Below are 144179 nucleotides of genomic sequence, written 5' to 3' on the forward strand. Positions count from 1 at the left end.
AAAGAAAAATCACTATTAGAGTTAAATATGAAGGTAGTTCAATACTTAGCCGCATCACCTGGTGGCGCCATTATCGCAAGAGGAATCAACTACTTATTGTATAGTACACGTCGATTACTAAACGTCAAAGATGTTTGACAGCTTGTGGAAGCCAACGTGTTAGCTGATTTTTGGAAATTGGAAAAAAGGCCATTTCGGTCAACGATTCGGTGATTTTACTGCTTTGATGCATATCGAAATTGATATAACAAGATTCAAAGCGGCTAACTGCTTATACTTGCAGGGCCATCCTTGTATTATGAGCTTAATGAAAAACTGTATTTTGCTAAGTTGGTAGGTCTGTCCTTAATTGCTATCTGAGTACGATCAATCAAACAAGTTTGTGCGGAATCGTTGCAAATGTTGAAAAAGGCTTAGATGATTCCGTTTCATTAAAAACACAATCCTACGAGTGGTACAAAGTGATTCTGCCAGTTCAGTTCATGTACACGAAGCGAATTGTTTTCTTCAAATCAGCGATAGAGAACAACTTTGTATCACTAGCGATCGGCTTATACCTGATTTGTTTATGAACGTTCGTATCAGCAGAAAATACCCGAAGTGATGCATACTTATGCTTCAATGATTGAAATGATCGACAGCGCTCGGTTTGTATATCATCCCCTAAACACTGATTTAGTCGGGCACTTCTTTTCTATTACAAATACATATGTTTGTATGTACAAGTATGTTATATGTATAATGGAAAATCCATCAAGTACATACATATAATAAATGTATATATGTATGTACGTACTCGATGGAATTTCCATTGTTTACGCATCGAAAATTTGTAACATGCGCACATTTTCAAAGCTGATACATTTTTTTCCACACATGATTCAAATCAGTCCAGCAGTAAATTGTTGTTGTTTGCTGTACTTTTAGATTTACCCATAGATTTACTCGAAGATTTACTTGTAGTTTACCCAAAGTTTCATTTCAATTCAAGCAATAGTCGCAACGCTATGAACTGACATGATACGATTGCAACCGAAGTACGTTTTACACGATCGTGATTGCCGAAGAACAAATTGTTCGTGTTGCATCAGATCAGTTGACGCTGGCAGATACACGAATTGATTAACAATGTTGTCTATACTGAACTGAATGATTGATTGTTTTTTTCAGTATTCGTGGCTTGGTACATCGTCAATTTGTTCTGTATGGACAGACAGTCAATAAAGACTTCTATTTGGCCGTATTGAGGCGTTTGCATGAGAACATTCGTCGAAAATGGCCGAAATTGTGGAAGAACAATTAATGGATTTTCACAAAGAGATTGTGCCATTGCATTGAGCCCCGATTGTGACCGAATTTAAAGCCAAAAACGAATACCATCGATCAATAACAGTATTCACCAGATTTTGCTTCGTGTGATTTGCTCTTGTTCCACACTGTGGAACCCTTTTTCAGTAGATCACAGAATGATCTTCAGCTCCATTCCAAAAAGTGCTTATGAAAAGTCTTTCAAGGACTGGAAAAACCGTTGACATAAGTGTATTTCATCTGGTTGGGATTACTTTTAATGCGACAAAATAAATATTAATGAAGAACTAAATATTTTTGCGTTGTATTTAAAATTTCCAGGTTTTTTTTATGAGAATGTATTATTAGTTCAAAATATTTTACTCGCTCTCTTTGGAGCTTACAAATTAATGTAGTTTTCCTTATTGTTCCTCCAAAAATGAAGCTTATCTAATAGCTGATATCTCGTCAAGCAGCCAATTTCACGCGTTGAAATATTTAAGGTGTGCTTACAACAACTACAAGTATTTTGACCAACAAATGTATTCAGGTGAGTGTGCCTTTTAGTCAACGCACCACCAAATATACAAAGCGTTGGTGAATGAATGCTCCTAGTGGAAGTTCTTGCGTGCCAAACTAATTTTGTTGGTCGCTCATTTATGATTTAGAATTGAACACCTGGGAATTGTGGACAAATGAGTCGAAGCTGACACATAGTAAACCAACTCAGAAATATCTCTCGCAGGTGTCATTTGTAAAGCAGTACAACCTTGAAGGGCTGCAAAAAGGACGCTAGTGTCGGGGAGGTTAGTTAGCGTATAGTTAGTACAAGCTGCAGCGCCTAAAAGTAGAGCTAGAGTTGTATGTGTCTGTGAGGACACTCGTGTGCTAGGTGTGCTGCCAGCGCTCGTCGTACATGTGTGGCAAGGGGTCATTGTCATCGTGGCGTCGCGTTGTTGAGCGCCTGCAACTAGACACCGAAATGCTAGCGTAAGTGCATTGGCAGCTTTCCTTTCGGCTGGGTGAATGAGTAGTTTGTGTATTGTTTTTAAAAGTATATACTTTCTATAGTCCACTGCTCGTTACTTTTTACTATTTATTGTCTTAATTTCAGCGTTGTTCATTGTTGTTGCACCATTATGATGTGAGTTTGAAAGGAAAGCGCTAATGTTGTTTGGGTGTGTTGCACTGCGCTTTTAGGGTAGTTCCTGCTTATTTGTTTATTTTTTTTTGTTTTTAATTCCTTTTACTATGCATTTCCGCTTGCAGCTGACGTTATTATCTGAGCCACATTTGCAGTTGGAAATGACTTCAATGGCCCTAACTGTAATTTAGTAGACCACCACACGCGGCGTTGAACGTGCTTTTTTATTTACTTTGGCGCATTCATGTTTATGACAGAGGAAATGCAGATGACGCGCTGCTGTGTTGACGAGGATAATCATTATAGTGCACTAAAGTAACCCGATTACGCTCCTTTCACACATACCATATTTAAGTATATATATAAGTCGATAAATTTAAATATTAATACAAATTGATGAAATTAAAAAATATATATTTTTTTAAACAATTTTTCGCAATAAAAACTACATTTTAATTCAAATACTTTATATTCCTTTATGAAACCGCTCAAAACTGGCGCTACTTTCAGCAATGAAATTTTCATTAGACCCTAATCTTATGCCCAGGTACTTTCATAAGAAAAAACAAGTAAGGAAGGGCTAAGTTCGGGTGTCACCGAACATTTTATACTCTCGCATGATAAAGTGATAATCGAGATTTCATTATCCGTCATTTACATAATATTTTTTTATTTTGCTGTAAAATTAATTAGAATTAAATTCTGAGAGACTTACCGATATTTTCGGTGGAAAATTAGGTTAGATTAGGTTAGGCACTGAGTTCTTCGTGTTCGATATCAAGGACCTCGAAAAGTTATATTCCGATCACGACAATTTTTCCATAAGGGATACCTCAGATCAAAAACCGTATTTGTGTAAAGTTTTATTCCGCTACCATCATTGGTTCCTAATGTATATATTATACAGAGAAGGCATCAGATGGAATTTAAAATAGCGTTATATTGGAAGAAGTCATGGTTGTGAACCGATACCCATATTTCGTACGTGTCATCAGGGTGTTAAGAAAATATTATATACTGAATTTCATTGAAATCGGTTGAGTAGTTCCTGAGATATGGTTTTTGGTCCATAAGTGGGCGACGCCACGTCCATTTTCAATTTTTAAAAATAGGCTGGGTGCAGCTTCCTTCTGCCATTTCTTTCGTAAAATTTTGTGTTTCTGACGTTTTTTGTTAGTCGGTTAACGCACTTTTAGTGCTTTTCACCATAACCTTTGGTGGGCGTGGTTATTATCCGATTTCTTCCATTTTTGAACTGTATATGAAAATGCCTGAAGGAAACGACTATCTATAGCAGTTTCCGAGATATGTACAAAAAACTTAGTAGGGGGTGGGGCCACGCCCACTTTTCCAAAAAAATACGTCCAAATATGCGCCTCCCTAATGCGATCCTTTGTGCCAAATTTCACTTTAATTATTTATAGCTTAGTTATGACACTTTATAGGTTTTCGGTTTCCGCCATTTTGTGGGCGTGGCAGTGGGCCGATTTTTCCCATCTTCGAACTCAACCTTCTTACGGAGCCAAGAAATACGCGTACCAAGTTTCATCATGATATCTCAATTTTTACTCAAGTTACAGCTTGCACGGACGGACGGATGGACGGGCGGACGGACGGACAGACAGACAGACATCCGGATTTCAACTCTACTCGTCACCCTGATCACTTTGGTATATATAACCCTATATCTAACTCTTTTAGTTTTAGGACTTACAAACAACCGTTATGTGAACAAAACTATAATACTCTCTTTAGCAACTTTGTTGCGAGAGTATAATAACGCGAATTGGACCAAAAAAACTGTCTTTTGGACATTGTTGCTTGGAGAATGTATTATCGACGTACTTTTTTGCATTTATTTCACTTGAAACGTTGAAGTATATTTTGATTCCAGAATAAATGAATTCGGAAGTTTTAACCGGAAAGAATATGAACATAGCGCCAACCTAAACCAGCTTTACCTAAGTAAGTCAGATTATATTGTGCTTAATTCTGCTTTCTCTAGACTGGATAAGGAAGTGAAGCAATTGGCTCTTTTAGTGAACGAGTCCTGTCATAAAACAAACAGTCGTCGCACTCACGACTTGGCTCCCACGTCATAGTTGACAGTAATAATTTTGAAGTCGAAGATAATTTCGTTTATCATTAATCCACCATTAACACCAATAACAACGTCAGCCTCGAAATCCAACGGCGAATAACTCTTGCCAACAGGCGCTACTTCGGACTGCGTAGGCAATTGAGAAGAAAAGTCCTCTCTTAACGAAGAAGTCACTCTTTATCCCAGTCCAGCTATGTGGTTCAGAGGCATGGACGATGAAAACATATGATGAAGCGACGTTACGAGTTTTCGACAGAAATGTACTGTAGAAGATGTATGGCAACGGCGATAACGCATTCTATGGAACGGTGAGCTGTACGAAATATACGAATGAAATAATTCAGCGAATTAGGAGGCAGTGACTTCATTGGTATTATTTAATGATATTTTGACAGCTCCCTACACCAACGTGCAATTACGAATCTGTACAAAACTTTCCTAGTTGATGGATTAACATCGTCAAGTACTGAATGAACTCTAAATAGATTGGGATCTGCGTCCAAATATTCCAACAAAATATGCGTCTAATCAGTTAAAATGGTAGTAGTCCCGTGTTTTATCCTTTTTAGGACAAAATATGTCCCAATAATTTTGAGCCTTTGGACGAAAATATTGTGTTCTCAAATCCGAGAGTCATGGAAATGTATTTTAAGTCATTCTCATGATTTCCTAAATTGGTCGACTAATCCGGTCCATTGACATTTGTACTAAGAGCCTTCTGTTCGATTATAACACCCACATAATCATGGCTAAATGCACTATCGCGGCAAAAACTCGTTTACAAACTCAGAGCAAATTAATCGAACAGTGTTTATAATCAGCAAACGTGACTGTCGTAAGAGGTTATTACATTTTTTTCTTTAATTAACATTGTTTTATTATTCTAAGCAATTGATTTCCAAAAGTTTCGTTGATGTAGTATAACTAAACTTAGAAATTACTTGAAGTATAAGAGTGAAATATTTTCCTTTACCGCTCTCTCTTAGGATTTTGTTTACAACCAGTTATCCGTTTTTTTTTTTCAAACGAGAATGGTTTCTGATGACATGGAAAATTGTTTATATATAGACTAAATCTTGTCGATAGACCCAACGGTTTCTGCATGAAAATTGGTTTCGTTTCTCTGCCTTTTTATTTTATGTTGCATATTCATTGACAAGTGATATACCTCGAAAATCGATTAAGCTAATGTCTTGGTCTACTTTTTCCATTATTAAAGTGATTGATCCTCACACCAAATGCAAGCGCCAAAACAAATAAAAAATAAAAACAAAGAAATAGAAATAGCTAAATGTATAGGTTTTGCTAATCTATATTTGAGACGAGTAGGCAGTCTCTTCTTGCTGAAGAACATTTTAAGATACGCTGAAGATAACAATAGAAGTTCGATTAAGTATACTCGATACGATACTCTCTTATATTCTTAATTGGTTCGTCATAAATGATTTACACTTGTTGACTTTTAAATAGCATATAAAATAGTGAAGAGTAGTAGGACTCAAAAAGTGTTTCAATATGTTAAGAGTTAGTTTATTATAAGATTCTTGAGATTGGGTTATCGTTAGACTACGGACTGAGCGAGTGCTGACCCCACATACATTAGATTGTGAGTATATGCTTCAAATCGAGCCCTAGATATAGATAATAACTGAATCTGACTTTCTATAGATGACAGTTCCCACTTGGTTTATTAAAAGCATGAATGAGACAAATCTTTTTTGCGGAGTGAGTCTTTTGTCAGCTGTTACATGATTTATATCCAGTTTGGTTTCCCATTTCATAGTGAACAAATTTACTCCCGAGCAACTTTTTCAAATCGTTAGGGTAGGTTAATAAAAAAAATGTCGCATTTGGTGTAATTATAAACCACCAATGTTGAAACGCCATTACATCCTCAAAAAGTCACTGTTTAGTATTCTCTATGGGCAGAGGAAAACATTGGTCCATATTTCCTCAAAAAGAACATTCAAATACAGCCAACAATTTACCTAACAACAGAAGTTTGCTCCGATTGTTCTATTTCCATTTCTGTTTTAGACAAATGAACAGTTTCTTGGGTAGAAAAGGATGAGTAAAAAATTCCTGATCGATCACTCAAAAAGTGAGGGTTCAGTTCGCATATATACAGACAGACGGACATGGCTAAATCGACTCAGCTCATCATGCTTATCACTTATATGAAAATAGTATGTCGATTTTATAGGACCTTCCTTCTGGGTGTTAGAAACCTCCTGGTAAACTTAATATACCCTTATCAGGGGAAAAATGAAAAAAACACCCTTACTTAATTAACACATTCTTCATTGTATGCCCATACACCAAAATTCGTAAACTTTGAGCTCCCATCCATATGTACATATGTATATCATATGTTGTTTCCACAACAACAATCAACCAGCATACCATAGCCTCAGCTGATTACGATGTTGTCACTGCCGTCGTCGTCGTAGCCGTCGACGTCGTTACTGCCCAACGACGCAGCTGCGCACGCTGACGCCATCCTCATTGAGCGCCTTTGTGTGCGGAATTGGAAAACAACATAACTATCGGTGGCGACGTACACAATCGTAGCACCGAAGCAACAACAAATGCGAACACCACAATTCTGTCTGTTCGCGGCAGCGAAATACCGCCAAGTTGTAAAGGCAAAGAAGCAAAGAAAACTGCGTTTGAGTTGTAGTTGTTTGGGTTGTAGTAATATTTATCAACCGGCTCCGTTACTATTTCAGTTTTTATCGAGTAGTCGCATAGTCACAACGTGTCCACAGTCCAGCCCCGTGTATACCAACGTGATAAATATTGCGGAGACGACGCGCCAATTTCGACATTTCAGCTCTTTATCAATAACAACAACAAATTAAATAATTTATAAAATGCGTTCGCAAGTTTTTTGTTTTTGTGTGGCGCTGCTGCTCATTGTTTGCATTCTTTAATTGTTGCAAATGCAGCAGGAAATCGGCGCACATGAATCCAGTAGAGTTGCAATAACCCCCCCTAATGAGTTGAAGTCGTAAAAAAGTGAAAACAAATCCCTAAAAATATCCATTAAAATGTAATTTTCAAATAAAAACCGTTAAATAACTAGTGCGTAGTTGTCCACACCTCCCTTAAAGTGTCGTGGTGAATTTGAAATTTAAACCTTCCACCCCGCAAAGTATACACCGATTGAACCGTTACTACCTTGTCGTGTTCTGTCCTGTGAGTGCTTCCGTGAAGATGAATGCAAAAGATGCTGACAGCAGTGAGGAGTCGCCTTGGCAGACTAAAGAGTCGCAAAAGCAATTGACTAGGCTGGAGTGTAAGTACCAAACTATGTATTAAGCTAAACTTGTAATCCTTGTCTATGGCTTAATCTGAACTATTATTAAAAATATAAGCATAACTTTGAAATAACAAAAAAAAAATAATAATAAAAAGGTATTTGTTTTCCACATGATTTAGATCTAATTTCTTTTCTAATTTGGGTGGAACGATGGGTTCTCAATGCTTAAGTCTTCTCTGAACGGTTGAGGGATCTCACAAGAATATTCTAAAAAAATTCTATAATTCCAATGAATTTTCTAATAATCGGTTGTATGAGATATATATGTTATAGTGTTCAATTTTATTTATTTTCACTGTCATTGTTAAGTATGTATTAGAGGACAGCTCTGCAAAATGACATGCTCTTAGCTTTTTAATTAAAGGCGAGATACCGGAAAATGAAAAATCTGAACAATCGGTTATCTGGGAGATATGGGATATAGTTACCCAAACTGGTTGATTCCGACAAATGACCCACAGAATATCGAAATTCGCCTATGTACTAAAGGACGAACAAATTTTTATAATCTCTAAAAGATAAGCTTCGCCTTATAATCGCCGGCTCGAAACCGCCTTTAGACCCATAGTCTCTTATGCAAAGTTGTTTAGAATAATCCGTGGAACATTTCCAATTTTATGAAAAAAAGCGACCCGAACAAATGAATATACCTGTAATAATTCTAAGAATACTAAAGATAGTTGGAAGAACACAAAATAATACTTCTCTTGAGATGACCCTCCAGTTCGAACCACAGAAAAGAACCGCTTAGATAAATATGTTTTCATACAATTTCAACATGTGGGACAGAATACAATAACGGTTGTTTGTATTACCTAAAATAAGTCGAAATAGATACAGGTTTATGTATATATATACATACATATATATATGAGCAAGATGAGGAGACGAGTTTAAATTCGGATTTCTGTCTTTCCGTCCGTCCGTCTGTCCATACATGCTGTAACTTGAGTAAAAATTGAGATTTTCTAATGAAACTTGGTGTTTCGTGTGAGTGAAGGTGAGGTTGAGTTCATAGCTGGTCGTAATCGGACCACTGGCACTCCCACAAAACGTTAATAAACGAAAACCTAAAGAGTTTCATACTTAAGCACTAAACTATGATACAAAATTGAAATTTGGTACGAGGAATTTATAAAGCGCAAACCACTAGAGGTTTGGAAATTTTAAAAGTTCGCCATTTTTTTTTATTATTTTTTTTTTCCTCAAGAAAAACTTCAATTAATTTGACAACTATCCTTGCTAATCCCGGAGTGGGACGATTTCTTTTTCAATTTTATTTTATTTAAAAAATGAAAACTAAGAAACCTACAAGCTTTAAGTAAATCTGGAAATTGTATATTTTTTAAGCCTCGTCGTAGCAGAGCATGCATAGTAAGAGAGCATTAATGGATCTATAAATTTAAAGTAAAATCCGAAGTTTTAATAAGACGATGCCTGGTACCACATGTATATGGGAACACTTGAGTTATGAAACATTCAGATTTATCTTTCATTACATTTGACTTCACGACCAACAGAGTTGTAGTCCCAAGCTGTACACCTGTGATAGATGCCACGGTATGAACGGTAAAATTATAGATCTTAAAGTTTTACACTTAGAGAATATACCGAAATAAGTACATATAATTAGTAAAAATTATGTATGTTTGTATAAATTTTATGTCACAAAAACAAAAACTAAAGCGGTCAAATATCTAAGACATTTATAAGATACAATATAAATATTTCTCAGTGGCTGAGTCAACCCAATCAATTAATGAAGCCTCACTTTCCTTCACAAATTAATACACTCATAAAAACATACATACATACATATGTACATACACCCTCTGTTTTCTTCGATGTGAGAGTACAAAAACTTTTTAGAAAAATGTGTTGATACAGTTTTATTCTAATCTTCTTTCTAATAACAACAAACCTAAAATCCGTTAATTAATATAAAACTACAAATTTATGGAATAAAAACTCAAATATTGTGTTGACAAAAGTCTACATACAGTACAAAAATATCTTAGTTCAGTGCGAAAAACTTTGCAAAATGCTAGTTATTAAGACGTTTTAGTATTTAGTTGGGTCCCCATTGGCATCTATAACTGCTTGAAGACGCCGTGGCATTGATTCTGCTAAATTTGTCAACGCTGCAGATGTAATGCTGTTCCAAGGTCCCAATATGCGCTCTTAGAGTATAGCAGAGCTAGAAACTTGGTGCTTTCTAATTCTACGCTCCAAAATCTCGCAGACATGTTCAATAATATTCATATTTGGACTTTGAGGTGGTGTATTTAATTGTCTTGGAGTATAATAAAGCAACCAGTCCTTAACAATTTGCGCCGCATGCATCGGATCGTTATCCTGTTGAAATATTCAACTGGAACCGAGCCCTAAATTATCCACCAAAGGCTTCAAATTATGTTCCAACAGAGACTTATACTTATAACCGTCCATTTCACCTTCAATAAAGTCCGAATTTCTAACTCCAGAGGCCGCAACAGCACCCCAAACCATTACGCTGCCGCCACCGAGCTTCACAATTGATACTACGTTTTTCGGTTCAAGCGTGGCGTTAGTTTTCTTTCAAATTTTAGCCCTTTCATCACTACCAAAAAGGGTGAATTTAGAATCATCTGTAAATGAAACTTTTTTCCAAAAATCCATTTCCTTTTCTTTGTATTTTTTGGCGAACTTTAAACGAAGTTTCCGGTTTTTTCATAAATAAAAGGTTTCTTCCGTCGTGTTCTACTGTGGAATCCGTTATCGTTTAGAGTTTTTTTTTATTGCTCTTGGTTGGATACTCATTTGTGACGTACTTACTATGCGTTCGGCTATATTTGGAGCATTTACTTTTGGATTTTGGTCTACTTCGTTGAGAATCAGGCCGACGTCTCTACGAGATTGTTGTTTTGGGCGTCCACTGCGCGGTTTATTTTCGTTGGAACCATTATTTTTAAAGTTTTTTAGAATTGTCTGTACTGTTGCTCGACTCAACTTCAAAATTTTAGAAATTTCACCATATGATTTTTTTTCTTTTCTTTCTTTTATCACCAAATTTCTTACATCAATTGATATTTCATTTCGCGTAGCCATTATAGCTATTGAATGGAAATACATACATACATATGTACATGTACCCAATCGTTTGTAGTTGAAATTAATAGAATTGTGTGATCTCATAATTTAACGAGCAATTTGAGAATTGCGTATAAATGATGGAGTGGTCCCGCTTTGGTGCCGTTAAGTTCAGCCATCACAGGTATTAGGTAAAGTAATTAATTTACATATGTATTTTTTTTATTTGCATGTTTACATAACAACAAAAACAACAAGACGTTGATTTTTCCGGTTTTCGTTTCTTCAGCCAGCGAAAATATTTATCCATGAAAATCAAATTTTGGACATGACAGCGAAAATCTGGGTGTGAACTAGAAATAAATTAGCTCATAAGTCGTTTTGTTTGTTTTGATAAATTGAAATTCAAGTTGAAGCGTGTCTATTACAAGCCACAACAAACTAAGGCTAACAAAGAAGAATTTTAATTTAAACAAATTCGAAAAACACAAAAGAAAAATAAAAACAGTGGCATGTCGGTTGAGGGAGAAAATTATTATAAACTTGTATAGTTGGGTGTAAACATTATGTATTTATTATTGATATAGATTAAAGTTTTGCGATAGTGAAGTTTTCGGGATTTGAAAGTAGCCATCCCGAAATTTGCGGGTTTGATAGTTATTAATTTGAATCGACAGTAAAGCTTGAGTTTTCAGAGGCAAACGAAAATGTCAATATGTCAAACCTCATGTCTCATTGATAGTTACTGTTAGACCGTTTTCTTCAAAGAAGTATAGCCCGACAATACACTTTGATGAAACACCGCACGACTCGTTCTGGGTGATGTTCCGTATCATAGATTATTTCTGGATTTGATTCACTGCATATAAGGCAATTTTGCTTGTTTAAATTTCCGTTTAGATAAAAATGAGTCTCATCAGACATAAACAGGCAATTTATCAATTTATTGTCTTCTTCGGCCATTTCATTAATTTTTTGTCAAAATTCCAGGCGAATAGGCAAATTCGGAAGCTTTAACTGGATTGTTATTTGAACTTTGCACGGAAGCAGGTTCAAGTCACAATTAAATAATCGCTATAGTGACTCTTATATCGGTATTCTGATTGAGACAATTGTCTCATGTCTCTAATTGTCACAATCTTCATTTAGTGACTCTGTTAGTCAGGAGTCTTATTTTGGTATTCTGGCAGATACAGTATATTACTATACAGTATACTACTTTACTGTGTCTGCCAGAATACCAAAATGAGACTCCTGACTAACAGGGTCACTAAATTACTATTGTGACAATTAGATACAAGAGACAATCGTCTCACGCAGAATACCGATATTAGATTTGTCTAAATTGACGATGCAAGAGCCACGATTGTTTATTGAACACGAACATATGGATCTCGATGGTATAGTCTATTTGCGACAAGGTCGGCAAACATGTTTACTAATCTCATTATGGTCCATCTGCTCGGGGGATTGTCGCCAAATAAAGAAGTAAGTCGATTACTCACAAGGAAAAAAATTTTGACGGTAGTTTTTTTTTGTAACACGATTCATGCACCACCGGGTACTTCAGTCACGCGACAGTAACAGCTCAATTAAAAAAGCGACCTAACACATAGATGACGCTACTAAAATAAATGTGGATAATTTGACAACTGTTGGATCTTTAATTTGTGAATTACGAGGTGTGTTCAAAAAGTATCGCGAATCGTAACTGACAGTTTTCTTCGATTGCAGGGGCGTGGTGCATCATGAGTTCTTGCCACAGGGAAGAACGGTCAATAAGGAATATTACCTGCAAGTTATGCGCAATTTGCGCGAAGCAATCCGTCAGAAACGCCCGGATTTGTGGAAGAGCAAAAAATGGCTTTTGCACCACGATAACGAAGGACGACGTTACGCTTCTCTTGACGAGATGAAGACGGCATCGAAGGAGGAGCTGAAGAAGATAAAAAAACTGATTTTTTGAAGTGCTTCGAAGATTGGAAAAACCGTTGGCACAAGTGTATAATATCTCATGGGGATTACTTTGAAGGGGACAAAATAGATATTCATGAATAAATAAATAATTTTTGAAAAAAACACAAAATTTGCGATTCTTTTTCTACACACCTCGTATATCATTTTGTTTCAGTGCCTATTTCCTATTTTCAGACCTCAAAGAATGCTTGTTGGAAAGAAATTTTCTTCGAACAGCTAATCGCCGAAACTGAGGTCTATTTTGAAGCATAGGACAAATGGTACTACGAAAATAATAAGGAAAAGTTAAGGGGTGGCTATAATCAGAGCAACAACTTTATAGGGAACTATGTGAGCATAAAATAAAAAAATTTCGCCAAAAAGTGTGTTTTACTATGGTAGGCCGGGGACCTTTTGTAAAAGGTAACACGAAAGGGAAGCACTTCAACGAACCAACTACGATCTGAAAAAAGGTTAGACACCAATATAGATCTGCTCTAATAGACTCAATTTATTCAACAATATCGTTTAGAACTTTAACTCGTTCGTTTCAAAACCGAAATTAAAACAATTAAAATACCGAAACCTTAATTTTCTTCGCTTCCGTTGATTTCGTATCTCCTACTTTTTAATAAATATTTAATACTCTAAATTTTTTGTTGTTATAAATTTATACAGCTAAAATTCAAAAGCCCATATCGTATATCTATGTTCTATTGAAAAAACTTCTCCACAAAACACAAAAAAAAAACAGTAACTTTTATGTAATTATAAAGCTTTACATACACACATACATTAATATACTCACCATTATTATTTAAGCATATGATTTACGGCTGTTGCATATAAGTATTTATTTGAATATACATACATACATATTTGTAAATATACTTTCATTTGACCGCCAGTGTGTGCGCCCAAGTAACATACAGATGGCGTATTCGCTTTGGCACTAACAATGACATTGGTGCCACACGATCGATGACGTCGTCGCCAGTGTTGAAATGTTGCTCCGAAAACTGAATGGTAATTAATTGTAAGAAAATAAAACAAATATACATATGTACATACATATATAAGAACATAAATGAATATGTATATATTTTTGCATGTGTGTATGGAGAGAATATTTCATGCGGAATAAAGACTACAAAACCGCACAAATAAAGACGAATGTTGTCATCACCGTTTTATTTTTAAAAATACTTACATATTTTTGTGTTACATACATATGTACATATTTACATAAATTATTGTAACCGCATAAATTTTTACAATGTTAATCATTAAATCCGGTTGTTTATGCGCATTTACATAAAAAAGAAAACAAAAGTTTAAATTAGAAGCGATATAATTTTGGACTATTGACGATTTGTGTTACAAAAAAAAAAAAAAAATAAACACAAAACATACGTACATGAGAAATAATATTAGAAACAATATACATAAGTATGTACATTTACGAAATATTTTTTATAAATAAGATCGACACACATAGATCTGTATGTACTTGAACTCGACATCTTCAAAAGTATGATTTTTAGATTTTGCGTATAAAAATTTTACAACAAGGCTCATGAAAAAACAGGTCTTACTATTCAAATGCCAAAACTCATTCGAACTGAGCCCCAAGTTACCGATCCAGACCATATGCCGAGCGTTTTGTATTAATTAAACATTTTAAAAAGAAACTTATCAGAGTTTTAAAAGTTGAAGCCATTTCTAAGTATCAATAAAACAGGTGATCCAGTGAAGGTCATATTTCTAAAAAATTATACCAGTGAGAACGTAACCATCAATGGGGATTATTATCGCGCGATGATAACCGACTATTTGATGCCTGAAGTTGAAGCTCGTGATATCGCCGGCATTTGATTTCAACAAAACGGAGCCACTTCCCACACATCGCATCAATAAATTGATTTATTGAGAGAACACTTCGGTGGGCTGATTATTTCAAATTTCACCAAGTTTATGCAGACAATCCAAGAATAATCTTCCGAATATAATAAACATTCCGCATTAAATTTTAAGTTCTGTGTTTTTTCTTTAAAAATGTTGGGAACCTCAAAAATGATCAGTCTTTATCATAACATTAAATCAAGTCGTATGTACTGGTATATTAACTTCTCAATTGAAGAGAGTCTGGTTTATTGTTAAAGACTAATGTCTTCAAACAACCTTATATGAAGTAGTCTAATGGTTTTAAATCACTTCTACTTTGAGGCCATATAATGTTAAAATTTCTTGAAATAATCGTATGTCCAAATTTTTCTCGCAATAATTCGGTTGTTGCACATACTGTGTGGCACGTAGGCCAGTCTTGTTGCCACCAGATGTTGTCAAGATCAACTTCCTGCAATTGCGGCCACAAAAGTTGGTTATCATCGATCTATACCGCTCTCCATTCATAGTAACGGTGTTGCCAGCATCATTTCGAAAGAAGTACGGACCGATGAATCCACCAGACTAAAGCCACACTAAAATGTGAATTTAGTTCAATGTATGTATTGGTTGTTCATGAACAATTTGTGGATTTTCTTTGCACCATATACGATAGTTTTTTTTTGCCGCACCAGTTAGACAAAAATGAACCTCATTGGGGAAGATGATTTAAAAAAAAATCGTTATCGTTTTCAAGTAGGCCCAAGTAGTTGTTGTTTGTGTTAATGCTGGTTCCAGGATAGACGAAATTATCTACGACTTCGAAGTCATGACTGTCAGTAGTGACATGTGAGCCTAGTCGCGTGTGCGACGACTGTTTGTTTGATGACAGGTGATATTTCGTCTTGCCCTCGTTCACTGCCAGACTCATTTACTTTGCTTCTTTGTACAACATGGAGAAAGCAAAACTAACGGCGGCGGTTATGGCCAATGATATTGACGTCATCGGCGTACCTTAGAAGTTGTACACTCTTATTGAAGATTGTACCTTCTCTTCTCAGATTTGCTATTCGAATTATTTGCTCGAGGAGTAAATTGAAGAAGTTGCTCGACGAGGAGTCGCCTTGACTGAAATATCGTCTGGTATCGAACAACTCGGGAAAAGTCCTAACGGATCCTGACGGAGTTTTTGGAATCGCTCAACGTCAGTTTACACATCCGTATTAGTATTACAATTGAAGAACGATTATTTTGATAAAAAAATTGAATAACTTGTAAACATTGTTCTTGTGTACATATATCTTTCCACGATGAAACATTGCTGAATACAATGAAAAAAATTTGATATTAAATCATATCATCCTTATTGGAAACCCCGGTGTTTAGGAAAGTAAAATACCAATACAAATGTTTTATTCATTAGTTGCGAATATGCTGAAAAAGAATCCTGCATGCTTAGCTGGCAGATATCCTTTTCGACTTCCACATAAGTACATACATACATATGAACATACATTTCCATCAATGGGGTGGATGGCAAGAATATATGGAAGTATCATGAAGAGTAAATTGGCGCCACTGAGATTATTTGGCTGATGTTAAAATGGGAGCGGTGCTTGAACTCTGCGGCACCAATAATACAACAAAGTTAATATTGAGGCACGTGATGTATGCTCGGCGTTAGTTTTGAATGTGGACGAAAGGATACACAAAGAGTAAAACATATTGTGAATCGTTTTTATATGGAATTGAAGTAGGGAAATTAATTATGGTTATAGGTGTTTGAATGTGAAGGTTAATAAAGAACTTTAAATTAATAATGAGGATTTCTTGTGATTACCAAAATTATACTATGTTTAGTTAACAATTTATTTAGTAAATTTTGAACATTTTCAAATACGTGCATTTGGAAATACATACATTTTTATATATGGTATACATTTACATATATGTAGATATCCACATATTTCCTTGTTTTCCTCTAAACGACGAAGCATAGCATTCCACTCTCAATCAAATTAACACCTGTTGCGCTGTCACTCACTTGCAACAAGAATCTAGATAATAAACCAATTACATTTCGAAGGACATTCGCAGGCAATATCAAGTTGTATATTAGCACGCGAAATTTTGTATGCTCCATTGAACTCGCTTTGCTTTCGGCAGTGAAAGGACATTGTGCATGCGGGGGTGTTCGGACCGAAGAAGGTAGAACTGTGTAAATATTTAAATGTACTTGCAAAAATAATTTGAGCAATGCAAAAGAAAGTGGAATAGAAAATAATTATTTGCTTGAAGGCGTGTAAAAGTAACGGCACTATCTCAGGTCAAGCGAAGCGGCTAATTGAAGACAGATGCGTCAAAGTAGACGACGGACCGGCTAGTTTAACTGGGGATACAAATAAAATTTTACAAAAACAAAAGCAATAAAAATGTATTTACTTTACTTTGTATTTATTTATGTATTTTGCGCGCCGAACGGCAAATAAATTAACGAAGTGGAAATATAAAGGAAAATATGTAAGGTAATACATTTGAGTGGAACCCAAATTATGCCGTATTCAAGTGAGTTGATCGTTTTCATTGTTCACACTTAATCAATTTGGCTCAGTCTATAAGATTGATGTTGTTTCTGAAAATTTCGAAACAAATCAATATATAGCTAAGTTTGAGAAGTGAATGATAGGGTATATAGTACATACATATATACGAGTAAACTAACAACAAAACGTAAACTTCGTCGCGATAGTAAACGAGGCCAAGACAAAATACCGCCTGTCATTATCATCGCACTTGCGACTTGTCACTGTTGACAACTGTCAATGTGTTTTAACGTGAGTATCTGCCACTTGTAGGCTCAAATCCACGGTGTTTTCTATTGCTAGAAACACGTAGATCAGTATAATGCGCCGATCAACGCCCCAAAGCATAAGTGCATGCACAACACTATACCTTGGGAGAACCAGAGCAAAGTGCCGTAACACACTTATACCTTGGTTCCAATCGGTTCGGGTAAAGGAAACACCCTAGCCACCTTGGTCGGCCTACCTAAACCTCTGCCGTACTTTGGGTCCGGCACCCGGCCGCAGTGCGACTCCACATTGGACAAAAGCCCTTCCTGCATTTAGGTTTAAACCATAGCCACCACGAATCTCTCCAAAGTGCCAAACCCAATGAGCAGATTGAGCGAACTCCAAGGGCAAACTGCTCGTGGTACCATGTTTTAGTCTTTGGTGTGACCTGTAGACCACAGTGTTACCTGTGATCTACTGCCAGTCACTAAGACTGTATGAAATGTTGTTCGTCATTTCATTTTTGTGTTTGTTATATAATCGCAAACCCATTCAAAGAATATGATAATCATTTCAATATAGCACTTTTCTGACACCTCATGACCATGCCGACATTCAATTAAACCAGACACGTGAATGTCGGACATAGTGCATTTGGATTTTAGTCGCCTTTTACGACAGGCATGCCTTACCGCGGGAATATCCCCGCAGGGGATGTCACTGTTGACAATCATAACTTCGAAGTCGTAGATAATTTCATCTATCTTGGAACCAACATTGACACCAACAATAGAGTAAGCCTTGAAATCCACCGCAGAATAACTTCCAGCTCTGAGAATATTCGACACAGTACCCGCCGTGGGAAGTGGAGGAAGACCTCCACTCCGTTGAAAGACCAGGTGGAGAAGGACCTGTCTACACTTGAAATCTGCCATTGACACCAAACAGCGAAAAGAAAGAACGACTGGGGCGCTGTTGTAAACTCGGCTATAACCGTGTATGCAGTGTCTGTGCCAATAAAGAAGAAGAAGGACTTCGTGTGCACCTTTTGATCAGTCAGTTTAAATGGTAAATATAAGCTATAGTGAACTGTATGTTCGGAGATTGTAGCGATGCCTTTAATAATAGTTTATGCTGAACTTCTGAAGATACCTTGAGGAATAAAAAAGTTTTCCGTACATGAACTTTAGTTTGATCGGTCAGTTTGTTTGGCAGCTAAGTGCTGTAGTTGTTCGAAATCGGAGGTTCCGACAAATTAACAGCTTCTTAGTAAGAGGAGGACGTGTGAAACTTCAGATATACCGCGGCTTTCCGAAATTAAATTTTTTTGTTGAGTTATGGGCCCTGACGATCAGATAGCCAACTTTAAAAAGAGTAGGAGTATCTCCATCTAATTGAATTGTCGCGTTCTTTTAAATAGCAAATATGCATCTACAAATGTACACATCTCACCTAAGTATGTACATATGTATGTATGTGACATCTCCGTCTCCATCTCCGTCTTCCCATTAGTCTGTTGAAAACATAAAAAAACACAAATGTAACACCGGACTATAAAATGGACCATAATTATATAAATTATTAACCAAAACTTTTCGGTTTAATTTTCCTTCGCTTCACTAAACGATTTTGTCCTAAAAGAGAAATGTACATACATACGTATGTATATGGAAAAGAAACAATAAAATTTAAAACAGCGCCTAAAACTCAATACTTTGGGAGGGATGTGACGCCGTTAAACCCAAATTGGATAGATGAGTGAAAATTACTCAAAAAGCGCGAAGCATAACCGAAAACCAACAAATCTGACTGACAATAACATCGTTTAGGCGCCAGACAAGTAGACCACTAGACGAAACCAAGTGCGTCTGAGGTGCTACCATACTCCATACAATTGTGGCGATAGTCAAGCATTTACGGAGTATACCTAACAAAAGTTTTTCAATTGTAACAACAAATAGTACGACGAGTATACGAAACAACAAAATCAAAACAGAGCGAAATTGGTGCCGCTCGAGTAGCAATTGTGTGTTGAGTGCGAGAGACGTGGAGTGCAAAGCTTGTGAGAGTACATGGCAATGAGCGTACGAAGAAAATTTCATTTTGGTGCTCCCTTTATAATTTACACTAGTATTCAGAAGATTTGTTTCTTTTCATTTGTTGTTTGTTTGATGTAGTTTTCTGTGAATAAAAATTATTCTGAGTTGTCAAATAAACAGGTCTCTAATCAGATAGATTGATGCAACTGATGTGGTTGTGTGTTAAAGCAGTATAATTAGATAAAAAATGTAAATTCGTTTATATAGCAGCCCAAATATATAAATAATAAGTTGCAAAGAAAACTAAGAACTTATCTCTTGATTACTGTGTATATGATCCTTTCAAAGCTGCAATCGAACACGTAAGACTTGTTTGTTTACCTGAGACTTTCAACGACATGTTCATTATGGTATGAGAAAGAAAATGCTAATGGATTATACAGTCGAGAAGTCTCACTCGAGAGAAAAGTGTTCTTCTTCTTGTAATGAACTAAGCCTCCTTATGGAAGATTTCTCTGCATCAAATCAAACTGTATTCCCGTCATCTATCAAATGCTGGTTGTTTGTAGGCGAGGGGAGTCTGTGTTAACGACTATATTACGAGCGTTTATTGAGTTTAGTAAAGTAAATGTTATGGGATCTAGTTTCGAACTTTTTAGATGGCAAAGTCTAACTCTTCCGAAACATACCGCTATTAAAAATTAGTATCTCGGGCTTCATTGTAAAACCTCGAAAATCTATTGGACTTTTTCACATAAAAAAGCATCGAAAGAGTTAGATAACTAGCCGGATAGTGCACAGTTGCCCCACAACTGTAAAAACGTACAGATTTTCTTTGATAGCCGTAGAAATTGCTTTAAAAATATGGCGTAAGCTTATAAGAGTCTCTTGGAGCAAACATTAGTCAACGAAAAACTTCACTGTTTCTGTTTGATTGTATGACTTTTCTTCCTACTTTCGCAGCTTGAAGTTGGCACTAAGGATGAGACCAGCTTCCTTGACTTCGATCGCTTTCAACACTTAATTGAAATATTCTAGAAAGCATTGGCTAATGGTAACTTTGTTTCTCCTTCTTGAATCGCTTTAAAGTTATCGTAATCATTATTTTTCTTATACCCAATCCAAAATTACCATAGGACGGTTAGGTATTGAGGCAGATTACCTAAGTAAATGGATATTTCTCTTATACAATTATAGTTAAATACTTTGTGTGGGAAAGCTCCGAAGAAGAATTACACAACCTCAGGGTTTTAAGTCTGGGTTTTGTATGAAGATTTTTTAAAACCGTCAATCATTATTCCCCCAACAGCTCTACCTAGAACAAATATTCTAAAAAAGATTAATTTTGTTGAAGAGTGTATCCTACATGTAAATACGTACACACATTACACGTTACATTGTTGGGAGAAGGAGTCTGTCGACGCTATTGTTTATCCAAAAAATAGTACACACAATTTTCTTAGAGCAGCGCACATACAGGGTACATAAGCTCTCGCCGACAGGTTTGTGTGGCGCCGGATGCTCCAAACAAAAGCAACAAGACTACATACGCACCATTTGCTTCGCGCATTTGTAGACTCCAAGAGGTGCTTGGCTTTGTGCAGTGCCGACAACTGAGTTCAGTGGCGTAGAAACGCTGACACAATGCGGTACGGTTTCAAAGCGACGATTGCACGGTGTTGAGATTCAAAGCGGCCAAATACGGACGCGAAACGCTAATTTTAACATTCAAATCAATAGAATCAAGCGGTGGTTAGGCGAGCCTAAGAGCAACGCCTCCAAAAAAATTTAAATTTAATAACAACAAAAATAAATAAACCTGGGGAGACAAAGTGCGTGCCGTGCGTGCGGTTCGTTTGTGTGTTTCAGTGAAAATATTTAATTTTGAATTTAGAATTTCACTTACACATATTTGTTGGTTTTGTTGGTTACTAAAAGTTGAACAGCCAAAACACAATAACCGACGCTCATTTCGCATTGAAATTGCACTGTTGTCGGTGGCTTGAGTAAAGAAACAAAAGAAAATTTAAACTAAAAATACAGTTACGTACTTGAAAGGTGAACGGGAAAAGTGCTTCAAGTTTGTGGCAAGATTGCTTGCGTGTTTCAGGCTGGTAGCAATCAAGCAGTTAGTTTAAAATCACTTTTTTTTCTTACCTTTTCCATTCTACGTCTTTGTGGCAGATAGTTTCCTGCTGGCGTCATTTCTAAAAATTCACCGTTAACTGCATTCATCTGTGCATGAGCTTACACACCTACATATGTATGTATGTATGTATGTACATGCGTAAATATATTTCTACTCACCGAACTCTGATAGTCACGGTGCGATAACTTTTCAAATACACGTGTACTTTAACTTGCCACATGCTACCGGAAAAACCAGAAAATCGACAAATGGGTATTTGAGCATTTTAAACTTTCCAACTTTTGATTAGTTAATTCGCTCAGATATTTATTTGTTTTTTTTTTTTTATTTTTTTAGCAAATGGTAGTGTATTTTTCGATTTTTTTAACACTTGCCTTTGCGCTTTGCGATTATTCTGCAGGTGTTTATCTAAGCTGAATGTGGATATCCTGTTTTCGTGTTTATTTGCTTGTTTATATAGTTAATTGTGCGTGGCGTGTAAACAGCGTGTGGGTGTAATAAATGGGCAATTAACTTTGGAAAATCTTGTTTTGCGCACATAATAAAAAAATATAGTAGTTTTGTCTGCAGTCTTATGGTCCTTTGTTAAGGTATGGATTAAGCGAGTAAATTATATTTATACCCTGAACAGAATAATTATTCATAAATATTTATTTTGTCTGCTCAAGTATATCGTAAGCACTTTTTAGGATGGCCTTCAGCGAATTTTCCTTTATTTCTTCGATCGACTGAAAACGTGTTTCACGGAGCGGCAATTTCTTTTTGGGAAACTTGAAAAAATCACACGGAGCCAAACCTGGTGAATACGGTGGTTGATTGATGGTATTTATTGGGTTTTTGGATTTAAATTCGGTTAAAATCCTGGCTCGATGCGATGGTGCAAAAATCCATCAATTGTTCTTTCACAATTCCGGCCGTGACTGACGGATGTTCTCACTCAATATGGCCAAATAGAACTCCTTACTGACCGTCTATTCCTCCGGAATAAATTCTGGATGCACCAAGCCACGAATTTCGAAGAAATAGCATCACATTGATTTTTGAGTGGCTTTGGCGTGCTTTTTATTGTTTTGATGTCTCATCGGCAGTTATAATGCTCTCCATGAATGCGAAATTTGAATTCGAACGATCAAGCATGTCCAAAAGTACCAGTTTACGGTACTCTTTTTGAACAAAATTTAGTTTTATTGGGACGAGTCGAGCAAGAACGCGTTTCATAGCCAAAATATTCACCAAAATAATTCGAACGGACTCGCGGGAGATGTCGATCTCTGACGATTTTCAAGCACCATATCCTTCACTTTTTTAATATTCTCATCAGTCGAAGAAGTGGAAAGTCGTTCAGAACGAGACATTTCTTCAACGATCTCTCAACCGTCTTTCAAGGCGTTGTAACACTCGTATGTTTGTGTTATTTACGTATAAGAGGTTTTTTTTTATCTAGATTGGTTTTAATAGCGAAAAAGATTTGCAATGATTACTTCATTCAGTCTCTTTTCTCGAACGGATAATTAAAATCATCTGAAAAATCTGAATCGAAACAATCAACAATGAAGATTACTCTGAATTACTCAAATAACTGCTAATTTATAGAAATATTTCAAATGCTAACTTTTTCGGAAAACTATTCCTCATTAACATTTGATGCGAATATACTATGTACCTCAATATCAAATCATTATTTGACGCAAATCTTTATGTAGATAAATAAGCCATAGACTACATCTATCTAGGACTGCTTTCGAAATAGAAACGGATTTTACCGATTCAGCATCATAATACCATAAACCATATTTATTAGGTCGCTACTTCCGCGTAAAACAAGGATACGAGTTTTCTATTCTTCGGTAAATAAAGGTAGGAGTTGCATAAGATAATGTGTTAGGCCCTCTTCTTTATATTCTATTCACGCATGACCTGCCAGTTGACTGCAATTATACAACAGCTTTATTTACAGACGATACCGCGATGCTTACTGTTGGTAGTAGTGAACATGATTCAACTACTAATCTCCAAACAGCTGTAAATAAAGTTCTACAATGGGCAAAGAAATGGAAGATAAAACTCAATGAAGCTAAGCCTGTGCACATCGTTTTCACATACAACAATATACAGCACTTAAGAATTTTCATAGACTGTGCACGAGTACCGTACTTTATCTGAGGAATGACACTTGACTCCAAGATACGGTGAAAAGTTCAAGTAAAAAACAAGCAGAAAGAGCAGAAAGAATATTAATTAGTAGCAAATCAGTGTTAAACATCGAAAATAAGATACTTATCTATAAACAAATACTCCAACCGATTTGGAGCTATGATGCATAACTCTAGGGATATACTAATGCAAATGTAAGAAAGTCATCCAACAGTTCGAAAACAAAGTACAAAGACTAATAGTCAAGATTGCTACAGCATTGTAATGAAGAAGTAGCCATGATAACTTCTAGAAATGGACCACCCAGACCATCTTTCAAATAATCCTATACTCAAAGTAATTTTGCAATTTTGTAGAAACTATTTGCTTAAATCATATTCAAATTGCTTGTTAGTCTTTCTCTTTGGTGCCTTATTCAAATTTATAGAAGAAGCGAGTACTACTCTGATGAACTTCAAGCTGTTTCCGTTATACATACGTCCATATAGCCTTTAGAACTAAGCAATTATTTGATCAATAGGAATTTATGAGTCATAATTTCAAACCTGTCATGCAGAACAGGTCCCGCGGAGTTAAATGTAGTGCACATAGCTTTGTCCTACCAGAAACTCTTGTCATCTACATCCACCTGTTTGAAATTGCCGACCCACTTTACTGAAGTAACGTTTCATTGAAAAGTCCCGCAAAATCACTGTATTAATCATATTCCCAGGACTTCAGATATCGCTGTATTTAGTTGTACGTTAATTTTCCACTGCCACAAACACTTATTTAGATATAAGAGTCCGTCATAAAAAAGCAAATAACATTCAAAGCAATATTACTTTTCATGTATTTTTTATAGAATTTTATGTGTTCATAATTCCCACCGCCCACTCTTTACACGCCACTTATCAAATAAGCTTTATTGCCACAAACTCTTCTTCGCACATTTTACCGGTCAATCGAGCTGTGAGCTGTGAATCGCGTCATCTGCCAATTAATAGGGTTGCACTTCGTATTCTTTACCTATTTCCATTATCTATTTTGTGTTGACATGAATTTACGAGGTGTGCAGTAATACTCGCTTATAATAAAGAATAATATTGCGGCAAAACGTGTGTGGTAAAGTGAATAATGGAAAGTGAAGAATCCAATAAATCAGAAAAATATATGTATGTGTTATGCATAGATCTACATACACATGGTACATATAAGTATATGATGACACATAACACAAATGAAGCAACCAAAGTAAAAACGTTTTCAAATAAATACATGAGAAATTCAATAAAAATAAAAATAAATACATATTTTAAATTTAATAATAAAATTTTTATTGACCACAGATGATGCATAAAAAGAAATAAATATAAGAATAAACAAATAATTGCTCGAAATTTTTATTTTCGAAATTTTATTGTTTACCTAAAATATTAATAATCGTGTTTTTCCTGCAGTGAATTTACTTTAACCAAATTTTATCACGTTTGAAATGGGTTTATGCTTTTGAATAGTGAAGCCTTGAACACATTTAATGTAGTGAAACCCGACAGCAGTTTTTTGAAATATAAAGAATTGATATTTCTTGGAATATAGCATGTCAACATGGAACTGATAAGAAAGTATAAACAAGGAAACCTCACCACTGCCGATGTGCGCACATTAAATAGTATGTACAATATTATGAATGAGTTGAAAACATAAAAATACCTTAAATAACATACAGTATACCCGAGTTAATTGATCCCCTGTTCATTGCATCGCTGTATCGTCGCATATTTACTTTGAGTTAGTGTGTATTGTGAACAAATCAAAAAGATTACACTTTTAGAAAAGTGGGATTGCACTTATCCCTGAAATCTCACCCTCAACTCAACTTGGTATAATAATATTGACAGAATCTCCGATTGAGGAAAAATATTATTATTTTATTATCAAAACCTCAATAAATAAACTGGGTAATACTGTATAAGCTTTTGCGATAATTACATTTTTATGAACATGAAATATGTCAAAGGAGCTTTTAGCATGATTTTTCCGTAAATAACTTTAGATTTTTTTATTTACTTTAAGATATGAAAAAAACTATTATTTATATTAGGTGATCCAAGTAGATGTACTTTTTTCAATAGCCTTTTTTTGACAGATTACGCGTGAGTCGTGTCGAGCTGTCATGTAATTTTTGTTCATTATTGTTTGGCATTTAATCCTGGAAAGACTTACGTCTGACCAACATTTACAAATCGTTTAACTTTATTACTAATGATCAACATAATCCTACTGAGCGTGCTATTTAAAATACAATCACCCACCTTGAGCCCTGGCATTCATTATTGGACAATATTCGACCGAATAAAACACGTCCAGCACACAGTGAAGAAAATACAGCAGCCGTAGCTGTGTGTGTACACGAAGACCGTGGAGAGTCGAACGACTTGGCGCATTTCATGCCGAGATCTTAAATTGAGAGCAAACAAAGTACAGCAAGAATTGAACCCGCTCGACCTTCCCAAGCGACATCGCTTCGCTCTATGTGCTCCTGAAAAGTTCCAAGAAGATCCGACATGTTCGAGTCAAATTTTGTTCGGCGAAGAGGCTCATTTCGGAATTAATGGGTATGTAAATAAGCAAAATTGGAACATTTGGGGCGAAGAGCAAGCTCAAGAAGTTCAACCTTTTTGGGAGCAGATAATGTCACTTTTTGGGCTGGTCGATTGGCCACCAAGATCGTGTGATATCACACCGTTAAACATTTCACTGTAGGCATATGTATGTTTAGTCTAAAGTCTATGAAGACAATATCGCTTCGATTCAGGTTTTGGAGCAAAACATCACGCGTGTCACTCTCCAGTTACCGCTTGAAATGCGTGAACGAGTCTCCGAAAATTGGACTCAACGGATGAGTCATTTGAGACGTAGCCACGCCCAATATTTGAAAGAGATAATCTTTCTAAAAAATAAATACCAAAGAATGTTCTTTAGAATGACAAAAAAACATTCCGCTTTAAATTTGAAGCGGGGACCCTCGAAATGGATCATCCTTTATTATGTACTATGTGGTATACCTGATTCTGTTGCTTTGATTATAAGCGCATGTTTAGAACAAATAAGCAAATTTAAAATATACATACGTACAAACATATATGACATTAAAAATAAATATTTACGCCAATATAAAGATTAAATATTTGTTTACCATATATTCAAATAAACTCATTTTTCACGTACTCTTGTTACTGACGTTTGAATCGTTGTCTAATTGGGGTACTTTCACAGCAATCAAGCCATAAATAAGAGTAAACAAAAACATTTCTTAAGAGCTGTTGCAAATTGTCTGAAAGAAGATCAGATAAGTTGATAGATAGAGTTGGTGTTCAAATATCTTCAAGTCACCACAGTTATCCTGTGAGAATATTAATGACGCCGCCCATGATTTGCAACGACTCCAATCGGAGCAACAGAAAAAAGTTAGGATGAACTTCACTTCACGTATATGTATGTACCTTTGACATGTGAACTAATTCTAATTATTTCATTGATGTCCTATGTCAATTACTGAAGTAACAAGAACAAATAAATATACATACATACGTAAGTTAACTTTGATATTTCGGGATTTGGCAACACTGCAGTTGAAATCTGGCAACTCACAACTTCAGCGTAAAGTTTGAGATTTCTTATGTTATACTGTATACCCAGAACGTTTTGACATATGGAATCTACTTGTGTTGTTTACAGTAACTTGAAATATTCATCTCGGCCGAAAAATGGAATGGAACCACAAACCCTTTCGCGTGATTCTTTTTGACAGCTTTCGACGTGGATTACCGCAGCAATAGTGCCACGATGAACTAAATTCAATATTCGGCGATGAAGTTGCTTGAAAGGCCAGTGTTTTTCCTATTGTATCGTGAATTCAATTGAGGTCGCAGATCAGTTGCAATCAGTTGTTGTTCAGGGAACTATAAATGTTGTGCGCAAACTAATATTGTCAGATCGTCATGTGACTTGTAGTGAGATTGAGACAATTATAGGAATTAGTGGGAACTGTATACATTCAGTAACGCATGAATTTTTGACTTGAGCGAGAGAAATATGTATTAAAAGAATACGATAACGGTGCTACGAAACATGTCTATTACTATGTGACAGGCAATGAATCGAAGATTTACACCGAAAGTAAACAGCAGTCGACTATATGGATGTTTTCAGACAAGCCGAATCCATTTTTGTGTGAGGAATCAAATTTCTTGTGTCGAAACGTTCAGAATGTTGGACTAGGCCTTCGGTGATAATTCTTAGTCGCGAGCAAGTGTTTTGATTGTCATGAAACGTATTATTACTGGCGATGAGTCTATGCTTATGACCCGGAAACAGACGATCAATCGGCCATATAAACCACGTCAAAGCAGGTCAAAAATCAAGGTTATGTTGACAGTTTTCTTCGATTATCGAGCCGTGGTGCACTCTGAATTCCGAACGTAGCCATAAGTGTATTGTGCATTACTTTGAGGGGGACGATATTCATTTTCAATAATAAATTAAGAATTTTAAAATATGTATGCACAAAGTCTTACTATTTTTTGCCTACAGTAGTATACATACATATGTATAAACTCTCAATTTGTTGGATAGCATCAAGGTGCGTCTCACAATAGAAGTAAAAACTCAGCGAATCATCTAACCTAGATGTAGAAATATATATAAACGTACTTATGTATATGTGTATATAATTATATATTTATAGCCATATTTGGATCTAATTGTTTGACTTTTTTGAGAGGTTGAGGAGAGGTTTCATGCAAATATCTTTACACTACTTCCAATTATACATGAATCAGTCGTGCCGCTTCGTTTTGAAATTAAAGTGAAAACTACACATTTTTATGCAAATTAATTGAAATTTGTTTGTAGTTATGTTTGCATGTATCATACTGCGCTAGGTGTTGCCCAAATAAGAACGCACATTTTTTAAAATTGAATTAATGAGTTTTCGCATGAGATGACATCACTGAGCTGTTAATAATACATACATATGTATAGTATATTTGTAATGTGCCACCGCATAGGAATTTAGCTACAACATATTCTTACTGAGCAACATACTTGTCTATATTTACTTATATATACATACGTATATACATATATTTACATGCTTTAGTTAGGGTGTAGGTTAGGTCTCTACCGACTCGCGATTCGAAGTTTACATTATCTGATAAAATGTAATTTTTATACACCTCCGTATTACCCTTGAATTTTTCTTCTTCTTTCTTTTGTCGCCCAAATTCGTTGTTTATAGACGAGAAAGTGATGAGGAAATACAAAGGGAACGAGTCGCTTGTGCTCCTTATTGTCTTATTTTTGTAACACTAGAAAATACATATTTGTTTTTTATACTCGTAATGTTTACTCGCAGTTCTATAGGCCTGAGGCCAATTACACATCAAAGCATGAGTAACAAAAAACTGACAACATCATAAAAAACACGCAATTAAGTGGAAAAAATTTGTGTAGGAATGCGATATCGAGAGGGAAGCCAATAAATAATAGAGTAATCCTATGAAAGATCCAAAATCAAAAGCAAACACACACGCATAGCTACTTACATAACATATGCGTAGTTGGAGCAAGCGAAAAATATTTGACTTTTATTATTTACAGAAATACATATCTAGTATCAAAATCAATGATGTTTATTGCGTGTTGTTTTATTTACTTTGCTGATTTTTGATTTACTAAGCGCCATGCTTTGTTTTACATCCTGATAAGCGAGTTTATTTCTACATTTGGGAGCGAGTGTACACCTGTCCGCGTATTAGGGTGCTACCAGGCAGCAAAATGGTATTTCATAACATTTTATTGACAGTGAATTCTTTTACACTTATATGGGATGTCTGTCCAATCGATAAAAACAAATGGTAACCGAAAGGGGGCAAGTCTGATTAATACGACGGGTGAAGTAGCAGCTCTTCCCAGGCCTTTACATTGGTTGTATCCTGAAAATGTTTCGGTCAATGCGTGGTTCAAAGTGATCATCTCACTGTCATTTCTAAAAAACGTTCAGAATATACATATTTTTATTTTTTATTGGTTCAATAAGGTTCGTTGTCAGAAAACTGTACTATTTTTTAGTAGGTCGTCAACCATTTTGCTCCTTTAATAATCAGCATTTGTTTCTCTTTCTTAATCATTTTGTAGTTTGGCGGTATTTTATTATTTTAGTCAGGGACGGCCGTTAATATTAAGGGGCTATACCAGTGTAATCCATGAAAATTTGGGCGATTTTCGTGAGTATTTTTTTCAAGAAAGTATTCAATCGAATGTTTCGAAGTTCTTTGGACATAATAAGCCATATAATATATGTATATCAGCTATATTTTAAAATTTGCTTTACAAAAATGTTGAAAAGTAACGGAATTATGTGCTATCTTCGGAGGTGCCAGAAGAAACAATTAATTAAAAAGATTTGAAAGCGGGATGTAACTTTCTCTAATCCATATCCGTCCTTATCCATTTCAGTGATATATGTAATTGTTTGCGAAATTTTGTGTTTCTGCACTCTACCCTCATGTTTGGCGCAAATATTTTCAATAGCTTTTATGTCATTATTTTGGTGGGTATTACAAAGTTTTTCGGGGGTTGATTGTCATTTCGAGCAAATTCTATATTTTGGATTGTAAACATGTGTTATCAAAGAAAAAGAAAGCTTCTATACAAACCAATTTTTCTGTACTAAAATGCCATTTTTTTCGAAAGCTTGAACCGACCATTAGGACCTTTGTGAAATCCATCGTGGGAATCAGCTCCGAAACCTAACAAAAAACCTCGCCGATTGCTTTTGTAATTGTGTACGAGTATGTCTACGTTAGTATTAAGCTGTAATTATTTTCGATAAAAAGAAGCTTAGTAACTGCTTACATTTTTCATCATTCACATCACACATACATATGTATACTCATTTCATACAGACTGTCTAACTATCTTTTTCAAACTCTCATATAATTTTATTAACCCTTAAAATGAGCTAACTCTATTAGTTTTTCATCTAGCCACAAGATATCAATCTATAGCTTGGTTTCCCTTTAAAAAGCACCTAATTAGCTTCATCTAGTCATTTAATTACGCAGTCAAATGGGCAACTATTGATTAGCTAAAGGTCTGATGTGCCATAAAGTTCCTCTTGTGTTTGCCGTTGTCTTGGTTCTTGCTCGGGCTATACCTAAACAAATATAAACACACAAATAGACTTGTATACTTAAATCGACACTTTAGCTCAGCGGTATGAGATCATGTGTCAATAATTTGTTAACACTGTAAACAATTCATTAAGTATGCCCGATACACACATGGGCAACGGCAACCAACCGCTCAACTTTTGTTGGAATAGTGTTGGTGTGAGCGTCGTCAGACTGTCTCGTGCTGAGTTGTGTTAAACACCTACCGTGTATGAGTAAACGTAAAATTTTAATTTAGAGTTGCCACTTGTAAGGATTTCGCTCTACTGCATAATTATAAAGAGCAACCCATTTTTTCTTTTAAAACAAATGTGTGTATATTAATCGAATGATGGGTATACTCGTATGAGTCATACATCTTTCCTAAATCATGTATAGCATACAATTCCCGAGACCTCTTGATATTGAGATTGCTAAATATTTCCACTCTGTTGAATATTCAATAATTTTTTATGGTAGCTTCGATAGGCAAAAGAGGAACTGTAATAACGAATACCAAAAAATATTCATTAAGTCATTTACTAACTCAAAAGCTGGCGTTACCCTAAAGTGGTTTTAAACCATCTAGTGCAAGCTCACAACACCAGTAGATGAACCCTTGGAATCCACGGGTCTTGGTCTTTTGAACCTGAGGGAGGCTCGTTGTTTGACAGTTACCCAGAGCTCGAAACGAGTGAAATACTTTTGGACCTAAAAATTGTTGATTGCCAGTATAGACGTGATCACAAACATGAGGAAAAGATGTAAGAGAACTTCCTGTAGAAAAACTTTCTTTATGGCCCCTACCAGCATAATACATCATACATATTTGAATGCTGTGCTATTGAAGAGCAAGGAGCACTCAACTATAAACTCAGACCTTAACTAGATACCTCCCAACTGCGAACTGTTTCCAGTCAGCTTCTGCCATAGTCGTGATACTCTGGTATCTGTTACCATTACGAACACTCAGGGAGGACTTAATAGGGAATTCAACCGAACAAACCGTAATTTTGACTCCTTCCATAACATCAACTATGTTCTTCTTAAAATCTTCAATGTAAACAAGTTGGATAACACTCTTGTAAAGTTAGAATTCATCATCGAAAAAATTATCCGCCTCTTCCCAACGAATATTTGCTACAGTGAGTGGTTTTAAGTGTGCGATGATATGTAGCTCTACCAGTCTAGTCCTTCCGAGATCCTTATCCATTTGTGCCATAATTACAACAATAAAATATTAAAAAGTTGTGTTGGATTTTAATCGATTTCTAAAGGAATCAATATTAAAATATAATTGATTTAAAGAAGCCACAGACACTGTGCGTCTCATTAGTCACCGCGCCTTTGCCCACTGGGATCCAACACAAATTTAAGACCAAATGCCAAGCGATTGTTTAATAAACTAATCAATGCACTCAGACCCATGCCGCACGGAATATGTGGAAGTGAACTAAAACAAAAAAATACATATGAGATTAAAATGAGTATGGCCCCTGTAAGAAGTTAGCTTTACCGGTAATACTGAAAGCCCACTGAGAGGTCAGAGTTTACCATGCTGCGCACAACGGAATCCTCAAAATCCCATTGATAGCAAATTGTGGCGATAGTTTTCTGTGTTTTGCGATGCCAGGCGAACATGGTTGCCATCTGTATGCGTTGGTGTATACGCTGCCAATAGCTGATGTCCAGACCCTGACGCGATGCGGATGCTGCTATTTGGTAATTATGCTTACTGTATCGTGCAGCGAGTGCCGCTTCGGTTATCAGTGAACGCGGATCGGTCCATTCGAGCAACAACTCCCCACCAAGCGCCCACGAGTTGGTAATCGAACGCATTAAAGATATGGTACTGCGACCCCTCTGCGAATGGGCGTTATACAAGTTCCAGGTGAGTGTAGTCGATGGACGCATGAGCTCGATGGTTGTTTGAGTTTCTAACGGCAAATCTTCAGCGGCACGTTGCATGGCAGCCTCCAGTCGTAATGCGTGGTGTGGGAAAAAAACGATACTGACATTGGAAGCCAGTGTTGTTGGGTTGATGTCAGCCATGATTGTTGGCGTTTGCTTTTGAAGATGAAAAAATGTATGATTTTTATCTTAACGGTATTTTTTGCATTAAACAACTTACTAAAAAATCATCATATAGACGTAGAGAATAATTGCCGCCAAAACGAAATCCCGAGGGCCGAGTATGACTCCACAACCAATTGCACGTGATAATTTTGTTGGCCGCAAGTCGATGGGCGTAGTCCAATTCGATGCCATCGTAATATTTCGGATTAATACGTTGTGCAAATAGATGGAGATCGTGTATATTGCCGGGGTTCTTTTTTTCGGAAGAACCGGGGTAGATCTGGAAACATGCTGGAAACTGTTGGGTGCACTTCCGTGGACAAAAATCGCACGTCATGAATGTGAGGAGTTGGAACAATTAACAAACACGTCTTTTAATATCGATTTATTTTTTGCAAGGGTTGCAAATTAATACGAAATATAAAATATATATGTATATACACTCGTTATGGTGAAACGTTATATCAGCCACACCGAACTTTTCTAGTTTCCCAGAAAGAAAACTGAGAAGCAGAAATTTTAATTTACAAAACTTCGACTGTTTTGTTTTTGAAAACATTGACTGAAAATGTCATACAGAAAGTGATCAAATGAAGGTGAAATATGTGGTAAATTTGAAAAATACAGAACACTCGAAATATATTTCACCGTGGTGAAATGATAATTACTGAAAAAAGTGTTCGACGTAATCTAACATAAATAAATAAGTAATTTTGTGGAAATTGTATTGGAATAGGTTCTAATATAAGGTCTATTAAAAGTAAATCCCTTAATTTGTTTTATTAAATTGGATGTTTTTTAAGCATACTCGTAGTGATAGGGATCTTAGACAAGAGCGCATCATTTGTTCGATACTTGTTGTCACTTTGAAAATGATTTTATAATGCAACTCTCCTTGGAACCCTCGTTGCTACTGACAGAAAGTTAAAAAGTCACATTTCACAAAGACGTTCGCCATATACAGGACCTGCCACTAAGTGATTACTACCTAACCCAATGTTATGTCCGGACAATCCCTTCCTTCCTTCTAAACAATCTCATGGAGCTTGTGGCGAGTCGACTTCCAGTTAGAAATTCGATCCATGGCGTTTTATTGCGTTATTTCATGTGTCTCCCATACAACAAGCTTCATTTTGGATCTAGTCTGTTTTAAAAGGTTTCAAACGTTTTTTTTTTTTAAGTTTAGCTTCTGAAACCCCGAAGCGGTGTACACGTTATGATGGTCTGACACGACGATTTTCAGACAATTGCCCTTTCAGGGGTTGTTCATTTCGTGGTCAATAAAAATAAAATACAAAGCTGGTTAAGTCTGTGCAGCCGTGTAGTGCGTTGCGATTTTTTCAATGGATAATAATATTAAACAAAGAATTTGTCTTTCCACCCAATTTTTGTGTGCGGAATCATAGCGAATGTTGGAAAAGGCTTATGGTGACTCAGTTTTATCAAAAACACAAGCCAACGAGTGGTACAAATCCTTCAGAGACGGTCGAAAGCTCTTAGAAGGCATGTCTCGTTGTGGACGACCTTCGATCTCTTCAACTGATGAAAATATTACAAAAAGTGAAAGATATGGTGCTCGAAAATCGTCAGGCAAGTGGTAGAGAGATGACAAGAGAGCTTCTTGAGTCTGTTAAAATGATTTTGGTAGATATTTCGGGTATGAAACACGTTCTTGCTCGACTCTTATCGATAAAGCTGAATTTCTTTCGAATCGAGCCACGATTGTGACCGAATTTAAAGCCAAAAACTCAATAAATACCTTTGATCAACCACGGTATTCACCAGATTTGATTCTGTGTGACTTTTTCTTGTTCCCTAAACTGAAGTGGTTACCCCATGGAATCCGTTTTCAGTCGATCGAAGAGATAAGTTAAATTCGTTGAAGGAGCTGAAGGCCATCCAAAAAAGTGCTTATGAAAAATGTTTCGGGGACTGGAAAACTTGTTGGCGTAAGAGCATTACATCTGGTGCGGATTACTTTGAAGGCAACAACATAAATATATATAAATGAATGACCTCCTGTTTTAAATCAACCTAATATATAATATTATTATTCTCTTATGTTCCCGTCAGCCATTAATTTATGACCTTGATCACGGAAAGACTCTTCATACATATGTATATACATAAATTGTTCAGCGTTCTGCTGTGACATAAACGCTTTCATTAGTAAATGTTTCGGATACCAATTAAAAATTAGTGAAAATGAATAAGCGAATATTAGTTTAAAAACGGTCGGGTGTACTAACCCGTTAGTGAGTACTTCAAAAAGAGTCAAAACAATGTACGAGGTTATAAAGTTTTTGAGAACAATTATAAAAATATTGTAGAATATAATGCAAACCAAACCTGTATGATACTAGCGTATGCAGACGAGATTGAGTTCAGGGCAAGAATAAATATTTCCTAATATAGGGTGGGCTATCTATCGTTTTAAATTTGAATTATCTATATTTCGACATTGGAAACGTTAAATACCATTCGGAAAGTGACAGATATTCAGTAAAAAGTTCAAAATTTACGAAATTGGTCGCTATTACTATTCTACAATTCTTAGATTGGGTAGAAGATCGTTTGACCGAGGATGGTCAATTTTACCGAAGATCATCTTTTCGGACGAGGCTCATTTCCACCTTGATGGTTACGTTAACAAGCAGAACTGAAGCATTTGGGTCACAGAAAACCCGCACGTAATCGTCGAGAAGCCAATGCACCCAGCACGAATCACTGTATGGTGCGGATTTTGGTCTGGTGGAATCAGCGGCCCATTTTTCTTCGAAAATGAAGAAGGAACCACAACCATCAATGGTGAGCGATATCGCGCAATGTTAACCGAATTTTTCTTCAAGCAAATTGAAGAGGAAGATTTGGACAACATTTGGTTCCAGCAGGACGGCGCTACGTGCCATACAGCAAATGCTACACTCAATCTCTTACGCCCTACCTTCGCAATTTAAAATTTTATATGGCCCACCCATTATAACACACAATAAATAGTAATATTCTCAAAACATATTATTCTGTGAGGTTACAGTTCTTGGCTGGAAAGACATCTGATTCCGTTTCAGCTATGTAGTTCCAACTGTTTAACGAACAGAACTCAGTCTTTATAATCTATTTGAAATAAAACGGAAAAACAATACCGCTATGCTGAAGAAATGTTTCTTTAGAGTGAGTAAGCAAGAGTAAAGACATTTCAATCAAACAAAAATTGAGTTTTAAAAGCTTCCCCTTAGGCATCTGTGATTCTTACAAGTATATGGACTATAAAGCTATCTGATCTCTACTGAACGCAAGGATTTTATAATAATAAAATTTAAGATTCCCAGTAACAAATTTATTTTTCTGAAATCATTTTCTTTTACCAAGCTTAATTATGACCCGAGAGCATACAATGTTTGCCACAGGAACTGTTGTTGTTGTGGGCCACATGTTGCCCTTTACTACCAAAAATTGTGATTAGCTTCGATTGACTGCGTAGGCATAACAATACTCTAATGAACAAGCAACCAATTGGAAAAGTTTATTAACATTTACATACATATGTACAAATGTCTATGAACATATAAACATAAAATCAGTTGCACTGCTTTGCGGTCGACAAACCACCAAACCACAGGAAATGGAAATATTTTGTTGGCATTCGTTTGCATGTTTGATGGATGTTTGTTGATGAATGGTATGTGGACTTTCCTACCCGGCAGGGATAAAACATACGCCCGAAATCTCACTAATTGTCTGCAGTATCATGTGCCAATATTCAAAGCAGATGTAAAAAACTGTAGTGGACTTGACTATGAGATGAAAACTATCTTAATTACTATATATTTGTGTGATCTGTATAAGTTGGGGGTTATGGGTTCAAATTCGCTGTAAAATGCATATAAGTTTGGAATATTCCTAGTGGGTGGGGCGTTAGGTATATGTGACTATCGCTGTTAATATGTAACAGACACATACATAAGTATGTATTCATAAAGACTGTTTACATTTGGAAAAAATATTTGGCTAGCAAATCAATACGTGTATATTCACATACATGCATTTATAAGTACATGTACACATTTGACTTTCCTCCGCCGGAAAATAAAAACAATTGCGGAATCTTGAATGAGAGGAAATGCGGCAATCTGTTCTTTTATATAACTTTTTTTCTGTTTCCAAATTGGCTACAAATTGTAGCAAATAAATAACCATATTGCGGATCTCAAGAGGAAAAGGCAAACAAAAATTCTGCCAAACTCGTAAATAGCTTATAATGAAAGCGGTTTTCATGTTTCGCTAATTTAAACAGATTTAGATTTATTTTCTGTTATTTCCGATCGATATTTATTTATTTGTGCTCGTAATTAACTACACAAATAGAGAAATTTAAATAAAAACATGAAAATAGTTAACTTCGGCTGCACCGAAGCTATAATACCCTTCATAAATACTCCACACAAGAACTGGATTTTGATCAAACAGTTTGTGTTACAGCTATAAGCTATAGTGTTCCGACGCGAAAATTTTCTACGGAAATTTGACAATAGACCATGCCAAATTTCGTCAAGATATCTTGTTCAACAAATAAGCTTTCCATTAAAGATCTTGATTCTGATCGTTCAGCTTTTATGGCAGCTATGTGCTAGAGTGGTCTGATTTCAGCGTTCCGACAAATAAGTAACCTTTTGAGGAGAAATGAAATTATGCAAAAATTTCAAAATTGACCGACAAATTCGAGTATAAACAGACAGACAAGGGGCTAAATCGACTCAGCTCGTCATCTTGATCAGTTATTGTATTGTTTATAAGATTTACGGCGATTCTTTCCGGGTGCTACAAATTTTCAGGCGAACCCAGTTCAGTAACATATAATCATATTAACATAGCTCAAGAATGAATCAAAACAATTTTTGATGTTCCGATGTGAGTCGTGTGCCAGTGAGGACGTTCTGCATTGACCGGAAGAGATGATTGTCACAAGTTCTGAGCTATAAAGCAGATTAATCAAAACTTTCCAGCAGCTCTTTTCCAAATACGTAGTTTTTAATCGGTTTCATAACATATGCTATCATGATGGAAAATTATTGCATTTTGGGCACCCACTTTGTTAGTGAGCCAATAAGAGAAAATTATTTGCATTCAAAAACCAAATTATCTTCAAAACTCAATTTACATTGATTCTACGATTTCCATGGTTCAAACGAATGGTGCTTGATTCGTAGATTTCGTCAAGATCTTCAAATAATAAAGAAATACACGGTATCTTAGTACCATCAAAAATGTACGTATGCTTTTCGTGAGTACCATTCTTCGACCTTTGAAATACAAACGGTATTCTTAAAAAAATATTAGTATTACCCATAAAAGCATTTTGCGTTAGAATAACAAGGAGTTTTACCCACTTTAAAAAGTTATCCGGGGACCTAACGATCTTACTTAGAATGGTGGTTTCGCCTTATTATACCTCTCACCTCACTTGCCTTTATATGTGTGCGATATTTACCGTTATCAATGTCTATAAATCTTTCGAAGAAACTTATTCTAAAATATTCGAAGAACCGTTATTAATGAGAGCGTGAGATCGTTGACGTTTTCTTATGCTCAAGAGCTTGAAATACGATTGAGAAAGCTAACGAGTTAAAACTCAATCAAGGGGAGAAGTGTTAAAAAATTCGATAGCGGTGCTTCGAAATACGTCTGATGAAATCGTGAAAGATAATGAAACGTGAATTTACGCGTATACTCCCGAAAGTATGGAGCAGACGATTGTGTGGGTACTTGGATCCAACAAAAGTTGGACTCCAAGCAAATGGTTGTCTGTTTTTTTGGAACAACTGGACATATCGCAGCCATACCACTAGAACAACGCATAACAGCAAATTCTGATTGGTGGATAATTATTTGTTTGCCAGTTGTCTTTCAAGAAAGTAGGAAAACTAACCGCCGAAGAGCCGAAGACGGATCACGCCTCATCACGATAATGCGAGCTCTTAAACATTGTCTGAAGCAATTGCATTTTTGAGGACTCAAACCACTGAACTGAAACATCCCCCGTATTGTCCTGTCTTGGGGCCGAATTACTTCATTCCCGTGGGTAAAAGATAATCTAATACGTCAAAGCTTTTCGATACTTAAAGAGTCCATTGTTGGGTTCCGAACGCATGTTTTGGATACACCTCAAACAAAGTGACAAGAGTGCTTCGAAAATTGGTTCAAAACACATGCAAAAGTATAAAAATCTTAATGGAGAACTTTTATAAAAACAATAAAGCGATTTTCGATGACTTTTTGTTCTGTAATTCCGAAATAAAAAAGGAAAGCTATGTACCTACAACCTCATTTGAATCTAATTTCTAAAGCATCTTAAAATTTAAGTTTTCCTGATTTTCTACTAAATGAATATGATTTTCTTGGAAAAGAAGGCAAACAGAGCTGTTTTTAATAAGATATTAAATTATATTATAAAAAATCCTTGTCTCAAATAATAAAACTCATATATACATATACTTATATAGTGACGTAGAAAATAAATAAAATGTATTAAACCTAAAAAATGTTTAAATTACAGATGCCGTTATATGTTTTATGGTTGTTCTCGCATTAACCTCCATTATTTGGAGCGTTACCATACATATAATTTCCGGTGACTTTTATCATGGCATTCTCGGCGCCAAATTGGCATTCCGTGAGCGAGATTTTCGACAAATGGATGAGCATTCCAAAGAGATTTTCTACCATGACTTGGACAAATTGATAAATGAAACATACACCGAAAATGATGTGGACGATCAGATAGAGGATGACGAAACCACGCTGACGCCTTTGGAATCTAATGGTAATACAGCTCCTTTTAGTATTTGTCAAAGTTGACTAATTTAGAAAAACTAATTTAGCCACCACCAAGCAGCCCAAGGTGCGCAAAACCTATCACATTTTCCAATTGGTACGACCCGACAAAGACGAAAATAAATCCGAAGAGGACATGGTGTCGGAGGAGGTCAGCAGTACGGCGCTGCCAACTGTGAAATTCAATATGACGCATGATCGCCAGTTTTTGGCTACAAGTACGTACAAGTATTGAAAGAATTTCGAAAAATTTCAAATATTTGCTCTAGAGGAGACCATGTGTAGTTTAATGTAGATATCTGGTATTCAGCAGGCTTGTTTACATTACTTGCAAAATTTACTTACATCGCAAATATTGTTCTCAATTTTACCTCCTTCTTTTATTTTTTGTCTAATTGTGATTATTGCTTTGCAGTGATGCTGGACGTACACAAAACACGCTGGCGCCAAAGCGCCGCCGTTCAATTCATTTATAGTTTTCCATTTTTGTCGGAAATCTTTGCGATAATATGGACTGCAATGTGTTTAATATTTCAATCGGGCGTGCAAAAATATTGGTGAGTAAACAATAATATTGCTTTTTAGAGAGTGCTAATGAACTTGGTAGTGTAAGATCATCCGACGCGAATTTTAACAGACTGTCCGGCCTCTTTATCGATACCTCCACCAGAGTATTACAGCGTGGGGACCCCAGATGCTTACAGCGTAGTCTTGCCATTGCGGGACAAGTGCACAAGAGTTGCTCCAGTGTTACCCTGGTGCTCTGCTTTAAACATTTCCTGCTGTATTCTTGATCTGTCAGCCCCATTCTGCGAGCGTGTGCCGCCACCAGACAGTGACCAGTTAGTATTTCGATCATGTTTTTACAATCTTCTCTATCGAGTGCCACTGGAATTTTGTTTACACCCGATCTACCGTTTTCCACATGACTTTTGCAGTTTAGCACCCAGGTAGCTCGTTCCATCGGGTTTTGATTTTCTTTACCATTCTCCTGTCGATGGTCGTATATGCAATGCATGGGTTTCCCAATGTTGATCCCGTTTTTGGATGTTAGCCATACACCATTGAAATATACTACAGTGGTTGGGCAACTTAAAGGTTGCTTTATGTCTGGACAGTATATTCCCGCATCAACTCTATCGTCCATTTTCGAGACATCAGTATACATATATGTATGTTTTAAGTATTTTTCTATATTTACTTTGAACCGTCTTTACAATGTAGTCGGTGTTTGCCCAGTCGCCATTACCCAACGAGCTATGCCCAAAGGTTTTATATGCATGTAAACTCTCGTGCAGCCAGTAGTCGTCTCGCTGATTTTGCTGCGCAGTTGTCAGCGAGTAGGTCTATAGGTGGCAGGTTTAGTAGCAGTTTAAAAGCGGTCGTTGGAGTTGTTTTTTAAGTTCCCGTTATGCAGGCAGCGAGTCTCTGAACCCTTTCCATTAGGTTCCGATAGTTGGATTTTCGTACGCCTGTCCACCATACTACTGCTTCGTAGAGCAGAATTAGTCTAACAATAGCTGTATAGCACCAGTGCGGAGATAGCACTCCATCTTTAAGCGTCGTTCCATTCTGCTCTTATCCGTTTAGAGGTCAAAAGGCTTCTGATCCAGCGTTGTATAGCGGGCTCAACACCTATTGACTGTATACTATTGAGAATAGATTCCGTATTTCTTTCAAAAGCATTTGGTTCCAGAAAGATGGGGTAACTACATTCATAGTCAGACCCGTTATTGCGGAGCTCTAACGAAAATTTGAAAACAAATTAATATCTGCCTTAGTGCACCAGAATTTTTTTTATGGGGGTATGCCAAGCAAACCTAAAAATCTGACTGAATTTAAGCAGTCCATTAAATCGATAATTGAGGGAATTCCGACTTAAACCCTTCAGTCCGCATTGAATAATTTTCTAATTAGGTGCCACATATTATATAAAAAAAAATAAAATTTGCTATACAATAAAAAACATGTTTTATTTCGAAGACTTTCGAAGCGCCTTAGGGTCGACCATTTGGTGGTAAACAATTTTCCAGACTTTGGTGAGATAATATTATCCTTTGTCCTTTCGAACTGGAAGTGCAGATTTCAAAATAAGGTTCTCAAATTGGATGAAGCAGAGTTTTCATAAAATCAATCAACAGATTTAGAACCTAACCAGCGAATATAAGGGAAACCCCTGACAAGTCTGGGCTGAAATAGTAATTCTGATGATGTGCTGTAACATCGTTCTCTATCCAACTAAAGAATTCGGCTTTTGTGCGCCAAGCTTTTCACTTGACTTCAAATCAGATAGGTCGTTAGAGTTTTTTCTGTGATGTTTTTAAAGTCTAAAGTCTATGTGGACAATCCCGCTTCGATTCAGGCTGTCGAGCAAAACATCACGCGTGTCATTCGCCAGTTGTCAGTCGAAATGCTCGAAAGAGTCATCGAAAATTTGGCTCAACGGTTGGACCATCTAAGACGTAGCCGTGACGGGCTAAATCAGTCACTCAGTTTTTGAGACATAGATCTCAGTTTTGAACACGTGTTTTTCTCTTTAAGATGCTGGTCATTTGTACCGGATCAATAGTGCATAGCTGCCATACAAACTAAATGATCAAAATCTAGTTCTTGTGTGGGTAATTTTTAAATTTGACAACTAGCGTTCAGTAACTTCTTACTTCATAAGCTAAAAGATAATAAAATTACAAAATTTGTTTAAAAAATACCATATTCCTTAACAGGGGACTTCCGAAACCGTGGCGTATTGTCATACCCTCCATACTGGTATTCTCCCTCATGACACTGGGTACGCTGATCTACACAATTTTGGCTAGCACCTATTTAAAGAATCTCTGCAATGGACTGCGTGAAAATTTGACAAAGCCCGATGCCATCACGTGAGTAAAAAGCAAAAGTTTTCAATTTATTTATTACTTTTTTCATGCATATCTTTCTATTACACCTACAGCTGCGGTCAAGCCATCTCCGTGCTGCGTCCCTTCATTCGACAACACGAATTCAAACACGATGTCTACTTGAATCTCTTCCGCTTCGCCTACATGTTTGCTTTGGTCTTGTGGCTGTTGGCGCTGCTGCTGATGTTGCTGCGTTACTTCTTCGCCATCGATTTCCAACTGTTAGATGTACAATCCTTGTATGATAACAAATTGGCGCGCCGCTTAAGCCGTCCGGAACCGGAGTTTACAGAGGTGCTCTTGGACACGGCGCAGTCTCCCACTCTGCTACTGCCACGCCACGATCGCCAAAAGTCGGAGGATGATTTTCAAAGTGCCAAGTCGAATTTGAGTGAAGTGGCAATGCCGTTAATCGACACCGGCAAGCCACGTTCAGTGCTGGTGCAGTATGCGCCAACGCAGCAACGCGTGGTTTAGTTTATACAGCACCTGACACTGTTAAGTAGAGGCTTAATCAAATCTAAGTATGTACAGGCGACTAGGTGGGAGGCGCGTATAATTTTGCGGAGAAGCGTTTCAAAACAGTTTTACCTCAGGAATCTTTTTATTTAAAAACTGCACAATTTCTCTCTCCAAGTTTTCGCTGCCGCTATTAAATATTTACAACATATACTCCTATGTATGTATGCATCACAAGCATTCTTTAAAGCCGACTTCGGCTCTACTGTGCAGTTGAATGATATTATTTTACTAAATAAATAAAAATATGCAATTCAAGTATTCAGACAACCGTCGCGGCTAAGCAACAACAACATACCTACGAGATGGCCGTACCTCTGTAACATTTACCTTAACGCATTATTTTATTTCAAATATTATTTATTAATTTTTATATGAATTTTTAGTGCTTTTAACCACTGTGTGCGTGTATAACAGAAATATATTATATAATAATATTAAATAAAGTATAAAAGTGAAAAAAAAATTGTTTAATTGTGCTGACTTAGACTATTTTGGTGGTGATAGTTTTGGTCTCCAGATAATTGTTCAAACCATCGCGACCCATCTCACGACCGATACCAGATTGCTTGAAGCCGCCGAACGGTGCTTGTGGCATCACAGCATTGTAGCAGTTGATCCAAACGGAACCGGCATTTACGTTGTTGGCGAATTTCGTCGCCTTGTTGATGTCATTGGTGATAACACCAGCTGCGAGACCGTATTCAACGTCGTTGGCGCGATCAATGATCTCTTCAATGTCGCTGAATTTCAAGATAGACATAACCGGTCCAAAGATCTACAAAAGTAAACGAGTTTTTATAATTTAAGTACATTGGAGTCATTTTGGAGAAAGCGTTAGTGCACATAAGAGAAGTTAAGCCAAAAGTCCGTAGAGCATAGCTTGTAATCAACACCTGTTCACCTCTGAAAAATACTTCATATAACTCAACTTTACATGGAAAGTTTTCCAAAAAATATCTAGATTTGAAAATAAGCAGTTTTTGTTGTTAAGCTTCGGATATGTTGTTATAAAAAATATTAGATTAGATGGTACAGAGTCTTTTGCAATCCTAGCTAGTTAGATGGGGGTTTCTAATTGCACCCTGTCCCACTGTATGAGATTTTGAAAAATAGAAAATAACGATCTAACTCAATCCGAACGAAGTTTCCCAGTAGTTTTGTGAAAATTTTGAGAATTGATAATATCCCTCAAAACCTTACTCGATTTTTGCTAAGTCTGCCAGCGATCTTATCAAAACTACAAGTATTCGCACGAAGCATAGAAGCATAACTTACCTCTTCCTGTGCGATTCTCATTTTGTCTGTAACATCGGAGAACACCGTTGGTTCGATAAAGTAACCGACATTGCCGGCGCGCTTGCCACCACATTGCAGCTTAGCACCTTCTTTTTGGCCAATTTCAATATAACCCAAAATTTTGTTCATCATTTCCTCATCGATTTGTGGACCGTGAGTAGTTGTTGTCTCGAAAGGATTACCAATTTTACGAGCCTTCGCCAAAGCCACAGATTTTTTAACAAATTCTTCGTAGATCTTCTCATGCACAAAGGTGCGGGTGCCGGCGCAACAAGTTTGACCTTGATTGGGGAAAATTGCGTCATGTGTTAACTGCACAGCTTTGTCAACTAAATAAAAAAGAATAAAAAAATTTAAGTTAATTTCCATGTATTGGAATATGTCAAAAACTGCGTACCATCAACATCGTCGAATACCACAAATGGACTCTTGCCACCCAATTCCAGCGTAACACGCTTCAAATTCGTCTTGGCTGCCGCCTGCATAATGATGCGTCCAATGTCTGCGGAACCAGTGAATGCGACCTTTTGTACATCGTGATGTTCTGATATCGCAGCACCCGCGGTGGGGCCGTAGCCGGGTATGACATTGATGACACCAGCGGGAAAACCTGCTTCCTTAGACAAAGCGGCCATATGAAGAGCGGTAAGTGGTGTTTGTTCAGCGGGCTTCAAAACAATCGTGCAACCGACAGCGAGAGCGGGTGCCCACTTCCATGCCAACATAACCAAGGGATAGTTCCATGGAATGATTTGACCAGCCACACCAATGGGTTCTTTACGTGTCTGTACAACAAAATCACCACCGGGTATGGTCTCACCGAAAAACTTATCGGTCCAGCCAGCATAGTATTTCAATGACATAATGGCGAACATGACATCACCTAGGGCCGATGTGAATGGCTTGCCATTGTCCTGGGTCTCCAGGCTAGCCAAGATGTATTTGTCACGTTCCATGAGACTGCAGAGCCTGTTAGTTTAAAGAGGTGTGGAGTAAGATAATTGGTCATTGGAAAGGAAAGCAAGTGAGTTACGCACTTTTCGATGAGCGCTGTACGTTCGAGTGGACTTAGTTTGCGCCATGCCGAGTTCCTATGGAATGCTTTCTTTGCGGCAGCTACAGCCAAGTCAACGTCAGCCTGTGTGAGTTGAGTGAAAAATTATTTACGTAAGTATTATGAAATATTTACTAACTAAAATTAGTTTGGTTCTCACCTTATCACCCTCCGCAATTTCGGCAATCACCTTGCCAGTTGCTGGATTAATAGTTGGAAACTTTTTTCCAGAGACGGCGTCGACGAACTCATTGTTGATAAAAAGCTGAAAATATATATAAGAAATAATTTTAACTTAATAGTCTCATAAAGGGGTTAAATATAGTCTAATAAAATGATAGGTTGTAGCGAACTGAAAGTGTTAACTCATTTTTGTAATCCGACAACAAATTTTTTAAATAATCAATTTATCGATCTCAATAGTTTAGAATGTATTTATTAGGAAAGATCGAGAAATATCTAATAAAAGCCGTTCTTATATTGGACAACGTTGAAGGGGTATGAGTTGGAAAAGCTTCGGTTGACTGGACCATTTATACTAATATTTTAATTATTAAGAAAACATCCTTTTTTATATATAAAAGTGTGGCTGATAAGTTTGAATAATATTTCGTGAGCCGGGAAACAGATTCATTACATTCATAAGCAGATTTTACAAGATAGAGAAAGTTTTTGAAAAGCAAAGATCGTATGCAATAAAAAAAAGCTGTAGCTCCAGCTTGCAGAGAGACAAAAGAGACGGAATATGTTCTGATGACTCGACAAATTCCATTTCATCTATCAGCAGACAAATCAATGCGATGTACTCAAGACGTCTGCTATGGATAGTCATGATCAACAATTAAGTTTTGAAAAATTGCAATTCTATCATTTAATTTAAGGCTTTTATTCAGCACCTATCGATTCTGGAATTTCCGGAGTAAAAATGCTTATCAGTAAGCAATGACTTGCAAAAATTGAACTTTTTTCTGTTGCCATAGATTGACGGTCACGTCACGTTTTGCCGAGTTTAGTACTGATAGCTTATAATTATAATTAATCATTTAGAATGAAATCCAGTCAGGTAGATTTTTAAATGAATTTTGTTTGAGATATGTAAATAATATGTGCAAAGGTAGCGGAAAATTTTAGTACCCTGCAAATAAGCGGGGCTTTATAACAACAGCGGAGCTGATAATTTTGTGTATAATGATAATTATGCTGATAAATTTATAACGATTAAATATCGACAACATTTCATAGTTCAAACTTCTATATTTATGTATATATGGATATTTCACAATATTAGGCAAACGGACTCTCAACATTTCATAGTTCAATTTTATATATTCATCTTTCAATATATTGTGCATACACACGCTCCAGACGTACATACATATGTACAGAGGAATCGTAATCTTAATTCACGGAGATGTTAACTTCATGGATCTTACGATAAGTAGAAAACAGTTGGCAGCCTGCAGAAGTTTTATGTAAATATGTATTGAAAATAAAATAATTTTTAATACATTTTTTATCTAATCGCAGTTGGTATATTATACTATTAATTACCACATTCATTTAAACAAAAACGACCAAATTTCCACACAAATCTTGAGAGCGATTATATTGATGTGATAGCGGCCATGGTTGATATAATTGAACGGCAGTGGCTTAAATATACCAAAATTACCTCAAAAATATCTCCCTAAAAGGATTTTTCAGAACTCAAATTATTTTCAAAGTTATAGCCATTTTTGTGACGTGGAAACTAGACCGGTTGAGCGAATATCGTATAACGTAAAACTTTAAACGCGTTTTTCTCAAAACTTCTTTTTTTGATGCGGTAGCCACAATATCTCAAGTTTTTCTCTAAACTTCTTTTTTTGATGCGGTAGCCACAATATCTCAAGCTGTAATCAATCGATTTATTTGAAATTTGGCATGAATATTCTTTAAATATACGGCCTCTTTTTCCCCCCTTTTCTTCAAAGGCGCAAAACTCGATGAAAAAATTTTTTTTTTTTTTGAAATTTATATTGTGTACTCTTCTAAGTTTAATAAACAAATAATAAAAAAACGGATTGTAAAAATATCTAGTGCTTCTTTTTTATTAATTGTTGAAAAAAGCTCGAAATTCGAGCCTTTAGACTACAATTCCCCTGCAAAATGAAATTTATTTTACTTAACTTATTTGTGAAATTAGAAATGTTTGCAAGAACTTTTTATGATTTTCAGAGATACATATTTATCATAAGTGGAGGCTAAAATATCGTTAAAGGCTCCTAAAGAAATAAATGTGTTTAATTTCGCTTCTTTCTAGCATATTTCTATGCCTTCTTGCAGCGCCTGTGTCCGAGGAAACGTTATAAAATTCAATTCATTCAAACCCTGCTTTGCAGTTAGTTACCTGTGTATATTTGGGTACTTCATTAGGATTAGCCATGATGTTTGTTGTTTTCAAAATTAATTATTTAAAATATATATATTTTTTAATTTAGAACACTTTAATTTGAAGGACTACACACTTCACGCACCGACTTATGTAGGTACTCTAAGAACTAATTTCACCACAATTTCGTCTGCAGCACAGCCACAACTAAACTTGCTGATTTGTGGCCGCTTTTTATAAGTTAGCCGATAGTCTTTACAACAAAGAAGCAACTAATTCTCTGCACTCACTCTATAGAACGCATGCCGGCCAATCCGTAGCCTATTTTGATTACTCTCTTCATGTTGTTGATAATCATTCTTGTTGTTGACTATTACTGTTATCACGCTAGTTGTTGGCAAGCAGAACGCCGAAGAGCTATGACTGAGCGCGTTAGCAAAGTGCGATAAAGTCTAGGTAGCATACATATGTATGTATGGTATGTATGTACATATGTATGTGTCTGAATACATAAATTCTTACGTATAAATAATTACTTTTTGTTTAATGCTAAGTAATAGAAAAGGTATTAAAAGTTAACTGATAGATACGCAATCTCTACAGATAACTGATAACTGGCAGTAATTGGTTTCTTTTGCGTTTAACTTCTTATGTAAGCGTCTGTGTTAACACAATTTGTAAAACCAAAAATAGCTGTATATATGAGTGGTCTAATTCACATGACCGCCACTGTAAGTAGTGTGCCAATGACGTGCCAAAAATTTTTTTGGACGCTCTCTCAACTGCTAGCAGAAAATCAAATATGTTACAGTAAACTGTCGAAAAACGGCGAATTTTCAGTAATTTTTTTTTGTTTTTCAAATAAAAATGAAATAGTATACTAAAACTTTTTAGTATTCAAAACATTACATACATATGTAAATATACGAAAGAAAGAACGGCTGAACCGATGTGGCTGAAAATTTTGATGAGGTAGTTTAGAACCAGTGAATGGGCATAATATAATTTTTTTCCGATATATGCTGTGTATAGTCACCCGGAAGTTCGAAAATCTCTTTAGATATACTATCAGGAAATAATTCTCTCTGATTTTCAATTAAATATATCATACATTAACCAATACAGGGTTTGTCCGGAAAGTAATAGGACTGAGGCGATTTAAAAAAATGTATTGAACCAATCGTTACAATTCGTTAAAATTCAAAATAGGCTCCTTCTGAGTCGATGCAGCGCTGCTAACGCGATTTTCAACCTTGAAGGCGTCACGGAAGGTATTCTCCGGAATAGCCTTGAGAGTCGAGGTGCATGTTGTTCTGTCGTCTAAAAATGCTTGCTTTTCATCGGCCTTTTCAGGTAAGGAAACAAAAAAAGTCCGGGGGGCCTGTCACATTTGACCTGTAGCGCGTCTGCGGGAGCATGTCAAGTTTCTCCAGCACAATGTGGATGAACCACAGATTTTAGTAAATTTACATCTGGACAAGCAAACGAATACTTAGTCGACGGTCTGAGTTGAAAACTTTTCGCACGCTAGTCTCATTGTCGGTGTTTGTCGAAGTCGCTGGTCTTCCAGCACGGTCTTTATCAGCGACCTCTCCCCGGCCCTCCAAAAAGGCCAGGTGCCACCGAAACACACCACTTCTTGCTAAAGCAATATCTGGGTAAGTCTGCTTGATCATATAAAACGTCTCTGTCGCAGATTAACACAGTTTCACACAGAATATAATCGCGTATCTCTGCTCTAACGAATGCTGCATTTTCGGCTTGCTGTAACATAAAAATATCTGATGAATGTCATATACTAAATTTGGTTGAAATCAGTCGGTCGGGATGTTCTCGAGTTATATGTTTTCACCTGAAAGTGGGCGGTGCAACTCTCATCGTTCAATTTTGATTCCGGGGGTCATACCATCTCGGGGTAAAATTTAATGTAAATATCTGGCGTATTCACATATTGATTCATGGCCTTTTCAGTAGTTTTTAATAGTACCGTTACATGGGAAGTGTAGGTAGTGGGAAGAATAGGTAACACATTTTTAATATCACAACAGAAAAATGCATTGACAGTTACGTGTTTTGTTCGTCGAGAGTGCCTACTCAATCCGAAGTAGCACCTGTTGTCAAGAGTTATTCTGAGTTGGTTTTCCAGGTTGACATTGTTGGTGGTGTTTATACTGGTTCCAAGATGGCGAAATTACGACTTCAAAGCTATGATTGTCAACAGTGATATGAGAGCCTAGCCGCGATTGCGACGATTGTTTGTTTGATGACAGGAGATATTTCGTTTTGGCCTCGTTCACTACCACACGCGTTTGCTTCGCTTCCCTATCCATTCTGGAGAAAGCAGAATTAACGGTGTGGTTAATGAGACCACTGATATCAATATCATCGGCGTACGCCATCAGCTGTGCGCCATTCACTTGGGAGTAGCCACATAAGATTCTTTTACATATGGCTCAAGCATCTTCTGAAGCAAAAAGAAAAATATACACATTTTAATTAAGACCAAAAACCTCGAAGATATTTTTTTAGGGCGGATACAATCTAAAAAGGGTTATTGGTCTCACCAAAGATATATGTATGTATGTACTAAGCCAGCTTGTAACTCAGGTGCGTACACTGATACGTTCTGGAACCTCGTATCAGAGACAATGGATGATCTACTCCTTTAATTTCAAGTAATTGCAAGAAGATACGTCCTTCGCTTCTTAAGTGCACTTGAATCACATATCATTTGAGCCAGTAATTTTTCATCTTTACCAAATAAAGTTATCATACACCTAAAGTAGTAAAATTGGTGTTTTGGAAAATGGTGTCAAGGAAGAAAGCAAAACGAGGTAATTGCATTTAAGTGAATAAAAATTTAATTCTCATCCATTCACAAATTTGCCTTGATGCCCTTAATCAGTTTTTATTTAGGAAGTAGCAGCATGTTCTGCTATAAGAATTAAGGAATTAAGAAAATAGAATCAGAAGGATTATGGACAAAGCACTGAATAAACTAAACTTAAATAAATCAGACTATATCCTCCTAAAGTTAGATTTCAATAATCACTTCCGGGTGAGGTTACCTTTAGGACGTGAATGGAGAAGAGGTTTGTAGGGGGGAAGAATACTATCTCTATCTACACTGACGGGTTCAAAATGGACAGCGGAGTGGAGCCAGGAGTATATCACACTGATCTTGACATATGTACATATCTCTCTCCATCCGTCTCGGTCATTATCGTCCAACCGGAAGTACTAGGCATAGAGTAGGCCTGCGAATTTTTATTTAATAACTAGCTTTTTACCTGCGACTTCGCCCGCAGTAGAACCATTAAATAAGTATGAGGGATAAAGGGTAAGGGTATAATAATAGAAATGAGTCAAAATGATAACTAAATTTTATTGCTTGGCTGAGATCAACAATTTTTAAAAGTTCCTACAGACAATGAAGATTCAACACCTTAAAATATGCGTATTGAAATGCAACAAATAATGTTAAAATATATTTCACCGTAACAAAAATAAATAATTCTGAATTCTAACAATTTAAAAAAATAAAATACAAAGTATTATTCTAGGATATTTTTGTAAACCATGTTATAATTTTTCCCGTCGAGTGCAAATATGTGTGAATTCTGGGCATTAGATACACGTGAACAGGCTACATAAAGTTGACCATGAGAGAAGCATGGGTTTTCTAAATGCACTGCTGCTACCAGTAATGTTTGTCCTTTTGCCTTGTTTATAGTAACAGCAAAGCTAAGCATGGCGGGAAACTGAACCCTTTTAAATTTGAATGGAAAGTCAGTGGGAATAATTGGTATCCGAAGTATTTTAACAATATTTCCCTTACCGACACCTGTTAAAATAGTAGCACCAATTATGTTCTGTCCCAATTTTGTTATGCGATGCTTTGTTCTATTACTAGCAGAGGAGCATCTAGATTTCGCATAAGCAATACTGGTATATTTAGAGTCAATTGAAGTTCATGTGACGGTACATCCTTTAGTTCAAGTGAATTTAAAAACTCCACAGAATATGAAGTACTTAGTTCCGTATCTATAATTGTATCCATTGACAAATATTCCTTCATTTTTCCTTGAACCTCGTTTAAAATATCAGTGTTGATCCTATTAACAATTTCATTTCTTGGTGCTAATATTGCTCTTGCACACAACCACTGATCACTACATAAATTTTGTTGCAATTCCGGAAAAAGAATTAGCAATGAAAAGTGATGCAATCCACATCACTTTCTACTAAATTACAAATTACAGAATTAACATCAGCGAGTAAGATCTAAAATAATAAAATGACTGCTAACCACAAAAATTACGGATTACCTCAAAAATTTGAATAGTTTTATACTGCATGTAACGACAGAAGAAAATAACAATAAATATAGAAAAATTAATATTATTATGTTAATACAACTCTAACAAATAATTCCGACCAAATTAGTTATCACAAAAACAGTACTCACGAACTTTTATTTAGATCATTAAAAGAGAAATAATTCTTTCATACATAACTTTTGTGAATCTTGAACCGCTTTCGCAGCGCAAGGAACGGAAGCCCTCAAAGATAAATAATTTCCCTCGTTTTTTACACATTTACCACTGTTTCTTCGCTCCTATTGTTCGCAGCGTGATGCTATATAGCCTATAGCCTTCCTCGATAAATGGACTATTCAACACAAAAAGAATTATTCAATTCGAACCAGTAGCTTCGGAGATTAGCGCGTTCAAACAAACAAACTCTTCAGCTTTATAATATTAGTATAGACTACGGGAGCATACAAAAGACAATCATATACGCGGATAGCCAGGCAGCAATGCTGGCCTTGCCGACAAGAATTGCAGGAATGCTTTAAACTTACTGACAGATCAACTTCACGAAAAAGCAGACGAGTTGGCCAAGCTAGAAGCCTCTTTTGACGCAACGAATTCGAGGCGGATTTAAAACCATGCCCGCTGGGAACGATCAAGAGAGATATTCAAAGAATTTTGAATAATTAGTTAAAAGCAGGTGCAAATCCATAACCAACTGTAAGATAACATAGAAGATATGGTCCAAGTATGACAAGACTAGAATTAAGGATAGGAGGTTAAGGACCTATTATACCTGTATAGGTCTAGGAAAAATAACATGTATGTATAAAGTTGTATCTTTATAAGCTTGGCGATTTTCGCCTGTTAAACGAAATGAAACAAATAAAGTGTTCGTTAGTTCTTGGTCAGAAAAAATACTGTAACGATGTTTCGGTCTTCAGACATGGCTTCGTGTGACTTTCTTCCAATTCCAAAAATAAGGAGAATGTTTAAATGCCATCGGTTTGCAAGCATAGATGACATTAAAAGCGCATAGCTGAAAGACGATGGGCCAAAGGCCATCCCATAAATCGATTTTGAGAGATGTTTTGATAATTAGAAGTAGAAGCGCTGGCATAGGTATGTAATATCAAGGGAGTAGATACTTAAATCAATATTAATTTTTTTAAATCGAAAATTTCCGTTATTTTTTGAACATATCTAAGTACCTCGTAAAGTTGCCGATATACTTGCCTGGCTACTATACCAGAATTCTGCTTTACGGCTACTGAAGTCAGTATGCTTGAAAACTTAGATAACAACTCTGAACTTACATTTTTCTAAAGCAGTTTAAAGTATTTGGCAGCACTGCTCAAATTTTTGAAGAAATCGTAAAATAAAATATTATTACGAGTATACAAGTAAGCCGGTTGTGGATCTGCTGCGTGTCTTCGATTGCTGCAATTTAGTTCTAACTTTTTTTGTTCCTTGCTTGAGTAAGTCAGCATTGTAGATCCAGCACTTCAGCGTCCATCAATCCATCAGTCTGCCTCTGCTTGCCTATGTTTTTGCTCCATCTGCCCAGAAGAATTTGCTTGGAGGTATAGTCTCCGTTGACGCGAAATATGTGGTGTCTTAAAGGAGGATGATGTCCACTAAGAGCAGATATGACAATCAGAAATGAAGCTCCTCCCTCTCATTCTAAATCTCGCCTTCATGAGGTGGCACCGTTTATTCCGATTGGAGATTGGGTACTCGATTTCATTGGAAAAAAGGGGAATGAACGAAAATCTAATCTGGTACTCCTGGAAGGAGTTGATTACAAGGCTGCCACCATAATCTTACAAAAAAGTCTTTGCCAAGGAAGCTGTAACTAAGCTTCGGATAGAAAATAAAGCATGCAGAAATGGAAAAGGATGACGGTTTTGAAATTTAAAGCATTATATGTACGTAATAGACGTGAATTTATTTGTACATGCTTTAGTTTTTTATTCTGGCTTCCAATCTCGAACAATACTTATCGACTATTATACTGGCGCTAGCATTCACACATAACAGGGGTGTAAGGCGGTTAACGTTGTCTTCCTTCACGACATAAGATAATACGCCGATCAGACTTCGGACGCAACTAACTTCAGTGGAGCCGACGCCCTCTCAGTGAATAGCGTACTTGAAGTCAAACCACCACCCGGGAGAATCGAGAGTGACCCTGGCGCAGCTTCGCTCTGATTACTGTAGCAGGTTAAATTCTTACTTACCCGGAATCGACACTGATATACCAAATGTATGTCCCGCATGACCCTAACAACCTCTTTGCCTGCCCAGGTAACTCTACACATCTGACACTCTTTTCCCTATGATCCGACCCTTTCGAAAAAGCATGTTCTCTGGCCCTACCCTTGGATGACCTCGATGATAACAATTGGAGAATAAACTAATTTCACAAGATGTAGCTTCCCTTGGGATGTGTCCGTACGGAAAATTGCAAAATACGTATGTAGAAGGTCTGTACTAAGTCATGTCATTGTCAATAAAATTTTTAGCCCTACTTATTTACCAAGCTGTCCTCAAATCAATCCTTATTTTATCGTTTTCTTACCGTTGATTTAAAATTACGTGTTAAAATTAAAATTTTTGTTATAAAAAATATTTATTAATTTTAGTAAACATTTAATATATGTATACTTGGATACATGCATTGGTTTACGAAAATAATTTGGAATAATACAGAAGTCCAAAAAAGTAAAAAAAGATATGAAATGCTTTGCCATTTTAGTTGGCAGACTTTAGTCTAGACTCTAGACTAACTTCATGGTGATAGTTTTGGTTTCCAGATAACTGTCCAAACCATCCTTGCCCAGCTCACGACCAATGCCAGACTGCTTGTAGCCGCCGAAAGGAGTTTGCGGTAGCACAGCATCATAACAATTGATCCAAACGGAACCGGCATTGACGTTGTTGGCGAATTTCGTCGCTTTGTTGATGTCATTGGTGATAACACCAGCTGCGAGACCGTACACCACGTCATTGGCACGATCAATGATCTCCTCCATGTCGCTGAATTTAAAGATTGACTGAACAGGTCCGAAGATCTAAAAAAAAAAATTAATAATAATATGAGTTATTACTGAAAATAATAACCGTACCTCCTCCTGTGCGATTTTCATTTTGTCGGTAACATCCGAGAACACCGTCGGTTCGATAAAGTAGCCGACATTACCAATGCGCTTGCCACCGCATTGTAACTTGGCACCCTCTTGCTTGCCACTTTCAATATAACCCAAGACCTTATTCATCATTTCGTCGTCGATTTGTGGACCCTGTTTGACGGACTCGTCGAATGGATTGCCAACTTTGCGGGCTTTGGCTGCCGCCACAGCTTTGACAACGAATTTATCGTAAATCTTTTCGTGTACATATGTGCGACTACCGGCACAACAGCTCTGACCGTGATTTGAGAAAAGTGCTTCGTGGGTAATATCCACCGCTAAGTCAACTAGAGAAGATAAAAGAAAAAAAAAATAACTGTATACTTTGAAACAAATTTATAGCAAATATGGCTGCCTTACTGTCGGCGTCGTCGAACACCACAACCGGACTCTTGCCACCCAATTCCAACGTAACCCGCTTCAAATTCGTCTTGGCTGCCGCTTCCATAATAATGCGTCCAATTTCTGCGGAACCAGTGAATGCGACCTTCTGTATATCATGATGTTCTGATATCGCAGCACCCGCGGTGGGGCCGTAGCCGGGTATGACATTGATGACACCAGCGGGAAAACCAGCTTCTTTAGTCAAAGCCGCCAAGTGCAGTGCGGTGAGTGGTGTCTGTTCGGCTGGTTTCAAAACGATCGTACAACCAGCAGCAAGAGCCGGCGCCCACTTCCATGCCAACATAAGTATCGGATAATTCCATGGAATGATTTGACCAACCACACCAACGGGTTCCTTACGTGTCTGTACAATGAATTCACCACCAGGAATTGTATCGCCAAAAAACTTATCGGTCCAGCCGGCATAGTATTTAAATGTCATAATGGCGATGTCAATATCAAAAACAGAGTCGGCGTAAGGCTTGCCATTATCTTGTGTCTCAAGGCTAGCCAATAAGCTCTTATCACGTTCCAAGAGGCTGCAGAACCTGATGTGTAAAAGACAGTTATGTTTAAAAATAGTTTTTTAAGAAAAAAGAAGTTAGTTTAATCTATATACTTGTTTATCAAGTCTGTGCGTTGGAGTGGGGCCAGTTTGCGCCATTCGGAGTTTCTATGGAATGCTTTCTTAGCGGCAGCCACAGCCAAGTCAACGTCAGCCTGCACGGCGTAAGAAAAGAGTTACTTAAGTCAGTACATATAGTGCAAGTATGTTTGTATGTATGTAGAAATGTTTCAAAATAAGTACGAATACCGTTATTTATTGAATATGTGATATTTTTCATTATCGTCTTTACTGCACTCACCTTATCACCCTCAGCAACTTGGGCTATCAGTTTACCAGTTGCCGGATTGTTGGTTGGAAACTTTTTTCCGGAGACGGCGTCGACGAACTCGTTGTTGATAAAGAGCTGTAAATAATAAAAAAATATTTTTAAAGAGATTATTGTGTTTACGGGGGGCCTGTTAATTTGTATTGGAACAAAGAAGAAATGTCACAATCGTTTTCGATTAAGAAATTTTCTGCTTACAACCTAGCGGAATTACAAAAAGCTAGGTATTGATGGAACCTATAGGTTTATAGACAGATTTTCTCCACACATCGTCGACACAATCTCAGCTGGCTTAGTAATTGAACACCGACATTTTTGGTACTATATTATAGTATATATTATATATACATTGGTGCATGATAGAAGTCCATTGGAGCTTGCCTCCCAATTGTGTTCTGGTTCGTGCTGTTGTTCCTCAAATTGAGGAACCTAAATTTTTCAAACGTCTCCGAAATTTTAGTAGAAATTAGAATAGAACTTTTTATGTTTACGAGAGGGCAGAAGGTTAGTTAACGCTGCTTCAGTAAAGTTCTGATTTTCACTCACTTTATTTGTAGAAACCTGAGCTATTCGAATCTGGTTCACTTGGAGTGTACTCGTACAGTTGAAATTTCTATTAGCACTGTTATTCAAGAACTTTCGAAAACACTGTCTTCTTCTTCCGAAAGTTAGCGAGAGATGTTTAGCGTCGGAATTTAACATTTCCAAGGAGTATAGTATGGGTAGCTTCAGTCTTAACAAAAATGAAGAGTGTACAATTTTTTAGCAAAATTAACTTTGGTTTGAAATGTAAAAAATACAAAGAGATATGGGTGCTGACATTGCTTAGTTTTATACATTGTAATTAAGTTCATGCAAAATTAAGGTTTTTCTTGCTTTTGTTATGCTAATAACAGCCGCTGGTAGTTTCCGGCGTACTTTCGGTTGTAAACAAAAAACAGCTGAATAAAATGAAAAATAGCATCTAAGTTATTTGCGGTGCGAACTACAACTACTTTTTCAGGTTATTTTGGTTATATGATTGTAATATTTGTTTCAAACTTGCGCTAATGTGAAACCTACACGGTAGGCCATTTAAAGTTGACCCATCTGGCAACGCTGTAACTTTTAACAGCGCTGACAAATCGGCTAATGTCATACCGCGTTAGAAGCGTCATTCGAAGACAATTTATACCATGGAACAGTACACTCCAAAAGAACGCGCTGAAATTGTTCAGCTTTATATTCAAAATAACTTTTCAATTGTGTTAACTCAACGTGCGTTTCGCAAAAAAAATAAAGTGAAAAGTGCTCCAGTTAAGAACACAATTAAGTCTTTATACGCAAAATTTGTGAACACCGGTAATCTCAGTAATGCCAGTCATGCATCCAGACAACGCACAAGACGTTCTGATGAAAATATCGAAGCTGTACGAGCCAGTATTGAGGAGACTCCATCGACATCGAGTTATCGCCGCTCTCAGGAATTAGACATCTCTCGCACCACCGTTATCGAGCCATGATAACGGATTTTGTGATACCCATTATTCGCGAAAATGACATGGATAACTTCTGGTTTCAACAGGACGGGGCTACATGCCATACAGCTCGACCAACAATCAATTTATTGCGACCATTTTTCCCCGGGCGATTGATATCGAAAAATGGTGATGTTGACTGGCCACCGAGATCACCAGATTTGACGCCACCAGACTTTTATTTGTGGGGTTATTTGAAATCCAAGGTATACGCTAATAAGCCAAAGACCTTAGCTCAACTGAAAGCCAACATTCGACGTGAAACAGCCGCCATATCATCCGAAAGATTGGCCAAAGTCATGGAAAATGTCGAAAAATGAGTGCATTTAGCTGTCAAAGCTAAAGGTGCCCATTTACGCGATCTAATTTTTAAATATTAGCTGAAACAAATCCCCTTGGACCAAAATAAATTATTTTTGAAATGAACAAAAAACATTGTTTTCTTTTGTTCTTTTTTTTTAGAAACAAATGGGTCAACTTTAAATGGCCTACCCTGTATATTATTGATCCGATTTAGCGTATCTGTATTTAATTGAATTTTATGTTTATAGATTTAGCTCGATTTACCCATGCAAAAAAGTTACAAAAAAACGTTATATGTATATTTTATAACACTTTATAAATATATATTTCTGTATACATACATATGTATGTACTTAAGTGCTTCTAGTAACGAGTGCACTTGAACCACTTTTTTCTTCCTACAGTTTCGGAATGCGAAGGGGCAACTTTAAAAACACTCACCTGCGTATACTTTGGTGCTTGATTAGGATTTGCCATTTTTGCTACAATAAAGCTTTTAATATATGTACTTTGTAGTTAACACAAATCTTATTGGAACTGAAGCGTTTGACTTATGGACCACTTCACTAGGAATGCAGCGCTATTTATACCTCTCGCTTGCCTTAGCAAAACAAAAACGACTTTGATGCGCGCTCTCGGCTGTGGAAAACGCCGGTCATCACATCGCTTATCGCGGTGTATATTTCATTTTGCACTGATTGCATTTATATTCTTAACTCTCTTTTTCGCTCATATTCGTCAACATAAATAACTCAACAACTCAGCCTACAATAGATAAGGCATGTTTCTTCGTACATTGTACGTTGCATTGTAATGTCGAAATACCTGCATTTGATAACCTAAATTGAACCTTGGAAGTCAAAAGTTCCCGTGTCTTAATCAATGTGATTAAAGTAATTTAAATATAATTTAAAACTGTTTTGATATTGATTAATTAATTCAATTTTTTTATTGCACGTCACATTGTAAATATTAATTTTCCAGGTTTTTGCTGCTGTTCTCCATAGTGTAACATTTAGTACTTAGTACATAATTATGTCACAGCAGCACATTGGCCGATATTTTCAGTAAAAAGTCAACTATATAAGGTGGGTCCCAAGGTAAACAGGACTTACAAAAAAACAGAACAAATGGTTTTTTGGCAAAATCTGCTTCAATACAACTTTCTGCACGGTCCAAAAGCATGTCGAACCAGTGTTTTAGCTCGGTGGCCGGTATGGCCGCCAGTATGCCGGTGCAAGCCTTTTGAATGGGCTCTAGGGCATGGGCAAATGCATTTTTCCAAATAGGAGGAAATCGCATGATGCCATATCAGGTGAATACGGGGAGTGGTTAATGGTTAAAATGTGATATTTGGTCAAATAGTCGTCCTTCGAATGTTGGATTCTGAGCAATTTTTGGTCGTCAGTCAATTTGTGCGGAACAAGCCGTGCACACACCTTTCGTAAGCCCAAATGTTCGGTCAAAATGCAATAAATCGATGTTTTGGAGATGTTCAGTTCCATTTCCATGAATATCAATGATAATTTCGGCGGATTTTTGATGAATTCACGCACAGTTTCGATGGAATTTCCGGTGATCGTCACTGTTGATCGTGATTTATGTCCTCACGACCGCTTTGAAAACGTTAAAACTAATCGTGCACTCTGCTACGGGATAGGCAATCATCGCCATGAACTTGTTTCGTCAATTGAAACGTTTCGGTAAAAGTTTCACCAATTTTAAAACAAAATAACAAAATTTAATTTTGGCTCTTTCTTCGAAGCTCATTTTCGCACCGATACCACAAACATACTGACACTTAAATCGCAATAACTTCACTTCCAATCAATGAAATGTCATGAAATTCTCACTGGACAATCGATAAAGATAGCAGATTCTAACGCACTAGTCGCCACCAGGGGGCGCTAGATTCAAAAAGTCCTGTTTCTTTGGAACACACCTTGTAATGCAAATGATAATAATATTTGTAGAACTTATTACAAGTTGCTTTTATTTTTTTTTTTTGTTTCTTTCCTAAACTTCAATATATCACAGAATCTGTTTAATTATAAAAAACAATAACTAAGTTTGGTGAAAACACAATGAGGATGAACTATGGTAGTATGACATTAAAAAAATTAAGAAAAAAAAAAACAAGTAAGAAAGGGGTAAGTTCGGATGCAACCGAACATTTTATACTCTTGCAAGTTGCAGGCATCAAATCAATGGAAATACTTTAAGGTATAAAACGTCAACCAAGGGATCTCTATATAACTCATACACTGACCGACAAATTCAGCATAAGATTTGTCAGAAAAACGAAAATCATTCTATCAATCAATCTATTTTAGGCACAAAGGTATACTGTTAAGAAAAAAGTACGTTCTGTAGTTTTCATTGAGAAAACTTAAATATATACCAACATATGCAGCATAAAATCACCCGGATGTTTGGAAAATCTTCATATTAGGTATATGGATACTCAGGGAAGTATTAACCCGATTCAACCCATTTTTGATACACAAATACTATTGCAAGGAAAGAATTTCCTCTGAATTTTAATTGTATATCTCGCACATTGGCCGATATTTTCAGTAAAAAGTCAACTATAGATACTGTGGTCCACATATTGGGTACATAGAGGCTTTTGCTTGGATTGGAACAATTCTTGGTCACAAAGTGGTATATTTTAAACGAGTTATTGTTGCAAAATTCTATCTCGTGATATTACTTAGTGATTTGCGTACTAGAAATTGAAAGATATGTGATTTTACCAAAAGTGGGCGGCACAACGTCTGTCGTCCCAATTTTCACATCGACTCCCATAAGGTCCTCTCATACCATCTCCGAGTATTAATTTAAAGTGTCTGGTGTATTTAGTTTCTGTTTGATTGGGCTTTTGGCAGTTTTTAACAGTACTGTTATATGGGGGTGAGCGGGGTTATCTTCCTATTTCATTCATTTTCACACTGTGGGTAGGAGTTCCCATAATATATGCGCTCAGCAAATTTAGTTGTTTAGGAGATATGTACATTAAACTTATTTGAAAGAGGGATCACGCCAACTTTTACGCAATTTTCTGCCCACATATGTCTCTTGCTACAGTGATCCATTGTGCCGAAACCGGCTTCATATCTCGATTTAGTTCCTAATTATGGCACTTTATAGGTTTTTAATTAATAGCGTTTACTGGGCGTGGCAGTGACGATTTTGTCCATCTACGATCTAGTAATTTTTTTTGTACTAAGGAACTTGCACACCAAGTTTCATCGAGATATTTTTACTCATGTTAGAGTTGCAAGAACGGACGGTCGGACATACAGTAACCTGGAGTTCAACTTTTCTCGTCACCCTATATCTATCTCGATTAATTTTAAGCGATTTGTACAATCGTACGAGGGTATAATAAAATAAACTAAAATTTTATACATTAATTGAATCGAACCTAGAGAGTAGTATCTTTTCAATTATCTACGTAGTGAACTATTTTCCAGCAGTTGATTCTGCAAACGGAAGAAATAACGGCTGCTAAATTTTCCGATTGTTTCCTTTACTGTACATCGTTTTTCACATAGAAATAGCCCCCACTATGGTGCGCAGAACTTTATTTTGAAAAGCTTGAATTACTTTTAAATTTGAATCGCTGCACTATCCCAGATTTGAATGCCATACGTCCAGATCGGCCTAAGTAATGCCTTATAAATTAGCAACTTATTCTTTAGACTAAAGCGGGTTCTCGGCCTAAGCAGGCAAGCCTTAGTTGAAATCTTTTTATATTGTTATTATTATTTTGCTCAGGTGTTTATTGCAAATAACTGACCACTTAAAGGTAATTTTGTGTTTTGTGAGGGTATGAACTACTTGTACGGACTTTTCGGTGTTGATACCACTGTTACATTGGGCGAGCCATGATTCTAGAGCGTTCAATTGCATCTGCAATTTTCTGGAAACAATATCATCATTTAGCAACCGGTTGCAAATCCGACCCAGCTTCACGGCTTCTAATGTAGAACGCATCATTGTGCAAGTAAGACTTTAGCAGCAAATACTAAAGCCTTGGTAATTTTTCTTTTCATACGCTCATTATTTATATATACGTTATAGAGTCATCGATGTTTCCTTCTGGATGTTACAAACATCGTGCCACCATAGCACCCTTTTTGAAAATTTCACGCAAGTTGGGTCAATTTTGAAAGGATCATTCTAAGGGTTAATGTGAATTTTTATGGCCGAGGTTTTTGCTATTATTAGAATTGCTACAATTTATTCCATAATTTAGAAATTTATATATGTATGTATGTATGTATATGTGTAGTACTCTCTTGAAAATCGCATCTAGATGTTGTATAAATATACAAAACTTACATGCATTGTATATTTTAATACACATACATACATACATACTTACATATGTATATTTTGAAATTTTAGAAGCCGTGCAAAAGTTTTAAAGCAGCTTGATAATGATATCTATTACTTTTCTTATTTATACACGTATTTATTTACAATTCTGTTTATTGTTTTCAATATGCCAATATAGTGCCAGCAGTCCCCTTTTATTTATATAAGCTAATATTTGCCAGCACTTGACAAATGATTATTTGCGATATTAGTTACACAAGCCCCTCCAACATACCTGTGTGTATTTAGGCACTTCATTTGGATTTGCCATTTTGTTACAATTATTATAGCTGCACTTTAATTTTCAATTAACACGCTACTATCGTTAGCTTTATAAATATTACTATTCACTTAACGAACCGGCAAATTAATGAACAACTAAACGAGTGCGGTCAGCTGTGCTACTGAAACCAGAAACAAATGAGGCCTCTCACCGGTCCGCCTTATATATTGTTTTTTTTCTCAAATGCGAATGTATGGGTGAGATTGAGACAGCAGAGCGCCAGCTATACTCAAGTGCTTTAGTAAAGCAAGTAAATAGGTTTGCGTCTTGGATTTAATAAATATATTTTTAGTGTACACAGGGTGACTTGAAGAAATTAAATAACAGAAATGCTATGAAAGTAATCTGTTTTTATTAAATTGATTTAAGTTAAATTTTCTTAGTAAGAGGGCCTAAAGTTAAACGAAATACTACTTCATTAAATTTTTTTTATAAAAGGTAAGGCGTTGTGAGTTTAGTTGACTAATATCATTTGCTCATTTCGATGAGTTTCTCCTTTGAAAGGTGATATTCAATCAAGCACTTTATACCATCAAATCAAATTGAGCATAAATTTTTATATATGGGACCTTTTAAGCTCCAAAACTGAAGTATTTAATCAATTAAAATTATTTTGAAAATATGCATAGGAAAGAAAATTATCTTATATTTTGACTTGATATTTTTTGATTGCAAATTACTGCTTTTTCCGATGACAGTTCAATAAAGGAGAACTAACAAATATTTTAAATAAAAAAATACCACTTTTCATCAAATTTCGTGAAAAAAAATTGTAAAAGATAATAATAAAAAACAAAAAGACTAGGTTTTGTGAATTTTTCATATAAATTTTGAGATTATGTAAAAAAATCCTGTAAATAAAAGTACCTTTGAACCTTTTCAATATCTGCAACATAGCCGTATAACGTTTTTCTATAGAAATCGTAGTTATGCCGGAAATCGAGATAAACATTTCTTAACCCCAAAAAATTTAAAATTATTTTTGGGAAAGAAGTTTGCTCAAGATCTGAGGTTCTTTATTCAGATTTAAAGTATATTCATTCCTTATCCTAGTAAATGCAAATTCAGTTAATAGAAAAAGTAAATTTAAATTAAATTTCTCATCCTGATATTATTTGAGACCAATTACTAATAGAATCCGTCGAATAAGATGCAAAAAGCCGGTAAAAAAGACTTTTATTTTATAATTTTGACTTAAATTTGTGAGAGTATATTAATAATATTTTTGAGGTTACAAAATTAAAATACCTTATGTCAACATAACCGATGGTTGTAAAAATATGAGAACCGGTTGTTCGTGGCTTGAATAAAGCTTTTTGATAAGCACAGAGAGTTACAAATAATTTAGTTTTGTATTTTTAAACAAGTGAATGAGAAGACAGTTCCATTTTTGGTAAGGAAAAATTTTTAATTTTCCTCAAATGAAGAAAAATGGGTAACTGTTAGAGCTATAGAGAATAGTACCGGTGATATCAACATTCACCGAATCGAGATGCTGGAAGTAAAGGATGGCAAAAACATAGACATTCAGCCAGGATACGTAAAGAAGTAATCGAATTCTACCTGCCATTGTCTGGGTACACATTTAAATTATAATAGAGGGATGTTGGAGGAATACGCATTGGTTCAAACTCAAAATTCTCGGTCAGCAATCACTGTTAGTTTCGCAACATACGTATTCTAAAAAAATCACAGAAACTGTTTTGAACTCAGAGGGAGCACAGATTGAAGACGCTTTCAAAAATATAAGCGTAAGGCCATACTAAGCGCGCTTAAATGTCTGAATATCTCTAAACCTCATGGGTTGGCCCAAAATTTGAATGCTGGGAGTTTCAATAAAATGGCGATCTGTTCAAAGAAGTACAATTCAAATCTTAACTATGAATAAAATGTTGTTAGTTCTAGAAAATAGGGTGCTAAATGTTGCGGCCTACGCTGATGATGTGGCGTTTTTGATTAGATATATGTACACTCGCTGAGCTTATACAAACATTACTAAACGGTATATGTAAATCCATGGGTTGTATTGGGCGGACTAAACATAAGTGGTTGCAAGACAGGGTGAGTATTGTTCGCTAGGAAACAAAGATTTCCAGAAGTTATGCCGCCATTAATAAAGGATACAATAGATAGAAAGCAAGCTACTTGGGAATAATTTTAGACAAGAAGTTTCATGGAAACCAAATTTAGACTTACTTAGATGGCAGGGACTAACGCCTCAGGTAACACATTGGTTCTACACAGCAGTTGTAAGATCAATTATTACAGGCGTTATATTGGTAGGGTGGTCAATAATGGAAAGAAATATACGATAAGGAGTATGGAAAGCATACAAAGAGCAGGTAGTATATACATTAATGGAGCTTTTAGAATAACGCCAAGTTATTCTGATCCCATCTATTAGTCGCCTGCAAGAAGAGGCATTCCAAAATACTTAGCAAGTCCCCGTTTATACGCAATACCACGGGTTTTCGAAATCCTTTAGAATTAAACTTAAATCTCAAATGGAGGTGTGGTGGATAGAGACCCAGAGATAAGGATTTATACAGACGGGTCCAAACTATATAACCGAGTGGGAGGTTGTGCCTATTAAGCAAAATTGGATACCAGAATCGCCTTCCCTCTACCGAACCACTGCTGTTTTTTTCTAAGCGGAGATCAGAGCAATTAAGGAAATCCTTCTTTTTCTGACAAAAAAAGGTCTCACAACAAGCAATTTATCTATAATATGTTTATTAGAGCGGGTTGAGTTACAGGGAGCTAAAAAAGTGGAAAAATCATTTGTGCGGAAAATTTTCTACAGGTCATTCTGAACAATTGTGCTTAATAGACTAGGGGTCTAAAACAGGTTTCGAGCGAGCGAATTTTAAGCCGTTTTTAATACGTAGGTGGGTGGATTTTGATATTACATTCATTATTTGTCGGAATCGGTCTGATCGGACAACTATATCGCATATATGATACAATCGATTATTTAGATTTTTTTAACATTGCCTTAAAACGCGATTCGATTTTATACAAAAAATCGGCCCACACTAATGCATAAACGAATAGCCAAGCGGGTTTGAAATGTCTTAAGGTTAGATAGTGAAATGCCTTGATCTCGGTGGATCTAACATCATATTACAGGTTTAACCTGTAATGGGTCCCAGTATATTGATTTTTCTGGTAACAGATGAAGAAGGCATGGTTATTTGTACATATTTAATCGGAAAACATATTATAATTATTGCTGGGTCTCGATGGAGATAATCCTGACTTGCTTAAGAGTTAGCCGAAGATTTCAAGACGTTGTTTCAGAGGTTGCACAAATAGAACCAGGTCTTATAGAGAGGACATTATAGGGTGAGATGATTTTTGTTTCAAAATTAGTCTCCTAAGGCATAGCTGCATTGTCAGGCAATAACTCTACCTAACTATCATCACATAAGTAATGTATGTAGAGTAGTAACCAAGAGGTTGTTCGTTGTAGAAAAATAGAAAGTGCGTCTTTGCTTCAAAGGGTACACATAACCGATATCTAACGTTGGGAAACTTGGTTAAGTCGGCTCTACAGAGCCTTACAAGAAATTGTACAACTACATGCACCAAGCTGTTAAAAGGTGCTTGGTTTTGACTTACTACTTGGTGTCCAATGAGAACCATGACCATTTAAGTATCGCAAATTAGAAACAAACATACATAAAACTTTGCCTTTGTACTAAGAAGTTTTTAATCATTCTTTAGATTCTTAAAAACTGTAAAATTTAGCGCAAATTTGTTTTGAATATTATATTTTGATTGATCCTTACAAATCCTTATTTGTAATGCTGTATATTTCCTCTGACTCGCCATTTCGTATTAAACTACGAATTTTCGTTGGGAGCAATTTACCTAGAAAATACGTCACAACTCAACATGAGGAAATTCGGAATATATACATAAGTATATCAAAATTTATCTACCAAAATTGAAGCCTTCAGTAATAAATTGACTGCTCTCTCTTGGGAAATCATTCCTCGCTAAATTTTCGCCAAATTTTCTATTGGGTGTCTTTCGATGTGGTGATATGTTTGGTGAACGTGACATTGTTTTTCTCTGCAGATCATGATGATCTAGAAATTTTAGTTTCCCAAAAGCGCTTGAAATCTGCGACCTGGTAAATATAGTACAAATGTGTATATCTGATTGTAACCCGATAACTACTTCTTACCTGTAGTACTCATATTCATAGTCAACATATTCACAAAATGGCTGCAGCTCTAATTCATCGGGGCATATAGGGTTTCCGTGCAAGCTGAGGTACTCCAAATTTGGGAAAATGCTCGCTAAAAGTTGAATAGTTCTCTGCAAGTCCATCAGCTTAAAAGCCAGACACAATATGAAAATGTAATTAATGATTATTTTCGTACGCTTATAATATTCGCATTTCACCTCATTGCGGTTCAACATCAGCACCTTCACTTTCGGCAGCACCCATTGCATCTGCTCGAAGTGTGCTTCGTGCAGTCGATTGTTGTCTAGAATGAGATATTTCAAATTGTTAAACTCATACAAGTGCGTGAGGTTCATCAGCCGATTGTGACTGCAATCCAGATATTCCGTGCGTTCACCAAACTCCTCTATAAGCTCCGCTGGCAGTGAAACGTAGTGGCAATGGGCTAAGATAAGCTGTAAATAAATAAACCGTAATACAATGCTTTGCTTTGTTATCTATAATTGCGCTCTTGGATCAGCCGCTCACCTCTTTGCACTGCACATCGTAGCGCATCGTCGGGTGATCCATAGCACACACATCCACACACCTGCGCACTGTAATGTCTTTCTAATTTTCGAGTGTTATTGCTATTGTTTTTCTAATTTAACAAATAACTGTAATGACTTCTATAATTAAAACCAGCCACCTGCTTCTTTTATTATATCTCGAAACCGCAATGATTTATAGGTGTTCGCTCTCAATTCTTTATTACAGTCTGAGCATTGCCGCAGTACTGAAGGTGCAAGCTAAAGCAACAGTATCTTCTTGCGGCTAGAATCTAGCCGGTGAATTATAGCTATCATCGCAAAGAGATAATACAGATGTAAAGAATTTGAGATGTAGATGGCCGCATAAGCGTTTTTCCGTTGGAGATGTGCGTTTAAACTCGATACATTTTCGTTTTATGCCCGGAATAATTTGTAACATATACTACTGTGGGCAAGAAGTAGTAAGACCATTTTGTTTTCTAGATTGCTATGAAAGCCAGTGATATCTCTATGTCATATCAGTGTTTAGCAATCGGCAATTTTTACGACACCAAACTCAGACATATCGGCATAAAGATAGCTCCTTTTCGTGCTGTCAAAAGCAGCTTTGAAATCGACGAAGAGGTGATGTGTGTAGATCCTATTTTCACCTTCACACAGTACGCTCAATAGAACTTTGTACGCTATGTTGAGGAGGCTTATCCCACGGCAGTTGGCACAGATTGTGGGGTCTCCCTTTTTGTGGATTGGGCAGTGCCCATTTAAATTCCAATCGTTGCTCCTTATTAGTTCTTCGCCGCCGTGTTTGAATAGCTCGGCCGGCAATCCATTGGCCTCCGCCGCTTTGTTGTTCTTCTGACGGGTAATTGCTATTCCAACTTCTTCTTGGTCGGGCAATGGAACGTCTGCTCAATCGTCTTTGATTATGGAAGCGGGTTAGCCTCCGGTCTTGAAACCTTCTGTTAGTCGCCGCATTTTTTCGTAGAACTTGCGAGCATTACCCCTGTCGGCCAGCTTGTCAAGCTCTTCATACTCACGCATTTCGGCATCTCTATTTTTCTGCCTGCAAATGCATCTCGCTCCCTCTTCACCTCTCGTTATCTATCCCATTCCGCACCTGTTGTGGTCGATCGTAACGTTGCGAGGTAAGCAGCCTGTTTCCTCTTCGCTGCGACACGGCACTCCTCGTCCTACCAGCTGTTCTTTTGCTTTTTCCGAAAACCAATGGTTTCGGTTGCAGCTGTACGTAAGGAGCTTGAAATGCCGTTCCACAGTTCCCTTGTACCGAGTTGTTGACGAGTGCTCTCGGAGAGCAGGAGTACGAGTCAAGTAGAATATCTTGCGGCTATCTCTTGTAATCGCAGCTAGTGAACTAAAAAAACCTATATAACAGTGAGACAGCATACTTTTCAACGAATTAGAAAAGTCATACATACTTGAGATATTATTAGTTAAATGTATCGTTAATTTGTATGTCTTCAAGTAATACATATCTACTGCGAACATTCTCCTCTCAGGCTTGATTTTAGGTCGAAAACCATCTGTAATGCAAATTCATTTAACAACAAAAGCTCTGACTTTGACGAATAGACATTCTGAAGAACTCAAAATCACTAGGAGATGCATTGCCGCCGTTGAGATTGTCAAAACTGGCAACTTAACATTAATCAGTCATGAAATGAGATATAAATTGTTAAACTATTTTATGAAAATTAAATAAATGTTTTTAAATGCCTCTTGTCTGTCGGCTGTTTGGGTACATCGAGCAATTATTGAACACACTTAGTCCTTCAGCTATTGGCCTTCACTTGTTTGATCGAGTGTTAATTGGTGCATACCTATTTGTGTTAAGTGCCGGTATATACATACATACACATGGTATGCATGCCGTTTTCGCGAGTATTTCAAAATTCTACTTGAACTACTGAAATAACACATTGAAGTGTAAAAACGTGAGAAACAACGGAGGCAGCACTAACAAAAGTCTTCACAAATTATTCATAAAAAGCAGTGCTTGATAAAAGCGTTTGCTAAAAACAACAGTAACAAGTTGATTTATTTACTATATGCGAAATTATAAATTGTTTTGGCAACTGTGTGCTTTGGGATGTTAATGGGAAGTTTGAAAAAGTAAATGAACTACGAAAATGCATCAAGTAAGAAGGTTGAAGTTCGGCTGTCCCGGATGTGCATGAGATAAAAATAATTATTTGGAAATATATGAAAATATTTGTAATTTGTTTCTCATCCCTTGAGAAAGTAAGAACTTCTAAGTATATGTTTCAGGGTTAACTTTGCGGTAAAAAGTTTAGGTTGGATGGATCTGACCAACACAGTTTATGCTGGTGTCAGTAGTAAGTGAAGTGGGCTTGGGTATAGAAGAAATGCAAAAGTAGAACTGGCGTTATTTTGAATGCATAAAATTAGAGGTTGAAATCAAAATGTCGAGGCTATGTCCCCAATTGGTCGGAGAGGATATAAAATATAACAACTAAGGGACATACATTTTACCCAAGCAGAAAAAAAAGTTTGAGGAGTTACATTCTATTTCGATGAGGGTCAGTGAGGTGCGCTTTTAAGTTAAGGCGACGACATCCAACACACTGTAATCAACGTATTTTTAACATATACTTCAGTACAAAAATATTGAGTCAGTAATTAAATTGGATGAAACTATTTTTTATCAATGTTGAATAGTCGGTGAAAAACTAGTTTCTTCTTCTTCTTTATTGGCGTAGATATCGCTTACGCGGTTATAGCCGAGCTTACAACAGCGCGCTGGCTGTAAGTTCAATATAACCGTATATGTGATGTTGGCGAGGCTTGCAAGGTCCGTTCCAAAGTAAACAGGGCTTAAAAAAACAGAACAAATGGTCTTTTCGGCAAAATCATTTTATTTAATTCAAAATAGTCTCCTCCTGCTTCAATATAGCTGTTTGCACGGTTCAAAGCCGAACGAGCGTTTTAGCTCATTGACCGGTATGACCGCCAGGATGCCGGTGCAAGCCTGATGAATGGCCTCTACGTCTGCGTAACGCTTTCCTTTCATGGGCAAATGCATTTTTCCGAAAAAGAAGAAGTCGAACGGTGCTATACCAGTTCCATTTCCATGAATTTCAATGAAGATTTCGGCTGATTTTTGATGAAATCATGCACAGTTTCGATGGAATTTCCGGTGATCACGGATTTTGATTGGCCCACATGTTGATCATCATTTATGTCCTCACGACCACTTTGAAAACATTGAAACCTCTCTTGTATTCTGCTACGGGATAGGCAATCATCGCCATAAACTTGTTTCATCGGCAAAAGTTTTATCAATTTTTTATTTGTTCGAAGTTCATTTTCGCACCGATAACACAAACATACTGACACTTGGAACGCAATAACTTCACCTCCGTGAAATGTCATGCAATTCTCACTGGACAATCAATAAATAGCAGATTCTAACGCACCAGTCGACATATATATGGCGCCACCAAGAGGTGCTAGATTCAAAAAGTTTACTTTGGAACCACCTTGGCATATATGTATGTATACGGTAGTTGGCACAGATTGTGGGGTCTCCCTTTTTTTGGCATGGGCAGAGCACACTTAAATTGTAGTCGGAAGACATGCTTCCGTTCGACGATAGTCTACAAAGAAGCTGATGCCGCCTCTGCTTTGTTGTTCTTTAGACGGTCATTACCCCTGTCGCCCAGCTTGCCAAGCTCTTCATACTCACGCTTTTCGACTTCAATGCGTTTTCCTTTCCTCTTCAACTCTCGGTATCTATCTCATCCCGCACGTGTTATGTTCTTATAACGTTGCAAGGTAGACGGTCTATTCTCTTTCCTCTGTAACACGGCACTCCTCATCCTACCAGGTGATCTTTTGATTTTTCCAAAAATCAATAGTTTTTGCTAGCTGCTGTACGTAAGGAGCTTGAAATGCTGTGCTACAGTTTCCTTGCACCGAGTTGCTGATAAGTGCTCTAAGAGAGCAGGATTGTAAGTAAGAGTGGAAAATCGTTCGGCAGTCTGTTGTGGTTGCACCTTCTCGACGTCGATCCTTCCTTGTGATTGAAACACCAATTTAGTCGAGTCAAATTAGACAAAAACTAAGAATGAAGTTGTATAGATTTACAACAAGTAAATGACTATACTCACAACTTTATTATGAATAATTAAAAGTCCTCATCACTCCAATGTGTGGCAAAGAAAATACTCGAGTTCGACGACTTTCAACGAAACTGTAAATTGTGTCAAAAATTACTTGAGATGATAATTGTAGATCAAAAATTTATCTATAAATAAGTAAGGAAGTGCTAAGATCGGGTGTAACCCATTATTCTCGCAATACAAACTTATATACCGGATTTTCGTATGTATTTTACGGTAGGAAGATATACCAGTATCAAAAAGAAATTCTTTCTAAATGTAATTAAGATTTATTACATATTAACCGGTATATGCAGTATAAAGCCAACCAGAATTTCGGAAATATTTATGTCTAAGAAAGTCTATTCTGCAGGCACTCTAAGGGAAATATTCATCCGATTTTATTTACTTTTGGCAGAAGGCCATACTGTCATCTCAAAAATATTCTCCCCGAATTACAAATCTGGGCCACTATGGATGAGACTTGGATTTATCACAATAATCCTAAATCAAAACAAGAGGCTAAAGAGTGGCGTAAACCTGGTTGCTCGTCTTCGAAACGTGTTCGTGAAATCGGCCAAGAAGGTTATGGCCTCAGTTTTTTGGGATGCAATAGGAATTTTTTGGGTGGATTACCTGTAAGCTGATAAAACAATTAATTCTGAAAAAAAAATCGTGAAAATCGGTAGAGAGAATCCTTTTTCATCAGGACAATGTACCGTGTCACAAGAGCATTTCGAGAATGGCTAATATATGTACATGAATTAAAGTTCGAATTGCTGGAACATCCTCCGTATTCACCAGGTTTGGCCCCCAACGATTTCCATTTGTTTCCAGAACTCAAAAACGTATGCGTGGCAGGTGTTTTTCATCAAATGATGAGGTAATAACGGCTGCTGAAGCGTATTTTGCAGACCTTCCGGATTCTCACTTCAGAGATGGGATCCACAGATTGGAGGATCGTTTGAGCAAGTGTATTTATGTTCAGGAAGATTATACTGAATAATAAAATGTATTTTGAATCATAAAATTGGGTTTTTCTTATCAAACTACAAAATTTTTTAAACAACCTGGTAGTTTTGTGCTATTCAAACAACGGCTTAGCAACGCGTTGGATAGTATAAAACTACAGGGTCTACAGCGACTTGAGCGCAATCCATGACGAAGTGCCAATCAAATGGCTAAAGAACTGAAAATATCCGACCACAACATCCGACGCATATTGAAAAATGAGCTCAAGGTCAAGCCTTACAAGTTCCAAAAGGCCCATGATCTCACACGGTCAAATTCCGAACATTTTCTTTTCTGACGAACAAATTTTTCCAATTGAGCAATTCGTAAACTCTCAAAACGATAGGGTTTACTTGACCGACCGTTCATACGAGAATCTAAGCCATCGGTTGGCCACCAGGAGGCAGCACCCGCCACAAATAATGGTTTGGGCCGCTGTCACCGCAGATGGGCGCTCTCCAATTGTTTTCATCGAGCCTGGCGTCAAAGTAAATGCGACATATTATCGGGAAAGTGTTCTGGAGGCTGCTTTGGAGCCGTAGGCAAACAAACATTTCGGTCACAAACCATGGACGTTTCAACAAGACTCAGCACCGTCTCACAAAGCGCGAGTGAACCAAGAATGGCTGAAAAACATCGTTCCGAACTTCATTACGAGCACACAATGGCTCTCGAATTCACCAGATACGAATCCAATGGATTATTCTCTCTGAACCCTTTTGGAGAGCAAGGTCCGAAGTAAAAAATACACCAGTATCGAGATGCTGAAGAAAGCCATTGTATTTTTCATTTTATGTAATACGTTACTGAAAATGGGCAAAGCTGCGGCTCAATGATAACCAAATATTTTTGGACCGAATTGGATGATATGGACTTGGACAATATGGACGCCGCCACAAGCCACACAGCGAATGCCACAATCGATTCATTGAAAACCAAGTTTGATGAACGTGTTATCTCACGAATGGTCCAAAAAATTGGCCGCCCCGGTGGTGGGATTTGACGCCGTTAAACTATGATAACAAGCTAGCTTGAAATTACTGCATTATCGGCCAACTTTTATTTTAAAAGGGGTATAGTTGAAAATTGATGTTTAATTTATAGTTAATTTTATTTGTTTTAATAATTTACTCACTGTCACACTAAGTACTTCTGATTAACAAAAATGCACATGAGAGTAAAGTTAAGAGCCATTTAATTTTCAATCGAAATTATTCGCGGTTCACAAGGAATATTCAAAGGAAAATATAAGTCCACTCGTATGTTCATAGTATATAAAATCGATGACAAGATCAACGGCGATCAGACGGTGATCCAATTTAAGTCTCGATGCGGTAGCGAAGCGGACCAGGTGATGATGACGGGGCGCTGTGTGTATGGCGAAAGTTGATGGAATTGTGTTGTGCGATGATTGTGCGACGAATTGAGCTGTCGAATTGTTTAGGACGAATGGTGGCTGCCTTCCCGTTGCCCATCCTTCTTGTTGACAGGGCTGGTGTACAAATGTGTTTAGTTGTGTTGTAATCATCAGCTGTGGTGAATTGCACAGGCGCCTTAGGATGCGACAGTTTTACCGGGTAGAGGGGTGGATGCTTAACTCATTTAAACATCCTGGGCCCCCTAGGCGAATATTTTGCCTAGTTTTATATATATAATCTGAGATCGGTAATTCGGCTTACTTTTGGTGGAGTAGCCGAGGGCGCAGAATATTAGCTGTATGAAGCGATTTTGGTTTTAATACAAAATGGTATTTTGTGTAAGTAGTGGTGGTTGAGGTAGTAATTACGTTTTGCGTGTTTTGACGACTTATTATTATAGTAAATTTGTAAAATTGTTTGATTTTATTTATTTTACTAGCAGTTATTTACACTTTATTATTTTATCGTTTTGGTATACCGGTTGCTTAGTATATGCCTTTTCTGTATTATCGGCAATTGTTTGCATTTAATTTATCCTTGGCTTATGAAGGATAGTAACTCCACGCTTGGCTCAGATATGGCCAGAATAGGTACTTTCTAGCCCTGGAGTTCGGGCTGTGCCAATAGATGGATCTTGCGAGAGAGTGGCCGGTAATTGAGTACGGCTTCATTAGAATTATAATGTTTTTAAGTGGGATGTTCATGCTTTACAACAGATTCTCACCAACTACCCTTATGAGGAGCGCTTATGTAGGGACGATAAGAGCGATATCTGCTTTTGTAAGTTTTTTTTCTATTTTACAATTTTCGCCTCTGTGGGGCAACATTGTATGACAAGTGTCGATTTTTTGGTGTTTTTACTTTTTTAGACACTTTTGTTATATTTTATGTTTAACTGCTTATGCACTAATTTGGCGTTTAGTAGCCCGCCACCGCTTTAGGATTTCTTTTTTTTTTATCTTCATTGGCGAAAGCCATCCTGCGGGGCCGAAAATTTTTAAGTGTTTTTAATGTAAGGACTGTCAGAGTTAACTCTGACTTTGTTTTTTATACCAATTTGTGGAGTATTGGAAAATTGTGGCTCTAGTGGTAGTCGTACGACGTACTGGCCATTATTTGATCGAGTAGTTGTGGCTTTAGAGAACTGCTCACAATACTGATCTGTTATAGTTTTGTTTGCTAATAATTTTCTCCGCTCCCATAGTTCTGGTTTAGCACTGTTGTTGCTCTAGTTGTGTTTGTTGTTATTGTTGCCGAAGTTGCGGACAAGCTGGTTTCAGCGGATGGCGTCATAAGACCGGCCGAGTGTGGTGTGAATCCGGCCTGACTCATGCACTTCTGACGCACTTCGCGTATTTTCAATTGGAGATCTTGCTTTCGCGGAAATACATGGATGTGCTTTTTCTGAAAAGCCATTGTAGCTTGGGTTGATAGGAACATGCCATGTTCGTTAAAAATTTGATAAACAAATTTGCGACGTATTTCTAATACTTTACGATGACCCTTCTCACTCGCATCGGATCGTACACTTTGTAATGGAGTTTGTGGAGTGCGCGGCGAACGGTCTGTCTCATCGGAGTTCTCCAAATTTAGCTGTTCAATGTTGAAATCGGGCCCAAAGAAACGCTGTGACGGCGTTGATGGCAAGGATGCTGTCTCAATGGCTGATTCATCTTCGCACACGAGCTTTTTTGGGGGCACAATTGGCGGATTGGTGGATTCTTCTTTCGATAATTAGTGCCGCAAACGCGTGGCGATGATGGCACTGCGATTGTGCTGGGAGATAGGCAATCCTCGGGTTTGAACTGTGGCAATGCCTGATATTTCTTCTCGAAATCAACTTGTTTTAGGACGCTGTTATCCATGTCATCGTTTTTCTTTTTAGTCGCTGATGCTGATTTTACCGGCGACTTGGGGTTCAACACACCGCTTAAATCACTTACGCTAGCGGGACTGCTATTGCTATTAACTGCCGATGGTGTAGTTGGCATTTGTTCATCGCTGTTGGGCGTGTTCGTTGACGAAGTGGGTGTGGGCAGCGCTGATGTCATCGAACTGACCACCGTGTTCACATTACCAATAATCGGCGATGATGAGTCCACCATAATAGGTGAATTCAAATTCTTCATAGAGTTGCACCCCATCAGAACAGTGGTAGCAAATGAGTTGTTATTGCTATTTTCGCCACCTGCCTTGTTTGAAGCAAAATTTTTTCGTCGCGGGAATTTCGCACGTCCCAGTTGCGCAGGCGTTGGTGCTAAAATGAATTGCTGTCTGCCACCAATGTCATTCTGCTCATCCTCGGCGTCCACAGCTGAGGTTGAGCCGCTATCTGTGCTGCGTTTACCAGCCGAGTCCGGTGGATTCATTGCGAAAGTTGAAGACAAGCACGCCGATTTCGGAGTGGTAGGTAATGATTTGCAAGACGGTGACTTTGGTGTAGACTCAGTATAATTGTGAGTCGTTTGACCATTGTTCTTCTTGTAATTGGGATAAGAGATGGCTTTGGCAGAAGAGCGACCTGATTTAACATATTGTTAACTGTGAAAAGTATCTGCTTCTGAACGCGTTACCGATTCCGAGGTTGAAGATGCTACCTATGAATTTATAATTTATATATATAATATTATAATTTTGTCATCAACTGGTTATTATTGCAATTCGATATATATTGTTACTACACAAAACCCTTTTATACATACGCAAAGTTGTAATTCATGATGTTGGGTATAAAAATTGGATATTAAAAAGTAGTGAATCAATGATACTTTATTTGTTTCAAATCGACCAATTGGAACTTTATAGTGGAAATAACATACACAAGTACTATAATGTAACATATACAAGTACATGGCATCCATACAAATACATACATACGTTTAAACATACAACGCAAACAGACATTTGCCGATCGAAAAAAAAGGAATCAATAAACTCAAAAAATAATTTCTACCATTGTTATTTATTGTGTTCAATTTGTTTACACGCGATTTACATTTATAAATGGATGTTCCGGAGTGGGAACAAGCGAACAATATTTCATAGTTGATAACAGCATTTACGATACATACATATCAATGTATCAATGTGTTGAATGTATAAATATATGTTAGTACTTAAAAAAATAATTTATTCATAAAAGCAAATGTTTATATATAATACCTTGTGATTAATATTTACGCTAAGAAGGAATGTGCGGGTATACATACGAGTACATACAGTGTATGGAATTTTGTGTGGAGTTTGAAAATATTTATAGTATACTTTTATATATAAAAGCTATAGCTAATAAAAAGCTGACAAAAATTATTGAAACTAGGCCAATATTTTTGAAGTATTACCAAATTGGTATCGAAAAATTGAAACATCGTCAAAACCGCTGTATCGCCTTCGATCTTTAATGATAAAATCGATAGTAAAGGCTTATGACTATGGAGACTCCTTGAAAAGTGTATGGTATGATTGACCGATAGAGAAGAGATGAAGATTTCTCTATGATGGAGAGGCTTAGTGTGGTGTTTTAAGTTATCGAGACGAAACTGCGATATACGATTTGGATTGGATTGTAAACGTTTCATGCCTGCATGTTATACTCCTCTTCTATTGCACCGCCAAAAACAATAACAAAATTTTACATTTCATTAATCTTCATTTGTAGCCTCTTGCTTTGGTTTAGTCTGTTGTCTATCAAATATATCTTCTTTAAACCGAACTGATTGCCAATCAGTTGATGAAGGGTAATGTGAGTGTTTCTGCATAAAAACTTAAGCATTTTTTACTTTATCTACTATACTTATATTTACAAACGAATATACTGTAATCATATAAATAGACATATAAATAATGAATGGTTGTTATTTGTTGTCGATATGTCTAAGTAATCAGGTGAATGAAACTCAAAGCGCTAGGTACTCCAAGTACCATAGGTATAAGTTCATATATTTGTGCATAATGATTCATTGCTGTTTCTTTGCAAATTTATTGGTTCCTTTTGTAATTCATTTCATTTTGATTAGGCATTTTTGTTGCAATTGTTGCGTCTCAAGGCAAGATTTTCGCCTTGTAAATCTATATTTATACCTCATTATAAGCTTTTGCGAATCTTAAGCTGATTTTATGAAGTCTAAGGTTATAATGTACTAGACACTGTAATTTTGAATTTATTTTGGAGAAACCTTTAAATACTAATCATTCAAAAAAAAACTTCGCCAGTTGCCTCTATCCTTTGCGAGTTCACACCAGTTGTACATCACAAGTGGAGAATTTCCACGGAGTATCACCTTCCAATCCAACGACATGAACAAATCAGGAGATTTGTTGGATTTTTATGTGCTTAACTACATACCTATATTTATGTCGTCGTAAAGCTTGTACAGTTCGAGGTTTAATCTTCTTACATACGACTCCAAAGGTTTTGTGAAAGACAGTTCTTTCGACTGCTTCAAATGCTTTCTCATCTCAATTCTATGTTTCTGCGTCGCATAATCGGACAGGAATAATGACAGACTTATAGAGGCGAATTTTTGCTTATCGTTCCCAAAGTAGTTGATAAGACTTTTTTGCGCTATATCTCTTGGCTTAAATTGTTGGCGGAGTTTATGCTGGTTCCGAAATAGATGATGTCTCGAACAAAGTCCTTCAAATTATAGCTAACAGTGATATAGTTCCTGCTGTCGACTCTGTTGTTAACGCCCACAACATCAATATCTTCTGCGTTCACCAGTAGCATGGTACTTTTAGAGTAGACAGTTCGGAATAGTGGCCCGCATCCCTTCGCACCCTTCGCGAGCCCTTCTTGTGTTTGACAAAGTACTTACCATTATTAGTCATAGAAGTAAAGAGCATCCAATAACCTTTTATAAATGAAAAAGCAGAAATTTCCATGTGTTACCAAATACACAGCTATTTTAGTCCGGCATTCGATGTATGAAATGTACTTAATTGCCAGTGGCTGTGGTGCGGCGCACACTGGGATATCTGTGGCCGAAATTCAAAAATTTCATGTTGTCTGATTTGAATGAAAATTTCACAGTTTATTACCAACTATTTATACATTATTTTCCCAAAGTATTAGGATTCTATCTGCATTAGTTTTTTGTCCAGAAATACCCAAAGTTGGTGAATGTAGAGAACATCAAAATTAGCAAAAAATTTACTCAAAAGTCAAATCATTGATAGAATAAAACAACTATTGAAATTCAACTTTGTTATTATTTTTCATTTATAATATGTATCAAAGAAAAAATTTGCATCAAAATCCATTGAAAAAAATAATGCATAAAAAATTTTGTGGAACAACATAATTTGGACGTCAAAATTTCAATGTTCTTCAAATTCAAAGTGGTGCATCTTTTTAGCGCTGTCTACCGCTGTCGACATACATATACCGAATTAAAGCCTGAAGTCTCAGCTAAACGATAAAAAAAAATTCAGCTGCCCCAAATTGCCCCGCTTGAAAAAAACAATGTCAGAATGTCACGAAGATGTAAAAAAGTTGCTAAAAGAGACTTGATAAAAGAGAATTTAGTTGTATGGGAGGTGGGCGTAAAAGTGGGCGGATATTATTGAAATTTAACACCAACATATATAATGTCATAAAAATGCTATGTACCTAGGTCAAAAATTAAGTTTCCCCTTATATGGGAGGTGGGCGTAAAATAAAATTTTTTAAAAAAATTTTTTGATTTTTTTCTTGATTGGAATCCAAAACAATGATGTACCAAATGTCATTGTCCTGCGACAACTCCTTATATTTTTAGCCGCAGTATGCACTAGCAGAAACCTATGTGCGGCGTGTGGCGATGGAACGAATGGAGTAGGCAGCCCAAAGCACAGCTAATTATCTGTCAACAGCTGGGCATTTATTTATGCGTGTAAAAGTTCAATGTCAATCGGATTACGCCTCGTTCGATATTCGTTGATCGACAAGCGCGTCGAAAAGCTCGCCATGCGGTTGATGAATGAAAAGGGTGATGTGCAAAAAGCGTGCATGAATGTTTATATAGATAGGTATATTGGTGTGGATATATGTATGTTCAAATATAGGCTTTAATTTTTTGTTGTTGCTTGGAAGGAATTCAAAGGCCTGCCGGCAATTGTAGATAAATATTTGCTGAATATTTTGTATTTGTGTGATTTTTGGTGTATACATTTATTTTATATTTACATACATATTGTTGGTTTTTCAAGATTGATGTACTAGATTTCAATAATTATTCGATGGTATTTTGAAGTCAAAAGCAAGAGTATAGAATCTGCCGTAATTTTTCTATTTTTCTCCCCTTTAATTCGAAATTACATATTTATTTTGGAATCAGAGTTCCAGGTTTTCAAATGAGAAAAATGAAAGGTTACAAAAGCAGTCTTCGATTCGTCGAGACTTACTGTCCAGGGAACCGAACAAGCTATGCTATAGGGTGATTTTTTAAGAGCTTGATAACTTTTTTTTAAAAAAAAACGCATAAAATTTGCAAAATCTCATCGGTTCTTTATTTGAAACGTTAGATTGGTTCATGACATTTACTTTTTGAAGATAATTTCATTTAAATGTTGACCGCGGCTGCGTCTTAGGTGGTCCATTCGGAAAGTCCAATTTTGGGCAACTTTTTCGAGCATTTCGGCCGGAATAGCCCGAATTTCTTCGGAAATGTTGTCTTCCAAAGCTGGAATAGTTGCTGGCTTATTTCTGTAGACTTTAGACTTGACGTAGCCCCACAAAAAATAGTCTAAAGGCGTTAAATCGCATGATCTTGGTGGCCAACTTATGGGTCCATTTCTTGAGATGAATTGTTGTCCGAAGTTTTCTCTCAAAATGGCCATAGAATCGCGAGCTGTGTGGCATGTAGCGCCATCTTGTTGAAACCACATGTCAACCAAGTTCAGTTCTTCCATTTTTGGCAACAAAAAGTTTGTTAGCATCGAACGATAGCGATCGCCATTCACCGTAACGTTGCGTCCAACAGCATCTTTGAAAAAATACGGTCCAATGATTCCACCAGCGTACAAACCACACCAAACAGTGCATTTTTCGGGATGCATGGGCAGTTCTTGAACGGCTTCTGGTTGCTCTTCACCCCAAATGCGGCAATTTTGCTTATTTACGTAGCCATTCAACCAGAAATGAGCCTCATCGCTGAACAAAACACGCGCGCGAAACACATTTCGAACCGAACACTGATTTTGGTAATAAAATTCAATGATTTGCAAGCGTTAGTAAGTCTATTCATGATGAAATGTCAAAGCATACTGAGCATCTTTCTCTTTGACACCATGTCTGAAATCCCACGTGATCTGTCAAATACTAATGCATGAAAATCCTAACCTCAAAAAAATCACCCGTTATAAGTAAAGATAAAAAAGTCTGTCCTGCACAGCTCACAAAGCTCACTTGGTGAAATACAAATACTTGTAGGTAAGAATCACGAAAACCATTACCGTCTTCATTAATTATGATTGCGCTTGACACACGTTTACCTTTCAGAAAAGTTTTCCATTGCAAAGTCAATTATCATTATCATTTGAAGTATGTACATGTTAAATATATCCACGCGAGTACGAAGGTGCCTTGCTTAACCTGAAGCATTCAGTAATTGCCCAATGCGTGAATTTTTCCTCACGATCGGCCTTCCGACCCTTCAATAGCATACATACTGACCAACTCTATCCTATACCGTAATATTTGTAGGGGAGAATGAACAAGGAGTTCTGCTCTTGCTTATATGAAACTGATAATGAGATTGCTAATTTTTCCCCAAAGAGTTTCCCCAGAGAGTTAAAAAATTGTAGAAATAGGGACCCTGACATGTGACAACTCTCATGTAAAAATGGTCGAAATTGGTTCATATCTTTTCTAGAATCCATGAAACGTCTTCAAGGACCTTTGTATATTCTTCTTTCGTAGAACATAGTGCACACGAGGTTAGCCCTACTTTACTTGTTACATATTGAGCCTAAGAGCCAATATTTATAAGAAATCTAAATTATGGAATGTGTGACGTCCAAGCAGCACACCATTTTTCAGTCAAAACTTCTGCCAGTCCTTCTCTCTTTACAAATATTTTAATATGTTTACGATGACCAAATCTTCGTTGCTTATCTTGATTCACTTGTCTCGGTTATTAATCAAAACTATTCGAAGCACATAGAAGAGACAAAGGTAAGACACAAGTGGAGCGCATTAATGTGTTAAAAGCGAACACCATTCAACGTGACGTGTGGACGAGTGCCCAAACAGAAGCGACGCTGAGAAAAGCGTCATGTGGAGAACATTTTTTTCGTGGTTTTCATGCCGCTGCTGTTGCTTGTTGACGAGCTAACGATTTGCGGACGAGGTGTCAGTGATTGTCAGCTACCACAAACCTACGTAAATGTTTGTGCCTGTGTGTTGTTGTAGCCGCTGTGAACTGCTTTTGTCATTGTTTCTATGGTTTTTGTTTCGCATTTTCTTGTTGGCGGTAATTAAGCTTGAAATTGTGTTAATTCGAGGCTTCTTGTCTAAATATCATAATTATTAAACGTTATCACAGACGCATTGCATAGCTTTGGTTGTGCGTCAATAGCTGGGGTCCAAATGAGTGGGCATTATAAGTTTCGCGTACATACGAAGGCAGTCCGATAAGTACATAGCCTACGAAAACAATCGAAAATGAGGAATTATTTCTCAGTATAGTCTCCTCTTAATCTGAAATACTTCAATCTTTGGACGTCGACAATCTTCTTAATCAACTGCAAACTCCCAGCGATTTCCGTCACGTGATTTCTTTCATTTTGGAAACAAAAAGAAAGTCGCACGGGATCATACGGTTAGATAAGGCAATAGTTCATAATATATTTGTCACAGTGGATTGACTTAAAATTTGGTGTAACAGAGTATTGTGACTGTTTCGCTTTTCTCCGAGTATTTTTTCCGATCAAACTTTTTGAATCAATAAAATTTGTAACCAGTGGCCACCTTCAACTTCTTGGGAGGAATTTCACTGTATCGACTATTACTTGGTTTCTGTTGTGGATCAGTGTAACCATAATCCGGTGATGATCATAAGAAACTGCATCGACCCCATCGAATTGTTCTTAAACAATACGTCAAACACCACTATGATGGAGTCTTAAGGTTGGCTTGGTATTCGTCGTGAATAAATGCCACGGCCATCAATTCGACAGTTTTCTTATTTCCAATATTTCATGCTGTCTCAGCTAACTCGCTTACCTTCAATGGGTGGTCTGTATAAACGAGGTCATGGGAATCATTTTCGGGCTGAAGCTCATTAAACTAAAACCGAGCTATCGTGTATATCTTTCAAGCGCTCCAAAAACAAGAATCCAATCACCGGCCAAAATTTCTTCCGTTTCGGCTGAAGCTATACACGAGAATATACTATGAATATCACCTTCCGGTAAGTACTCATCAGACCCTCCTCGTTGTAGTATATGTAGAATTGTGAGCATTACGAATTCAAGAGTGTGTTTGTCGGTGGCATGGCCTAGTTTAGTTAGGTGACTTAGTGGCAGACTACTGAACGCTAAGGGCAGCAGATTGACGGCTTATGTTTTGTCATGCCGTTTTTAATTACGTTAATGCTAAAGGCAACAGAAAGATATATATTTATATATATATATATATATACGTATATCTATAGATACTTAGTTTTCGTTCGTCTACTCATAAATATTTGTGCATAAAACAATAATTAAATATTTTTTGTATTGTTATATTGGTATGTTCAAGTGTTGGTCCATTTGTTAGGCTTTATAAATTTTGTGTTGTCATCTGCTCTTTTGTTGACACGGCGTTTTCTGTTGCTACCAAACACATACAGTTACCTACAACAGTATGTGTATAGTACTAAGTACTACATTATTAACCCCTCATGTGGGTTAAGACTTTTGTAATTAATTTTCGAAAGCACAACCCATACGCTGATCCATTTGTATCGCCATTAATTATGCTCCGGTTGTTCATGGATGAGTGGGCTGCCGCTAAGATTCACTTAAATGCCTAGCATACCATATATTTACTATGTATTATATTATACATCATCGATTGATATCTGCTTTCCGTCTCGTTTTAATACCATTTGTCAGCTCCTTGGCGCGTCTGTGCGCAAGCTACAATCGCAAAGGTTTTAAAATTTTGTGCTTTTTGTTTGACTGCTTAATAATCATTGTTATTTCCATCATCTTCGTCATTAGTGCTTTACTTGTGTTAATCTCTTCTTGAAATTCAATGTTAAGCTGTCGAAACACTTGTCTTTATATGCGCACTTGGCTTAATGTGTTGTGTCTGCCTCATGTTGCATTTTGGGGTTGTTTACCTATGATTAGTCAAAGTCGGCGAATAACCTTGAATATGTTGCAAGGGAATGTGGGCTAAAGAAGATTAAGTGTGTAAATTAGCGGTAAACCTGCCGAATTTAACAATTTTTGTTTTGCACCCGGGGCACTTTTTACTTCACTTTCTTTGGAATATTATTGTCTTTGTACTGGCCTTTCTTCTCTTCCGTAAGCGTCTTTGAAACAAGTGCAACGAAGAGTTTCTTAGAGAAACGTACCAAGTCTTAGTGTGGCTAATAAAAATAAATAAGCGGAAGACAATTATCCCTCATCTGTCACCTCTTACACGTAGATCTCCATTATTTTCACAAATGTAATATGCTCAAGGTATCACACCAAGCGTCCTTTATTCTTATTCGGTACTAAGATAGAAATTTGCCACGGAAAGACGCTCTGTGAATTTCATTAAGATATTTCCCCCATTGACTAATATTAAGTTTACGTAGAAGAATATCCTTTCTGAATTTCATTAATACTATATACGAGTTAATGTATCTAAAAGTTAATGTTTACTATTTTGGGCATAGAGACAGTCTGTAACTATGGGGGAACCATTTCGAGTTGCCCTACTTTTTTTAAAGAAAAACGCATAAACTTCAAAGTTAACGGGGAATATTTCTCATTCATATCATTCGAAAGAACATCCTTTCGTTTTCGTCTCAGATGTTCCATCCGTTGAGTCCATTATTCGATGACTAGTTTGAGCATTGAAACTGGTAATTGGCGGGTGACACGCGTGATGTTTTGTTGCACGGCCTGAATCGAAGCGAGATAATCCGCATAGACTTTAGACTTTACATAGCCTCACAGGAAACAGTTTGACGGTGTGATATCACACGATCTTGGTGGTCAATCGACTGGCCCAAAACGTGAAATTATCTGCTCAGTGAAGTATTCTCTCAACAAATCCATTGATTAACGCCGTGTGTGAGAAGCGGCGTCGTCTTGTTGAATTCAATTTCAGTCATCAGATAGTCGATTTTCTGGCGCGATAACGGTCGACATTGACGATCACGATCTTACCGGCAACATTTTTGAAGAAATACGGACCGATGATTCCACCGGCCCACAAACCATTCCAAATCGTTTTTTTTTTTTTGATGTAATGACAGCTCTTGAATCTCTTCAGGCTGCTATTCGTCCCAAATGCGATAATTTAGCTTGTTTATATATGTACATAGTATATCCTGAAATACGTCTGACCGCTGAACCAAATTTGGTTTAAGCGTGGTTGCAGTTTGATTTCGCCCATTTTTATACTTGGAGCGTGAGAATATCGTGTTAATATTGTAAAGTTGAAGTTGATGGAGTAGTTCTTGAGATATGGTGCATTGACCAATTGTGATACAGGCCCCCAAAAGGCCTTTATATAATCATTCGTCGATTCATCTTAATCCAACACTTAGATTACTCTTCAGTTTGTCGTATGATAGTTGAATTAACATTCTACAAGTTTTAGAAAAATTCAAAGCTTATTTTGTTACGCAGTTTTGTTTAGATATGATTAAGAGACACATCTAGGGTCACAGCAAAAAATACGATTTTTATTAATAAAAAAAAAGTTTTGAAAAGTTATGGGTATATTTGTACCCATTTTAAGAATATGTTGGGAAATGAAATTAATTATTTTTCGAGCTATTCGATCACCGAATGCGCTTACAAAAGGTGCTACATTGCTGCAATGGTTCCGGCCTTCTCCAAACCAAATTTCCATACAATAATTTGATTTTGACAGTTGAAATTCCACTCGTTCAGATTGCATGACAGCTACATACTATATTAGTCCAATATAGACAAATGAACCGTTTCTTGGAGAAAAAAGTATGTAAGTAAGATTTCAGATCGATATCTCCAAAAGTGAGTTTGCGTGAATTAGATGAACGTCATCGCTTCGATCTATGGACTCTTGAAAAGTTGCAAGAAGATCCGGCCGTTTCCATCTAATTTATGTTCAGCGATCAGACGTATTTCAGGATCAATATACACGCTAAATTATCGCATTTGGGACGAATAGTAGCCTGAAGAGATTCAAGAGCTGTCATGGCTAAATCGACTCAGCTCAGCACAAATTCAACAAAACGTGTAACTTCTTAAATAGTAACGTAGCAGAACAACAATACAAATATGTCTGTTTGTTACCGTTATAAAATTAATTTTCCCAATAATTATTTCGCCGATACTACCTAAAAATGGAATTGAGGGTGCTTGCTATTGCAACAATGTCAAAAATTGATGAAAAGCATACAACGAAGATGTGAAGAGGTGATTAAAAATGGTGGATATAGTAAAATATTAACGAAATGAGCATTCTTCAGCTATTTTTCTATAATTTGCTAATTTCTGGACACATTGATAAAGTTTTTTTAGATTGCGCTATATATGCTCTCTCATTGATGGTTTCGTATTTATGATTGATAATGGAATATTTATTGTTTTTGTGTTTTGCTAATATGAAAGTGAATAATTTCTAAAACAAAGCGAAAGCCTCTATCAATCTATAATTGATGAACATAAGAAATAAATAAGTGTTGTTTATTTGAAGACCGATTGTGCTATTTATGTGTCCGTGACTGTATATGTAACTTTTAGGGTGTCAGACTTTCGCTTCTGGGTCTTACAAACTTAATATTGGGTTGTCAAAAAAGACTTGCGGTATTTTTATGGAATCAATTCCGGTCAACGATAAAAAAAAAAATATTAAAAAAATTAACTAAAAAATTGAAAAAAACGCTTTGTTTAAAAAAATTTCATTTTACCTAAAAATTAGATCATGCGTCTCCGAGTAATCGCTGCAACAAATTTCAAAAGTGTTGTTTGTACAGTATGGAAGTTTATAACTCAAACTCTATTGAATATATCGATTTGAAATTTTAGTATATTATTTTCAAATTTTAAGGATGTTCCAAAATTAACGCAAGATTTAAGTCTGCCACAATTTATGTAGTAAAGTGTTGACAACCCTAAAAAACAAAAACAAAACGACAGCTGACAGTTTCGTTATTGAACCAAAATTCACAAATAATGAAAGCTTGGCGACCGCAGTGCGAAACACATCCATAACGTGTTAATGTTTGGTGTGAATTTTGGGCTGCAGGCATAATTGGACCATACTTTTTGAAAATGTGGTGACTTAACACCATTCGACTTCTTTTCTTATTTAAAACCCCACAACCAAGCATGCTTTAAGGGGGAAAATTCAACGTTGCATCAATAAAATTCAATCACATTTATGCAGAATAGTCATGGAAATTTTTGACGAACGAGTACGTATGTTTATTGAAACCCGTTGAGGTTATTTGTTCGATGTGTTATTCCATAAATAGCCAATTCCTCTGTACTTTAAGATTCAATCAAAAAATTACAATCGAAAGACTAAAAAGTATGTTTTCTATTTACATAACTAAAATCTGTGCTTATGCTACAAATTCTATTCACCTATATAGAGATCAAACCTGTGATTTCTACCGAACGTGAAGCACTTGATCCACGTTCTGCAAGTATTGCTAAAGCATCGATAAAAACTGTCGCACTCCAACTCAACAACCCCTCGATTGCACTTCTTTTCTGTTGGCAAATATTGGCACTAGAGGGTGCAAATACCATATAATTTACGCCCACAGTACTGAAAAATTATGGATTTTACGTGAGTAGATATTATGCAACATTTTTTCGGAATATTTGGCAGTGACAGTGAAACACTGACCCAAATTCATAACTATTTATTTGCATTATGTTAAATGTTATATATTTTAATGAGTAAATTGCGGTTGATGGGAAAGTAAATAATGGTGATGATAATGATGGTGAAACACTTCAAAAGCTAGCCCGAAATAAACATGATTTCCAAAAACGGCGATACAAATGAATTACTTGTAGGCTGGCAACAAGAGCTAAGCGAATACCCACATGAGCACATCTACACGAACTAATAAGCTTGCTACAAACTGGTAATAAATTTTATAGAAAATAAAGTGGTGAAGAGAAATGAGGTAGGAGAGCGCACCTGTGCTCTTGAGTGCACTAAATGGTTGCGCATGCAAAGATAATTGTCTTCAGCAGCTAAGAGTAAGAAGGTATGTAGTGCAGACTTTTATACGAGAGTGTGTGTGTGCAGTAAAGGAAGCAGCACACTGAAATGCATTACAGCTGTTTAGTGTTTAAAGCAGGTTGCGGAAGATCAACAAGTGAATAGGCAATATAAACGAGTTGCAACGTAATTGTTGTTCCTTCTGCAACATTCACTTTTGCTGCATTGCAGCCCAGCGTCAATAAATTTTTTTTGGGCAGTAATTGAGTTTGGTGCACGTAATCCCTTGCCCGAAGACAGGTGTGCTTGTATAGGAGACAGCGGCGGGTGATATACTAGATTAGTTATGAACTCACTCTCTCATGTAATTTAGTGAGAAGAAAGTTTCTCGGTATTCGACAATAGCGGCATTCATTGAAGGAAGGTTATCTAGTTACAATATTTGACTTATGGGGTTATATCCACTTTTGTTTGTAAATTTCAAAGTAATCTGGTAATTAGTTTCGGAGTAATGACCGTATTTGTAGAGACGTCTCCGAGCGTTTGAAAGTAGGCGGAACCGTAACCCGGAGTAGCAGCTGCTCGTCTATTGTATTACCCAAGACTTTAAATGCGTTTTTCTCGAAACGATGTTTTCAAGGTCGATGAAGAATACGAAACGGCTAGACCGATTGACTTGAAATTTTCACAGGATCTTTTAAGATACTTTTGTCAGGTAATGATCGAAGGAATAAAGTTTCTGATAAAAATTTCGATTTTTTAAGTCACTTTAAAGTATAAATTTTCGTCAAGCAAAACAAGATTTTTTTGTTGCATGTATTTATCTATCCTAAAAGTAAAACCTTTGGTTTTTTATTTCAGATAATATGGATCAGAGATATCTTCTTCACCGACAAACACCTTTTTGTGGAAGACTTACAGGAGACCCAATATTTTTATTAATAAAATTGAATTCTTAAAAACCACATTTTTTCGAACTGAACTTACATGTGTAAATGAATGTTAGAAACATCAGTAAGAAGAAGAGCAGTGAGTACTGTCAACGAGAAGAAGAGTAGTGAGTAATCAACGACCGACGCCGTGACACGTATACTACGTAAAATCTAATATTTTTCCGTTTATTTTAAATCAATTATTAATAAAATGAAATATGTATTAACTTTAATTTAACAATCATACACTGAAATAAACATTGTTAATAAATATACAATGTTCGCGTTCTCTTTTATTTAAGGGGGTATTCTACTCTAGAATTTTGAAAAATTCGATTTTTTTTTTAGGCCGTAAGGAGGGTTTAAAATGCCTTCGCACCGTATAGGGATCGTCATCCTATGTGAGTGGTGTACCCACTAAAACTCTCCCCCCTTCTATCATGGATTTTTTCCCTACCCCGGGACCGCTTTAGCATTACTTCAGGGCAAGGTTTCCAAGATGGACCCATTACAGGTCAGTTTCTACTCTCCCTGCGTCCAGGGATGCCTACGGTTTTCTAGCCAGCATCAAGCTATTGGCTCATCTTCTATTGGGAGTCCGCATCCATGTCTCTTTTTTTAGTGCGTAAAACATGTTCCACGTACCCGGCAATTATTTCCCAGTTTTCCTTGCTTGCTATCATTTTTCCTGAAATATTTTCCGTACTTAGTTCTCCGAGCTTATTTTCTACAGTTCTTCGGGCTTCTTTCCATCGGTGGCACTTGAAAAAGGTATGGTTTGCATCATCTAGCGGTTCGTCTCCATAAATGCATGCTGGACTTTCTGTTTTTCCCATGTTGTACAGGTATTTTCGGAAATACCCGTGCCCAGACAGCATCTGTGTTATGTAGTAATTTACCTCGCCGTGGTTTCTACTGTGCCACGTCTCTATTTCCTTAATCAGTTTGGCGGTCCATCTTCCTTTGCTCTCTCTTGTCCACCGATCTTGCCAGAGTTCAAAAGTTTGCTTCCTCGCCTGTTGTTTTGTGGCCATCTGTATTTCTATTCCGTCTTTCTTCCATAGCCAGAGTTGTCTTCTCTCCTTTGCGAGAAGGTCTATTGGGATGACGCCGCTTATCACTAGCACTGCGGGTTCGGATACAGTGCGGTACGCCGAGGCGACTCTTAGGGCTGCTGTCCTCTGCACTTTAGCTAGCACTTTCCTTCTATGTTCTACCTTTAATGTGTCGGCACATATTTCGCTCCCGTATAATAGTACTGACTGTGTTGTGTCCATAAGCAATTTCCTTCTGCTTGCAAGTGGGCCTCCGGTGTTTGCCATGAGTCTTGCTAGCGCCATTGTTATATTGGCTGACTTTTTTGCAGCGTGTTGGATTTGAGCCCAGTACGTCAGTTTGTTGTCCATTCTTATTCCTAGGTATTTTAGGGTTTTCGTCGTTTGGATAGTTTCTGAATGGACTTGCATGTTTACCTCCAGCGGGATGTGTTTCCTAGTGAGCAGGATCAGTTCTGTTTTTTCTGCAGCTAGGCTGAGGCCGTGTGAGTCCAACCATGCCTGTGTTCGCAGCATAACTTGTGTCAGTCTGCGCCTGGCCATGTCTGTATTACGCGCGGTTATGACGGCGGCGATGTCGTCTGCATAGCCTACGAGGTAGCAATCGTCAGGCATTTCAACGTTTAAAATTCCTTCGTAGCTGGCGTTCCATAGATCTGGTCCAAGTATAGATCCCTGCGCTGCTCCAGAGGTTATTTCCTTACTTTTTAGGCCGTCACTCGTGTCGTACAGTAGTTTCCTGTCTTTAAGATAGCTTCGTATCATTTTCATCAAGTAAAGGGGCGTTTTGAAGCGGCTTTCTAGTGCGTCGATCATATTTGCCCATTTTGCGCTATTGAATACATTCCTTATGTCTATTGTTGCGAGGAGGACTATTGGTCTCGAGAAGTTATTTTTTCGATGAGCTTCCTCCACGCTGCGCACGACGTCTTCCACAGCTCCGATGGTGGACCTGCCTGGTCTGAATCCGTGTTGTCGCTCTGATAGGCCTCCAGCGTCGTTTATGGCGGATATGATGCGGGGTTTCAGCAGTCTTTCTAGCAACTTTCCTGCTGTATCTCGCATGCATAAAGGTCGGTATGCTGATGGTGTTCCTGGGTCTCCTTTGCCTTTGCTGATTAGGGTCAGCTGCTGCCTCTTCCATATTTCTGGGAAAATGCCCTCGTTTAGGCATGCATTATACATGAATAGCAGTAAGTGAGGGCGTTCCGTAGCGATTAGCTTTAGCACTTCCACCGGTATCCCATCAGGCCCGGGGGCTTTTCTGGTCTTTAGAGTGTTTGCTGCAGTGTTCATTTCCTCCAATGTGAAAGGCGGACATGAGCTCTCTTGTGTATGTTCTAGTGGATCTCTTCCCAGATCATGGGTTGGGAACAGGGTGTTTACGATGTTCTCCATAACTGCGGCGTTTAACTCAGGGGTGGCCTGTTCTGCTCCGAGTTTTTTCATCACAATCTTGTATCCGAGACCCCACGGATTTTTGGTTATATCGTTACGTAGCTCCTCCCATTTATCTTTCTTTGCCTTTGCTATTGCGTCTTTCAGCTCAGTTTTTGCAGCTTTATATTCCATATGCTCCTCCATTCCGTTTCTTCCTCTTCTTATGGCTTTTGTATATCGTCGTCTATTGCGCAGGCAAGTTTGTCTAAGGTTTCGGATTTCGTCCGTCCACCAGTAAACTGCTTTCTTTGGATGTCCCCCTTTTATTTTGGGCATTGCTACTTTATATGCCTCGGTAATGGTGCTCAGGGTTGCTTGAACGATCAGCCTAGCTGTGCTATTTACGTGGTATTTTGGTGGGTTTTCATCTATGGCTGCGAGGAGCTTTTCTGAGTCTAGCTTGGAAAGGTTCCATTTGCGTGTTCCTCTTCTTATCTTCGTTGCTGGATTTCTATCTGGGCCTATGAGGTGAGATATGTATTGGTGGTCGCTACCAGTATAGTCTTCCAAAACTTTCCACTCGCGCAGCTGGCTTGCGAGTCCTTCGGACACCAGCGTGATATCGGGGGTTGTGCCGTTGCATCCTGGCCTTCTGAAGGTAGTTTGGGATCCCCTATTTGCGACGATAAGGCCTAATCTAGCCGCCATGTCGAGAATTTTCCGGCCCCTTGAGTTTGTAGTCGGCGTGCCCCATTCCGTGGCCTTGGCGTTGAAGTCTCCGGCGATGATCAAGTGACGGTTTCTTTGTCGTGCAGCATCCTCTATAGCATCGAGCTTTGCTTGGAAGTCTGTGATGGGGTCGCTTGGTGTCAGGTAACAACTTATTACCTTAATGCTTTCGTTTTCTATCCAGACAAACCCGTTTCCTCTCCCGCTGTTTGTTTTTCTGAAACTACTCCTTTCCGTTTGCCATTTAGACCCTTAAGAACATATCCTCCAAAGAATTTTTAAAAATTAAAATTATTTTAAGAGCTACAGTTACTATAGTGACGTAGTACCTAGCCCGGTAGGTAGGTAGACTCACTTTTTTAAACGCGTTTTTTTCGAAACTACTTTTTTCCACACGGTACCGGCATTATCTCAAGTTCTATACATCCAATTTATTTCAAACTTTGTGTGAACCTTCTTTATATAATACTTTATCTCCTTTATCCTTTATCGTTATATAATCATTTGTTTTTAATATTTTAAAAAATTCAGGAATTTCAAAAAAAAGCGTAAATAATTATTTTTATTTTCAGGCAGTCGCTATTTTTTAAAAAATTTGTTTGTCGTGTTCCCTGAGGTAGGGACTATAACAGCATCCTTACTGATTAAGAATTTCTTTTGATTTTTTTTTTTCAGACCACCAGGATGCACCATTTTTTACGCCTGTCTGTCAGACAAAGATTATTTTGCAACTTAGGATTGAAACCGGGTTAATACTTTCAGGTATACAAGGCTTCTTAGTTAAATGTGGCCTAGGCAAGTTTTTTGCCGATTTTATTCATTCATGAGTCTCTCAATTTTATTAAGTTAACTCACAAATTTGGCCGAAATATGCAGTGACTTCATATCGGAATTTCGAAAATCTTTATAATAAGTAAAAATATGGGGGGAAAGTATTGGCCCGATTCAACTAATTTTTACGAGGGCTTCTATATACATATATTTCTGGCCTAATAATGAAAATGGGAATATTTATCAACGAAAATGGTTTTATTTTATTTTCGAAGCACTTTTTCCACTCCGATTGAGACCCCTCCAAAACATGGTTTTTGAATGCTTCAACAGCATCTTCTGGCGACGAAAATCGTTGACCACACATTCTTTTCTTGATGTATGGGAATAAAAAGAAATCATTGGCTGCCAAGTCAGGGCTGTACGGCGGATGACCCATCAATTCGACGTTTTGGTCGGTCAAAAAGGCGCTGGTTTGAGCCGATGTGTGAGAGCTCACATTGTCATGGTGCACAATGATTCGTCTTCTCTTGTTCGTTTTTCGAATTTCTCCGAAGACTTCAGGCAAACAAATGGTGGTGTATCACTCAGAGTTGACCGTCCTACGTTGCTCAAGCGGAACAGTCGCCACATGACCAGTTTTGCCGAAGAAACGGGCAACCATTTGCTTCGCAGTGCTTCTTCCACGAACAACTTTCGTTGGATTTGGCTCGTCTTGGAAGACCCACACGGCCGATTGCTGTTTTGTTTCGGGCCCATACGCCTAGATCCATGATTCGTCACCTGTGACGATCCTATAAACGTATTTTGAAGCACCGCGATCGTATTTTTTCAGCATTTCTTTACACCAATCCACACGAGCCTTTTTTTGAACGATTGTCAAATTGTGCGGGATCCAACGAGAACAAACTTTTTTTACGGCCAGGTGTTTATGCAATATCGAATGTATGCTGGTGGGAGAAATGCATAGGCATGCCTCTATCTGAAGGTATGTTACATTATCAGTTCACGTACGGCATCGATGTTTTCTGGCGCAACGGCTGTTTTTGGACGACCTTCACGGAATTCGTTTATGAGCGAGCGTCGGCTACGATTGAATTCGTTGTAACATTTTTTCACAGAGCTATAGGATGGTGCTTCATAGCCATACAAAGATTTTAGTTCATCGATGCACTCTTGTCGGGATAATCCACGTCGAAAGTTGTGAAAAATGATCGCACGAAAATGTTCACGAGTTAATTCCATTTTTTGGCCGAGATGAATTTTTTAATTCCCTGTAAATAAAACAATTCACGATTAAATGACAAAACGTTCTGAGTGATGTTATGCTAAAAAATGTCAAACTTTCCAATGGAAATGTCAGATTGCACCGGACAACACTTAGTGTTGCCTAGGCCAGAAATATATATAGCAGCCCTCGCAACACAAAGACATACAATTATCAGGAAAGGATCTGAATTTCGCTTATATAAGAAGCGTTCCAAAGTAGACAGGACTTAAAAAAAAGACAGAACAAACGGTTCCTTCGGCAAAATCAATTTATTTTATTCAAAATAGTCTCCTTTTGTTTCAATACAGCTTTTTGCACGGTCCAAAAGCATGGCGAACGAGTGTTTTAGCTCGTTGGCCAGTATGGCCGCCAGTATGCCGGTGCAAACCTTTTGAATGGCCTCTACGCCTGCATAACGCTCTCCTTTCATGGGCAAATAAATTTTTCCGAAAAGGAAGAAGTCGCAAGGTGCCATGTCACGTGAATACGGGGAGTGGTTAATGGTTAAAATGTGACTTTTGGTCAAATAATCGTCCTTCGAATGTTGGATTCTGAGCAATTTTTGGTCGTCAGTCAATTTGTACGGAACAAACTGTGCACACCTTTCGTTAGCTCAGTGATGATTTCGGCTGATTTTAGATGAGTTCACGCACAGTTTCCATGCAATTTCCGGTGATAACGGATTCTGATTAGCACATGTTGATCGTCATTTATGTCCTTACGACCACTTTGAAAACGTTGGAACCACTCGCGCACTCTGTCATGGGATAGGCAATCATTTCCAAAACTTGTTTCATCAATTGAAATGTTTCGGTAAAAGTTTTCCCAATTTTAAAACAAAATTTAATGTTGGCTCTTTGTTCGAAGCTCATTTACGCACCGATAACACAAACATACTGACGCTTAAAACGCAATAACTTCACTTCCAAGAGATGAAATGTCATGAAATTCTCACTGGACAATCGATAAGGATAGCATGTTTTAACACATCTGTCGACATATAGATGGCGCCACCAGGGGGCCTCTTTAGTTTAGAACGCACCTTGTAATATATATATGACACATTGACCGGAATTCGGTACCTAGGGGCTTGAACAGTTTTGATTCGATTTGGATAATTCGCGAAAAGTTGTTACATGGGAAGCGGGCGTGGCTCTAGTCCGATTTTGTCTGTGACTCTGTGACATAGGAATGTTTGCTATGTGATTGTGGTTTTCGAGTGTTGAACGGCCCTCGTACATCGCTTCATTATTTACAACAATCAAAGCATGTCGCTGTGACGTTTATGTACAACACTCAGCAACAGCAATTGTGGCATATGCGAGCTCAACAACAACAAGAGCGACTTCAGGTGAGTATGTAGCCGTGGCGATTATAAGTAAAACAAAGAAATAACTTCTTCAATTCAATGTTGCGTCACTTCAATACCATGCAAGTTTTTGCTGTAACTACAAGTGTACTCTTTGTTTTTGTACAACAAACACAAAGGTTTCATGCTCACAGTGGATCTCTCGGAAATTGGGTCAGCCATGATGCTGCCGGTTTTGGTGCCATTGTTTTGGTGATGCAGCGAATAAAAAGCAAAGCAAAAGATATTAAACACATCAAAAACAAAACAAAGTAAGCGAAGAAGAAAAATAAAGCTGCTGATAGTCTTGTAGAATAGTGAAAACACTTCCCAGTTCATTGTCATTGGCAGAGGTGGTGCCCTTCAAGAGCGTCGCGAGTAAACACAGACACTTTAAGTGTATATTATCGATATTTATCATATAAATATTTGTCGATTTGTATTACTTATTTATTGATATTATTTAAATTATGTAAAGATCTCGTATTGTTTTTATTATTTTGCTATGTCCTTGAATTTGTAGCATCTGGGAGGCTTCCCAATTCGTTTTGTACCGATAATTGCTTGCACAGGCTCCGTTCTGTTTTCTTACCTCTATTTTGCACTCACCCTTATATATCGATGCAAATATTTCTATTTGATGACCTGATGAACCAGAGCAGACTGAAATTATAGAGCGAATACTTCTCCCGCCTGCTGAATGGCAGTGAAAACAGAACACCTGGACGAAGGAGTAGACGTTCCATTGCTCGACCATGAAGAAGTTCGAATATCAAATACATCTGAAGAACAACAAAGCGGTGGCGGCGAGTTATTGACATAAGGCGGCAAAGGACTGATCAGAGCATGCCAATCCATAAAAAGGTAGACCCCATAATCTGCGCCAACTACCGTGGGATAAAAATACTTAACATCGCAAGTAAGGTTCTATCGGGCGCAATGTGTGAAAGATTAAAGCCCACCGTCAACAAATTGATTGGAGCTTCTCAGTGTGACTTCAGGCGTGGAAAATAAACAGCTGACCAGATTTTCACCAAGTGCCAAGTCTTGGAAAATATCCGTAAAAAGAGGATCGACACACACCACCTCTTGAGGCAGCGGCTAGGTCATGTCGTTCGAATGGAACCTCAGCTCTGAGGGTTGGGGAAACAGAGCAACAGGAAGTCCTCCACTCTGTTGGAAATACCAGGTGGAGAAGGATCTGTTTACTATTGGAATCTTTAAATGGTAAAAACAGTGAAAAAGAAGAACTCCTGGCGCGCTCTTGTAAACTCGGCTATGACCGCGTAAGCGGTGTCGACGCCAATAAAGAAGTTTCCCAACAACCAATTTCGACAAAATTTAGTACGTGGCATTCTTCTTACATTTTAAGGGATAATCCTTCTCTTGTAATGGTATGTCTTTCCTTATCCCCCATATAGTTAATATAAAGATTTTCGAAATTCGGGGTGACTTTGTACCGTATATAGCGGACAATATGTGGGTTATCCCAATGAAAATAAGAGATCGTGTTTCATTAACACTGTTTGTGACTAAAATATATAAATTTGGGAAACTAATATCAGGATTATATAACTAATATCAGGATTTTCGAACATCTGGCTGACTTTACTCTATATGATTGGTTTTACTTCTTAAAGTATTTTCTTAGCTTTGATTCTTGCAAGTTGCAAGAGTGTAAAATGTTCTGTTGCACCTGAACTTAGCCCTTCCTTACTTGTTTTTATAAAGTATTTGTAGGTCCAGTTAATGCAGAAAAGGTTATTGAAAACTGCAAATAATATAATATGTAATATATTTTGATATTTGGCTCTAAGCTTGTACTTTGAGTTTGAGAGAGTGCAAGTAGTTGAGCTCACTTATTTAACATATGTATGTCCATTTTTGGAAATGTGAGTGAATCTTTGCAACCCGTAAGCTAACCTAATTACTTTTGTTTTCCTCAATTTTGAAACAGTAAACTTTAGATGAACGAAGCAGTACAGATTGGGGTTAATGTGTAATTTTTCTATTGGTATTTTTTAACTTTTCAATTGGTCAATAGGTTTGTGAGAAAGCTAAATATAATCGTTTTAAACATTTAACATTTTTTCAAACAGTCAGCCATACGATATCCGATATTGATTTCCGCATTGATATGTACTTGATTTGTGTAGGTAGTGGAAAGGGAAAAAATCAGATGGAATTTAAAATTGTGTTATATGTATAGGAAGTAGGCGTAGTTGTAGTCCTATATTCACAATTAAATATAAAAACGTCAAGATAATGTAATGTACCGGTTACGGTTGAAATTGGTCTAATAGATCCGGAGATAACTTATTTCATCTAAATGTAGGCGGTGGTGTCATCATAGCCTATCGCCGAATTTAAACCCAGCTCTTGCAAAATCTTCTTGTATCATGCTGGGTGTAAAATTTAATGTCTCTGACGCATTTGGATATTGTTTTATCGTGCTATAAGTAGTTTCTATCAAAACCGTGATATGAGGCGAAGGTGGGGTTATCATTCGATTTCAATCATTTTCACACTGTCGATAAGTGGTTCTTAAAGGATTTGTTCTAAGCGAATTGGTTGTTTTAACATTAGTGGCTTACGAGATATGTAGATTAAGCCTATTAGAGGACGGGAATACACCCATATGTACAAGTTCACGCAAGTGAGGAAAGTTGTCTGGGCGCCATTCACTTGGAAGTGACCCAAAACGATTATTTTAGTCTTGGTCTTAGACCAAGTAGTATCCTTTGGTAGCCAAAAAACAACCGTTTGAAAGTGTGCTAGTGATTTTGCGAAACATTCCTTCCAGGGTTGTGCGCTGGATTAGGGGCCCACCACGTAAAAAACACCCCCAATTAAAAGGGCAGAACAGTGTGCTGTTGTAAACTTGGCTTTAACCGCGTATCCGGACTCAATTAGCTTTAGGTGATTCAAACAACCGTTGCGTGAGCAAAATTATTGTCTCTGTTGCAACATATTGTAAGAGCTTAAAAAAGAATTCTATCATTTTTAGAGGAAGACTTCAGAAACGTTTTTGTTTTTTTCTGAAAGAAAGAAAGCATTTTTGGAAATTTTCATTATACCCTGAACAGGGTATATTAAGTTTGTAACGAAGTTTGTAACACCCTGAAGAAAGCGTCGGAGATCCTCTAAGGTATATATATAAATGATCTGTATGTTGAGCTGAGTCGATTTGGCCATGTCCGTCTGTCTGTCTGTCCGTCCGTTCGTCTGTATATATACGAATTAGTCCCTCAGTTTTTAAGATATCGTTTTGAAATTTTGCAAACGTCATTTTCTCTTCAAGAAGCTGTTCATTTGTCGGAACTGCCGATATCGGACCACTATAACATATAGCTGCCATACAAACTGAACGATCGAAATCAAGGGCTTGTATGGAAAACTTTCGCATTTGACGTGGTATCTTCACGAAATTTTGCATGGATTACTGCCTCAGGTAATAATATGATCTCCGAAGAAATTGTTCAGATCGGCTTACTATAGCATATAGCTTCCATAAAAGCTGAACACATAGTTACTAAAAGAAATGCACATGTGAAGGGTATAATAGCCTCGGTGCAGCCCAAGTTAACGCTTTTTCTTGTTTTTGTTGTGAATACAAATTTTATGTTTTCGACGACTCGTTTCTGTCATTAGAAAGTTAAGGGGAGCCGGCTTTAGAGGCTTCAAAAAATCGATCTAGGCTGTATGGTTTTTCTGAAACAAAAATTCAAAAGAGATTCATATTGACCAAAATTTTTTTACTTTATGTTGCGAAAAGTAAGAACAATTGGAGCACTGTTGTAAACTCGGCTATAATCGCGTAAGCGGCGTCTACGCCAATAAAGAAGAAGAAGAAGAATATTTTCGGTACATTAACAAGTTTATTGGGTTCCAACAGCCTTGACAGAAAAAGCATACCACACAAAGCAGGAGTGTAGCGCTTCAATAGGCCCAAGTTGGAGCGTGTGAAGCATCTATTGTTTGTTGAACGTTTTAAATACTTCCAGTTGTGGACCAAATTTTAAGATCTTAGAATAAAGTAAAAAATAAAGTAAGCATTAATTTACTTTTGAATGAATAACATTAAATAATTTGACATTGCTTAGTCATAGATATGCACTCACACATAGAAATGTCTCTGTGCATATTCAGACATACATGACTTTCTGTTTCAATTCAAGTGGCAATTGCCCGCAATAAAGTTGTAGCTCAAACCACGAACAACATTAGCAGCAACAACAACAGGCACATACACACGAGCACATGTGTGTGTGCCTCTTGTGTGCAACTTAACATTGGCTTAATATGAAAATAGCTCCAGTTAACTTGTTGTCCAGCAGTTTACCACGGCTGTTGTTGTTGTAAATCTTCATGCCTCTCTTGCTGGAAGCACCGCACTCGAGCGAAGGTTTTTTGACACTCAACAAATCAACACGAATAACAAATTTTTTCCACGCTTCTCGGCTTTGCAGCCAAAAACGAAGCTAAATGCATGTATGTGTATGTATGTATGCGTGAAATAATAAATAGGTGAATTCCTTAAATATATCTTTGCTGCTTTGTTGCCCTTTTAATGACACACGAGCAATATTTTCTATATTTATATACATATATGTACATACAAATAAGCGTATATGTGTATATCCTCGTTAATTATAATAATTATTGTTGTTATTTGTGCTACTTGCGCACTGTTGTTGTTGTTAATTGCTGCTGCGTCCACAAAAATCAGCCTTCATGCGCACAAGTCAAAGGTTTGCTCTCTTTCTTGGCTCTTTCAAGTTGCTCTTCATTTCGTTCGGCTGTGCTTGTGTTGTTGTTGCCATGCATTGCTTGTTGTCCGATCGCTTTTGCGCTTTGCTATATCGCCAAAGTTCAATTACAAATTTTAATGGCATTTTAGTCAAAGCAAAAGTTCGAAATTTCGGTTACTTTTGGGTTTTTTCGATTTTTTTTGCCTTTTTGGTTTTTGTATTTCTTTTGCAGTTGTTGGTATTTGGTGTTGTTGCTTCTGCAGTTGCCTTGTATGAGTTTCAAGTGTTAATGGTCGAACGTCAATTGTTGCAATGCGCATCAGTTTTTTGGAATCATATAAATTACAGTTGTGACCGTTGGTTTGGCATCAGTTCGTGACTTGCTCTTCCCTACAAAGCTTCCTTTACCGCTATAGAGTGCACGCTTCCGGTGGATAAAGAGGCAGTGTTATACAGTTTGGAATACTTTGAACATTTTCTTTAAAGGATTTGTAGCCTTTAATTTGTTTGTGTTTTGTTTATTGTGCATAATGCGTGTATTTGTGTTAGTGAGCTGCTTGATTGCGGGCGTTTTGGCGCGTCCTGAGGCGCCGCTTGTAGGCTACACCTACAATGGATTACTGCAGAGTTAGTGTTGCGCAAACAAATTATAATATACAACCGAATATTTGAAAACATATAACAGTTTTCAGCTGAAGAAATAAAATTTATGAAACAAAATTTGGAAAACTAATATTTTCCTCGAATAGTGAATCGACTAAATCCAATTCAAGATTATGCTTCAAATTAGTTGATTTCATGGATATTAAAAAAGCTGGAAAATATAAGAATTCAAAAATTTGGTTTTGAAAACAGAGTTGCCATATCGAAAAATTAGTTTTAAAAATTTTATTAATTAATTGGATTTTTATGAAAATACAGAAGATTGAAGTGATCTATATAAATTTAAGACTTAAAAAATTTAATCTGAAACCAAACTCAGTTCGGAGGGCAAAATAAATGGTTGATATTTAATCATTATTTTTTATAGTATAAAAAGTCTAAAGAGTCCATTAATTGTGCCAAATATTTATTCAAGAATAAGAAAAATTGAAATCTGTAAAAATCTCAAATGACTTTTTAAAGATTGGAAATTATTAACTTTCTATTCAAAATTTTTTATTAAAAAAAAAGTAAACAAATATAATTTTAATACCTTTGGATACCGATTTTTAAAATAAACGGTTTTTAAAATTAAAATTTTTTTGTATAAATTTTTTGAATATTTTTAAATGTAAAGAGATTAAAAAAACAATAGTTTAGACACACAAGAGAATATTTGTTTTCCAAAATAAAAGCTGCTTTAATAATATTGAATAAAATATCACAACTTTTGAGGAGAAACTTCAACCTAAAACACAAAATTTAAAAAATATCGTTACAAATTTTGAGTTTATTAAAAAAAATCACTCCCAACGACTCCTACAGCCTCTAATCTCCAACACACTCTCTTCTTGCACTTCCAGATCCCGCCTCACTGCACCAGCAGCTGCCCTCCGAGCATGCCTTTGGCAACTTTGCCGCACCTCCACCGACCACTTATGGCACACCGCTCGCCGGTGAGCCCGCATTGAACAACATTGAGCAGCCAGCCGAAGCAGCTGGACCCGAAGATGTCAATCAGCAGCAGTACCAGGCGGTTCAACCACTGCCACTCGATCAGCAAGACTCCTACAATGCCGCCTACCAACAGTCGAGCATAGCACAAGAGGGCGGTTACCCTTACGCACCACAGCCGACCACCGTGCACAAGCATGTATACGTGCACGTGCCACCCAAGGATTTCGAGGATGAGGATGTGATCGAGACACGCGTGCGTCATGCGCCAGCCGCCAAGCAAAAGCACTACAAAATCGTGTTCATTAAGGCTCCAGCACCACCATCCATTCGTCCACCAGTTGTGCCACCACCACCACAAAACGAAGAGAAGACACTCATCTATGTGTTGCACAAGAAACCCGAAGCCACCAAGGATATTGTTATACCTACAGCGGCACCAACCAAACCCTCCAAACCGGAAGTCTACTTCATCAAGTACAAGACCAAGAAAGAGGAAGCTCCCGTCTATGGACCACCACCACAACAGCAAAATGATAACACCAATGACAATGGCAACAACAACTTTATCGCTGCCGATATGGATCCTCGTCATGCTGATTTGCCTGCCGCCGAGTATGGCGCTCCTGCAACTGATGAGTTCGCTGCTGATCTCACAGCGCCACTCACCACCATTCAGCCTGCCTTGGAGTCGGAGCAACCGCAATCGCACGACCAACAGCCACAGTTCGTAAACGATTTGCCCGCCGATGCCTTTGACTTGCCAACTGCATTGCCCTTCGCCGCCGGCGAGCAGCCACAGCCCACCGTTCAGGCGCCCAGCAATCAATACTTGGCTCCGGAATCCATGGCACCCATCGTGGTGGAAGAGCCCACTCACTTGCCATCGTCCAGCTATGGACCACCCAGCAACCGCTTCTTTCTGAAGAAGAAGTAAACGGTGTTGGTTGTTAAACAATACCCAGGAGCATCGGAGTGCTCCAAAAACTAGTAAAATTCCACAAACATATTTAGTATAATAGTCATCGAAAGCGAGAATGGAGGAAAGAAGAACTCTGTTCATCAGTTGGCCATTCAAACACACACTCATACGCGTCAGCATACAGCACATGTTAAACTTTAAATGCACTCAACATACCTACACATACGAAAAACATACATACGTACGCGTTAAATAATTTTGTTTGATTTTGTTTTATGTTTTTTAATTAATTTTAATGTTTATGAAGTTTTAGTAAATAATAAACGAATTTGTTATATAAATGAAACCAGCTGTGTTCACGCTTACGAAATGCTACAAAAGTAGTACGAAGTGAAAGGTGGTATTGTGTGGGAGGTTCAACTCAAAAGAAACGGAGAAATATCATTATCACTTTCAAAAAGCTTTCAACCTCATTGTATCGGCTCTTGGCGAATACATTTCAGCGTTAAGCCATTATTTTAAATGAACTACGCATAGCAATAATGGCTGGCTATTGCATATTTTAGAGGGCGCTTTATGCACCAAGTGTATGAAGAAGGTCAACCCAGACCTTAGTGAACCGAACTTTAAACTCCATCATAAGGAGTCTTTCTAATACTTTCACAACTATATAATGGAATATTAATTTTTATTCTTTGTTCTTCGGAGAACACATATGATTTCTTCATTTTGATTGATTTTTTGGTTTTTCTAATGTGATCAAATTGAAATTTTTTATTTATACTTCGTGTGTTTTTCGAATCGGTAAATTTTTATTTTGTAAGTTGTCAGTACTGTTAGTGACGTCAAACTATTCATTAGTATTCGAGATATGCGTCGTTTTGTGAGGCTCTGAAAGTAAATTCTTCGATTTTTACTATGTCTGAATTTATGGAACAGAGAAGTACGATAATTCACCATCTCATACTGCATTGGTTATTCGTGATCATTTCGCCACAATTGCAACTAATATTGTGCCGCAACCACCGCATTCGCCTGGTTTATCTTCATGTAACTTATGGCTATTCAGCAAATTCACATGACCACTCCGAGGACACCGTTTCGACACGATGGAGGATAACGACGGAGGATTTTCCCAAGTGCTGTGATGACTGTGGACGATTTTATTGCTTCAAAAAAATTTGTATGTACTTATTTTGGTTTTTTTTAAATTCCAACAATGTTTGATATCACTACAACTAGCTTCAAAAACTAACGAGCACTTTGATTTGGATAACTGAAAAATGACAACAATTAATAATAAATAATATTCATGCATACATGGTATATAATTAATTCCTTTATATTTTAGCTTCCAACTAAACTACATGAGTTTTTTGACATGATCGACTAGAGAGGCATTAAGCCTTTTATAGTGGTCTCCGCCCGACTCCTTATTTCTTCGGCGACTGTATTCACCTTTAGGTCTCGATAAATATCAGCATTATTGCAGTATCTATAGCATTTACAATGCCTCTTAGCACTTCGTTTTGAAAACGTTATCGGTTTGATTATTTGTTTATAAAGAAGTAATTTGTTGTGTATGAATGGGTTTGACCTTCGCCCAGTTAGCCATTTCATTTCGACAATTTCAGATTAAGTTCAATCCTGTTTATTTTAATATGCTCTTTCCAACGTAATCTAGCATCGAGCGTGATGGCAAGATGTTTGGCTGTATTTGGATATGGTAGGCAGACATCAAGAATACTTATAGTTTGAAAAGTGATTATTTTGTTTATTTCGAATGTTATTCTATGAGCATTCAAGCATTCAATTGTTTCTAAAACCGTACTGATGCGATGGGATTAACGGCTTTTCGTCTCTTATAGATTTTAATCTTTGATAAATTAAATTTTCAAAAAGTTTTGAGATTTTTGGAAGTAGTGAAATTGGTCTGTATGACGAGACTAAATGAGGATCTTTTCCTGGCTTAGGCCCATAACAACATCGACAACTATTCCAAGCTTGGAAAATGTGTCAGATGGATTGTTTTAATGAAAATATAGGCGAGCTTCAACAAAACATTTGTATGGTAACTGCTTTAACACTTCTGTTGTAATTAGATGGAATACAGCTACTTTCTTAACTTTGAGCTTTTTAATTTCACTTAAGTTTATAAATGGTGATTGCTGGAATTCTTGCATGATCCTGTTGAATACTACTGAGGAATGCCATTTCACTATTCTCATTTGGACGAAAGGTTTCAGCTGATGTTTTGCAAATGTATTAGCTCTATCACAAACACATTAAGCCCCTTTATTAGAAACAATTTTTAATGATGCAATGTGGATTGTTGGACGTTTCAGATATTTGGTACTTTTCCAGAGTAAGTAATTATCTTTTTTGTCAGTGAATAGTTGAGATAGATGTTTATTAATTGGCTTCTTCTTAATAAAAGTGATTTTTCGTTTTAATTCAGCTGTTGCCTTATTAAGGTTGGTTTTGTCGAGTGGTGAGAGTGTTTGTTGTTATTTCCGTCGTAATACCATGATCAGACCGACACTTAATCGGCTGTTGAGTAGTTTATCTCACTAATCTTATAAATTTAACAAGATTTCACCATACAAAAATGACAGTTTTTAATCTCGTCCCTGAGGTGATTGATGAGAAATACTATGCAACAACGTTTTCTTTTAATAAATATTAACCGTTGTGAATTCTGGTGAATAATGGCACCAACATTTTTTTTATCATCTCTTCAACGGTCCAGTGAGAACGGGCTAGATTAGTGAAGAGATTAAATGTAATCCAATCGCTTACAATTTTTGGTGGGAACTTGGCATAACTTTCTTGTTTTAATTAGGAGGATTTTTATTTGTTTAGGGTAATTAGAACCTATAATTTTCCGCATTATCTCCGGAATATTATCTCAAGCTGCTTGTTGAATTTCTGTCGTAAATGTGTCGACTTCTAACTCTAGTTTTTTAGTTGTTGTCACTTTCGAACACTTTATTTTAGTCTGAAGTATTTGTTTGAATGAAGTTCAGTCCATATTTTTGTTTTACAGCTTCAAACAGCTTTTTTGAAAACTGTTTCACTTAGTGTTAAATATTGTATAATGGGTAGTGATCAGAGTTTAGATCGCACCCACCTTCTTTTTCGATGAAATTTCGAGATATATCTTTGGTTATAAAGAAGTCTATTACATCTCGTATTTTGTTGATATGCTTGATCTAAATATATAAAAAAATTTACCATGTTTAATTTCATGTCTTCACCACAATGATAAAAGTGTTGAGTAGAACCATTCCACATTTAAATACTACATATATTTTTATACTCTTGCAACATATTGCTACAGAGTATAATAGTTCTGTTCACCTAACGGTGACGAAGGTAGTTAAAGTGTTATATATTGGTGTATATAAAAATTATCAGGATGACAAGAAGAGCTGAAATCCAAGTGATTGTCTGTCTATCTGACCGTCCGTCCATGGAAGCAGTAATTTGAGTAAAAATTGAGATATCTTGTTGAAACTTCGTACTCAGGTTTCTTAGTACAAAAAAAAATATGAGTTCGTAGATGAGTGTAATCGGAGCATTGCCATGCCAACAAAACGCCATTATCCAATAACCTATAAAGAGCCATAACTAAGTAATAAATCAAGCCATAGAACTGTAATTTGACACAGGGGACCGCAGAAGCAAGAGACACATATGGGTCCAAAATTTTGAATGAGTGGGCGTGGTCGCGCTCGTGGTTGTTGGTTGGTTTCTGACAACCTTTACCGAATTTGAAGTAATTGCAAGTAATTCGCACGAATTCTTATTTACTGCTCCAATTATTTACTGAAAGTCTACAACTGAGGTACTCCGCTCCAGTTTCATAATTTGAATTTCTCAATATTGCTTTTGCTCCGTATTTTTCACACCCACCCAATTGGCGGTGCCTCATTAGCAACACTTCCAAAATGCTTTCGAACATTTTCGCCACTCACAAAAGGATGAGTAAATTTGCATACCAGTCCAAGTGCTATTACATAACACGCAAAGTTTTCGTCTTGCCTTTATTGTGCTCTTACGCTTCTGCTTTGGCTTGGCAGGTGTTCATCACACTCTCGTTTACCGGCTGACCAGGCAGACCCATAACAAGTTTCATTAAGCCCATGGCGGCAGCGGAGTCAGCCGTTGTCCGAAATACGAAAATGGGCTAACAGGGAAGAAGAAACAAATGAAACCAATAAAAATGTTGACCAAAATCGTATTAGCCATGCTATATAAATGTAATGAGTGCATCGCAGGCGAGCTGTTGTTAGGAATAGGCAACTAGCAACACTGACAATCATTTTAGCCACAATTAATTGCAGCAATTAACAGTTAAACGCGCAGCTATTAAACAAATTAAATGCTTAAACGTTGATGGGTTTACGCGGCTCCAATATGCGCCGATCAGCGCGTATTTTGTACTGCAACAAAGTTGTTCGTGTGTGATAATTTGTTCGACCACGTGACAAATTAGCAGACCAGTAACAACACGCATGCTTCTTCTGCACTTTTGACTCACTTCACAAGAGTTACACAGCTCTGTTTTCACAAACTTGACCTTGTCGCGCTCACCTTTTTTCTTTTCTTATTTCTGTTTTCTATCAACATTTGTTTATGTCTGTGTATGTTTCGTTTTTTTCACTTTCTTTTATGCTGTTCGGGCACTTCATCAATTTACCTTACAAAATTATCAAATTGTATACAAAAGTCTTTTTGTAAGCTTTGCCGACTCGCGGCTGCGTCTCCACTTGTCTGGTCTGGTGAGGTTCCATTATAGTTAATTTAGCTCTTTATTGTTGTGAATGATATGGAATATTTTGGTGCTTTTTTTTAAAGGAAACACAAATATAATAGTAGCATTTATTTGTTTTGTGAATAAGAAGTCAATGTCAGACATTGTTTCCATTATTGGTGATCAAGTGCATCTCCTCCAGCTCCCGTAAGTTGTGTGAAAAGGAAGTAAGTACTTGAATTAAATCAAAATAGTTTTAGTTGACTTCTTGTTAAAAATTTTGACTTATTGACTAATATGAAATCTATTATCTCAATTCTTCCAAATGTAAGAACCAAAAAAAAAAATAATCCATTATTTTTTCAATTGATATCTTTAGAGATCTATCTCTCACTTTGTGCGAGTGCGGTAGAGTTTTATTATAGAAGGTTAGAAAGTTAATTTTTCGCAAAGAAAACACTTTTCAAATTCAGTTTTATAACTGCTTCAGCGAGTATTCTTTGATCACGTTTCAAAGATAGAAACCAGCAAACAACTTGTAAAGAAGGTCTATGTTCAAGCTCTATGTTAGGTCATATGTATAAACGTTAGATGAACATAACTATAAGTATTATACTCTGTAGCAACATGTTGCAATAGTATAAAAATATAAAAAACATTAACTTCGGTTTCACTGAAGTTATAAATTTAACGACGGTCCAGTAAAATGCAAAATTTTAGTGCCATATCTCAAAACTGAGGGAAAGGTTGCATAAGTATACAGGTGGATGAAGAGACAGACAGGCGGACATCGCTAAATTGACTCCGGTCGTCAGGTGACCATATATTGTATTAATATATACATACTTTATAGGGTCTCCGAATTTTCCTTTTCGGCGTTCCAAACATCGTAGCAAACTTAATACTTTCTGTTCAGTGCCTACATCACAGTCAAATATTAGCACTGTTCTCAAATTTAGCCGTTTGGAACAATTTAAATAAAGTTGGATAAAAACAGATCGAAGTATGGGTGCTACACAAGTTAATTGGAAAACCTCAAGGGCCGAATTCTCATCGGTGAGGAGCTGCTGAATCGCCACAAAGTCGATATATTTATGAAGCGAATGAATTACGGGTAATAAAAGGTGGTTACCTCTCCACAATGTCAAGCGAAAATGGTCAAAAGGTTTTGCTTTGTGTTTGGAGTGTGTGGGGATTAATCTAGAGCTAGACTCCTGCGGCCAAACTCTTACTTTGGACTTGTACAATTAAGAACTTGTTTAAAGCCACCTTGGGCCAATAGGAAAGGAATTGTGTTCCATCAGTACAACTTCAGTCATCTCACACCCAACGATAGTCAGAAGCTCTGCTTGGTAGGGATATTCATATGCAGCCGAATTCAAGCCCGGCACTGGCATTAAGTGACTTCTACCGGTTTCTGTCGAAGACATGATGATTTTGGTGGTGAAAAATTAGTCTCAAAAGAAGCTTTTGAATTGTCATTTTACGTAAAATTAGATTATCTTAAGTACTGCATAAATATAGCTAATATTAGTTATATACATAAGTTCGGTGCGATTATTGGTTATATAACCTTGAGTATTTTGAGATGTTAACACCATCTATTTGCCTTATTTTTCTGCCTTCATTTCTCATTTCGTGTAATTACTATAAAAAGCACCGTAAGTCCATCCTGGACTTCAATGGGGTTTTCGAGCAAGTTCGCATTGCATCTGCGTATTCTGAAAATTGGCGTCAAATTGTAGACAGCGAAGACTTCAGGACCGAAATCACTATTGTTTCCAGTAGCATTGTATATATCGGATTCGATTCTTCTGGATGGATGGTAGCCAGCTCGAGATTCAAAGTTATTCATTTTGTCTCTCTTGTGTAACTAATATTACTGAGAAAACAATTTTCCTTATATCTCAGTAACAAAACGACTATTTCGTATTCGTAGAACTTTTATTATGACTATCCCTTTATAAATCTCTCTTGGTCTTCAGGAATAATATAGAAAATCAATCTTACTATACTAGAAAGGTTCCGTATCAGCATAAATTAGGTCCGATTTCTATAATAATGCACACAACATTTCCGAAGTTATCGTCTTATTTCAATTAAATATATTAGAACTATCATTTAGTTATGGCCCAGATAGTATTCCCTCATACTTCCTTAAAAAATGTACCAAATTCATTTACCAACCCTTAACAATATTATTTAATGCTTCTCTTAAGCAAGAATTATTTCCAACAATATGGAAAAAGTCGTTCATAATTCCTTTGCATAAGAGTGAATTTAGGTCATCCATTGAAAACTATATGAGAATATCAAAGTTGCCAGCTATACCTAAACTTTTTGAAGCAATTTTAGCAGACGAAATAAACCACTTCTTGGTTTTCAACAAATATTCCTAAAATGGGTTGCTTCTTATCTTAGTAATAGAACTCAACAATTTATATGTAACGATACTTTTTCAGACCTTATTAATATCCCTTACTACTCGTATAAAAATTCTTTTTATATCTTTGGTAAGGCCTATACTAGATTTTGCTTCTGTGATATGGAATCCTAGTTGTTAAGTCTAGAGTTCATTCAAAAACAGTTTCTCCCTCATATACGAACCGTTTAAAACTTATAAATCTCCCTACACTCGATAGTCGTAGGGAAATGCTTGGTATAGGTGGTAGGATGATCTGTAGTCCACCTCTTTTATTTGATATGAACTTGAACGTTTCCGCTCGCTCTACCAGACAGTTTAGACCTGTACTTTTAAAATTTTCTAGAACAAATCTTGACTTAAACGAACTATTCCGCCGAAATGTCAGGATTTAAATTCTCATTCCGGCAGATCTGACAGATTCATTCTTTACCATTTAACAAATTTGTTTATTTACTCTTAACAAGCACCATTTAAAAATAATAAACTTACTTTTAATCTAATTTCTTAATTTTTGGTGTTGAAATTTTTGTTTCTGTAGCTGAGCAGCTTAAGATCGCAACGCTAAACACTCTCTTGCCTTTTATGACTCGGCTAATTCCGTTCGTTTGCAGATTGCACTCCTCGCGTCGGTTGGCGGGAGGAGAGTAATCGTTGGGTATTATTATTATTATTTACGAGTATAATACTGACTTTTATATATTGTATTTATATTGGGTAGTCGGCAACTTTTTTCAAATTCCCCGAATTTAATTGGTTTAACATGGTTCATACTCAACAATAAGAATGTCATCATATGTTGTTCGTTCAGAACCATTATATTTCTCCAGTTTTAGAATAAAGCTTTTTCTTGCATACTCCGCCTAAGCTTCGTTTCCAGGCTTACTTTGGCTGTAGTAGCTACTAACGATAGATGTGTTGTTGTGAGCTTGGCAATTTTCGTTTGTTGAAAGCTTCCACTTCGTTACTTGTTTGTGAATTCTTGGCTAAAAACAATACTATAACGATGAAACAGCTTCCATATTCTTCCATGACTCCGTGCTAATTTTTCCTATTTCCAAAAATAAAGACTACCTTACAGTGTCGTCGTTCTACAATATGGATGAAAATTATTGAAAGAGCTTGATGATATTCCAAAAATCGAGTTTGAGAAGGGTTCGACCACCGAGAGCTAAGACATTTTTTGTGAAAGTTCAGAAATTAAAATTTTTAAAATAAAAAATATTTTCACACATTTCACCTTAATGCTTCACTGTATTCACGGCCGTGAATTGAAATTGAGGAGGGTAGCGCTATAAAAATGATGTAAACAAAAACACTCGACAAAGACCATTCAATGCGTGCCACACGTGCTCTAACGACAGCATTGAAATGGCGCCAATTTCGTGATTCGGCGCAGTAGCACCAGCAACATGTTGCAGCAACATGCAAATGTATAGGAACATACAAAATAAATAACAAGACATAAGAGACTTTCAGACTAAACAAAAAATGTGATGAATTATCTGTACAGCGGGGGATGTGTTCATCTGTGGCAACACTGGGACCGTCTGTCCCACACACTAGCCACAATTCGACGGTGTTAACAAGCACAACGCAGCCTTTGCTCTTGTGTGGCAACATAAAGCACAACAACATGCTGCAGCCGTGGCGTTAGAACGAACACAGGCGATGACTGCCGACTGCTTGGTTGTTGATTAGCGGCAATGCCTGCTGTGAATTTCCACACAATGCGGCAGATCAGTTGGTGTTTACGTTTCACGAGTGAAACGTGTGGCACGCGCCGTGGCTAAAATCGCGTTCAAACTGATAATAAATCTTTCAATTTTATGGTAAAATAATATTTTGTGGCAGCGATGCACAGTTGTACATAAAGTGTTGATGGGTGGCAACAACTAAACTATATCGGTATTTTATGATAGACGCGGCTATTATCTACCGTTAGTGTGCTCATAACGGATGTGTTTCTGTGCGGAAACGGAAGTTATGCTGTAGCAGCGTGTAGGGAAACCAAGCGCCGCTTGCAACACACATTCGGGCTGCTTTGCTCGCCACAGTGTCGCGTAGTGCGCGCGTATAAACGACGGAAGTGTTAAACCGGTTAAGTGCAGTGTTTACGTTGAAAATTGCGGTGAACGAAAATCAAGGTAAAAATGTTGCGCATACGCCTAGTAGCGCTGTAACGCTTAGTTTGCCATATTGCAAAGGAAAAGTCGAATTTCGCCATACATTTCTTAACTAAAATTATAAAATTATTATTTTTGTAAATCTTGGCTTTTTTTCTTGCGGCGCGTGTTCGTATATACCCGCTAGATAGCATATTTATGTGAATATAGATTAACAAAGCCTTACCACAATTCGCAGTGCAGTGTTAACACGGCTGTGTACTTACAATTTAAAGTGAAATAATGAATATCTATATTTTTAATTAATGAATACGACAAGTGTTGCATGAATGAGCGCAACAAAGTATTGAAAGCCGCATCAAAATCCATGAAGTGCTCCAAGTAAATAACGCTGGCGATAGCTCACACTTTGAAATGATCCTCTGAGATTTGCAAGGACGGAGGATCTAAAAAAATAAATAAATATACTATATTTATATGCAGTCACACATGCTCATTCGTTGCATTTTATTTCGCATTGGTACCCGTGGCATTATGCAGAGTGTAGTGGTGAGTACATTCCTCTAAGTGTGTGTGAAAGTGTTAAAAATGCATTCATATTTGCTTGATTGCTTTTTATGGCATTTTTAATACAACTCTTCCTTTCATCGCGACACTCAATCAGTGCGGCAACATTTGTACATTATCGATTGCATCGGTTATGCGTTGGTTCATTCAATAGAAATCACAGTATTTCTGAGGGTATTGGAAAGGAAATTGGAGGGAAATAAAATGCACTAAAATATAATTTATTTGATTGAAAGTTGGTTAAAGTTATGATTAACTCTTTTTATTAAATAAAAAAAGTGATTTGTGACTATCGTTGCCCCTTAAATCACTGGCATTGCGTTGATGACATTTAAAGCACTGTAACTTATCATCAATTTCATTTTGTTAAAAACATAGGATCAATAAGCAAGTTTTCTATGACTGTTGCATCGAATATGCCTTGTGACAAGAAAGTACATAAGTAAAATTCTAATAATACTTAAAAAAATGTATTTTGCTAAATTGGAAGGACTGCCCTTAATTACCACGCCAAATATAAAGGCGATCTGTCAACCACTTTGTCTATAGCAGCTGCCTAAGTCTGTACATCTTAATAGTGCGTTGCGATTTTTACAATGAATAAAAATATCGAGCAAACAATCAGTCTCAAATTTTGTATTTCTACACAAATTTCTTATGAGGAATCGCTGCTTATGTTGGAAAAGGCTTGCGGGGATTCAGTTTTATCAAACACACAAGCCTACGAGTAGTACAAAGCTTTCAAAGACATTCGATAGGTCATTGAACACATGAAAATATGAAAAAAGTGAGGAATACGGTTCTTGAAAAATCGATCGAAGGATTTTGGTGGATATTTTGGGTATGAAACCCGTTCTTGGTCGACTTGTCCCGATAAATCTGATTTTTGTTTTTCAAAAAGAGTTGTTTTTTTCGATATTCGTGGTTTGGTGCACCATGAATTTCTTCCGAAAGGACAAACGGTCAATAATGAATTTTATTTAGCCGTATTAAGGTGTTTGCGTGAGAACATCCGTCGAAAGCAGCCGGAATTGTGAAAGCACAATCCATTGATTTTTAATAGATAAAACAAAGAACGCAGAAGGAGCTGACAATCATTCAAAAAAGTTCCTATGAAAAGTGTTTCGAGGACTGGAAAAATAGTTGGTATAAGTGTATTACAAAGTGCATTCAAAAGTCAACAGGACTTTTTGAATCTATCGCCCCCTGGTGGCGCCATCTATATGTCGACTACTCCGTTAGAATCTGCTATCTTTATCGGTTGTCCAGTGATTTAATGACATTTCATCGATTGGAAGTGAAGTTATTGCGTTTTAAGTGTCAATATGTTTGTGCTATCGGTGCGAAAATGAGCTTTGAACAAAGAGCCAACATTAAATTTTGTTTTAAAATTCGTAAAACTTTTACCGAAACGTTACAATTGATGAAACAAGTTTATGGCAATGATTGCCTATCCCGTGGCAGAGTGCCCGAGTGGATTTAACGTTTTCAAAGTGGTCGTGAGGACATAAATGACGATCAACATGTGGGCCAATCAAAATCCGTGATTACCGGAAACTCCATTGAAGCTGTGCGTGAATTTATCAAAAATCAGTCAAAAGCATCATTGAAATACATGACATTATCGCATTTTGACCGAACATTCGACGTGTTCGGCCTGAATTGTTAATGCGCTGTCTCATCGACCGACGCTTGTGATTGATTATTTACCAAAAATTACAAATTAACCATTAACCACTCCCCGTATTCACCTGATATAGCAGCGTGCGACTTCTTCCTTTTCGGGAAAATGCATTTGCCATGAAAGGAATGCGTTGTGCAGACGTAGAAGCCATTCAAAAGGCTTCCACCGGCATACTGGCAGCCATACCGGCCATCGAGGTAAAACACTCGTTCAACATGCTTTTGGACCATGCAAAAAGCTGTATTGAAGCAGAAGGTGACTATATTGAATAAAATAAATTGATTTTGCCGAAAAACCCATTTGTTCTGTTTTTTATACTCTCGCAACAAAGTTGCTAAAGAGAGTATTATAGTTTTGTTCACATAACGGTTGTTTGTAAGTCCTAAAACTAAAAGAGTCAGATATAGGGTTATATATACCAAAGTGATCAGGGTGACGAGTAGAGTTGAAATCCGGATGTCTGTCTGTCCGTCCGTCCGTCCGTGCAAGCTGTAACTTGAGTAAAAATTGAGATATCATGTTGAAACTTGGTACACGTATTTCTTGGCTCCATAAGAAGGTTAAGTTCGAAGATGGGCAAAATCGGCCCACTGCCACGCCCACAAAATGGCGGAAACCGAAAACCTATAAAGTGTCATAACTAAATTATAAATAAAGATATTAAAGTGAAATTTGGCAAAAAGGCTCGCGTTAGGGAGGGGCATATTTCGACGTAATTTTTTTGGAAGAGTGGGCGTGGCCCCGCCCCCTACTAAGTTTTTGTACATATCTCGGAAACTACTATAGCTATGTCAACCAAACTCTACAGAGCCGTTTCCTTCAGGCATTTCCATATACAGTTCAAAAAGGAAAATCGGATAATAACCACGCCCACCTCCCATACAAAGGTTATGTTGATAATCACTAAACGTGCGTTAACCGACTAACAAAAAACGTCAGAAACACTAAATTTTACGGAAAAAATGGCAGAAGAAAGCTGCAAACAGGCTTTTTTCAAAAATTGAAAATGGGCGTGGCGTCGCCCAGTTATGGACCAAAAACCATATCTCAGGAACTACTCAACCAATTTCAATAAAATTCGGTATATAATATTTTCTTAACACCCTGATGACATGTACGAAATCGGTTCACAACCACGCCTTCTTCCAATATAACGCTATTTTGAATTCCATCTGATGCCTTCTCTGTATAATATATACATTAGGAACCAATGATGATAGCGGAATAAAACTTTACACAAATACGGTATTTGAGCTGAGGTATCCCTTGTGGAAAAATTGTCGTGATCGAACTATAACTTTTCAAGGTCCCTGATATCGAACACGAAGAATTCTAACCTAACCTAATTTTTCACCGAAAATATCTGTAAGTCTCTCAGAATTTAATTCTTATTAATTTTACAGCAAAATTAAAAAAAATATGTAAATGACGGATAATGAAATCTCGATTATCACTTTATCATGCGAGAGTATAAAATGTTCGGTGACAGCCGAACTTAGCCATTCCTTACTTGTTTAAGTCTTGTTTACTTTGGAACGCAGCTTGTACATCTGGTGGGGGTTACTTTGAAGGCGACGAAATAAATATTTCATTTTATTTCCAATTTCCGGGTACTTGTTTGTCTCAACATACATATATCCCTATTTATTGAAAATTATTTGAAATGAATATGGACGTTTCGTTCAAAAACGTTGCCTTCCGAATGGCAGTTGGCGCTTCCATCGTTGGTCTGCACTTCAGCTATTCCTTGACAGGCCGACTTTTATCTGAGAAATTTATGTTTCTTATATTCTTGAGCTTTCTTTAAACTGGCTTTCTTGCAGATGCTTATGAGAGAATTTTACATGTCATAAGTTCATTACTTCTTTTATCGACTTTAGATTCATCGGTGGATTTAGTCAGTCGATAGCGTTTCATGCGAATGTATTTGGAACTCTTGTCGGGATATGTACGAGCCAGCCTAGTTTTCTTTTAAGAATTTCGGTCCACAGGTTTGTTTAGTTTGTGTGTGACCATATTTTCGAAAATGTATGCCGTTGTTGAAATTGAAAAAATATCGGCTTCCGCATTCTCAGCCGAGCCACACAATTATTATAGTAAACAAATGAAACCGCAAGAAGTGAATTTTACAGTTTTTATTTAATTAATTTTTTTGAGCTTTGAATCCATCAAGTAACGCTGCCGATACAGCTAATTATCGCTGTCGATCCACATATTTGTTATTAACGCCAGATATTCGTGTATTGCCGGCATTTCGAGCAACGTATTTAAGTGGTCACATATACAGGATACAGGGTGTGGGTGTCTAAACATCGAATACTTTTGAATTTTACTAACCGATTGCTTGCAATTAAAACCACGAAACACTTCCCATCAAAATATCGCAGCGAAACAGGGACTCTCTACATTGAAAGTAGTTGGTCTGCTGTGTTAACTTCGCCGAAAATACCGTGTCAACAATCGGCCAACAATCGTATGAATTATATTATTCATTCGTGAAAGTTTTTAGTTGAGGACTGGTTAGAGAGAGATCGCCAACATGCAGTCGGTTTAAATTATTTAGTTTAATTAACACGCTGAGGATCTATGCAGTTTGGAATACGTTCAAACTGTCTCCGGAGCCATTATAACAAGAATCGATGACCCATAACTCTTGAATCGATTTCTTCTTCGTTTTGAAAGCTTATTCGAAAATCATTGCTATGTCACCCAAGATGCCCCAAAAAGCAATGTAGACTGCAAAATTGTTCATTTTACCAAGAAAAGTGCCAAACATTTTACCAAAGAATTTATTACAGAACAAGTTCAATAAAACTGTCTCCAAAATTAAAGTAATGTTCTCCAAATTATGAAATGTCGCACCCTGTATGCATTTCGTGATTATAACGAAATTTTCAATTATAGCGTGGACGCATGCAAATTGAAAATTCTACTTTTTTGCTTTTTGTTGCAACACCAGCAGTGGGCAGAATCGCCATGCACGAGTGTGGCCTTAATGAGATGCAGTAAAATGTTGTAAAATTCTCGGATATTCCATGATGTGTCGCACCAGATTTTAAGGACGCAAAAATGCCTGCACGCATATCGCAGCACGAAATAATAGAGCTGTCTGCAGTTGGAGCTCGTAGGCGTTTAAAGAAATGCAAGTTCTTCTTATGTTGCACTTGATTTTACTGCGCTCGAATGAGATAATTGGTAAAGTGTGTACATAACTTGCAATTGCTGTGGTTAAATGTTTTTTGAGTATTTCGGGGAATTGAATACCGAAGAAAATTCGTTAAAATCGTAATTTTTACTTTGCCACTAAAGTTTTTGGTTTTTGTTTGTCCTCTTCTTTCAATATGAAGCTTCCTGTTTTCTATGAAAAGCCAGAAGCTGGTTCAGCAGCAGCATTATAAATGCGTTTATGAAATCCAACAAAAAGAAGAAGAAGAGTTTTTAATTTTGGGCAAATTTTGATACTTTAAAATGTCCAGATTACGACCGCATTCTTAAAAATATTGAATGTGTTCTTGATTTAAAGATAATTGCATATCTAATGCTATAATAATTATCGAGTTGTTAATAATAAAAAAAATAGTTTTCCTGAAGTGATAGAGCCCCAGCACACAATTTTCACGTAATAGTCATTCGCATGATCTACTCAGAAACAATGATGTTGCCAAAAACTAGATATTTGTAAATCCTACAATTTTATTTGAATAAGAGCATGAAACATCTAAACCTAAGCTTTTTTCGCAAAATGAACTCAGTGATTATTTGCACGATAAAGTTAGGAATGATAAATTAAGTTGTCAAAGCGTTGGACGTGGAAGGACAAATGTTTTGATAACATTTGTAGAAAATGCCCGAAGCTTACTGTGGAAAATGCAACAATTGATTAAATGTACAGTTTTTAACAAATTTATGACTGTTCTGGAAAGTTAATCGTGGAAAAATTTTGTTTTGATAGTCGAAAATTCCATCGGTAACAGTTAAGTACCAATTTATTAAGAAATTGTGCAAAACTGTCAGACAGAATAAGAAGAAAATAATTTTTAGTAAATTCAGTGAGAGACAGAGAGAGCGGTTGAACCAAGTTCTAAAAGTGATGGACGTGATGTTTTGCTCCAAGGCCTGAATCGAAGCGGGATTGTCCGCCTAGACTTTACGCTTTACAAATCTCCACAGGAAAATGTCTAACGGTGTGATTTCACAGGATCTTGTTGCCAACGGACCGACCCAAAAGGTGAAATTATCTGTTCATTGAAGTGTTCTCTCAGTAAATCCATTGATCCCGAATTCGGAAAATTTGCTTGTTTATGTACCAATTGAACCAGAAATGGGTCTCTGAATAAAATTTGGCTCGAAAACGTTGAGCGACTTCAGTTCATACCCAAGCTGTATTTTGTACGCTTTCAATTTAAGATATCGGTGTAAAATGCGCCAAGTCGTTCCATGCATCAGTCCGAGTTGGTGCGAACAGCGACGAATCCACTTTCCACGGTCTTCGTGTACACTCTCAACGACGGCTGCTATATTTTCTTCACTGCGTCCTGGATGTGGTCTATTCGGCCGAATATTATCCAATAATGAACATATTTTTACACAACCTGAATTTTCGTAATAAAGTTGAACGATTTGTAAATGTTGTTCAGGCATAAGTTTTTCCGCCATTAAGTCCATTCTTCCATATATTAAGTTTTATGTGAAATACCAGTCGTTCGAAACTTCTAAGTCCAGCTACACTCACTAGTCGCAGGAAAATGCTTGGCATAATATTGTTAGTGAAGCTCCTGATAAATCAGTTTCCAGATCTTCTCTCTTGTCTGAAGTTAAATTTAATATTTCTGGTCGCTTAGAGAGGCAGCTTAGACCCTTACTTTTAAAATCTTGTAGTTGAAATACGAACTATACGAACATTATGTCTGACTCCAGCAACTTTTGTTTAACTGATCCACTTTTCTATATTGAACAAATGTATGTAAAGCCTTAGCTATTTGGTGTCTTTGGCTAAAGAGTTTTAGATCTCGAGGTTTCAACAATTCTCTCGCCATCATGACTCGTTTGACTAGCGTCGGTTAGACTGAAGTAGGGTAATCTTTGTGCAGTTAATATTATTAATTCCTTTTTAATAAAAATTCGTTATAAATATATTGAAATCATTCTTTCGTCCATGCGCTCTCCTTGTGAAGCACTTCAATGCTTTTCGTTATTTGTTTTAAAGAGAATTCTTCGAAACTTCAATTTTCAATTCTGATATCGTTGGCCGAAAAGTGGCCATACAAATTTAATTGGAATTTGTATGCAATAAAATAAATAACAAGAGCACTTTTGAGCAAGAACAAATTAGATTATATAATACAAACACAGAAAATTGAGACGAAATTGCATATGTCGGACACACAAAAAACCGCAATGACATTCTAACAAATGGTGCACATGGCCAATGCAGGTTTGTGTGTAGGAAAAATATTGTATCTTCAATTTTTCAATTTGTTGTGGCCGCAAAGATTGTCACACTCACCGACGGAATACAAAGCAAATTATTGCGAGCAAACAAAAAAGGATGTACTCGTAAGAGCAAACAAATTTCAATGTTTTGCACTTGACCACATTTTTAATCTCCGGTATGCAAAGGCGGGCTGAGCTTTGAGTCAGACGAGTAGCGAGTACAGAAGAGGTTAGAAGACAAGTAATGTAAGGACATTGAAATGCACCGAAATGTAAAAGGTTTGTAGAAGAGTAGGAAAAGCATGCAAGAAATTGTGGCCACTGCAAAAAGAAATACGAAGGGAAATTATGTAAATTTGAAACGCTTCGGTGAACGACGAAAAAGAGCACAGAGAAGTGCCGGTAGCGAGTTAAAGAACACGAGTGCAAAACAGCAAAACCTTATATGTAAAAATCATTTAGCGAAATGCTATTGCAAAGGGAATTTCGAAGCATTAACTCATACACATTACTTTACTCATTCCTCCCGCTTACGTCGGTTTTGCTCTAACCCACTTAGAGGTTATTCGTACTCGTACTCGTGCACTTAGCTGCAAATTCATGTTTGTTTTTATTTTCATCGAATGTGAGTACACGTGGCTTCATTACCGTTTTCTTAACATAATAGCGCTAAGATTAGCACATACTGTACTATATAAGTGTGTGTAATTAAAGGTGAACTAAAAACATTTTAAGTGTAACAACGAAGTAATAACAGAAGTGTAAGTAAAAACTCACGACTCCGTCGACTCGCTGCCTTTGTAATAATTAGCGACAAAGTTAAACAGTCAAGGTCACTGAAAGAGTACACATAAGTATCCAATCATATAGTTTTAGAAGACGTCTCTAGAATAGGTACATGGTATGTATATGATTGAATATTTATATTTAAGTTGGTTTCTATATTTCGTACTAAATTCCTCAATCTTCATATCTGTTGATTTTAGTCAGCTCAGCAGAATATAAATGTTTAGCCAAAGTAATGAAAAAACACACACTGGAAGTTTAAGTATTTTTTGAATATGTCTTATCAAAGTAAAAGTTATTCGAAAGATTTTCGTTTTTCTGCAAAGGTTAGGTTCATAGTCTCTGTTCTCTTCTTCCTAATTGGCAATTATAGCCGAAGTTTTAATTGGGTATTTTTTTACGTGGCGGGAACCAAACCTAGCGCACAACCCTATGTAGGGGATGTTTCGCCTTCTCACTTTAGCTCACCTTAAAACGGATGTTCTTAGGCTATCCAGAGGATACTTGGCCAAAGACCGCAAGTCGTGAGCTGCTTGAGCCATATGTAAAAGAATCGTTTCTGGCCACTCCCAAGTGAATGACGATCAGAGAACTTTCCTCACTTGCGTGAACTTCTACACATGACCCCATCCTCCTGTTCTCACTTGTGCTTTAAAGAAACCATGACTGTTCGTTTAGTGCCATTAAAATGCTGCCTTAATAAATAGTGAAAGGAGCAATTTGTCCTTTGAAACAGCGCTTTCCTAAAAGCCATAAACTCTATTATAACTATAGTCACTAAAATGTATGTAAGCTTAGTAAGTTACTAAGTAGCAAGTAGCCATAGTGAATACAAAGTGTAGCAAATACAAAAATGCGACATAATTTTTTGTAAGAAAAGTTGCGGTTAAAAGAACACAAAAAACCACGAGCTAGTCATTAAAGAAGCTAACTATTATTGCATATGTTATTGCCATATGCGAGATTTATGAGGGCGAAATGTTTCAGGGGAATATTAACACACGTGCTAACGATTAAATTTTATGATACACCTACACACTGGTCATTAACAGTGCAACATAGTGAGGTGCGTATAAAATTAGGAACATTGCGTCAGATTTGGAATATTATATACTACATATCGGTGCTTCTTAAGTACACAGGTCATTTTAGTACGAGACGATCATTCGGTGGGCTGTGATAAGGTAAAATGTGTTGAACAATCCTTACTGGGCGAAACATTTAAAAGGACATTTAGTTTTGTAGGAGATTTTTTAAAAAGGTTGCCAATATACATATATTAAAACATTTTCAAAAAAAATAAAAATAAAATAAAACACTAGAACATCAAATTTAGTAGGCAATATTTATGATCATTCGAAGTAATACTCTTTGGCATTTATTCTTTGTGGATTATTTCATTCAAATTTCGGCTGCGGTTACTTCTCACATAGTCCATTCGTTGAGGCCATTTCTCGATGACTCGTTCGCTCATATCGACTGATAACTGGCGAATGACACGCGTGATGTTTTGCTCCAAGGGCTGAATCGAAGCGGGATTGTCCGCATAGACTAAAGACTTTTCAAAGTCCTCAGAGGAAAACGCTTAATACTGTGATATCACGTAAAATTAATTAACGTAAAATTATCTGATCACCGTGTTCTCTCAGTCAATACATTGATTGATGAGATGTCGACACGGCGCCATCGTGTTGAAACCAAAAGTCAACGAGATCACTTCATTGTAAGATCTCGAAGAAATATGCGCCAAGTCGTTTCATACGTCAGTCCGAGTTGCTCCGAACGGCACCGAATCGAGTCTCCCATTTCTTTGTGTACATTCTCACCTACGGTTGCTACGAAAGGTTATAAAAAAGTACCTATACTTGGATTACGGTGTATAAGTGGTATGTATATCTGCTATCTTCACTGCTTCCAAGCTTCGTTTTAAATATTTCAGATCAGTTTTTTTTTATTGTGAATGGTTCAAATGATAAATGAAAATTCATAAAGCATTTCTTTAATTTCTTGTATTTTTAAAACATAAGACTTAAAATCAGAAAACAAAAATAAAGCGAAAAGGCAACGTTTATCTCCACTAAGAAGGAATCATAACACTATTGCAAATGCGTAGGAGGACATGTTAGTGCGGGATTGCACTGCAAGTGCCGCCTGTTTGTTTTAGCATCTGGTATAGTTTTATAGTTTTTATAAAGGGTGATTTTTAAGAGCTTGATAACTTTTTTAAAAAAAAAACGCATAAAATTTGCAAAATCTCATCGGTTCTTTATTTGAAACGTTAGATTGGTTCATGACATTTACTTTTTGAAGATAATTACATTTAAATGTTTGACCGCGGCTGCGTCTTAGGTGGTCCATTCGGAAAGTCCAATTTTGGGCAACTTTTTTCGAGCATTTCGGCCGGAATAGCCCGAATTTCTTCGGAAATGTGTGTTCCAAAGCTGGAATAGTTGCTGGCTTATTTCTGTAGACTTTAGACTTGATGTAGCCCCACAAAAAATAGTCTAAAGGCGTTAAATCGCATGATCTTGGTGGCCAACTTACGGGTTCCATTTCTTGAGATGAATTGTTGTCCGAAGTTTTCCCTCAAAATGGCCATAGAATCGCGAGCTGTGTGGCATGTAGCGCCATCTTGTTGAAACCACATGTCAACCAAGTTCAGTTCTTCCATTTTTTGCAACAAAAAGTTTGTTAGCATCGAACGATAGCGATCGCCATTCACAGAAACGTTTGCGTCCAACAGCATCTTTGAAAAAAATACGGTCAATGATTCCACCAGCGTACAAACCACACCAAACAGTGCATTTTTTCGGGATGCATGGGCAGTTCTTGAACGGCTTCTGGTTGCTCTTCACCCCAAAATGCGGCAATTTTGCTTATTTACGTAGCCATTCAACCAGAAATGAGCCTCATCGCTGAACAAAATTTGTCGGACGTAAAGCGCGAAACACATTTCGAACCGAACACTGATTTTGGTAATAAAATTCAATGATTTGCAAGCGTTGCTCGTTAGTAAGTCTATTCATGATGAAAATGTCAAGCATACTGAGCATCTTTCTCTTTCACACCATGTCTGAAATCCCACGTGATCTGTCAAATACTAATGCATGAAAATCTAACCTCAAAAAAATCACCCGTTTAGTATAGTTTGTCCGATCGCTGCTAAGTAACGCTTGGCGAATCCGAGACAGGTATAATAATCGTTGTTTAGTTCTAGTATGTCCTTTTCAAGATCTGCTGAAAACAAATAATACTTTTGCCAGCTAATTGCTGGAATATTTCCCTACATCAGAATTGTTTCATTGCGTATGCCGACTGGATTTCGAAGCGAACTGACAAGCCAATGTTTAAAGTGAGATTGATGGTCGATAAACGTCATTTTACAGCCATCAAAATCATTTTTGATGTTGTCTTTTGCAACACATTCTTTCGCTCGCTCACTGCATTCATCGTTTTTGCACATAGCCCAGACAACAGTAGTGACAGTGCTTCTGTAACGCAGGAATTTTCTTTTCTTTTCTTTTCTACAACATCTGCAAAATATTTAAGTTCAGTTCTAGTTGCACCATTTGATAGAAGCAATATTTTCAATATTTTTCTCAGGCTCTCTAGTATTTTGAAGTAGAGATGATAGAATTTCTCCTTTATGTATGTACAAATATATGTATGGACGATAGATTTTGGCTAACGCTCACTATAAAAATATATAATGATGAGCTTAATTTCTTGGATTAACAGTTCTGATTATGGATTATAAACTTTAGAATCTTCTTCATTTATTTCGTAGCAAATATGTATTATAGATTTAGTTTTTAGTAGGAAGAGGAGATATTGCGCTCAAAAGTAGTCACACGGTTTAACTTATTATGCATGAAAGAATGTCCACTTCATCGAAATTTATAAATATCGCCACGCATTTGTGCACCCCACTTTAGTAAAATAACAAGAATTTACCACAAAATATTATTCATTATGGTTAATGAAATTACGGCATGCGAATGAAAAACCAGCTAGTAGCTAGAAGCTTTAAAAATTCATGCATAATGCTTGCAAACCAATTCAATTATGCACAAACTACTTTGTATATCTTTATTTACACATATGTACATACATACACTCGAGTGTGTGCTGTCGCAAAAATATTGATGGCATTGTTGTTATTGCTAACGTCCACTGTTTATTTATTCATTAAATTACCTTTGTTTTGTTCGTCCTTCCATTCCAAAGCGAATTTCACCGAATATTTGCTCAAACTATTGCCGCAAAACAATCCAGCAGGTTAGGAGCCACGTGTAACCCACTCGATGAATGTGCTTGCCTCTACAAAAATTAAACAATATTGTTTTTCTAGTGTATAAAATACTTGCATACATGGATATACGTGACCATTGTTCACTTTTGTATTTTTTATTTCCTCTGCTAGCTGTTGTTTAGGCTCCCAATTTGCTGCAGAAGATAGAACAATGAGATTCGGTTTTGGCAAATAAACATGGGGGCATGCTCGGCTATTCAGCTCTTTTAGTGTTGTTGCGATTAAGGAAATGTGAGCCAACAGCTTTATTATAAGCCGATTTCAATAATGAAATTTCTACTTCCCTAAACGATTGTCGTTTATAATTAAATACATACTTGTATGTTTTACTTTTAAAAAAGGGATAAAAACTACTAACAAAAGCAAATTAAGAAAACAGAGAAGTTTAGTAAATTTATTTTCTCATAACTTCAACGAAATTTTTAAACATTTAGGCAATGCTTAGTATTCTAATTTTAATATTTTTTTCCAAAAAAAAAATATGGTATAGGAAACGGGTAAATAGCGGGTATTTTCACTGAAGTAATACTTTATTTTTTGGAGCTTGTCTTTTTGTACAGCCATAACTATTGATTTTCCTGTGCCTGAATTGGATGATGTTGACGGGGACGACTTTTGGTTCCAATGAGACGGTGCTGAAAAAAATAATCAATCTATTGAAGGAAACTTTTGTTGAGCGCATTATCTTGTGTTCTGAAACTCCCGACTAGAATTTTTTTGGATCAGCCTCCACGGTTGAAATCACTTTTAAAAACGTATAGGCCGTTTCTATTAAATGCTATTCGCTAACGGGTTTCATCTATACCAAAATATTAAGTAATTCTCGTTTTACTTTATTAACGTTGATACTACTTACGGGGTTATAGCCGCGTTTACAACAGTGCTCCAGTCGTTCTTCCCTTTCGCTGTTTAGCGCCTTCTCTATCTGGTCTTTCCAACGGAGTGGAGGTCTTCCATTTCCTTTGCTTTCCCCGGCGGATACTACTTCGAATACTCCCAGAGATGGAGTGCTTTCATCCATTCGGACGACATGAGTTAGCCAGCGTTACGTAACCGCTGCCTCTTAATTCGCTGAGCTATATCAGTGTCGTCGTAAGTATTCTCGTATAGCTCATAGTTTCATCGACTGTCAACAGTGACATGGGTGTCTAGTCGCGAGTGCGACGACTGTTTTTTTGATGACAGGAGATATTTCTTTTTGCCCTCGTTCACTGCCAGACCCATTTGCTTCACTGCCTTATCCAGTCTGGAGGAAGCAGAACCTGCCCGATTAAGTTCTTCAGCTCGAATTATTTTCTCCAGCAGCAGATTGAAGAAGTCTCTCGATAGAAAGCCGCCTTGTCTGAAACCTCGTTTGGTATCGAACGGCTCGGAGAGGTCCTTCCCAAACCTGACAGAGATTTTCGCATTGCTCAACGTCAGTTTACGCAGCCGTATTAGTTTTGTGGAGATACCAAATTCAGACATCGTGGCATGAAAGCAGCACATTTTGTGCGGCCAAAACAGATTTTAAATTGACGGAGAGGTGGTGTATGTTGATCCTCTTTTCACGGTTTTTTCCCCAAATCTTGCGAATGGTGAATATCTGGTATTTTGTTGATTTTTTGGGCCTACCGCCACACTGGTTTATACTTTCGTCCGACCATGTTCTACAAAGAAGCAAATACATGCCCCTTATCAGTTCTTCGCCGCCGTCTTGGAATAGCTCGGCCGGCAATCAATCGGCCCTTTCGACATTGTTGTTCTTCAGACGGGTAATTGCTATTCGAACTTCTTCATTGCCGGGCAAAGGTTGAAAAAGTGCTGCTTCCATAATTTCAGTATGCTCTGGGCATCAGTCACTAGATTACCTCTGGGCCTTTTACAAGAGTATGCGCCAATTTTTTCGTAGAAAAATCATTCAGCTTGCCAACTCTCGACGTACTCACGCGTTACGTTTAGGTTGGTGAAAAAACTGCCTCAGTCTCGAATACCAGACAGTAAATTACATAAATATTTGGGTTTTTTTGCCCAAGCCCACCTTGTGTGAAATTAAAATATAATGGAGGGAATCATTGTAGCAGTGGATGACGTTTATTTTAGCGCCTTCGGAGATCGCTTGCAACTAATTCTTTCATAAAAAATTTTATTGCGTTTTTTAAATTAGATATAAAGCAATGTTTAAATTCAATCATAGTTTAAAATTTGAAAAAAAAAAATTATAAAGTAGCTAAAATGCCTTAATTCCCTAAAATTAACTTTTTAGGTTTCAAACTAGTTACCAGGTATATTCTTCAATAGTTGAATAACTTGTATATCTTATAAAAACTTTCAAGGTATGTTAGTGAACTTCGCAATAAAACACGGATGAAAGATAAACTACTTATACAAACTGTATTTTTTTGGGCTCTATAAGGCTAACTAGCACCTACATAGTTCTGATAGCAAACGCAGATCGCCTGCATTTTCTGTCCGCACATTAACTTTCTCAAGTTAGACATAATTAAGGTTTTTAGGTGTGTATTAAACACAATACTACACATGAGTTACAGCGCTGCCAACACCCGGGCATATGACTTCCCCCACAAGTTTCCTTTTCAACAGATTTTCCTGTTATAATAACCATTTTTCATATTCTTTCACCTTATTCATTCTCCGCAGAAAGCATATTTTTGCTGTCATACTTATTTTGGCGCCAGCAAACAGTTATTTTGCGCGTAGACTTTCCTTATCGCTGCGCTAAGGCAAGTACACGCTCTTCCTATCTTCGTCTCTTCTCCGCCTACATTTATTTCTATGTACATATGTATGTAGGTCGCGTGTTTTTGCACATGCAAAGAACGCAAAGAAGTGTGTGTTTGTAATTTGCTCATGGCTAAACTTTCACTCCTCTCCAGTGATTATTTTATTTTTTACCCTAGAAATATTTCACAGCCTACTAATTTTTACCCCAACCAGGCCCGTAGCCAGCATTTTCATTTCGGGGTGGGGCTGAAGTAAAAATACATATATAAGCTTAAATTTTTCTGTTTTATTAAAAAAAAAAGAAATATAAATTCATATACATATTGCTTAAATTACTTTGGTAGTTGTAACTTAACCCTTCGTTGCATAGCATTGATAATATGCAATGTTAACTTCTCGTTGATCTGGCAGCTACATCGTTTCTTTATTTACAGTTATTTTTTTTCGCCAAATAAAATTTATATCTTATTACTATTCTCCTTTGGTACAGATTTTTTTCTTTGCAAAAAATTCTTCAGTTTTTGTGAATATATGTAGTAAAAAAGTAAACTTCTATTAAAAAATGCAGTGCTAATTTTTCATTATTTTGTGTGAATTATTGAGAGTGTATAATAAAATATTGGTATTTCCTATTAGTTTGGAGAGTTTCTTACCCAAATAACAAATTCGGTCTCTCACACGAACTATTTTTGCAAGAGTTATAATATATCATTGCCATGTGCAACTACCATGCATTTGAGCCCAAAATTTTTTACCTGTAGGGAGCTTACTTATATAATGATAGCGCACGATTAATAGAAAACTGGGATGAAAAGCAAAGATGATATTTAATCGGAGATGATCTGATGAATCAGCAATTTGAATTAGATATACATCATCAATACGAATATAAACAGCAAGAAGCAAACCAATCAATACATAATTTTAAAAGAAGTTAATGTTATAATAGACGCACGATGATTAGATCTCATGGAAATTTATGCGCTTGTCAAAAAAAAGCCAGAGAAAAATGAATGATATAGACAAACAAAATCTGAAAAAGTTTTTCGGATATATGTGATATCTATTGTTCAAATCCCTAATATTCGCAAGATATTGGACGCCAAAAGTAGGCAAGAACTGAATACAGGGCCACTATGTCAGTGAATAAATGAAAAAATAAAAGTTTATGTTTTTGGGCTGGTATATGCTGGATTCCAATAACTGCAACTTCGAAATATATACTGTCCTAGAGAACAGCAGCATCAATAGACTTCCTGAGGAAATTGATTTGGGATCAAGTCCCTACACAGTTATAGGATTTTTTCTTCTAAGGCATATTCCCCCATAAAAAGAACGATATTTTTTTTTTTTTTTTTTTTGATATAATAATTACTATACATTTTTTTGGCACCTATGTAAACGTGGAATTTAGCCTCACTGGGAACCAGTTCGTCGGATCCGAATTTCCAATTTAAAGCTTCTAGACGAGATATTATGAAAGAAAAAGCATACGAAAAATCCCTTGAATATGCAAACGTGGATAACTGTCATATCGTAATTTGACTCCAATCTACTATGGCAAAATCTCTAGAAGTAGCAGGGTTGAATGGTTTGATGCGAAAATTTGGACGGAAAATAATCGGTCCGCTTGCCCAATCGTTCTATCAAAGTATAACAAATTCTATGGGGGTGTTGATTTCCTAGATTCTTTATAGGCCGATACAAGAAACTCAAAATGTGGCCTAAAGTTAGGTATTTGGGTAAATAAGTATAATTCTTATAATTTATTTCTAAAGAATGCACCAGAGAAGTGGTCCCTTCACTGAAAATGAAGTTACGGATGAACCACATGGATCCACAAATTATCAAGTTGTGACGGATATACGTACATATGTTCTGGGTGCAAAAACATGAAATTAACTTATGTTTCGGCAAATCAAGAAACTTGTTTTAAAAAAAATTTTCATATAGAATAAACTGAAAATTTATTGTAAAACGTAATGAATTTAATTCTGTCCACTTTTATCAATAAAAATATCCATTTAGTAACTTCCTTGTAAATTTATTAGATTTGCTGCAATGATATTGCATATATGCAATGTGTACGTAACTCTGTTTGCTAGAAACACGGCAAATCATAAAAACTTAAAATTTGTCATCTTATAATAGCCCACATTAAAAATTATGATTCAAAAAAATTTTTATTGTCTAAGGGAAATTAAATCATGCAACGAAGGGTTAAATAAGTAATATTTTTCTTCTATCTTGCTTGTCATATCATTAATTACTTCATCTGGATCTATTTTAATACCATCCAGTGCACTGCAATAACAGCAAGTGCACTCAGCGCTCATTGCCCATACAATGCGTGGTAAAAGTTTTTATTCTTTTTAAGGTTTGAAGAAGTTCTTTCGAAGAGGAAGCGGTCGTCACTGGAAGAGTTGGTAAAATTGTAAGGAGGTAGTGAATATTTTTAAAAATACGTTGCATCGCAATGTTGCAGTAATTTCAACACTTCTATGGTTGGATCTATTGTTGATAAGCTGGCACACCACAATCGATACTATGATTTTTAATGGTGTCATTGATATTGCTCCTCGAAGTAAATAGTTAAATTTTTTAATTCCTTCGGCATTATCAATTGCAGCAAAACCCTGGGAGTAGAATTTGAAATGACGAGAGTATGTCCTCATTCACTTTTTTTAAAAAAATAAACGTTCTGTCATGTTTTGATCATCAGAGCATCAACGCATGGAATAAATATGTAACTCTGAAGTGGCTTTCAGCGTTGTTCAGTGGCAAGGTGGATTAGCACGAGTAGTTTGACTACGCGAAGTCACTCTAGGCACTACAAGATCTATGTCAAAAGGATCTTTAGACATTATGATGCTGTTGGGAAAATATCGTTGAAAAAAAAAACCATCCGCTGTTTCTACTTATCTGGTGCAGAGTTCTTATTAATTCTTTGGCTCGGTTCATTGCGATACAAAATCCATAGATTTTTCTGGAGTTGCACAGACAGTGGCAGCGTTAAGCTGAACAATTGCTCACAGGACGAATAGACTAAGCAAAAAAATCACTTTTCTCTACCGCTGCTAAGAAGGCCTGATGCTTTAGACGAAATGGACCATGTCCTACTCGAATTAATTATCCAAACTTAGTACAATGAATTTGAAAAGCTCCACAAAGCTTATAATGTTTTCATGCCTTCTATAAACCTTGTTTCACAAGGGCGAACAAGTCGTCTTTTTTTGCTTTCTGGTGCGTGCTTTATTCCCCAATCGATGGACGATGGAGCAGACGTTCCATTACCCGACCATGAAGGAAGTTCGAATAGCAATCACCCGCCTGAAGAACAACAAAGCGGCAGGGCCGATGGATTGCGGCCGAGCATTCAAACACGGCGGCGAAGAACTGATAAGGAGCATGCCCCCCCCCCCCCATCAGCTTCTTTGTAAATATGGTCGGACGAAAGCATGCCCAACGACTGGAATTTAAGTGTGCTATGCCCAATCCATAAAAAAAGGAGACCCCACAATCTGCGCCAACTACCGTGGGATTAGCCTCTCAGAACATCGCATATAAGGTTCATCGAGCGTATTGTGTGAAAGATTAAAGCCCACCGTCAACGAACTGATTGGACCTGTATCAGTGTGGCTTTAGACCTGGCAAATCAACAACTGAACCAGATAGTCAACCATGCGCCAAATCTTGGAAAAGACCCGTGAAAGGAGAATCGACACACACCACCTCTTCGTCGATTTCAAAGCCTTTCGACAGCACGAAAAGGGGCTGCCTTTATGCCGCGATGTCTGAATTTGGTATCCCCGCAAAACTGATACGGCTGTGTAAACTGACGTTGAGCGGCACCGTCAGAAGCTCCGTCAGGATTGGGATGAACCTATCCGAGCCGTTCGATACCAAAACGAGGTTTCAGGCCAAGGCGACTCCCTATCGTGCGACTTTTTCAATCTGCTGCTGGAGAAAATAGTTCGAGCTGCAGAACTTAATCGAGCGGGTACAATCACGTTCTATAAGAGTGTACAGCTGCTGGCGTTGCCGATGATATTGATATCATCGGCCTCAACACTCCCGCGCCGTTAGTTCTGCTTTTCTCCAGACTGGACAAGGAAGCAAAACGATGGGTCTGGCAGTGAACGAGGGCAAGACGAAATATCTCCTGTCATCGTACAAACCGTCGTCGCACACGCGACTTGGCTCTCACGTCATTGTTGACAGTCATAACTTCGAAATCGTAGATAATTCGTCTATCTTGGAACCAGCGTAAACACACACCAACAATGTCAGCCTAGAAATCCAACGCAGGATAACTCTTGCCAACAGGTGCTACTTCGGACTGAGTAGGCAATTGAGAAAGCAAAGTCCTCCTCGACAGACAAAAACCAAACTCTATAAGTCTCTCATAATCCCCGTCCTGCTATATGGTGCAGAGGCTTGGACGAATTTCAACAAGCGGATGAGTCGACGTTGCGACGGTTTTCGAGAGAAAAATTCTGCGAAAAGAATTTATGGTCCTTTGCGCGTTGTGCCACGGCGAATATCGCATTCGATGGAACGATGAGCTGTACGAGATATACGACGACATTGACATAGTTCAGCGAATTAAAAGACAGCGGCTACGCTGGATAGGTCAATGTTTGTCCGGATGGACGAAAGCACTCCAGCTCTGAAAGTATTCGACGCAGTACCCGCCTGGGGAAGCAGAGGAAGAGGAAGACCTCCACTCCGTTGGAAGGACCAAGTGGAGAAGGACCAGGCTTCGCTTGGATTAACCAATTGGCGCCACGTAGCGAAAGAAGAAACGACTGGCGCGCGGTTGTTAACTCGGCTATAATCGCGTAAGCGGTGTCTACGCCAATTAAGATAGTAAGGTGCGTGCCTCTCTGTATAACGTCCTGGAAAGTTGTGTTTGCATTTGAATGGTTTCTAAATAAATTTGCTCATTTCATTGGACAATACCAAGGCAGTTCCGTGTTGAAGGCTAATGACATAGTAATTAGAAAGCGCAAGGTTCAATCGGTTGACTAGCGCAATGAACATATCGTGCTTTTGGATACCGGTTGTCTTATCTGGTTTGCACTCCACTTAAATGCCCTGACATGTTGCTGCTCCGTCATATCCCTGTCCAACCAACTCCGCCATATCAAGATGGAGATCTGTACAACGCTTAAATATGACTTTTTGATAAGTTTTCAGTCACCGGTCATAGTGTGGAGTTTGCGTACGACTGTTATAGGTTTGAGCTGAGTTGGTATAAGAGTTTTTCAAAAGATTCAGTCAGTGATAAATCTTTTTTTATTTGCGATTTATTTAAAAAAATTTCTGTCCTTATTTCGGGAGGGCTTCAGCCCTCTAGCCCCCCCCTTGGCTACGTGCCTGGGACCCCAACAGACTTGCATTTGTGCGCTGACTTTTTGCCATTTCACAGCCTTGCTCGGCAGTTTTCTTATTAACTACACTTTATTTTTTACTTATTCCATTCCCTCCTAAACTTTTAGATTAATTCTAACTGAGGCATTCTACATCAATTCAAGCATTGACACTTCTCTGCGCCGCATTTCAGCGATTGCGAAAAAACTCAGAAGAATCCATTCAGAGTAGATTTAATGTTTTTAGAAAATTCCGCAGTCATCGCCGAAAGTTGAAATAGCTTCAATGAGTAGCGAATTTTCCTCATTTCGTGCTGAGAAATTTTCGGCATCTGTGGCCCGTCTACTGAGTCTCTTTTAATAGCTGTTGTTGTACGCTTTATTGACACACATAAACATTATTCGAATTAGCGTTGTGCGTGTGTAGGTATGCATTCTAGTGAATGAAATTTAGTTTTGCTGAATTTCGGCTGTGTTGTTAGCTCAAATATTATTTACATAACAATAAAGATAATTGCTTAATTGCCAGCGCACTCACACCTCGTTAATCGCATCGCTCTCTGTGTGCGCCGGCGTATGAGTAATATTTATTCTGTTACCAAACACTTCCCAATAAATATTATTTAATTAATTAAAACTGCGGTCAATTTTGTGTATTTGCTATTGGCATTGTGTTTTATTGTTTACGTAACTTTTGTATTAGTTTTGTTGTTATTGTTTCGCATAGCTATACCTTTGTGCTTTTCTGGGTATATTTTTTTAGTATTCGCATTAATTAGTTTGCCAAACAATCTATTCAAGCTTATTTATGTAATGGAGCTTGTAATCGCCTAGCAGCAACCACAAAACAGTTGCTGGAATTCATGCGAAAGAATACATAAAAAAGTTGAGTGATTACAAAACTTTTTTTCTTAATCTACAAAAAATTATTATTGGTAAAGAAGATTGAGAGATTTTTAATTTGTTTGCTTGTAAATTACTTCTGTACGTATACTCATGTTGAGCGTTCTCGGAAAATTAATCAGACGGAAATTGTCTGTGAATGTGATGGATTATGGATATGACTGCCGAAATGTGCAGCATATGGGATTTTCACATAATAACTGCTGAGTTGGTGGAGTCTTCCGCGCTTTAACTTTGCATAATTTGGCAATTTGATCATTTTTAAAATAAGTTGAGATCTTGGGTTTTATGGTCCAATTTCAGCGAAGAGAAAGAAGGTATTAAAAATAGTGTAGAACAATATGTTGCTAAAATTAAAGCAAAAAGTATAGAGAATATCATATTTTCAACTTAAAAAGATCAAGATGAAAATGCGAATACGTAGAGTTGCAGTTTTATATTGCTGATGTCTAATAACTAGAAAGATGAATTAAGAAAGAAAAGAAAAATAGAAAACAACTGATAGTTATGGGTGTTTCCCAAACTTTATATTAAAATTTGTTCGAGAAAATCGTTACAGGATTACTTCAATAAGTCTTTACTTTGAAATAAAGCTAATTAACTCAAATCAAATAATGTAATATGCATTATAAAATATTGTCCGATATACCACACACGGTATAAAACAATATCAAAATCTTTCTGTACTATATTGTGGGTAGGAGACATATAATTTCTATAAAGAGTTACTCTGACTTCATGAACTTTCCTTACATATTCACCGTTATTTTCGCTACAAAGTTACCAAAAGGCACTAAAGTCCACATATTCGATATTTGGAGTTTTGAAATTTGATTTCTACTAGTTTAGGACTTGAGAGTTCCGATGAAACATGGCTTCCGATTTATTTACTTGAAAGAACCTTCAAAAAAAAAAAACAAACAGAACAAACGGGTTTTTCATTATTTCAATTTATTTTATTTAAAATAGTCTCCTTCTGCTTCAATATAGCTTTTTGCACGGTTCAAAGGCGAACGAGTGTTTTAGCTCGTTGGCCGGTATGGCTGCCAGTATGCTAATGCAAGCCTTTTGACGAATGGTTCTCTATGTCTAAAAACGCTTTCCTTTCATGGGCAAATGCATATGTTTTTTTATTGTTTTTTTATTTTTCCCCGAAAAGGAAGAAGTCGCACACGGTGCCATGTCCAGGTGAATACGGGGAGTGGTTAATGGTTAAATGTGATATTTGGTCAAATAGGCGTCCTTCGAATGTTGGATTCTGAGCACACACCTTTCGTAATCCAAAGATTCGGTCAAAATCAGATGTTTGGAGATGTTCAGGTTCCATTTCCATGAATTTCAGTGATGATTTCGGCGATTTTTGATGAATTCACGCACAGGTTCGATGGAATTTCTCGGTGATAAGCGGATTCTGATTGGCACATGTTGATATCGTCATTTATGTCCTCACGACCACTTTGAAAACGTTGAACCCATTCGTTGCCACTCTACTACGGGATAGGAAAATAATCGCCATAAACTTGTTTCATGAATTGAAATGTTTTCGGTGTTAATAGTTTTAAAATTGTTAAAACAGAATTTAATGTGGCTCTTTGTTCGAAGCTCATTTTCGCACCGATAACACAAACAACCTGACACTTAAAATCACTTCCAATCCAATCCACTTGGAACACACCTTGTATTTTGGCACAAGAAAATACTGATATGTCACCAATATGTAGTCACTGAGGTCTACATATTCGGTATCAGTAATTCCAGATAAGTTATAGTCCGATATAGAACCAGATCTTTTCGCAAAATTCGCAGAGTCACAGAGATGTGCAACGCTTAATAATGACGTGTGAGTGGTTGATTTGGCTCTTCCTCAATTGGTGCGATAGAGGCAGCAATATACTCGGCACTACGGATAATTCTTTGTCGCTTTGTGTTTGTAGATTAAAATTGTTCGACTCGTTGTTGGACCGTATATCTATCCATAATGAAATGACAAACCCTACTAAAGAGAAATGTCAAAAGAGTGGGAAAAAATATTCTTTAGTGTCCCTATCGGCTCCCTATTGAAAAACCCTATATATACAGTGTATGTATGTATACTTCAACAAGCATTATTTTCAAAATAATCGTTAATATTTCTGTTCAGTCGTGGATAATTGTTGAAGAAAAATTTTGCACTCACTTATTAAACAAACCTCGGGACCATCTGTGAAAAATTTGCTTTCGACCTAAAATATGTTTATTTTTTAAAAGTACTTGTAAATACGGTTTTGTTGGCATAGAAATGAGTGTTGATTGATGCTTTCACAATCAAATGTGGTGAATGAGTGAGTACATGCGCCAATTCAAAACAAATATTCGGCATAATTCATATTTTGATGTTCCAGTATATAGAAAGTGTTGAAAACTATTGTACTTAACGCCATTTCCTATAATCTTTTTTATACTATCGCAACAAAGTTGCTAAAGAGTAGTATTATAGTTTTGTTTCACATAACGGTTGTTTGTAAGTCCTAAACTAAAAGAGTCAGATATAGGTTATATATACCAAAGTGATCAGGGTGACGAGGTTAGAGTTTGAAATCCGGGGATGTCCCTGTCTGTCCGTCCGTTCCGTCAGTCTGTCCGTCCGTCCGTTCTGTCCCGTCCGTCCGTCTGTCCGTCCGTCTGTCCGTCCGTCCGTCTGTCCGTCCGTCCGTCCGTCCGTCAGTTGCAAGCTGTAACTTGAGTAAAAATTGAGATATCATGATGAAACTTGTACAAACGTATTTCTTGGCTCCATAAGAAGGTTAAGTTCGAAGATGGGCAAAAATCGGCCCACTTCCCGGCACGCCCACAAAATGGCGGAAACCGAAAAAACCTATAAAGTGTCATAACTAAGCCATAAATGAAAGATATTAAAGTGAAATTTGGCATAAAGGATCGCATTAGGGAGGGGCATATTTGGACGTAATTTTTTGGAAAAGTGGGCGTGGCCCCGCCCCCCTACTAAGTTTTTGTACATATCTCGGAAACTGCTATAGCTATGTCAACCAAACTCTATAGAGTTGTTTACTTCAGGCATTTCCATACACAGTTCAAAAAATGGAAGAAATCGGATAATAACCACGCCCACCTCCCATACCAAAGGTTATATTGAAAATCCTAAAAGTGCGTTAACCGACTAAAAAAAATGTCAGAAACACAATATTTTACGGAAGAATTGGCAGAAGGAAGCTGCACCAGGCTTTTATTAAAAATTGAAAATGGGCGTGGCGTCGCCCACGATTATGGACCAAAAACCATATCTCAGGAAATGCTTGACCCGATTTCAATAAAATTCGGTATATAATATTTTCTTAAACACCCTGATGATATGTACGACAATATTGGTGCTGCAATCGGTTTACAACCACGCCTTCTTCCAATATAACGCTATTTTTAATTCCATCTGATGTCTCTCTGTATAATATAATACATTAGGAACCAATGATGATAGCGGAATAAAACTTTACACAAATACGGTTATTTGAGCTGAGGTATCCCTTGTGGAAAATTGATCGGACTATAACTTTTCCAGGTCCCTGATATCGAAACACGAAGAACTCCGTGCCTAACCTAACCTAAAACCTAATTTTTCAACCGAAAATAACGGTAAATCTCTCAGAATTTAATTATAATTAAAATTTTACGAGCAAAATAAAAAAATATGTAAATGACGGGTAATGAAATCTCAATTATCACTTTAAATCAGCGAGAGTATAAAATGTTCGGTGACACCCGAAGCTTAGCCCTTCCTTACTTGTTTGATATCGGCTCTTGTGTTGAAAGCCATCGCGAAATATATTGAGCGATTTCAAGGCTTATTGACTACCAAACATTGTGAAAAACATCACAAATTTTTTGGTGAATAACATTTCACTTCATCCAAAAGTGAGTCCATCATGTTTTTTATGATCAGAACAAAGTGTTGGCGTGATTGAGATAAGTTCATCGATTGTTGATTGAGCGGCAATGTAAATGAGTGATGTAAACTAAATTTGAAAACTGATGTTGTTGTTTTTATTGCAAAACACAATTCAACATCAAGTGCTTTAAGCTTCCAATGATTTTCGCTTCATCTTTTCATCATCTTATTTTAAATAAATATATTTTATATATATGTATGTATATGTGTTTTCATGCGCAACATCGACCAGGTCGCATGGGTAATATGTATTTTTCGCTACTCATCCATGAAATAAGTAGAGGTGAACGCTTTTCATTTGCTAAGTTGATGAAAATTGGAAAGACATTGACATCGGATAGCTAAATCGAATTTGTGGGTTTCAATGCAAAACTAAAAGAGTTGCGACTTTTTATGGCGTTTTCGAGCATGTTGCACTTACTAGATGAAACGTTTTTGCAAATCGCAGTTCACAACAACTCAAATTTCAAAGTGGAATCTATCAGATGAAAGCAATAGTTGTATTCGTACATATTTGTTGCAATATTGGAGTTGACATTGGGGGTGATATACGAATACGTTGAAAGGAACGAAAGTTCCGATCAAAAACTAAACTAGAGTGGAAGCAAAATCTTGGTAAAGTAGAGTAAATCATTACTCTTGCACTACAAACCACAGAGGCTACTAGTGACAAGATGCCGTCTGAGTCGTTGGTAAAGAGATGCGGTGAGCTTTTTCACGGATGAGTCCAGGCTAGGAGGGATGGAAGATTACTAGACCACCGTAGTGTTTTTCAGACAGAAACGTCTGTTATTAAGAGCATTTGTCCTCCCTAAATATAGCATCAAGCCTTTTCATCGTCAGGTTCCTTTGGGTAGCGGAATCGTACGACTGCAATATGCTTTCGCCCTAGAGTGGAATGCAGGATATCCCCTTTGCAAAAATCATCTTGCTGCAATCGGCGGGGTTCTTACTACACACTGTCCAATAGGGATTCAAATTTGCATAGAGAAAGCTGAGATGGAATCATATAGGCACTTTCTCCTTCATTGTCCAGTCTTTGCAAGACTAAGGTTGAAACATCCCTGCAGTTTTATTTTCGTTGAATATCGCCCAAACTGTAATTAGCGATTTCAACAAATTTTTGATAGACTCAAACGCTTTGTCGGATTGTTGTAATCTTACTATTATCAACCATATTATAGTTTTAGGTATCACAACCGACCGGCTTTCTAAAATGTCGCAGTGAAAACACTGTTGGAATCGACCCCTTAACATAACCTATCTATAATAGATCATTCTACCGAAACTTCGATCAAATCATGCTTAACAAATAGCAAAAAATGATTTTTTGACTAAATTCCATTTTATTACCCAACAGAAGTTGTGATTAAAAAGATCTTCCCAGTTTCCGTCAATTGGTTTTTGCTTCAAAAAATCCTTAGTCTCCTAGAGAAATTCAAGTATTGGTATTCTTTGAACAACAAACTCTAAACAACCATAAGTAAACGTTAGAGATCTTATAGAATGTCCGTCTGTCTGTCAGTGTGTATATAAGGGAAGTAGTACCTCAGTTTTTGAGACAATGATCTCAAATTTTTCAACCGTCCTTTACTTAGCAAAAGCTGCAAAATTGGAATATAGATCTTTTTATACATGTCATCACATGTTATCAAACAAACAGTCGTCTGAAAGTATTCGACGCATGTACCCGCCGGGGATAGCAGAGGAAGGGGAAAACCTCCACTCCGTTGGAAAGACCAGATGGAGAAGAACCTGGCTACACTTGAAATCTCCAAGTCTCCGTCAATAAAGAAGAAGTTGTTCGAGAAACAGAGACATTCTTATTTATTAGGGACTCAATTTCTAGAAAAAATTTATTTAGTGCAATATCTAGGCGAGTATTGTATGGTATAATGTATCAGAATCTGAGTAGGACTATAAGCTAGTTGAAGGTTTTTAACTTTATCCTGACTTGATATTATATTTTAACGTTTTTCATTTTTTCTATAAAAGAAATCTCTGCCGGCTGACTATTGAACTCTCCAGGTTTTACATTAAATTTAATACAACAAAATCAGCAAAAACATTTGTCTGATTTATAACGTGCCCTTTTCCCAACAAAAGCGCTGCTGTAGTCCATTTTTTTTTAGATTTTTCCTTTCTAAAATAAAAACACGAAGTTCGCGCGTGCAGCTCATTAATAACACTTACTCACGCCCTGCTGGCGGTCACTTGTCAATTAGCAGCCACCGTACGCTACAAACTCGCCGTTATTTAAATTTTTGCGTCTATTTAATATTCATGCGAAGTGTCATTGCCGAAAATGCAGTAGACCATGAATAGACGCTTGCATCCTTTATCTTCTTGTTGTTATTTTTGTTGTATTATTCCTTTCGCTTCTATGGTACTTTGATTCATTAATAATTTAGTGCGTCAGTGATTGGCTGAAGAATGTTCCGTTGTCATTTGCTTTTAATAGCTCCTGCTTACGCCCAGACCTCTGCATATATTTTATCGCTGTCGTTTCGTCATTATATTCTTATTTTTTATTTCGCTTGACATTATTGCGCTCATTAATATTTAATTAAATGTCTGCACTTGAGGTTTATTGTTAATAGTTTATCGCGCGTGAGAGTTTAATGAAATCTTCAGTATTCCAACTTTGGCCACTTGGCGGTGAAAGACTAACTTATTGCATCAAAGTATAAAGGTTTATGTTTATGCGATAAATTGTTCATAAACCATACCTCGTAATAAATATAAAAAAATCGTGACATTGAAAAAGATATTTCTCCTGAGCTAATTGTTTGAAATTAAAATTAGATCTCTCTAGACCAATCGATATACTCAGTTCAAATATGTAGATAACATACAGGATCCTCACGAAAGCTTGCCTTCTGGAGCCATATTTTGAACCCGATAGATTATTTTTCAATAGTTTTGGTATGCCTAAAAATTTATTGGGCCTTATTGTTTTAGCTCCGCTATATGGTTTCCATTATTTCCTTATTCCAGTGATATCTACTCTCGATTGGCTTTGAGTTTTTTACGTGAGATACCATTTCAACGAGTTTTTACGTATATTATCCCTACTTTAAATTTGTTACATCTTAAATGCCGCTTGAGTGAATGTCGCACCACTTGCGATTGCAATGAGGGGCTTACATATACCTGTTGTAATTTGAGTTGTGAGTGCGGATATTTACAGTTCACTAACCGACAAAATGCATAGTGAAACCCGATAGTCAGCAAGATGCCTCCTTGAATACACGCTTTTGCTTAGTTTAGATATAAAACAAAAAAATTTGATCCCACAGGCATAGTACAAAATTTTCCCGTACCAGTGATACAAAGAAGTGCCCGTATTGTCGAGAATATTGCTGCCTCTGGTGCATCAATTGAGCAAGACCGAACCGTCGTTTTCAAGGGCGTCGTTGTGGCGAATTTTGGGAAAAGATCTTCATCTATATCCTTACAATATCAAATTGATGCAAGAACTTAAGCCGTTTAACCACCAGAATCGTCGTATGTTTGTGAATTGGACCGAGCAACAACTTGAAAATGATCCGGATTTTCATCGGAAAATCTTCTTCAACGATGAGGGTCATTTCTGGCTGAATGTTTTCGTCAATAAGTAAAATATGCCTTATTGGTCAGGCAGCAATCCACACGTACTCCATTAGTCACCATTGCTTTCCGAAAATATTATGGTTTGGTGCGGCTTATAGGCTAGCGTCGTCATTGGGCCGTACTTCTTCCGTGATGATCAAGACCGGCACGTTACTATGAATGGGAATCGCTATCGCTCAATGATAACCGAATATTTTTGGCTCGAATTGGATGATATGGACCTGGACATTATGCGGTTCCAACATAATGGCGCCACAAGCCACACAGTGAATATCACAATCGATTTAATGAAAAGCAAGTTTGATGAACGTGTTATCTCACGAGATGTCCGAGTCAATAAGCGTCGAATATACTTTCACAGGAATAAAGAATTTCATTGAAATCCAAACGGTTATTGTTTTATTTAAAAAAAAAGCTCTTAGTTTGGCACTCTTTGTGAGAAAGCCTTTACAAAAGGTCCCTTAAGAACTTTATTTTGACCGGTCAGTTTGTATATATTCTTCTTCTTTTTTACTGGCGTAGACACCGCTTACGCGATTATAGCCGAGTTAATAACAGCGCGCCAGTCGTTTCTTCTTTTCGCTACGTGGCGCCAATTGCATATTTCGAGTGAAGGCAGGTCCTTCTCCACTTGGTCCTTCCAACGGAGTGGAGGTCTCCCTCTTCCTCTGCTTCCCGCGGCGGGTACAGCGTCGAATACTTTCAGAGCTCGAGTGTTTTCGTCCATTCGGACAACATGACCTAGCCAGCGTAGCCGCTGTCTTTGAATTCACTGAACTATGTCATAGTCGTCGTATAGCTCGTACAGCTTATCGTTCCATCGAATACGATATTCGCCGTGGCCAACGCGCAAAGGACTATAAACCTTTCGCAGAACTTTTCTCTCGAAAACTCGCAACGTCGACTAAACAGTTGCTGACATCGTCGAAGCCTCTGCGCCATGTAGCAGGACGGGAATTATGAGTGACTTCTAGAGTTTGGTTTTTGTTTGTCGAGAGAGAATTTTGCTTCCTAATTGCCTACTAAGTCCGAAGTAGCACCTGTTGGCAAGAGTTATCGTGCGTTGGATTTCCAGGCTGACATTGTTGTGGTGTTTACGCTGGTTCCAAGATAGACGAAATTAGCTACAACTTCAAAGTTATGACTGTCAACAGTGACGTGAGTGCCAAGTCGCGAGTGCGACGACTGTTTGTTTGATTACAGGAGATATTTCGTCTTGCCCTCGTTCACTCCCAGACCCATTTGCGTTGCTTCCTTGTCCAGCCTGGATAAAGCAGAACTAACGGCGCGGGTGTTGAGGCCGATGATATCAATATCAAAATGGGCTTATCCCACGGTAGTTGGCGCAGATTGTGGAGTCTCCTTTTTTATGGATTGGGCAGAGCACACTTAGATTCGAATCGTTGGGCATGCTTTCGTCCGACCATATTTTACAAAGAAGCTGATGCATGCTCGTTATCAGTTCTTCGCCGCCATGTTTGAATAGCTCGGCCGGCAATCCGTCGGCCCCTGCCGCTTTGTTGTTTTTCAGGCGGGCAATTGCTATTCGAACTTCTTCATGGCCGGGTAATGGAACGTCTGCTCCATCATCATCGATTGGGGAATCGGGTTCGCCTTCTCCTGGTGTTATGCGTTCACTGCCATTCAGCAGGCTGGAGAAGTGTTCCCTCCATAATCTAAGTATGCTCTGGGCATCGGTGGCTAGATCACCTTTGGGGGTTCTACAGGAGTA

At 37.1% G+C, this 144179-nt stretch overlaps 6 protein-coding genes across 28 annotated transcripts in view; 3 read left to right on the forward strand and 3 right to left on the reverse strand.

The window, feature by feature from the left end:
* Positions 1-7257: 7257 nt before the first annotated feature.
* Positions 7258-43882, forward strand: LOC105224511 (uncharacterized). Of its 8 annotated transcripts, none has more exons than XM_011202615.4 (7): positions 21121-21243; positions 25337-25548; positions 39723-39989; positions 40048-40218; positions 40416-40557; positions 42724-42879; positions 42951-43882. In XM_011202615.4, the coding sequence occupies exons 2-7, from the start codon at positions 25485-25487 to the stop codon at positions 43372-43374; spliced, it is 1224 nt and encodes a 407-aa protein (XP_011200917.2). In that variant the 5' UTR covers positions 21121-21243; positions 25337-25484; the 3' UTR covers positions 43375-43882. The 8 variants fall into 8 exon arrangements, with proteins under 8 accessions (XP_011200916.2, XP_011200917.2, XP_049305151.1 ...); XM_049449194.1 differs by having other exon boundaries at positions 21201-21452; XM_049449195.1 differs by having other exon boundaries at positions 21201-21444.
* On the reverse strand, positions 30744-33832 carry LOC105224510 (mitochondrial import receptor subunit TOM40 homolog 2). The gene is made up of 3 exons (XM_011202613.2): positions 33225-33832; positions 32610-33160; positions 30744-32546 (listed from the first exon to the last, which is right to left on the reverse strand). The coding sequence occupies exons 1-3, from the start codon at positions 33504-33506 to the stop codon at positions 32426-32428; spliced, it is 954 nt and encodes a 317-aa protein (XP_011200915.1). The 5' UTR covers positions 33507-33832; the 3' UTR covers positions 30744-32425.
* LOC105224514 (aldehyde dehydrogenase X, mitochondrial) lies at positions 43840-63546 on the reverse strand. Of its 4 annotated transcripts, none has more exons than XM_049449193.1 (6): positions 63360-63546; positions 45930-46034; positions 45753-45853; positions 45113-45684; positions 44695-45044; positions 43840-44194 (listed from the first exon to the last, which is right to left on the reverse strand). In XM_049449193.1, the coding sequence occupies exons 1-6, from the start codon at positions 63393-63395 to the stop codon at positions 43901-43903; spliced, it is 1458 nt and encodes a 485-aa protein (XP_049305150.1). In that variant the 5' UTR covers positions 63396-63546; the 3' UTR covers positions 43840-43900. The 4 variants fall into 4 exon arrangements, with proteins under 4 accessions (XP_049305150.1, XP_049305149.1, XP_049305147.1 ...); XM_049449192.1 differs by lacking the exon at positions 63360-63546 and adding an exon at positions 48159-48409; XM_049449190.1 differs by lacking the exons at positions 43840-44194; positions 44695-45044; positions 45113-45684; positions 45753-45853; positions 45930-46034 and adding exons at positions 55112-55527; positions 55582-55931; positions 56005-56576; positions 56648-56748; positions 56895-56999 and having other exon boundaries at positions 63360-63543.
* A 3541-nt stretch (positions 63547-67087) lies between these two features.
* On the reverse strand, positions 67088-68405 carry LOC105224515 (leucine-rich melanocyte differentiation-associated protein). Of its 2 annotated transcripts, none has more exons than XM_049447302.1 (6): positions 68291-68405; positions 68131-68211; positions 67821-68057; positions 67600-67748; positions 67352-67542; positions 67088-67280 (listed from the first exon to the last, which is right to left on the reverse strand). In XM_049447302.1, the coding sequence occupies exons 2-6, from the start codon at positions 68170-68172 to the stop codon at positions 67195-67197; spliced, it is 705 nt and encodes a 234-aa protein (XP_049303259.1). In that variant the 5' UTR covers positions 68173-68211; positions 68291-68405; the 3' UTR covers positions 67088-67194. The 2 variants fall into 2 exon arrangements, with proteins under 2 accessions (XP_049303259.1, XP_049303260.1); XM_049447303.1 differs by having other exon boundaries at positions 68131-68207; positions 68291-68354.
* A 33238-nt stretch (positions 68406-101643) lies between these two features.
* Positions 101644-104135, forward strand: LOC105224516 (uncharacterized). Its single transcript, XM_011202622.4, has 2 exons — positions 101644-101919; positions 102798-104135. The coding sequence occupies exons 1-2, from the start codon at positions 101823-101825 to the stop codon at positions 103823-103825; spliced, it is 1125 nt and encodes a 374-aa protein (XP_011200924.2). The 5' UTR covers positions 101644-101822; the 3' UTR covers positions 103826-104135.
* Positions 104136-112711: 8576 nt separating this feature from the next.
* Positions 112712-144179, forward strand: part of LOC105233453 (RYamide receptor) — a 349078-nt gene continuing 317610 nt past the window's right edge. For 5 of the 12 annotated variants that reach the window (XR_007421727.1, XR_007421728.1, XR_007421729.1 and 2 more), the window contains exon 1: positions 112712-113667. The gene's annotated coding sequence lies outside the window, so the exon portion shown is untranslated. The remainder of the gene's footprint in view (positions 113668-144179) is intronic. The other 7 variants (XM_049448421.1, XM_049448422.1, XM_049448423.1 and 4 more) reach the window with 4 other exon arrangements.

The sequence above is a fragment of the Bactrocera dorsalis genome, chromosome 2 (assembly GCF_023373825.1).
Source record: "Bactrocera dorsalis isolate Fly_Bdor chromosome 2, ASM2337382v1, whole genome shotgun sequence".
NCBI classification, from domain to species: Eukaryota; Metazoa; Arthropoda; class Insecta; order Diptera; family Tephritidae; genus Bactrocera; species Bactrocera dorsalis.

What these genes read in the sequence shown, in the direction of transcription:
- LOC105224511 (XM_011202614.4), top strand. Translation starts at nt 7,749, where the DNA reads ATGAATGCAAAAGATGCTGACAGCAGTGAGGAGTCGCCTTGGCAGACT. An exon ending in GACGCCTTTGGAATCTAATG is followed by an intron (nt 39,990 to 40,047) that starts GTAATACAGCTC and finishes AAACTAATTTAG; the next exon opens with CCACCACCAAGCAGCCCAAG. An exon ending in TCGGGCGTGCAAAAATATTG is followed by an intron (nt 40,558 to 42,723) that starts GTGAGTAAACAA and finishes ATTCCTTAACAG; the next exon opens with GGGACTTCCGAAACCGTGGC.
- LOC105224510 (XM_011202613.2), bottom strand. Translation starts at nt 33,506, where the DNA reads ATGACGTGCGATTTTTGTCCACGGAAGTGCACCCAACAGTTTCCAGCA. An exon ending in GTCTATATGATGATTTTTTA is followed by an intron (nt 33,161 to 33,224) that starts GTAAGTTGTTTA and finishes CATCTTCAAAAG; the next exon opens with CAAACGCCAACAATCATGGC. An exon ending in GTGGGCTTTCAGTATTACCG is followed by an intron (nt 32,547 to 32,609) that starts GTAAAGCTAACT and finishes TTTTTGTTTTAG; the next exon opens with TTCACTTCCACATATTCCGT.
- LOC105224514 (XM_049449193.1), bottom strand. Translation starts at nt 63,395, where the DNA reads ATGGCAAATCCAAATGAAGTGCCTAAATACACACAG. An exon ending in CGTACAGCGCTCATCGAAAA is followed by an intron (nt 45,685 to 45,752) that starts GTGCGTAACTCA and finishes TTAAACTAACAG; the next exon opens with GCTCTGCAGTCTCATGGAAC. An exon ending in GGTATTCGACGATGTTGATG is followed by an intron (nt 45,045 to 45,112) that starts GTACGCAGTTTT and finishes TTTTTTATTTAG; the next exon opens with TTGACAAAGCTGTGCAGTTA.
- LOC105224515 (XM_049447302.1), bottom strand. Translation starts at nt 68,172, where the DNA reads ATGGATCACCCGACGATGCGCTACGATGTGCAGTGCAAAGAG. An exon ending in TGATGTTGAACCGCAATGAG is followed by an intron (nt 67,749 to 67,820) that starts GTGAAATGCGAA and finishes CTGGCTTTTAAG; the next exon opens with CTGATGGACTTGCAGAGAAC. An exon ending in TATGAATATGAGTACTACAG is followed by an intron (nt 67,543 to 67,599) that starts GTAAGAAGTAGT and finishes TATATTTACCAG; the next exon opens with GTCGCAGATTTCAAGCGCTT.
- LOC105224516 (XM_011202622.4), top strand. Translation starts at nt 101,823, where the DNA reads ATGCGTGTATTTGTGTTAGTGAGCTGCTTGATTGCGGGCGTTTTGGCG. An exon ending in CTACAATGGATTACTGCAGA is followed by an intron (nt 101,920 to 102,797) that starts GTTAGTGTTGCG and finishes TTGCACTTCCAG; the next exon opens with ATCCCGCCTCACTGCACCAG.